Source organism: Heptranchias perlo, chromosome 13 (genome assembly GCF_035084215.1).
Source record: "Heptranchias perlo isolate sHepPer1 chromosome 13, sHepPer1.hap1, whole genome shotgun sequence".
Taxonomy (NCBI): Eukaryota; Metazoa; Chordata; class Chondrichthyes; order Hexanchiformes; family Hexanchidae; genus Heptranchias; species Heptranchias perlo.
In genome coordinates, this window is record NC_090337.1 from 47409013 (window position 1) to 47553191 (window position 144179).

The 144179-nt window shown below is 43.5% G+C and overlaps 2 long non-coding RNA genes across 2 annotated transcripts; one reads left to right on the forward strand and one right to left on the reverse strand.

The window, feature by feature from the left end:
• Window positions 1-60365: 60365 nt before the first annotated feature.
• Window positions 60366-120044, reverse strand: LOC137331081 (uncharacterized). The gene is made up of 4 exons (XR_010965371.1): window positions 119938-120044; window positions 83088-83124; window positions 67312-67390; window positions 60366-61417 (listed from the first exon to the last, which is right to left on the reverse strand). It is a non-coding gene; the product is annotated as an uncharacterized lncRNA (long non-coding RNA).
• LOC137331080 (uncharacterized) lies at window positions 104334-106351 on the forward strand. The gene is made up of 2 exons (XR_010965370.1): window positions 104334-104442; window positions 106106-106351. It is a non-coding gene; the product is annotated as an uncharacterized lncRNA (long non-coding RNA).
• Window positions 120045-144179: the final 24135 nt, after the last annotated feature.

Consider the following 144179-nt stretch of genomic DNA (forward strand, 5'->3'; position numbering starts at 1 on the left):
TTTCTACAAGAGAGTTAAAGGGCAATATCTATCAAGGAGTTTGGATGACACAAGCAAAAGAGGAGTTTATTTGACAATTCTGAATCCAGTATTAAGCCATTGCCTTTAATTCCCTTCTACTGCCATTTTCTTTTTACAATAGATCTTCTGTGGCGTTGCTCACAGTATGTCTGAAACATGGATTGGGGAATGGAGCAATAATATGAGGAATGGAGTACACTGCAGTCAAACAGGAATACAATATTCCCACAGTGTAATTGGGAGCCTGATTTGTTGCCACGTGGGTTTCACAGCGCTCTGGAAACCCGGCAGTAAAAGGGAGGAAGGAGCTGCCGGCTCATGAAGGTAACTGCCTTTTAATCTGTGTGTTCCCCCCGGCCCCTCAAGGAAGCCTTCGGCCTCCCCTGTGCCGATCACAGCGTCTCTCTCCCTCCGCCGCAATTGCAGATCACCCCCACAAGCACCAATGTTTTTTTTTCATTTGTTCATGGGATGTGGGCATCGCTGTTGAGGCCAGCATTTATTGCTCATCCCTAATTGCCCTTGAGAAGGTGGTGGTGAGCCGCCTTCTTGAACCGCTGCAGTCCGTGTGGTGAAGGTTCTCCCACAGTGCTGTTAGGAAGGGAGTTCCAGGATTTTGACCCAGCGACGATGAAGGAACGGCGATATATTTCCAAGTCGGGATAGTGTGTGACTTGGAGGGGAACGTGCAGGTGGTGTTGTTCCCATGCGCCTGCTGCCCTTGTCCTTCTAGGTGGTAGAGGTCGCGGGTTTGGGAGGTGCTGTCGAAGAAGCCTTGGCGAGTTGCTGCAGTGCATCCTGTGGATGGTACACACTGCAGCCACAATGCACCGGTGGTGAAGGGAGTGAACGTTTAGGGTGGTGGATGGTGTGCCAATCAAGGGGGCTGCTTTGTCCTGGATGGTGTCGAGCTTCTTGAGTGTTGTTGGAGCTGCACTCATCCAGGCAAGTGGAGAGTATTCCATCACACTCCTGACTTGTGCCTTGTAGATGGTGGAAAGGCTTTGGGGAGTCAGGAGATGAGTCACTCGCCACAGAATACCCAGCCTCTGACCTGCTCTTGCAGCCACAGTATTTATATGGCTGGTCCAGTTAAGTTTCTGGTCAATGGTGACCCCCAGGATGTTGATGGTGGGGGATTCGGTGATGGTAATGCCATTGAATGTCAAGGGGAGGTGGTTAGACTCTCTCTTGTTGGAGATGGTCATTGCCTGGCACTTGTCTGGTGCGAATGTTACTTGCCACTTATCAGGCCAAGGCTGGATGTTGTCCAGGTCTTGCTGCATGCAGGCACGGACTGCTTCATTATCTGAGGGGTTGCAAATGGAATTGAACACCGTGCAATCATCAGCAAACATCCCCATTTCTGACCTTATGATGGAGGGAAGGTCATTAATGAAGCAGCTGGAGATGGTCGGGCCTAGGACACTGCCCTGAAGAACTCCTGCAGCAATGTCCTGAGGCTGAGATGATTGGCCTCCAACAACCACTAGCATCTTCTTTTGTGCTAGGTATGACTCCAGCCACTGGAGAGTTTTCCCCCCGATTCCTCTCCATTCTGCGATCGGGGCCGACCTACCCACCAAGCACCGATAAAATCATAGAATCACAGAAAATTTACGGCACAGAAGGAGGCCATTTGGTCTATCGTGTCCGCGCCGGCTGAGAAACGAACCACCCGGCTTAATCCCACTTTCCCGCATTTGGTCCGTAGCCCTGCAGGTCACGGCTCTTCAGGTGCACATCCAGGTATTTTTTTTAAATGAGTGAGGGTTTCTGCCTCTACCACCCTTTCAGGCAGTGAGTTCCAGACCCCCACCTCCCTCTGGGTGAAAAAACTTTTCCTCATTTCCACTCTAATCCTTCTACCAATCACTTTAAATCTATACCCCCTGGTTATTGACCCCTCCGCTAAGGGAAATAGGTCCTTCCTATCCACTCTATCTAGGCCCCTCATAATTTTGTACATCTCAATCAAATCACCCCTCAGCCTCCTCTGTTGCAAGGAAAACAATCCCAGCTTATCCAATCTGTCATCATAGTTAGAATTCTCCACTCCTGCCAACATCCTCGTAAATCTCCTCTGCACTCTCTCTCGTGCAATTACATCCTTCCTGTAATGTGGTGACCAGAACTGTGTGCAGTACTCATGCTGTGGCCTAACTAGTGTTTTATACTGTTCCAGCATAACATCCCTGCTTTTATATTCTATGCCTCGGCTAATAAAGGAAAGGATTCCATATGCCTTCTTAACCACCTTATCTACCTGTCCTGCTACCTTCAGGGATCTGTGGACATGCACTCCAAGGTCCCTCACTTCCTCTACACCTCTCAGTTTCCTCCCATTTATTGTGTATTCCCTTGCCTTGTTTGATCTCCCCAAGTGCATTACCTCACACTTCTCCGAATTGAACTCCATTTGCCACTTTTCTGCCCTTCTGACCAGTCCATTGATATCTTCCTGCAGCCTACAGCTTTCCTCCTCACTATCAACCAAACGGCCTATCTTTTTGTCACCCGCAAATTTCTTAATCATGCCCCCTACGTTTAAGTCCAAATCGTTAAAAGTATACCACAAAAAGCAAAGGACCTAGTACCGAGCCCTGCGGCATCCCACTGGAAACAGCCTTCCAGTTGCAAAAACACCCGTCAACCATTACCCATTGCTTCCTGCCACTGAGCCAATTTTGGATCTAATTTGCCACATTCCCTTGGATCCCATGGGCCTTTACTTTTTTGACCAATCTGCCTTGTGGGATCGTTTCAAAAGCCTTGCTAAAATCCATGTAGACTACATCAATTACGCTACCCTCGTGGATCCTCCTTGTCACTGCCTCGAAAAATTCAATCAAGTTAGTCAAACATGACCTCCCCTTAACAAATCCGTGCTGACTGTCCTTGATTAATCCGTGCCTTTCTAAGTGACACAGTTTATCCTGTCCCTCAGAATGGATTTCAATAATTTGCCCACCACCGAGGTTAGGCTGACTGGCCTGTAATTACTCGGTCTATCCTTCGCTCCCTTTTTAAACAACGGTACAATGTTAGCAGTCCTCCAATCCTCCGGCACTACGCCTGTATCCAGTGAAGTTTGGAAAATGATCTCTGGCCTTCATACAGCAGAAGCTGCCTCACTTTTGCTATTTATAAAAATATAAGACAGCATGCTCCTTCTACAGACCATGTATGACATTACCTTTCATAGATTTCACCTTATATGTTTAATCTTCTAAAAACGGATCTCCATAAATACTCCTTGATCCCCAAAGATAATCAAGCAAAACTCAAGAATATTTATCCGGCATATTTCCATGTTTAAACCATGGCCTCCTGCCCCTAAGAGATATTCCCCCAGCTTCATGGCCCGAAAGCACAGAAACTATCATGTCCCATTGATATTTGATCACCTCATTCATCTCAGTTTATACAGAGATTGGAAGAGTGACTCATCTTAACAGATTAGATACATTTACGAATAAATATACAAAGGGCATCATCCAAAATAGGTATGCCCAATTGAAAAGTGGGCCAAGAACTAACTTGTCCTCAATCTCTACGGGCTGATTTATTACAAAATGCTGCATTATTTTCCTTCAGATATATTATGGATATCAGGGTCCAAGTTGAGCTGAATGACAGCACACAGATTTTAATTCAGTGTTTAGACAGTTTTATTAACATTCATAATAGAAGATGCTTAATCACAGATGTCGGCACTCTTAAAAATGACACCAGAACTTGTTTGAAATGTCCTGTTATCAGGGGATTATAAAACTATAGGATGTTTGTTGATTTTCACTGCGTGGTTTATGTGGCACTTGAGCTCCTCAGATCAATTATTTCTTGCCATAGGTCTTTAATGTCGACAGAGAAGGGGTCATTTTGAACAGGATATTTGTGAATTTGAATTCTTAAAATCGTTCATGGAACTGTTTCTTGAAGTCATAATTGAAAGCTAATTCACAGCTCCAGTCCACATTGAATCTTGAAACCATATTTCATCACATGCCACAAATTAGTTCAAGTAATTTCTCTCAAGCTGATTCTTAAATAGGATTAGTTTCCTTTCAAATGATTTTTCATATAATTTCCAGTTCAATACTTTTCTCTTTGAATTTTTTTTTAACTTGTTAAAATGGACAGTGTTGTCATCCATTCTTGATGTGTCTTGGTCTTTATCCCAGAGAAAAATGTTGAAGTTAATTCCTGAATGCAAAGAATGCCTTCAGAACACTGCCCTGACTCAATGTAGTGACAAACAGATTGCATCACATCTTTCAAGTTTGGGGACTTCATGCAGAAGGCCTTCAGATGAATTATGCACTATTGTCAATGAAGTTATTTCCCTCTGTTCTGGCCTAATTTAATTCTTGAATAGGGTCAGAGGTGTAGTGACGAGTACATTAGGGTATACTGAATATAATCACTTTTTATTTTTGGAGGCAAGAGTATGTTCACTTTTTAGCCACATGTAATCGAGGGTATACTGAGTATATCCACTTTATATTTTTGAAAGTTAAGGTATGAATGAGGATTAAAGATGGTGCATTATGCTTATTCCTCATCAACATATCTTTCACATACATACACACACTGAGGTGGGGTTTTGTCTTTACTGCTTGGGTGTAAAGCATCACCTAGGCTCAGAACAGAAAGGAAAACAGGTGGGGAGGATTGCATGCCCATAACGGAGCCCTTATGATTTTCCTGTCTTTGCCCTGCCCAGGTGATACTTAAAGTCCAGGCGCTAAAAATGATAATTTACCCCATGATGTTTAATCTTCATTCACACCTGCTATCCATGATCACTATATATACAATGCTTCATCCAATCCATATACAATCCCCATTACTATTACATACTATGCTTAACCCTCTGTCACACAAATTCCATATTTTCATGACATAAAATTCTTCCCTTTCATACAGAGGCTAATAAGAAATCTCACTCCAGTATTAAATGGATAAATGGATAAATATGAAGTATACCCACTTCTACAATTGCCATTACACACTGAGTAGGCTCCTTCTCATTTACCACCAGTCACCACTAAATTTCCATCTGAGTTCATCTCAATTAATTTCTCAATTGGCAAATCTATCTCATGCAGTGCAACTATGAATCCTTTGAGAAGGATGTGGAAGGACACCAGCTTCAGCACTTCGATCCTCTTTGATCCTCTACAATGAAACAAGTATTTTGGGAGTATTAGACATCCAATTCTTTCAACAAGGTAGCTGGAAAGAACCCAAATTCCTAAACCATCTGAATTGCATGTCACTGGGTGATGCTCCCCAGTAAGTTCACCTCAGAAAACAGCCATTCCTTTTCAGGATGAAGATCATCACTCATGGCAAGGTATACCTCATCATGTCTCTGTCAGTAAATGGCCATGAATAGGACATTTTGTAACTATTACATCTTCTTATTAACGCAATTCCGATGGGTTTGTAATCCTTTCCTCAAAGTTGCCAATTTTTCACCATTAACAATTCCATCAGTTCATCATATTTTGTGTTATGAGATGTCTGGTATTGATGTTTCATATTATTTGATTCTCAGTGACAGCCACACTGTGTAATCAGAGAAATGCACTTCAAGTTTATTTGCACAAAGTAATTCAAAGTCCATATTTCACTAAGCCAATGGTTCTTGTTATTGATTTTACTTTTCTTGGACATTTTACAAGATGCTACAAGAATGTGAACTAATTATTGTAAAATACACATGCATAGACAAGAAAACTGTGTGTGAACTGTAACTAGCATGGTTGCACTACATCCATCCATAGTAATAGAAAAGTCTATTATCAATTCATTAATTCATTGGGGTTAGTGAGAATTCATTGGTATATTCAGTTGTCGAGGTGACTACAGGGAAAAACTGTGAATTGACTTTTATTCAGAGCAATCATGCATAAACACTGAGGGATTGATTTACTAGATTACTCAAGGGGCACCAGGGAGAGATTTGGGAACTTATTCATTTATTTTAGTGCATTTAATGCTTATGAGTAGAATTAATTTAAGTGAAGAGAACACAAAATGTTAGACTGGTAAGATGAATGTCAGGCTAGTAAGCACAAAGGTTAGAGTCACTCTGAATCCCAGGCATTGGGGCCAAAAATCAGCAGACCCAATATTCTGGCCTAAGTGCTGTGTGGTGCCTGCCTCCACCAATGTATTTAGAAATGCCCAACAGACACCTTGGCAGAGTGCATCTTAGCTGCCTGCCTGCCTGAAGAGGCCAGGAATTCCAGTGTTTGGTGCCCAACCTGGAGGAGTGCCAGTACACCTCCAGAAAACATCTTTTATATGCCCCATTGGTCCAATTTATTAGTGTCCAAAATTCAGCATGTTTTTTCTTAATATCTTTGGTCAGGCCACCACCCAAGCACACTTGGTCTCAGCCGTGTAAAAAGTCAGATAGCCAGGTGGTGAAGGATAGAATACTAGCGCTTAGTCTTCAGTTGCTTCCAAGCCTTTATTCTCCGTGTACCCCCTACATAAGCTCCCTTCTATAAATGGATACAACAGAGTCCGCAATTGATACCCACCACCTGAATACAATTAACACTAATTGATATAAATCACATGGATACACTTAACAAGCCAGGATACCAGCTCACTACTGTTCTTCCAGACCCTCTCTGATTTGTGGGACCAGACATCCTAAGGCAAACAAGGCCCCACAGAAACAGTCAGGGGCGATCAAGAGTCAACGTATCAGGATCCTGGCCTAATTTCAAGCCCTTCCACCACTCTCCCACTGGACTTCTATCTGGAGTGTGCCGGGAGGGCAATGGATTTTTGGCCCTTTCCTGTCTTATGACTAGGTAGCTCCAAGACACCGATTGCCCACACGATTGGTTAAGCTCTGAGCCAAAAAAAACCCTATATACACCGCTTCTCACATTAACCATTTTTACAAAGTGCCAATTTATGCAAAATTATGGACATTTTTTTTCCTGCTATGATCCCATGTCATTTTTAGAAACCATGTTGAAAATGTCCAAACACATCGGATTCTTCGAGCCAGCAATGACAGAAAACTTTCATCCCATTAATCTGGGCTGGATTCAAACCCAGGTCACTGAGGTGCAAGGTCAGTGCACCATCTCATTGCCCAATCACCCTATATCGGTATGAGTAGTAGTTTATTCAAAGCTGTATATTACCGCAATACTAACATTGATAGTACAATTATTATTCAGAATGAAACATTGCCTAAGGTGCATTACCTAGAATGTTACTATATATAATGACATTCTAAAATGTATTATGACTATTATGTTGCTATGAGTGATGACAGAGATTATTCTGATTGATGGAATGTAAACATTTGACACTCTTATTTGCTAAATAACAAAAAGAGAGCAAAGTTAATTTAATTCCTAAGGCAAATACAGAAACTTTTTTTATTGCATTTCCTTTGGGAGTCATACAAAAGTGCATTGGAGGGAGGAGTGTGTTATCGATGGGCTGTTTCGCCTACTTTTCTTATTAATAAGAGAGTTATAAATAATGCATTTAATTTCAGAAGCCACATTATATCAGAGTGTGCTATGGAGAAGGGATTACTGAATTATGTGAGTAGGTCATTTTCATTGCTAATGTTGTTTACAACGTAACGACAAGAAAACTGCAGGCATTCCTTTATATCATGACTTGTACAAGACTACTTCACACTGAAGGAATGTCTTTATTTTTAAATTCTGTAAACTGGCTAATCTCATTGTTTCAGTGCAGTATGATGAAAATGGTTTCAAGTTTCAAATTAAAAATAGCCATGAAATAGAGCTAATGATAAACAGGAACTGGATATTTGATAAATACCTGGTATATGAATCGCAATTTGAAAGGTCTATCTCAAGAAATGTTTCTTTGTGATGATAAAAATGGTGTGGAGATGCCAGTGATGGACTGGGTTGGACAAATGTAAGGAATCTTACAACACCAGGTTATAGTCCAACAATTTTATTTTAAAATCACATGCTTTCAGAGATTATCTCCTTCGTCAGGTGAGTGAGTGAGTGAAAGGTTCTCAAATCGCATATCTTATATTAGGCTGGGACACGCTCACACCAATCAAAGGTGTCGTTGGTGTTCAGACAAGTTAGCCACGGAAAACAGTTCTGAATACACAATGGGTCAGGTTACAAAGCCAGAGAGAGAAAGAGACCCGAAAGGCCGAGAGATAAAGAGAGAGAGAGAATGTCCAGTTGTATTAAAAACAGATAACTTTTTTTTCCCCTGCTTACGTGTAGCGTGACATGAACCCAAGATCCCGGTTGAGGCCGTCCTCATGGGTGCGGAACTTGGCTATCAATTTCTGCTCGACCCCGGAGCATGGTACATTGGCGAGACCATGCAGACACTGCGACAACGGATGAATGGACACCGCGCAACAATCGCCAGACAGGAGGGCTCCCTCCCAGTCGGGGAACACTTTAGAAGTCAAGGACATTCAGCCACCGATCTTCGGGTAAGCGTTCTCCAAGGCGGCCTTCTAGACACACGACAACACAAAATCGGCGAGCAGAAATTGATAGCCAAGTTCCGCACCCATGAGGACGGCCTCAACCGGGATCGTGGGTTCATGTCACGCTACACGTAAGCAGGGGAAAAAAAAGTTATCTGTTTTTAATACAACTGGACATTCTCTCTCTCTCTCTCTGCCTTTCGGGTCTCTTTCTCTCTCTGGCTTTGTAACCTGACCCATTGGGCTCGATTTTAGGGTCGTGTTTCCTGCGGGGGGCCCCCGAAAATCCCGATATGAGGTCACGTGACCGGATCGCGCCGCGATCCCGACCACTTCCGGGTTCCCCGATGACGTGCGGGGCTGCGTGCGTGGCCCCTGCTGGTGGGAATCCCGCAGGCAATTAAAGCCAGCGGGGTTCCACTTGAGTGTACTTACCTTGCTTGTTGAGGTCAGTTAATGAGCTGAATCAGCTGTCAAAAGAGGAAGTGTGGGATTTTACCTGCATCGCAGACTGTTTCACACACTGGGGGAAACAGTCTCTCTCCAACCAGGCGTGTTGCAGCCAGCAGCCTGTGGCAGCTGTCAAGGTGCACTCCACGGGGGAGAGCCCTCACCCACGCAGGAGGCCACCGCGTCACATAGGGCAACCCCTGCCCCCCACCGCCCCCCGCCAAGCCACAGGACAGACCGACACGAAACCGCAGCCCCAGTCCGAGGAACCACCCACCTACCCTGCACAACCCCTCAGACCAACACCTGCCAGATGGGTGGTGCATGGACACCCTCGGAGGACGAACAGCATGACCAGCCCCAGCAGCCTCGCAGTCCACGCGGTCCGCCGCAGAGACGTGGAGCCCCCCAACACGGTGTTGTTGCACGCCCACCTGCACAGCAGGAGGGAGGGCTACTGCAGAGAGAGACGCATCGCAGAGGGCACTACCCTCGCCACATGGTCCGCGGACCGAGGCGAAGCTCCCCGGACCTCTCCGAGCAGCAGTGCACACGGAGGCGCAGATTCGCTCGACATGTAGTCGTGGAGATCTGCAGGCTCTTTCATGCCGAGCTGCTCCTGGCTGGCCCCAGCACCAAGTGCTTACCTGTCGCTGCCAAAGTCACCACTGCCCTCCACAACTTCTCCTCCGCATCCTTCCAGGGTGCAGCTGGCTACACCGCCGATGTCTCTCAGTGGTCTGCGCGGAAGAGCCCTGCAAATACACCTGCACCTACTCTGCAGTAACACGATGGGTGGCATCAGTGGTGGGTCCTCATAGTGATACCCAGGAGTGGGCATTATTGGACACAACAGACAGGATTCGCGGAGACATGGCAGTGGTGGTGCCAATATTTGTTGCTCTGAAATTCAATATAGGTAACACCCATGGCAAACCCTCCGACACCCTTGTGCACCCCCTTCATGCTCAGGAAACATTTGCCTTACGCTGCCTACTGCACATATGTGATGCATGCCCTGTGGCTGCAGCACAGGTGGTGGCAGGTTGAGTGAGGCTGGCCGTGAGGGAGATGCACGAGAGGGTGAGTATGGGATAGAGCCATGAGATTGTATGAGGATTGGGTTGCGTGTTAGTGGCGGGGTGAGTACTGGCGAGGTGAGTAGGTGCAGGTAAGATGAGGATGGGGTTTGAGTGGGTATGAGGGGTGATGTGACAGAGTAGTGTTGGCGGTGCCGAAGGAGATGTGGGGTTGGGGCAGTGTTGTGGCAGATGGAGTGTAGGGGAAAGACTTCGTGTTCTCACTGTGGCTGACCTACTGAGGTTATTGCAGCGCCTCCTGCACTGTATGCAGGTGGGCGATATGTTGGTTGCGCAGGTGACCCCCTCTGCCACCTCGAGCCAGGCCTTCTTGGTGGCAGAGGCTGGCCGCTTCCTCCCGCCCGCCGGGTGGAAGATCTCTGTCTTCGCCCCCCTCCTCACCCCATCTGATGATACCTGGGGTGAGGCATCATTAAACTGGGAGCAGCCTTCCCCCTGGGCTGCTCCATGCTGAAATTTGTTCCATTGGTTGCAGCATCTGTCAGTGGAGGACTGCCCCTTTAACTAGAGAGCCTCCAGCTGACAGATCGTACTGCGCATGCGCAGCCCGCCCGACGCGCAGACCAGCAGCGTGGACCCCGGAGGAGCAGGTAATTGATTCCTATTAGTGTGTTGCCTGCTACGATCGCGTAGGCAACCCACTAATTTCACCGAGCGTGTTGACCACGCTCCCGAAACCCAACCCGCCGGAAACCCGCAGGCCTGGTAACATCGAGCCCATTGTGTATTCAGAACTGTTTTCCGTGGCTAACCTGTCTGAACACCAACGACACCTTTGATTGGTGTGAGCGTGTCCCAGCCTAATATAAGATATGCGATTTGAGAACCTTTCACTCACTCACTCACCTGACGAAGGAGATAATCTCCGAAAGCTTGTGATTTTAAAATAAAATTGTTGGACTATAACTTGGTGTTGTAAGATTCCTTACATGATAAAAATGGGGCAGAGGCAACAAGTGTAGTTTCTTTAGTTATTTAAAATAAATCTCCAAACTAAACTACTAAAAACTAATTGAATTACTAACAATCGAGACAAATGTCGTCATTTTTTTAAAACGTTTCCAATTTGCTTGATTGGAATAGAATTCCACAGTTATTTATACCCAATTTTTTACAAAATCAAAATCTAAATGAAAAAAATTTAGAAACCTGAAAACATTATAGAAAATTTCTGGGAAATGTTTTGATATCAGGAAATTTTACTTGGAATTACAGCATCAAAGCTTCACTGAGTTAGTCCCAGGAATCCAAAAAAAAAGTCACAGAAAATCAGAAAGAGAAATAAATTCTCACATGCAAAATACTGAATAATTAATAAAACAGTTAGGAAAAACACAGAATCAATCTTTGGAAAAATTATGAAAAATTTGATGGAAAGAAAAAAAATAGAAAATCTTGGAAAAATCAAAAAAAAAATGTAATGAGAATTAATGAACGAAACATATCAATTTGGTTTATCAATCCTGGCTAAAATAAATATGGATAGACTCAGGATCAAATCGGTAATGTTCTTGATATATTTATGTCAAGGGCACTCGAACCCACATACTTGCTCACTGAGCCACACAGGGAAAGCTGAGGCAGGCCCTTTTAAAGGGAGTGACTTTTGTGCAGTGAAAAAATGTCTAATTAAAACTGGAGAAAAGTGATAAATCTCGGACTAGCACCTGAGAACTGAAAAAAGATCAGAAAATTCCTGGGAAATTAAGGCAAACATTAATTCATGCTGTAAATAGTTACAGAGCTCTCAGAAAATCAAGAGAAAAAAAATGGAAAGAAATCAAATACATCAAAGTTATCTTGCAGGGCAGATTCCACAGCAACTGGAATAGAGAGGAACCACCCTCCCTGTGCAATATTTGGCATGTGATTGTATGTGTCTACCTCAATGGCTGGAAAAACCTATGGCCGTCAGTGAGTCAAGCCACTTCACTGACTTCCATGGGCAGACAGAAAGCTCAGCTCACCAGCAGAGAGAAAATATGACTGAATCCACCTCCAGCCGTAACCTGATTTGCTTTTATGTTGTCACCCAGAGCAGCAATGCCACTAAAGGTACCTGCAGGAACCATCTCTGTTGGAGAGTCTGAATCTTCCAGAGCCTGCAGCCCCTCATCAGTACTACACTGCCGCTGACAGCAAGTCTGCTACCAGCAAGGTAAAGTAAAGTTGCTACTCGTAACACTCTCTTTGAATCAGGTAGGTATACAAGCTTGCATACAAGCCCAGTTATTTAAATGTAGATCCGTTGATGTAGGTATTGTCTTGCAATATGAATGGTGTGGCTTCTACAGCACTGGGAGTTGCATCTGGCAGAGTAGATCTGTTTCCAGGAGCAGTTCTGCAATACAAAGGCAAAAATCCCATGTGCACACCAAAAACCCAGGCACATAACTCTGAATTTACTAAGTAAGCCTTTGGGCATGATTTTAACTGGCAGTATTACATTAAATGGAGGAATATTGGGAGTGCTCCCCAGTGTCGCATGATAACTGCAGGGATAGCTGTCAACATTGGGGAATTTCAGGTGTGACCATTTCAATAATTATTCAGGTGAATACCTGTGAAAGAGCCACATGCCAAATATTTGTACTGTTTCGCACATAAAGCCCCAAAATATTGTCCTGCAAGCATTTATTTCAACTCAACTTCCAAAGGGAGTAGTATTGCCAATTTTGTGCTGCATGATGAATTATTTTTTAATCGAAAAGTTGTCCTATTTTGATGTGTGATTATTGCTTAAAGGCTTTATACCTACCGTTCGATCAGTACCTCCACATAAAGCAAAGGAGTACTAAGTTTTTTATTTGCCCTCCTTATCCATCAAAAAGATATTTTTAAAAACATTGGTATTGAGCCAGTACAGTTTTTCACCTTTGCACTTTTGTTTAATGCATTAAACATGAAAAAGTGCGAAAGGTCAAAGCAACATAGGAAAAGTGCACATGGACTTAGAAATACTGAAAAAAACTCATTCAGCCTGATGTAAGATATAGTTATGTTTTGAGTTATGATAATTAACTCCACCTCCTCCATTTAACTGCCGGATAGAGAAGGAAACCAGCCAGAACCGCCTGAGTGAATGACCCTGCACTGCCACCCCCATGCTACGGTTAACTGGTAACGGTGGCAGTTAGTGTTGACACACCCATCCTCTCCCACAGCAATCAACAGTGCACAGGGAAACATGGTGCCAGAGCTTCTTGTCCCCCAATTCCAAAAATAAGCAAGCACACAAACCATGTTAAAAGAGTGGTTCACATGCAGCACACAGAAAATCAAGAAGGTGGATTTTTTCCCACTATGTAGGTTTGTTCAACTACAGGATATAAAAGGCAGCCAAAAGTCACATTCCCCTCCTCCACAAATCAATACAAAATCAGACAAATAGTGTTCCTTCCTCTGTTTAGAAAAAACACCACCACATGACCCTTCCAAAAAAAACATGGCATCCGCTGGCACAATACAAACACCAGACGGGTGTGATTGACCACGTAGAACACAACTTCAAAACGACAATAAAAATTCTGTGCTGTTCTGCTTTATGAGATGCACTTACTTGCTGTGCCTCAGAAATTAAAAAATGACGAAGATGGTAGCTTCCCTGGCAGTAATCAAATCGAGGGAAAGCTAGATAAGTACATGAGGGAGAAAGGAATAGAATGATATGCTGATAGGGTTAGATGATTGTAGAGTGGGAGAAGGCTCGTGTGGAACATAAACACCGGCATGGATCAGTTGGGCCGAATGGCCTGTTTCTGTGCTGTAAATTCTATGTAATTCTATGTAATACCACAAGTAATGCAGATGACAACATAAACTGTGAAAGCAAAGCTTGAGTACCATATAACTGCCATCCAACCCAAAACTTAAGATTTCAGCCTTGGAATCAGTCTTTGGTGCCTGTTTTAACAATATACAGTTTTAATGCTATATGGGGTTTATTCAGGTTGGTCCATTGCTTGTGCTGTTTGTTGCACCAGCATGAACTTTCAGTGTTGATGAGTGATTGTGACATAATTACTGCAAGTTTATTGAGAAAATAGCTACAGTTAAATTGCTGGATAATTCTATATCCAGTTTATAGGATAAACTTGTTAATCATAATCCTAGCATAACACTGGGAAAAACTGCAACAAAGGCAGGACAGCAGAATATTTGAATATCATTGGTATTGCATTCACACCACCTGTTTACATCCTATGCAGTCAAATTTATCTGATTTTTTGTAAACTTAATTTACATGGAGAATACTCTGTTCCCATCAGTTTGATCTAAATTGCATGCCTGAGGTCAGAATTACCCTTACAGAGATGAAGCTTACCAGAATTTACACAAGGGAGACATTGACTCCTATTGAACCATGGCAGATGCATGGCCATGTGATACAGAGTATCATAGAGACACATATTTCACCATGTAATGAATCCTGCTTTGCCTGAGTAATTTCAATTCCAATTTGGTTTATGTTAGATGTGGAGCTGAATTTAACACTACGTAAAAATGGTGAAGCTCGTAGATATCCTGGACGGAATCTAAATGAATCCTCCGCAATGATTCCAGTCTCATACATACCTGAAATGAAACCTAACAGCAGGGATGAACTCCAAACTGAATTAGAAATCCACATTGATCTGGATTTATAACAATTTTAGATAAATTTGTGTAAATCTAAAACTTATCCAGTTTCTGCCAGATTAGTTTTATCGAAATCCATTGTGAAATACAATTGCACAGCCCTGTGTATACTTAGTGAGAGAAAGGTCCTAATCGGGGCCTAAATGAACTGATGTCATTAATCCCTCAATAAGAAAAAAGCATCTACCTGGACTAATGATTTCACCTTTGCATTTTCAGTGCTTCAGACGTGGAATAAAACTTCATAAGCTGGGTCAACTTATAGCTCCCGTTTTCAAACCTGCATCATAGAGGCTCTGTGAGGAGGATCCAGGAGTCCCCATGGTTATCGGATTACTGAATTTTTCTGTATTTGTTAACTTACTAGCTCATTGGGGGGAGGATTTTAACCCCCCACGACAGGTGGGAGAGGGTTGGAGGGGGTCAAATTGGTAAAAATGTGAAACCCGACCCCTACCCGCTGCGAACGCACCTGCTTCCAGTTTAACCATGGCTGGTTTGGGGGCATCCGAGTAACCTGCTCTGGAGGGGCGTGTCAGTGATTATAATATTTAAATGACGCTCCGTTCCTCCGATTTTGGGAGCCATTTTAATTTAACGGCTGCGGCCAGGTTTCCCAGGGCTCAGGAAACCCGGCAGCCGAAGGGAGGCGGGAGCTGCCAGATCTAGCAGATCCAGCACTGCTTGTGGGCCAGGGGGAAGCAGTAGTGCATCCCCCCGGCCCCTCAAGCAAATCTTCTGCTTGGGACCATCCCCACCGGTTCCCAGCAGTTGCCTTCTACCATAGGCTTTCCCACCAGCAGTCAGCCATCCTTCAATCTGGCCAGCTGATGGGCGGGAAATGGAGTAAGAAAATTCTAATGAGGTCCTGCCGTTAAATTCGGCAGGACCTCTGCCTTCCCGGTATTTCCGGGTTTCCCGGCTGCTGACATGCGCCCCTGCTCCCTCCCTGCCTCCCCGTAAATATCAGGCCCATTATTTCTGCTATTTCATACAAATAAAATATGAGGCCCAATTTCAACTCCGGGCCAGTTTTGGGTGGGTGGGCAGTGGTATGAGTGAGAAACTCACCCGCTGTTCCAGAAATAGGGTATTTTAACTCCCGGGCCCCATTTAAATCCTACTGACCAACTCCCCACACATTCCGGGTAGGAAGTCATCAGGAAACAGCTGAAAATTGCGTGGGCCAGAGGCCGCCCGCCACCAGTTAGGTGGTAATATCAGCTGCTGGAGTCATCTCACGATCGGGAAGTGTGGGGACGTGTCCATAGCAGGGGAGGCCTAAGCTTTCCTTGTAGGGCACGTAGGAGCACTCCTGGCTCTACAGGAAAGTAAAAACAATTTACCTAGTTGGGTCTCTTTTGGCCCTGGATCCTCTTTCCCGCTGTCTTCACCTGCCGGGAACGCCACTGCGACTTCCCGCTCAGGCCATCCAGTTAAAATTGCTGTTGGGTCTCGATGATGTCATGCATATGTAAAAAAAGGCCCTCCCAGCTTTGGACAGGCGTCCTTGCCACCTGCTCAGCAGCACGGGTTGAAACCAGGAACAGCCATCTCCGGGTGGCTCCAGGGCAGGCAAGTAACCTGGGCAATTTTAGCTGCCCACCTACCCAGTTTCCACCATGAAGGTAAATGCTAAAATCGGCCCCATGTTTTCTGCAATCATAGTACTGTTTTCCTTTGCATAGCTGACACGGTCTTTCAAAAGTTAGTACGAGGTACTCTCTGGGAGTGTGCAAATATTTGCCCACGTAGATAAATTTGAAAATCACTGACCTAACCCAAAGCCAAATCACTGTCAATTCTCTCAGTGCTAAAATAAAATGCCCTCTTTTGTACAGTCAAAGGGGCAGGCTCACAGCTTTTCCATTGTTAAAGGTATTTTTGTATTATAAAATAACTTTTTGTTCACACTTTTCAAGGTGAGTAATTAAAGAGGAATGGAGCATTTTATCAATCTTTTCCCACCAAACATATTTAGATCAAACGCACTAAAATATAATAAGGAATAGTCAGCATGGATTTCAAAAGGGAAGACCATGCACCTTATTGAATTCTTTGAAGAAGTAACAGAAGGAGTAGACAAGGGTAATGCAGTAGATGTAATAAATTTGGATTTTCAAAGGGCCTTCGATAAGGTACCGCATAGTAGGCTCATGGATAAGTGGAGCATGTGGAGTCAGGGGACAAGTAGCAGAATGGATAGCAAGCTGGCTACAAAACAGAAAACAGAGAATAGGGATTAAAGGTAGTTACCCAGACTGGAAAAAGGTGGGAAGTGGTGTTCCACAAGGATCCGTGCTGGGACCACTGTTGTTAACCATTTACATGAACAATTTGGACTCAGGAATCGGAAGTACAATTTCAAAATTTGCAGATGACACCAAATTGGAAGGCATAGTTAATACCGAGGAGGACTGTGACAAAATACAGGAGAACATTAATAAATGGGCTTGTAATTAGCAAATGAATTTCAATCTAGATAAGTGTGAGGTATTACATTTTCGTAGGAAGAATAAGGGGGTCACATAATGCTTGAATAATAAGTCTAAATGGGGTAGAGGAGCAGAGGGATTTGGGGGTACAGATACACAAATCACTAAAAGTAGCGATGCAGGTTAATAAGGTCATAAAAAGCAATACAAGCACTTGGGTTCATTTCTAAGGGGATAGAATTGAAAAGCTGAGAAGTTATGTTAAACTTCTATAGAACCTTGGTTAGGCCACACTTGGAGTACTGTGAACAGTTCTGGTCTAGGATGGTAGCAGAACTGAGAGGTTATACCTATCAGGAAAGACTGAGCAGGCTGGGGCTCTTTTCTCTGGAAAAAAGAAAACTGAGGGGTGACCTGATAGAGATCTTTAAGATTATGAAAGGGTTTGATAGGGTAGATGTGGAGAAGGTGTTTGGGGAAGAGACCAGAATAAGGGGCCATAAATATAAAATAGTCACTAATAAATCCAATAGGGAATTCAGGAGAAACCTTTTTACCCAGAGAGTGATTAGAATATGGAACACGCTACTACAAAGGGTAGTTGAGGCGACTAGAATAGATGCATTTAAGGGGATGCTAGATAAACACATGAGGAAGAAAGGAATAGAAGGATATGCTGATCGGATTTGATGAAGTAGAGTGGGAGGAGGCTCGTGTTGAGCATCAACGCTGGCATAAACCTGTTGGGCCGAATGGCCTGTTTCTGTGCTGTACATTCTATGTAATTCTGTGAAATCAGGATTAGCATTAAACATAGGAACATAGGATTGGTTATATACAAAGTAAAGCTTCCTCTACGCTGCCTCAAAAACCTGTCCTAACCTGAACTTTAACACCTTCTATGACATTAGAATGTAATTCCTGGATCAACCTTGCATGTGAACTCTTTGAGCGAGTCTGTCAAGTGCCAATGCTGAATGCGTTGTTGCCAATTGACAAAAAAAATGAGTACTTTGAGGTGGGGATCTATTACAGCTAGGAACCAAGTTGAAACTGCCCAAAGCCACTGCACTCAGGTCTCTTACATCTGACACGGACTCCAGAGGTGGAAGGATGATGCCATAGCCTTTTACATCTTCCAATACTGCAACAATATAATGTAATCTGATTTTTCTTAAATTATCAATGACTTAAACTATATATTTCCAAGAAAGACTATAAAACCCCTGATTGAATATTTTGCATTGGGCAATGGAAGCTGTGGTAGGTATTTGCTACAGCGAAGGGACAGCTGCAATAAGATGGATGTGTGCCATTGCACATCATATGGTATTGATTTCATGTCAGGTCAAACTTAGGCTAACTCTTGAAGTGTCAAGTTTAAGACAAATAGGTTGATTGCATTGTTGGATCAGGCCACAGTGAGCTTGTATGCCTTCTCTGGTCCAATGAATCCTTTCAATTGCCCACCTAACATAACCAATACCTTTATGTTTGACCAAACATAAGACATGTGACCTGGTCTCATTCCAGAGTGTACATTTAAAAATGCCAAACCCAAATCACCATTCCATTTACTTGCATCTTTAACAGTGAGTTTTGATTTGGATTCTATCCAATTTATTCATCTTTGATCTTCCGAAAACTATTTTGGAATAAATGTTTATTTCTGTGTCTGGACTGAATCAATGTCAATTGATTTAAGGTGTACAGAAAGTGAATTCAGATCAAGTTGTAAAAATTTGCCTCCTTCCAGTTCCCAGTCTATGTCACGTTTACCAAATGATCAAAATTGTCCACTCTCTAATACCATCTCACATTTGGTGAATGACTGGTGCTGACTCCTGACATTCTTCACTGCCATTTTAACCAGATAACATGAAAAATCATTTGATTCCAAACAGACCACCTTTGATGTGGGACTATGTTGTGATGTGACCTTATGTACATGTTTACTGATTTTAACTCAATATACCTTTCCATCTTAGAAGGTTCGAGAATAAGATTTTGGTGCTGTTGACTTGTCATGATAAATATTGCTAACGTCTATTACAGACTGACCCAGCAACAGCAACAGATTATAGATGTCTACAAACTAACTCCATATAGAACTGATTAGCATCACGTTCAGATAGTATGAATGACATTACTACCGTGCAGACACATTGGGCCCGATATTACCATGGCGACGGGTTCGCGGCAGGGGGTCGATTGGGCGCGTGGGTAACGCGGCCGGTGAAATCAGTCTGCTCCGCACGCAATCGCAGGCTGATTGGATCCACTTACCTGTTCTTCCGGGTTCCCTGCTGCTAATCTGCGCGGCGGGCGGACTGCGCATGCGCAGTAAGGTCTGTCAGCTGGAGGAGCTCTATTTAAAGGGGCAGTCCTCCACTGACTGATGCTGCAGGAAATAGCAAAATTTACAGCGTGGAGCAGACCAGGGGGAAGGCAGCTCCCAGGTTTAATGATGCCTCACTCCAGGTATCATTAGATGGGGTGAGGAGGAGGGGGAGGACAGAGATCTTCCCCCCCGGTGGGCGGGAGGAAGCGGCCTGCCTCTGCCACCAAGAAGGCCTGGCTCGAGGTGGCAGAGGAGTTCACCTGCACCACCAACATATCGCCCACCTGCATACAGTGCAGGAGGCGCTGCGATGACTTAAGTAAGTCAGCCAAAGTGAGTACACTTACTCATTCCCCTACACTCCGTCTGCCACATCACCGCCCCCACCCCACATCTCCTTCTGCACAGCCAACACTACTCTGTCACATCACTCCTCACACCCACTCAAACCTCATCCTCATCTTACCTGCACTTACTCACCTCGCCAGTACTCATCCCACCACTAACACGCAACCCAATCCTCATACAATCTCATGACTCTATCTCATAATCACCCTCTCATGCATCTCTTTCACGGTCAGCCTCGCTCAACCTGCCACTACCTGTGCTGCAGCCACAGGGCATGCATCATATATGTGCAGTTGGAAGCGTAAGGCAAACGTGTCATGAGCATGAAGGGGATGCACAAGGGTGTTTGAGAGTTTGTCATGGTTTTTACTTCTATTTAATTTCTGATCAACTCACATTACATATTATGTTGGCACCACTACTGCCACGTCTTTGCGAATCTTGTCTGGTTTGTGCAACAATGCCCTTTCCTGAGGATCACAATGAAGACCCACAACTGATGCCACCCATTGTGTCACTGCAGAGTGGGTGTAGGTGTATTTGCAGGGCTTTTTTGTGCAGACGACTGAGAGACGTCAGCGATGTCCCCGGTGGCACCCTGGAAGGATGCGGAGGAGAAGTTGTTGAGGGCAGTGGTGACTTTGACAGCGACAGGTAAGAAGATGGTGCTCAGGCCAGCCAGGAGCAGCTCGGCATGAAGGAGGCTGCAGATGTCCACGACTACATGTCGAGTGACTCTGCGCCTTCGTGAGCACTGCTGCTCAGAGAGGTCCAGGAAGTTGAGCCTGGTCTGTGGACCCTGTGGCGAGGGTAGTGCCCTCTGCGACGCATCTCTCTCTGCGGTTGCCCTCCCTCCTGCTGTGCAGGTGGATGTGTCACAGCACTGTGTTGTAGAGCTGCACGTGTCAGAGGTGGACGGCGTGGCTGGTGAGACTGGCAAGGCTGGTGATGCTGTTCGCCCTCCGAGGAGGTCACGACTGCAGCTACGGCGGCCCCCATCTGAGGGGGTCCTCAAGATAGGTAAATGTGTCTGCACACCGGGGTAAGTGTGCAAGTTGGTGAATTTTGTTGTTAGGAGCAGGGTGGTGGAGGCCAAACTTTGTCCAAAGTGACAGAGTGGCCTCCTGCAATGAGTGAGGGTCTTCCCCCCCCACCTGTCAAATGGACCTTTGCAGCTCCCACAGGCTGGTGGCTGCAACACATCCATTTGAACTGGGAGTGTTTCCCCCAGTACAGGAAACAGTCTCAGTCAGTTGCAAAATCCAATCCCTGCTAAAATATCAGGTCAATCAGATCTGTAAACAACCTGAAGTACCTGTTCAAGTATTTTAAATGGCACCCCGCTGGCTTTAATTGCTGGCAGGAGTCCCACATGCGGGGGCTGCGCGTGCATGTCAGCGCATCAATGGGGAAACCCGGAAGTGGGCGGGTTGGAGCCGGGCTCCAGACCCACCCCAGCAATCCCCGATTTTCGCAGCCACCCCCCGCCTCGGATGCACCCGATCGCGGGTGCGAAAATCGAGCCCATTGCTTTGTATATAATAGTCTGTAGCTGTTAGAAATGTCCAAAATTGAACTTGGGCTTCAGTTAGTTTACCTCATGAGGCACTGACTATCTGCTTGGACTGAAAAGGAATGTTGTAGGAGTATGGGGAGACAATTCCCAAAAGAGAATTGCACGATCACTTTGAGCCATTTCCTCCTGTGGGCTTTTATAAATTATCTGACTCTGCTTTATGTCAGTTATCAAACAGGAAATAGCCATATCTGGCAATGTGTAATTACTCATTATTACAGCAGAGAATGATGATAGTTGGCTATTGCCACAATTGAAAAGTAGATGAGACGCTGTCGTCCAGTCTTGTGCAGTTATTATAAGAGACAGAATGATTGCTGATCGCTATTTGTATTCCTGCAGTAGTTACTTAATTGGTTGAATCTTCCAGTAGGTTCAAGTCTGTGTCACATATCTTTATTTAACACAGAATCACTCAATAATGGCAATGTTTAAATTTCACAGCATTATTAATAATCTTAGCAAAACACAGCCACATTGTTACTGATGGAAAAATGTAAGGAAAAAAATCAACTTAAGGAGGTAATAAAATTTGAAGAATAAAAGTAAAACTGAAAAGAGATGCCTCAAAACTACAGTACGAAAGTTAAAGTAACTTCAGATGTCAGTGGTGTCTGAGCAGAGACACATATGGGCCAAAAATCCCAGGGACCTGATCTTGATGGTTATACCAGGATCACACTCATTGGTGCTTTCCAGCCTTGACCCCACTGGAGTTTGCAGCAGCAGTGGGGGAGAGGGTTACCGCATTAGCATGGAATAGGTGGGCACAAGCACCACTTCGGGCACTTCTCACCCACCTGCCACATATGTCTGGAAACCGGCCTCCACCCACCACAAGGGAAGGGTTGCCAGGTCGCCCCCTCCCCCCAATCCAAGCCACATTCCCCGTGAACTCCTAGATTTCTATGCAGATTTGTAAAAGACATTTGCACTCTTTGGGGGTCCAGGCCACGTGCCCAGCCTGTACCCCGCTGGTGGGGCCTACAGCTGTCTTTGTGGAGGCCGGTATTCCTCACTTCGCTTAGTGTACCAGTCCAGCATAGAGAGACCTCATCCCAGCTCCGCCACCTTGCTGTCATTAGCCTTGTAAGGGTCGGATGGAGGTTCTGCATAACCCGGTCTCTGCTGTTCTCCTAGGGGATTATGGTGGATGTCTGGCGGAATCGCAAAGGAATTTCAGGCCTATATATTTCTGTGACTACTGCTCAAGTATAAAGCTGATAGAAGTTGTTATTTTGAGGTCAGTCAGCCATAGGTCAGCTAAGGTGTATGTCTTTGCTGTGCTTTCTTTCTTATGACATATCAATCTAAAAAGTACTTCCTTATTGTAAGTCCAACAGACATCACAGCAGAGCCAGATATACTGCATGTTAAAAGGCCAGAAATTGAGCTTTACTGATCATTTTTAAATAGCATAATTAAAAAGGAAAAAATTGTCAGGAATTACCAAATGTACCATGAAAATAAAGTACATCTGACAAATATAAATATACACACACACACAAAAAAAAGTTTTATTACATGGATGTGAAAGGTAATATCAGGCCCAAGAGGGCTATTATCCATGACTCGTGAAAATGCAAAATAAACTCTAGACATTGTTGCACATTTGATCCTCCAGTGTTTAATATATTTATAAGTCCAGAATGTTGTTTCACACATGTGCAGCTCAAGGTGAAAAACATTCAACAGTTATCAGAAATAATGCAGGTTTCCAGAATTCATTAAGGTTTACCCAGAGATCAACAGACACAGAGGCCTCAATGTTAACCCCCTCCCATGACGGGCGGGAGAGCGTCAGGGGCTGAGGGTTAAAAATTTTAGAACAGGGAACACGTCCCCATCCCGCTGCATACACGCCAGTTGCGTTTTTATAAGGGGGGGGCGCAGTTTTGTGGAGTGCGAGTGCCCCACCCTCGAGAGGTGGGACACTTCATTAACATATTTAAATCAGGCTCCCACAGTGCAATTGGGACCTGACTTAAATTTAACAGTTTCCCAGGGCTCGGGAAACCCAGCAGTAAAACGAAGGTGGGAACTGACGGCTCAAGAAGGTAACTGCCCTTTACAGCACTCCTTGTGGGCCAGAAGGAGCTGGAGTGCTCCCCCACAAGCCCCACAAGGAAGCCTTTGACTTCCCCTCTGCCGATTGTGGCCTCTTTCTCTCCTCTGCCATGTTCGCTGACCTCCCCCCCCTCCAGTCCCGATCTCTCCTTCCCACTCTCCCGCGATGGCCTCTCTCCCCCCAAGCCCCGATCTCTTGCTTCCACCCTCCCACGATAGCCTCTCTTCTCCCCCCACCCTCAGCCCCAATCTCTCACTCCATCACACCCACAATGGCCTCTCTTGCCCCCCCCCACCCCCAGACGCAATCTCTCACTCCCTCCCTCCTACAGTGGCCTTTCTCCCCCCCCACCCCACCCCAAGCCACAATCTCTCACTTTCTCCCCCATCCCAATTGCTGAGGACCGTCCCCAAAGGTCTCTGGCTGCGGCCTCCTGCCGCTCTTTTTCCTGCCTGGCAATTGGCCAGCCTGATAACTTGGATGGCTGCCGGGCGGGAAATGGAAGAAAAAATTCGGTCCTGCCGTGAAATGCGGCGGGACCTCCGCGTCCTCGGCATTGCCGGGATTTCCCCCCACACCCTCCTCACCTCCCCGTAAAAATCAGGGCCAGAGTTTCACACAGTACAGTATTCAAGCAGACAAAAAATAGCAACATTAGAAGAAAACCACAAGGAGAAATCTTATCATAATCTTTAATTATCACTGAGATGCATTATGTCCTTAATAAAACTGTATTTATGCTGTTCAATTGTTTTACTGGAACCCCGGCACAAACCTAGTCAATCTCCCTTGACATCAGTAATTTTAATGTAATGGAGATGAGTTTTATCCCACTGTGTGACCGTGAGCTTCAGGCATTCTATCGCTCAAAGGACAAAATGTCATAACTGGCTTACAAACAAGATAGTTCCAATTATGATTATATATGGGGTATGAAATATGTGCTCATCATTTTTAGTGTCTTATTTACCATCCTATATGATCTATACTTAATGACTATGCGGTGTCATAGAACATTCATTTGCACATTAGAAAGAACAAAGACAGGATGCAGCTGAAGGGATCCGTAATCAGGAAAGATGCCTCACAAAAATTACCTTGGTGGTTGCCGAGAGTACAAAAATCCCTGGAGATATTGCAGCAGTTTATAAACGGGTGAAGCCAAAGCTTTCCCATGGCTTAATGAATACTCTAGTAATAATGGGGTCGATATTCGGATGGCCGAGCGGGTGCGTTCGTGGCGGGGGGGCTGCTAAAATTGGGGATTCCCGGCGGGGGTCCAGAGCCCGGCTCCAACCCGCTCACTTCCCGGTTGCCCAATGATGCGCGCGCAGCCCCCGCATGCGGGACTCCCACCGGCAATTAAAGCCGGCGGGATCCCACTTAAACCAATTAATTAGATAATTCAGGTCGTTTGCAGACCTGATTGGGAGGAAATTTTAGGAGGGGTGGGATTTTCATCTCAACTGAGCGTGTTTCCCGTACTGGGGGAAACACTCCCAGTTGACACAGACGTGTTGCAGCCACGAGCCTGTGGAAATTGGAAAGGTCCATTTGACAGGTGGGGGGGTGGGGAGGGAGACCCTCACTCATTGCAAGAGGCCACTCTGTCACTTTGGACAAAGTTTGGCCTGCACCACCCTCCTCCTAACACTAAAATTCACAAACTTGGAACCTCAACTCCGGTGTGCAGACACATTTACCTATCTTACGGACACCCTCAAACGTACATCATAGCTGCCAGTCACGACCTCCTCGGAGGGCGAACAGCATCACCAGCCTCGCCGGCCACGCCGGCCACCTCCGACATGTGGAGCTCCACAACACAGCGCTGTGACGCATCCACCTGCACAGCAGGAGGGAGGGCAACCGCAGAGAGAGATGCGTCACAGAATGCACTACCCTCGCCACAGGGTCCACAGACCGAGGCTCAACTTCCTGGACCTCTCTGAGGAGCAGGGCACACAGAGGGTCAGAGTCACTTGACATGTAGTCGTGGACATCTGCAACGTCCTAGATGCCGAGCTGCTCCCGGTTGGCCCGAGCACCATCTCCTTACCTGTCGCTGTCAAAATCACCACTGCCCTCAACAACCTCTCCTCCGGATCCTTCCAGGGTGCCACCGGGGACATCGCCGGCGTCTCTCAGTCGTCTGCGCAAAAGAGCCCTGTAAATACACCTACACCCACTCTGCAGTGACACAATGGGTGGCATCAGGTATGGGTATTCATGGTGATCCTCAGGAAAGGGAATTATTGCACAAACCAGACAAGATTTGCAAAGACGTGGCAGTAGTGGTGATAACAAATTTTAATGTGCTTGGCAAAACAAACAAAACTAAATGAAAAACATGACATTCTGTCATACACCCCTGTGCATCCCCTTTGTGCTCACAAAACCTTAGCCTTACGTTTACGGGAACCCCTACGTGGTGCTAACCCTGTGGCAGGTTGCTCTTGTCCATGCCCTGACCAATGAGATGCTTTGCGCAGACTCCCTCTGGGTTTCGGTGCCCGTGAGGGCCCCTCCAAAGACTACTCCACCTGCACCTGTGCAGGGGCAGACTCGGCCACCTGGAGAGGAGGCAGCATTGCGGGTACTGGTTGAGAGGGGGGCAACAGGTGAGACATGGGAGCGCTTTAAGTGGCGTCCCCACTTCCATGTCTCCTTTCACCATCATCTCTCTCCTGGGCCAGGCCCACATCACTCCTTCCACCCTGCTGGACGACAGTTTGGAGGACTTGTGTGAAGCCTTGGAAGGCCAGTTGTAATGTATCTGTCAGCCGGTTTAAGGCGGCAGAATGTTGCTCACCCTGAAACCGAACGGCCGTTGTCAGGCCTGAATGGACTCATCGTTGAGCCGTTCTTGAAGTTCGATGGAGGCTAGCCTTCCCTCCATCGCAGATATTCCCTCACCAACCCACGACACTATCTCAGAGATGCCTTCACATCCCTGTGACAGTATCTTGGAGGTACCCTCCTGAACCTGTGCCACCATTCCACTCATGCAGGAGTTGGACTCCTCCATCCTCTGCGCGATTGTGGAGAGTGCACGTGGCAACTGTTCAAGTACCACGGCAATGTGCTGCTGGCCCTCGATGACTCTCCTTTTCATGGCTGGCCCCCAGGGTTCAGCATCTGGGACCAGCTGAGCAGAGCCTGGAGAAGAGTGCTCCCACCGACGCGGACTCTCCACGGCTGCCCCTGCCGCCAGGGTCTGCTCATGCTCACATGTGCGTGGTGACTCACCATGTGCAAGCCCAACTAACTGAGGACGGTGACCCACCGAGGTGTGTGTATATCTGAGCTGGTGGATGGCTGGCTCAGATGTGACAATGCCCCCTCAGAGGCCGGCAGGTCCTCTGCGGAATCGCCCTCCGCAGTCAAGGGGGTCGCAGATGGCCCTGCAAGAGAACGGAAAGCAATATTAAGCATGTGGACAGATGTTGAGGTGCTGCAGATGCCAAGTGATGTTAAGATCATTCGCTATCATGAGTGCTGAGTGTTAGATTTCTGTCACCAGCCGCTTGTGCGCTCCAAGTCTCGGCATCCGCCACGGACAGGCACTCCAGCGTGTGGCTTATTTCTATTGCCTGCTGTTCCGCGTCCTTTAGGACCACCTGGTGTGGCGGGCCCCCTCTGGTCCTTGCCCTCTCCCAGGCATTCTGGCATCGCTTCTCCTATCAAGGTAAAACACAGAGAGGCGTGATTGAGTGATGGTTGCATAGTGAGCCACTGCATGCATTGGTTGGGTGGGGGTGAGCGTGAGGGAGATGCATGGCAGGGTGCGTTTGAGACATAGCCATGAGATTGTATGAGGATTGGATTGCGTGGTAGTGTTCGAATGGGAACTGGGGCGGTGAGTAAGTGCAGGCGCAAGGTGAGGATGATGGTTGAGTGGATGTGAGGAGTGATGCGAGAGTGTTGTGGTGGCAGTGCAGAAGGGGTTGTGTGGTGGTGGAGGTGATGTGGAAGATGGAGTGTGGGAGAATGCGTAAGTATACTCACTTTGGCTGACCTGGTTAGGTCATTAAAGCGCTTCCTGCACTGGACCCAGGTTTGGCCGACATTGCTGCTGCTGCTGAACTCCTCTGCCACCTTGAGCCAGGCCTTCTCGGTGGCAGAGGCAGGCCACTTCCTCCCACCTGATGGGAAAAACGTTTCCCTCCTCCTCCTCACCCCATCGAGCAGCACCGGGAGTGAGGAGTCAGAAAACCTTGGAGCAGTCTTGCCTCTGGACTGCTCCATTCTATAATTTTGGTTCTTTGCTGCAGGAAGAGCATTGTAGGACTGCCCCTTTAAATAGGACTCCTCCTGCTGACAGCCTGAGATGCGGGTGCGCAGTGCGCCTGCCGCGCGGGTCTGTAACGGGAAACCCGGAAGCACACATAAGTACCTTCAATTAGGCTGCAATCGCGTGCGGAATACCCCGATTTCACTGGGCACGTTACCCACGCGCCCAGTCGACCCCCCGCTGCCAACCCACCTCCCTCCTAATATCGGGCCCAATGACTCAATAAATGAGAGGTAGCTATGAAGCAAGAGTGCCAGGTGACAACAATGAATGGGAGAGAGTTCACAGGCAAAGAAATGCTACAAAGCTTTGCTGCTGAGATTGTGTGTGGCCATCAACTTGTGAATTTTTGCCTAGTTTCCATGCTGCACAACACTTCTGTGTTATGCATATCGACATTGTAACGATTATCTTCCATATTCATATGCTATTTTAGATAGTTGAGTGTAAGTAAGTCAAATAACAACAGTGAGAAGCAAATATATGCAGTGAATTAGATACCACAACAAATGACAATTGCTTTAGAATAAATTGGGGAAATCTCATTTAACTACACTTTTCCCATTGTATGTATAAATTTCTTCGTTGAGAAGAGAAAAAAATCCTAATCAGTGTACAAAATCTGTTCTTTGAAACAGTTGCTTTAGACCACCTTGGATAGAGTAAACAGGAAACGTTATGAAAAGATGTGACATTCTGATAAAACATCTCCCAATAATAGTTCTGACCTGCAAAAGACACTACAGTTCAGTTGCACAGATGGAACGCTGATGAAGATGGGTTGCTAGGTGCTGAGAGAGGAAGTCGAATCCATTAAGGCCACTTAAGATGAGGAAACGCCACATAAACAAAAATACTTTTGCAATCAAAGTAAATGGTAAAATAACCTTTCAGAGCACAGAAAAGGTAATTATAATTAAACAGCTAGCTCACACTAATGGCATGAAATTGATGAAAGCGAAAAGGAAACTTGTTTTATATAGACCAAGGTGGTCTGAATTCGACCAGATTGAGAACATTAGCACCAAAGTGAGTTGAAACTTTCATACTCTGTTCTGGTTCAAATTTAACCAAAGTGGTAGAAATCAGAAACAAGCTCATTGAAAGGAATCAAAAGGATTTGTCAATAATACCGGGTACGGTAGCATCGTGGTTATGTTACTGGACTAGTAATCCGGAGTCATGAGTTCAAATCCTACCACAGCAGCTGGGGAATTTAAATTCAATTAATTAAATAAAAATCTGGAATAAAAAAACTAGTATCAGTAATGGTGGCCATGAAACTACCAGATTGTTGTAAAAACCCATCTGGTTCACTAATGTCCCAGTCTGGCCTATATGTGACTCCAGACCCACAGCAATGTGGTTGATTCTTAATCACCCTCTGAAATGGCCTAGTAAGCTACTCCGTTGTTCAAGAAGGTGACTCACCACCACCTTCTTAAGGGCAATTAGGGATGGGCAATAAATGCTGGCCTTGCCAGCGACACCCACATCCCATGAACAAATAAAAAAAAAACTGTCATCCAGGCAATAGATGTGTGCATAAGACATCCATCTGAAAAGACTGCAATTGTACTTTCTATACAGATCTAATCAGAATTGTTGAACAGCAACCTAACACTACTAAAAGGAACGCTACTGTTGTGATTTGGGCTTTAGACAAACACTTTTGTTTTACATCATAACGAATTCCATAAGCAGACCAATTATCCTATGAACCAAAACCTGTATCATACAAAGGGATTATGGTGTCAGCTTTGGCTCAGTGTTAACACTCTTGTCTCTGAGTCAGAAGGGTCATGGGTTCAAGCCTCACTCCAAAAACTTGAGTATGTAACCTAGGCTGACACTTCAGTGCAATATTGAGGGAATTCTGCATTTTCAGTGCTGTTGTCTTTTGGATGAGAAGTCACGAAGAGGCAGGCCCTGTCTGCCGTCTCATGTAAAAGATCCTGTGATACTATTTGAAGAAGAGCAGGGGAGTTCTCCTAGTGGGACCTTGCTGTGAACAAATTGACTGCCATGTTTGCCTACATAACAGCAGTGACTACACTTCAAAAGTACTTCATTGGCTGTGAAGTGCTTTAGGATGTCTTGAGGACATTAAAGCCACTATATAAATTCAAGACCTTTCTTTCTTACCAATTACCCACAATTATGATACATAGTGCACAGAGATCACATGGGATGCCCACCACATTCTTCAGCCTTGTCTGGCCAGACCAACAGAGTAAAGCATTCAGGCTAAATCTAATGGATTTATGTATAGGTTGAGTAAGTATGTACAAACAAAAAACACGAGATACACAGAGTATATCACTTAGAAAACAACAAAGATAGCACCAATCCATAGACAGTTAAAAGATTCTGAATAGAATATATTTCTTGCAGAGTTTGATAATCAGAGGACTTTTGGATAAAACAGTATTTCATAGACCTGCACAATGCAATATTGTACCTGGATAACATGAAATTCCAATCTGTAAAGTTAAGATCTCCAAACAGAACTAAAACAAAGTAACCAGACCTATGGTTTATACCACAGAAATCCTTTCAAGTTGTAATCGTGCCTTTGAAGTCAGTTCTCACATGTTGTGAGCTGGGGTGTTAATATCTAGATATCACCATCTTCCTGCAAACATCTTGCTTTAATAGTACAGCAGAGTAATTGAATTTGTCCATTCGATGGTCTGCTAACCTCATACATTAAGATTTCAAACAACCAGTCTTTACCATCAATCAACTTCTGACTTCATAAATTTCTGAACAGAGATGTTGACACAAAGAAAATCCATCCAGGAGAGACATTGCCATTTCCACAGTCTGATTGTGCAGCTAGTTATGAGAATTGGTCACTACTGCCACATAAACAATGGATTTTGCCGAGGGATACATTTGGCTGATGCCAATTTTTAAATCACAGGCACCCTGTTATCTGAAGTAATGTTAAATATAATATAGAAAGCAGTTATTCTGTCACAGCAATGGTCTAGAGCTTGGACTGGAATGGTGCAACTATGGCATTGGGTTCATTTTACAGCATAAAAGTCCCAGGAAATTGTGGCGTGAGTTATGTCATTATTTACGCTATGCCACCATTTCCTGGGATTTTGGCACTGCTTCGCCAATGCCTTCAACGAAACCCTTGATTATCAGAGTTCCAACCCCCAGTTAAGTCAATGGCAATCTCAAATTTCCTAGATTTCTGCCAATTTTCTCATCATGGCCACTTAGACTGAAAATTAATGGCACAGGATGAATGTATTTAAATTCAAGATAATTGATTAAAGTAAAATAACATTTCTGCTCTTTCTTGATATTTTTAATTCTTAGTTAAAACCCATCGAAACACTTCTTCCCTGTTATTGTGTGTTAGGTATTGTGTGCACAGTGTGGAGTACTGAAGTGCCAGCATATGCCATTGAGGAAAGTGAGAACCATAGAATCGTAGAAACTTGCGGCACAGAAGACGGCCATTCGGCCCATCGTGTCTGAGAGAGTGAGGGAGAAATTAGTTTAGGTGAGTTTTCGGGAGCGAAATGGTCAGCATGCTCACAATGTGTACCAGTAGCCAGCAGCCCAAGGCTCATTTGAAATTGGGCCTTATCAGAATAATTCTGGTGAGCTACAGGCGCCTGTCGGGTCTTCTGAGGAAGTTTCCTCTGAACTAATTTGGGCTGGCTGTAATGCTGGCAGCAGGCCTCAGGTAGGCCCTGGGAGGCAAATGTAAGGGAAGCAAATGGGAGGGAGGCAAATAGGAGGGGGGCAAGCACAGGCTGAAAGCAGCCCGCAGTAGTGTTGTGGAGCCAGAAGGAGCACTCTTCATTGTTCATCTTTTGTAAAATAAATTTGCTGGATATTTTAAACTTATAACACTGTCAGAAGTGATGCTGTGTCATTTTTGAAAACCAGGGTGGGAGCATATGGAGGCATAAGACAAATCGGGTAGCTAAAAGCAATTATGAAACAACGATTGTTGTTCATTTTCCCCTGCTCATTACAAAAAAGCTAACCTAGGTCTCAAGGCAATGATAGACCACTCAAAAGGATGGAGAATTGAAACTTAACCATCAGAGTGATCTAAGGATAACAACCAAAATAATCCAGAATAGGAAGATTAGAAAGGACCCCAAAACATAGAACGCCTAGAATAAAAACTAGAAAACCTTACACCTGTCCACTAGAGTGCCTTCTCTGAGCCCGAGGTTAAAATGTATTGGACTGTCCAACAACAACAATGGGACTGTCCAACAACAACAACTTGCATTTATATAGCACCTTTACCAAAGCAAAAACGTCCCAAGGCATTTGACAGGAGTGTTATCAAACAAAATTTGACACGAGCCACATAAGGAGATATTAGGACAGGTAACCAAAAGCTTGGTCAAAGAGGTAGGTTTTAAGGAGCGTTTTAAAGGAGGAGAGAGAGGTAAAGAGGTGGAGAGGTTTATGGAAGGAATTCCAGAATTTAGAACCTAGGCAATGGTGGAGCGAAGAAAATTAGGGATGTGCAAGAGGCCAGATTTGGGGAATGTAGAGATCTCGGAGGGTTGTAGGGCTCAAGATGGTTATAGAGATAGGGAGGGGTAAGGACATGGAGGGATTTAAATAGGAGGAAGAGAATTTCCAACCAGGAGTTTACCAACTGAATTGTACCAATACCTCCATGACCAGGGTCCCTCTGATGGATGCAGATCTAATTGCATCATATTAAACATGACGGAATGATGAAGCCATCTTACTGCATAAAAAGATTCTTCTCTCCGTATAATTAATCTGAATTGTTTTTCATTCTTCCAGTTAAGGCACTATGTACTTACTTATTTGGGCTACCCAGGTTGTAATGATGTATTTTTATTGCTAATTATGAATAATTACAAATTATAAATAAAACATGTAATCAAAGATTCACTGTTCCTGTATAAAACTTGCCCCTACAGTAACAGATTCATCACTGAAATAAAATAGCAATTTATTATTAAGGCTGTTATGGCTATGAGGGTGGTTATGAGGGGTAATTACTTGCTGGAATTAAATGGAATAAAAATTTAATGGCATGTGGCCATTTGAAAATGTAATTTTGCTAGTTTAGTCACTGGATTTAAGTTTAGCTGGGTAAACTGACAGACATTGCTTGTTACAATGCAATCCTAAGGTCAGCAGAGATCAGAGAAAATGAACAATTAATATTAAATAAAATGATTGCCTGTCAGAAACAAATGATATTACTGGTTTCTAAATACAGTCAAATCAATCTCCTTATCTGTCTATCTTCTCAGAAATATTTCCCTCTGTGTTAGATCATTTTCTAATTTCTACCTGACATTTGATGGTGGGTAGCTTTAGTATTTTATCACAGAGGTGCTTGCCAATGCTCTTTTTTCTATATCTTCAATTAAAAAAGTAAACAGCTCAAAACTGGTTGGTATTTTGCCTGCTTTGCACCATTGTGGCTCCAGAGTTCAGTTTTCTGTGCCAATGCATAGACAATCCTTGCAAATAACGAACTGTAAATTTGACACAGCCACAAATGTAATAAAAGAAAAGGAATAACTTCATCAGTGGTCTTTACTCAGTTACTCCCTTTTCTAATTTGGCATATTTAATTGCAATGGCAAATCAAGAAGCACGTGTGATTAATTTTACAGGACATGAGACAGAGTGTAATTTGGGTTGTAAAAAAATAAGCTTGCGATCGAGATGAAATTGTCTTCGTTTTAGGTGCACTATGTGCAAGTAAACATTGCCCTGTGGGCAACCAATGATTCTACAGTTGCAAACTGAGTTCGGGGGGAAGCAAAAAACACTGGACCGCAGCCTTGATTGGCAGAGGAGTTAACCAAATGAAGTTAATAACTATGATGAGAGATGACCTGTTTAAAATTGTTTCTTTTTTTAATTCTGGATCTCCGAGAAGCTCTGCTTGGCAAGGTCATGCTACCTCCTGGCTGAAGGTGGATTGGCTCCATCTCAGTTGCTGGCTTCTGTCTTACTGGTATGTGTGTCAAAGGGTGGAACCAGCTGAGTGCTGGTGCAGAGCCAGAGTTTCAAGCAGGCACATAGGCTTGCTTATCTTCGAAGCTCTGCCTTGTTTGGGAAACTAGTTGATCTCCAGTAAGCCTGTACGCCCACTTGAAATGTCAGTTCCCACTCTGCACCAAAACATGCCGTCCCTCAGGCACAAAAACTGACAATGCTCCCCTGGCCCCCAAAGGCAAAGAAACCATCAATAGAAAATCCCACCAAAACAGAGTAATGGTCCTGATATCTTCCTCAATATGAACAACTTGTTCATTAAATTACATATATAAAAAGGTGGAAAAGTGTAGGGCGGAAATTCCAGAAAGTAGGACCCAGGTGGAGGAAGATTCTGCTGCCAACAGTGAGGCAACAGGAAGGGGGATGCACATGACGTCAGAGTGTTTTTGAGGGGTGGGGGGTGGGAGATATAGAGCAGGAAGAGTTTGTGGAGATAGGGTTGACTAAGGCTATGGAGATATTTAAAGATGAGGATGAGAATTTTAGGGACAGGGAGTCAATGTAGGTCAGCAAGGACAAGGGTGATAGGGTCGTGAGACTTTGTGCAGAACAGGATACATGCAGCAGCTTTGGACAAGCTGGAGTTCATGAAAACTGGAAGGCCAGCAAGAAAAAAGATAAGACTCATCCAAGACTGAATGTTGGACAAGCAGTCTGACAGCACAAAACTAAACTAAAAAGGGGGGGGGGGAGGGGTTAGGTGAGGGGAAATTTAGAAATCTAATGAGGAAAGTTAAGACAACAGAACAGTGTAGTCACTTGGGTAAAGATAAGCAGGGTGTGGCAGGAAGGGACAGAGAGTTTACCAATAAGAGTGCAACAAAAATGCACGGAGTATAAGGAATAAATTAAATGAACTGCAGGTTCAAATTCAAATTGGAGGGTATGACATGATAGCTATTACTGAGACATGGCTGCAGGATGGTCAGGATTGGGAACTAAATATACCGGGTTATAAGGTCGACAGGAGAGATAGGGAAAATGGAAGGGGGGAGGAGTGGCCTTAGTGATTAGAGATGAAATCAATTCAATGATAAAGGAGGATATAATGAGAGGTAAGCAGCAAACAGAGACCTTATGGGTTGAATTGAGAAATAGGAAAGGATCTAAGACTATAGTGGGAGTTGTGTATAGGACCCCTGGCAGCAGCTCTGAAGTGCTAGGTTGTATAAATGCAGAGATTAGACAAGCGTGTAAGAAAGGCATAGCGGTCTTACTGGGGGACTTTAACCTTCACATAGATTGGGGAAAGCAGACTAGCAACTGTCAGAAAGGTAGTGAATTTCTTGAGTGTGTCCGGGATAGTTTTCTACAGCAGTATGTCCTAGAGGCAACAAGGGGGCAAGCCATATTAGATTTAGTAATGAGTAATGAACCAGATTTAGTTAACATTTAACTGTGCGTGAACATCTATCCAATAGCGATCAAAACATGATCGAGTTCAATGTAGTGTTTGAAAGGGAAAAAAAGTGAGTCAGCTGCTAAGATTCTAGATTTGGGTAAGGCCGACTTCAATGGGATGAGACAGAGACTGTCCACAGTAAACTGGGCAAATCTGTTAATGGGTAAAACGACTGATGATCAGTGGGAAATGTTTAAAGAAACATTTAACGTGATACAGAATCGGTTTATACCCCTGAGGGGCAAGAACTCTACTTGCCAAAAAAACAGCCATGGACAACTAAAGAGGTAAGGAACAGTATAAGACATAAGGAAAGGGCAGACAAAAAGGCAAAAAATGGCACAGATCCTGGCGAATGGGAAAGATACAAAGATCAACAAAGGGTCACAAAACAGATAGTAAGAGCTACAAAAAGAGAGTGTGAAAAGAAACTTGCAAGGGATATTAAAACCAATACAAAGAACTTTTATAGTTATATTAGGAAAAAGAGGGTGGTCAGGAGCAGTGTTGGTCCCATATAAACTGAAAGTGGGGATATTGTCATTGACAATGGGGAAATGGCAGACATGTTGAATAATTACTTTGTGTCAGTATTTACAGTAGAAAAAGAGGATAGCATGCCGGAAATCCCAAGAAAACTAATATTGAATCGGGGACAGGGACTCGATAAAATTAGCATAAGTAAAGCAACAGTAATGAAGAAAATAATAGCACCAAAGAGTGACAAATCCCCAGGACCAGATGGTTTCCATCCCAGGGTTTTAAAGGAAGTAGGTGAGCACATTGCAGATGCCCTAACTATAATCTTTCAAAGTTCTCTAGATTCAGGAACTGTCCCTCTAGATTGGAAAATTGCACATGTCACTCTGCTTTTTAAGAAAGGAGAGAGAGGGAAACCGGGGAATTATAGACCAGTTAGCCTAACATCTGTTGTGGGGAAATTGCTGGATTCTATAATTAAGGATAGGGTGACTGAACACCTCGAGAATTTTCAGTTAATCAGGGAGAGCCAGCATGGATTTGTGAAAGGTAGGTCGTGCCTGACAAATTTGATTGAATTTTTTGAAGAGGTGACTAAAGTAGTGGGCAGGGGAATGTCAATGGATTTTAATTATATGGACTTCCAGAAGGCATTTGATAAGGTCCCACATAAGAGACTGTTAGCTAAGATAGAAGCCCATGGAATCGAGGGAAAAGTACGGACTTGGTTAGGAAGTTGGCTGAGCGAAAGGCGACAGAGAGTAGGGATAATGGGTAAGTATTCACATTGGCAGGATGTGACTAGTGGAGTCCCGCAGGGATCTGTCTTGGGGCCTCAATTAATCACAGTATTTATTAACGACTTAGATGAAGGCATAGAAAGTCTCATATCTAAGTTTGCCGATGACACAAAGATTGGTGGCAATGTAAGCAGTGTAGATGAAAACATAAAATTACAAAGCGATATTGATAGATTAGGTGAATGGGCAAAACTGTGGCAAATGGAATTCAATGTAGACAAATGTGAGGTCATCCACTTTGGATCAAAAAAGGATAGAACCGGGTAATCTCTAAATGGTAAAAAGTTAAAAACAGTGGATGTCCAAAGGGACCTAGGGGTTCAGGTAAAGAGATCATTGAAGTGTCATGAACAGATGCAGAAAATAATCAATAAGGCTAATGGAATGCTGGCCTTTATGTCTAGAGGACTGGAGTACAAGGGGGCAGAAGATATGCTGCAGCTATACAAAACCCTGGTTAGACCGCATCTGGAGTACTGTGAGCGGTTCTGGGCACCGCACCTTCAGAAGGACATATTGGCCTTGGAGGGAGTGCAGCGTAGGTTTACTGGAATGATACCCGGACTTCAAGGGTTAAGTTACGAGGAGAGATTACACAAATTGGGGTTGTATTGTCTGGAGTTTCGAAGGTTAAGGGGTGATCTGATCGAAGTTTATAAGATATTAAGGGGAACGGGTAGGATGGATAGAGAGAAATTATTTGCGCCAATTGGGGATTCTAGGAGTAGGGGGCACAGTCTAAAAATTAGAGCCAGACCTTTCAGGAGTGAGATTAGAAAACATTTCTACGCACAAAGGGTGGTAGAAGTTTGGAACTCTCTTCCGCAAACGGCAATTGATACTAGCTCAATTGCTAAATTTAAATGTGAGATAGATAGCTTTTTGGCAACCAAAGGTATTAAGGGATATGGGCCAAAGGCAGGTATATGGAGCTAGATCACAGATCAGCCATGATCTTATCAAATGGCGGAGCAGGCACGAGGGGCTGAATGGCCTACTCCTGTTCCTATGTTCCTAACAAGTAAGGTCAAAGCAGGAAAAAATGGTAAAAAGTCAAAATTAAAGGCTCTTTATCTGAATGCACAGAACATTCATAACAAGATAGATGAATTAATTGCATAAATAGAGATAAATGGATTTGATCTAATAGCCATTTCAGAGACATGGGGCTCGATTTTCAAATCAAAGTGCGGGTGCATTGGGGTTGGGGGGCCGGGAAAATCCCAAGCGGGTAAGGAAGCCAGCTCCAACCCGCCGACTTCCGCGTCTCACACAGGTGCATCTGTGTGCACGCACGCTTCTGGAATGAGGAAGTCCCGCCGGCAATTAAAGCCGGCAGGCTGATATTTAAAGCACTTATTAACATCGTTGAACTTGTTGAAGTTGTTACTTTCAAGGTGATTGAGGCAGTGGAGCAATTTTCATTCAGCCTCAGCGTGTTTCAGCCAGCAGCCATTTGGACATCTAAATCCCTGTTTGACAGATGGGGATAAAAGATGAGTTATTGCAGCAGGGTCTCAGACAAACTTTTAGCTGGGAGATCTTTGTGTTTAGACTGAGAATTCTTGGTTTCCACTCAGAATTCTTCTGTTTGCACACATTGACCAACTTTCCAGACCCCTTCAAACTGACACCATCAGGATGGGGGGCACGATGGCTCCCGTACCTGTGCCACCATTCCACTCATGCAGGAGTTGGCTTCCTTCCCCCTCTGTGCTATTGTGGAGTCTGTGCATGGCATCTGTTCCAGGACCTTGCAAATGTGCTGCTGTCCATCGATCATTCTCCCTTTAAAGGATGGCCCCCAGGGTTCAGCATCTGCGTCCAGCTGAGCAGAGTCTGGAGAGGAGTGCGCCCACCAACGCGGACTCTCCACAGCTGCCCCTGCCACTAGTGTCTGCTCGTGCTCACTTATGTGTGGTGACTCACCAGGTGCCAACCCAACTAACTGACTACTAGGACCCACCAAGGTTGAGTATCTGCGCTGGTGGATGGCTCGCTAAAATGTGACCGTGCACCCTCAGAGGCCGAGAGCTCCTCTGAGGAATCACCCTCTGCCATCACTGCGGTCGTTGAATGGCCTTTAAGAGAACAGAAGTCAATATTAAGCATCATCATAGATGTGTCATGTTGCGATGAGTATTCTGCGGTGTTCAACATGTCGTGCATTGTTAACATCACTTCATGTTGTGTGTGGTGAATGTTAAAGTTGTGTCACCAGACATTTGTGGGGTGCCAGTCTCAGCGTCCCCGACAGACAGGCACTTGAGGGTGTGGCTGATCTGCAGGGCCTCCTCCTCTGCATCTGTGAGGACCGCTATTTGTTGTGGTCCCCCCCCCAGCCCTCACCCTCTCGTGCATTCTGAGCTTTTCCTTCTCCTAGAAGGGGAGAAAGTACAGGCGTGTGAATGAGTGATGGTGAAGTGGCCAACCGATGAATGCATGGCTTTGGGTGAAGCTGACCATGAAAGAGGTGCATCACATTGGATCAGGATTGGGGTGAGTGATAATGGTGGGGTAACAAATGGGGAGGTGAGAAAGTGCTGAGGAAATGCAGGTAAGTTGAGGATGAGCCTTAAGTGGGTGTGAGGAATGATGTGATGGAGTAGTGTTGGCAGTGCAGAATGAGTTGGGGGTGGGGCGGTGATGTGGAACATGGAATGCAGGAGAATCAGTAAGTGTACTCACCTTTTGCTGACTTAATTAGGTCATTGAAATGCTTCCTGCTCTGGACCCAGGTGCGGGAGATGTTACTGCTGCTGGTGACCTCCTGTGCCACCTCGAGCCAGGCCTTCTTGGTGGTAGAGACAGGGCACTTCCTCCTGTCAGCCGGGTAAAAAATTTGCCTCCTCCTCCTCACCCTGTCCAGTAGCACCTGGAGTGAGGCATCATTAAATCTTGGAGCAGCCTTGCACCTGTGCTGCTCCATTGTGTGTTCTTTGGTCTTGGCTCCAGCAAAAGCCATTGGAGCAATGGCCCTTTAAATCTCGATGCTCCGGTTGACAGCCTGTCCTGCGGGTGCGCAGTCCGCCCACTGCACAGCTTTCGGATGGCAAAACCGGAAGCCACGTTAAGGGCCACCAATTAAGTCATGATCACATGGGGAACGGTAAGTTTTTATTATCCCGGTTTGCCGTGCGCACATTGACCCCCCCACCCCCGCCCCCCAGTTTAAAGGACAGAAAACAGAGAGTAGTGATATATGGATCATTCTCAGGTTGGCAGGATGTTACTAGTGGGGTCCCGCAAGGATCGGTGCTTGGGCCTCAGCTATTTACAATCTATATTGATGGCTTAAATGAAGAGACCGAAAGTAATGTATCCAAGTTTGCTGACGATACAAAGGTGGGAAAGTAAGCTGTGAGGAGGACACGGAGTCTGCAAAGGGATATAGACAGGTTAAGTGAGTGGGCGAGAAGGTGGCAGATGGAGTATAATGTGGAGAAATGTGAGGTTATTCACTTTGGTAGGAAGTATAGAAAAACAGAATATTTTTTAAATGGTGAGAAATTATTAAATGTTGGTGTTCAGAGAGACTTGGGTGTCCTCGTAAAAGAAACATAAAAATGTAGTATGCAGGTACAGCAGGCAATTAGGAAAGCAAATGGCACGTTGGCCTTAATTGCAACGGGGTTGGAGTACAAGAGTAAGGAAGTCTTACTACAGTTGTACAGGGCATTAGTGAGACCTCACCTGGAATACTGCGTACAGTTATAGTCTCCTTATCTAAGGAAGGATATATTTGCCTTGGAGGCAGTGCAACGAAGGTTCACTAGATTAATTCCTGGGATGAGAGGGTTGTCCTATGAAGAGAGGTTGAGCAGATTGGTCTTATACTCTCTGGAGTTTAGAAGAATGAGAAGTGATCTCATTGAAACATATAAGGGTATGACGGGGCTTGACAGGGTAGATGCTGAAAGATTGTTTCCCCTGGCTAGAGAATCTAGAAGTAGGGGGCATAGTCGCAGGATAAGGCCATTCAAGACTGAGATGAGGAGAAATTTCTTCACGCAGAGGGTTGTGAGTCTTTGGAATTCTCTACCCCAAATGGCTGTGGATGCTGAGTCATTGAATATATTCAAGGCTGAGATGGATACATTTTTGGACTCTAGGGGAATTAATGGATATGGGGATCAGGCGGGAAAGTGGAGTTGAGGTCGAAGATCAGCCATAATCTGATTGAATGGCGGAGCAGGCTCGAGGGACCGTATGGCCTACTCCTGCTCCTATTTCTTATGTTCTTAAAAGTAGTCGAGGGGACAAGGGAGAGTGGTGGAGATGTAGAGCTGGGTTTATCAATGTACACATGGCAGCCATGTCTAGGAATGATGTAGCCAAGCAGCAGCATGTAGATAAGGAGGAGAAGCCATTGCTTCTGTCGCGACACTACAGACTTTCTACACAAACTCCGTACCCATGGACCTGTTGAACCAGGAACACTTCTCACCACGATGGACGTCTCGGCACTCTACACCAGTGTCCCCCACGATGACGGCATCACTGCGACAGCATCAATACTCAACACCAACACCAACAACAGCCAATCTCCAGAGGCCATCCGCTTCATCCTGGATCACAATGTCTTCACCTTCAATAACCAGTTCTTTACCCAAACACACGGAACAGCCATGGGGACCAAATTCGCACCCCAATACGCCAACATTTTCATGCACAAGTTCGAGCAGGACTTCTTCACTGCACAGGACCTCCAACCAGCACTATACACCAGATACATCGACGACATTTTCTTTCTATGGACCCACGGTGAGGAATCACTAAAGAGACTACACGATAACATCAACAAGTTCCATCCCACCATCAAGCTCACCATGGACTACTCCTCAGAATCAGTTTCTTTCTTGGACACACGAATCTCCATCAAAGACGGGCACCTCAGCACCTCACTCTACCGCAAGCCCACGGACAACCTCACGATGCTTCACTTTTCCAGCTTCCACCCTAACCACGTCAAAGAGGCCATCCCCTATGGACAGGCTCTGCGAATACACAGGGTCTGCTCAGACGAGGAGGAACGCTGAAAGACGCCCTAGTAAGAACGGGATATGATGCTTGACTCATCGATCGACAGTTCCGACGGGCCACAGCTAAAAATCGCGTAGACCTCCTCAGAAGACTAACACGGGACGCAACCAACAGAGTACCCTTCGTCGTCCACTACTTCCCCACAGCGGAGAAACTACGCCATGTTCTCAGCAGCCTTCAACATGTCATCAATGATGACGAACACCTCGCTATGGCCATCCCCACACCTCCACTACTCGCCTTTAAACAGCCACCCAACCTCAAACGAACCATCGTTTGCAGCAAATTACCCAGCCTTCAGGAGAATAGCGTCCACGACACCACACAACCCTGCCACGGTAACCTCTGCAAGACATGCCAGATCATCGACACAGATACCACCATCACACGAGAGGACACCACCCACCAGGTGCACGGTTCATACTCCTGTGACTCGGCCAACGTTGTCTACCTCATACGTTGCAGGAAAGGATGCCCCAGAGCATGGTACATTGGCGAGACCATGCAGACGCTGCGACAACAGATGAACGGACACCGCGCAACAATCGCCAGACAGGAGGGTTCTCTCCCTGTCGGGGAACACTTCAGCAGTCATGGACATTCAGCCACCGACCTTCGGGTAAGCATACTCCAAGGCGGCCTTCGAGACACACGACAACGCAAAATCGTCAAGCAGAAATTGATAGCCAAGTTCCGCACCCATGAGGACGGCCTCAACCGGGATCTTGGGTTCATGTCACACTACACGTAACCCCACCAGCGAACAAATGTTATCTGTTTTTAATATAACGGGTCATTGACTGTCTTCCTTCTCTCTCTCTCTCTTTTTTTTTGGGGGGTTTGTATATTCGGTGGCCTTTTTAGGTGACACCTTTCTGTCTGCTCACTGTGATTGCCTTGGCAACGGGCAGTAATCACCAGGCATTGTTTTGTGATTTTCAAATGCGAAGGATTCGAAAATGTCATTTCCATACCGTTCACCTGACGAAGGAGGAAGCCTCCGAAAGCTTGTGGAATTTAAAATAAATTTGTTGGACTATAACTTGGTGTTGTAAAATTGTTTACAATTGTCAACCCCAGTCCATCACCGGCATCTCCACATCATGGCTACCATCGACACCACAAACTGCCGGCTCACAGTGGAAAGGATATCCAAGAAGATCGCGCATTTAGACACAGACATCAAGTTTTTACAGAGCTGCAAGAAAGCAGACAAGATCCCGAAAGGACTACAGATCACGAACCCACTCAAGTCCACATACAACTCGGATTATGCTGAGAGACTCTGCCGCCGTACCTCTCGCACACTCCGCAACCATCTCATACACCAACTCTACAGCAGACGCCGCAACCTCGAAACTAAGATAGAGTCCATACTCTCAACCTGTACTCAGGACACAGCAGACCAGCTACGAGACACCGCCAAACAGACGAGGCGACGGAACTACGCTGCCTACATGAAAACCAAGAGCAGGAAGCTTGAGAAACTCGGCATCACCACCAGCATCGACCAAGCTTCCCCTGGTACCACGGTTGCAACCACAGGGAAGTCTATCGTCAATCTGTCCAACCACACCCTTCAACCAGACGAAATCGAAGTTCTCAGCCGAGGGCTCAATTTCTGCCCCACTACCAAAATGGACCCCACTAGTCTCGCGGCAGACACAGAGGAATTCATCAGGAGAATGAGGCTCCGGGAATTCTACCACAAACCACAAAATTTCAGCAGCGAACCCAATGAGATAATCAACGATCCGGAACAGCAGACAGAGGGATCCGTGGTACAGCAACCGAAGAGGAAAGAGTCTCACTGGACTCCTCCAGAGGGTCGCTGCCCTCAGCTTGACATGTATGCTCAAGCTGTCAGGAAATGCGTCTATGCCAGATTCATCAGCCGCACTCAGAAGACAGTCCAGAATGTCACCCGAGCACAACGCAACGCCATCAAAGCTCTCAAGACCAACCGCAACATCGTCATCAAATCAGCGGACAAAGGAGGAGCCATCGTCATACAGAACAGAACGGACTATTGCAAAGAAGCATACCGACAACTGGACAACCAGGAACACTACAGACGGTTACCCACAGACCCGACCAAAGAACACACCCATCAGCTCAACAAACTGATCAAGACCTTCGATCCAGACCTTCAAAACATCCTACGCACTCTCATCCCACGTAGTCCCCGCGTGGGAGACTTCTACTGCCTCCCAAAGATACACAAAGCCAACACACCCAGACGTCCTATCGTATCAGGCAACGGAACCCTGTGTGAGAACCTCTCTGGATACATCGAGGGCATCCTGAAACCCATCGTGCAGGGAATCCCCAGCTTCTGTCGCGACACTACAGACTTTCTACAAAAGCTCAGTACCCACGGACCTGTTGAACCAGGAGCACTTCTCACCACGATGGACGTCTCGGCACTCTACACCAGTATCCCCCACGATGACGGCATCGCTGCGACAGCATCAATACTCAACACCAACAACAGCCAATCTCCAGACGCCATCCTACAACTCATCCGCTTCATCCTGGATCACAATGTCTTCACCTTCAATAACCAGTTCTTTACCCAAACACACGGAACAGCCATGGGGACCAAATTCGCACCCCAATACGCCAACATTTTCATGCACAAGTTCGAGCACGACTTCTTCACTGCACAGGACCTCCAACCAACACTATACACCAGATACATCGACGACATTTTCTTTCTATGGACCCACGGTGAGGAATCACTAAAGAGACTACACGATAACATCAACAAGTTCCATCCCACCATCAAGCTCACCATGGACTACTCCTCAGAATCAGTTTCTTTCTTGGACACACGAATCTCCATCAAAGACGGGCACCTCAGCACCTCACTCTACCGCAAGCCCACGGACAACCTCACGATGCTCCACTTTTCCAGCTTCCACCCTAACCACGTCAAAGAGGCCATCCCCTATGGACAGGCCCTGCGAATACACAGGGTCTGCTCAGACGAGGAGGAACGCGATGGACACCTACAGACGCTGAAAGACGCCCTAGTAAGAACAGGATATGATGCTCGACTCATCGATCGACAGTTCCGATGGGCCACAGCGAAAAATCGCATAGACCTCCTCAGAAGACTAACACGGGACACAACCAACAGAGTACCCTTCGTCGTCCAGTACTTCCCCACAGCGGAGAAACTACGCCATGTTCTCAGCAGCCTTCAACATGTCATCAATGATGACGAACACCTCGCTATGGCCATCCCCACACCTCCACTACTCGCCTTTAAACAGCCACCCAACCTCAAACGAACCATCGTTTGCAGCAAATTACCCAGCCTTCTGGAGAATAGCGTCCACGACACCACACAACCCTGCCACGGTAACCTCTGCAAGACATGCCAGATCATCGACACAGATACCACCATCACACGAGAGGACACCACCCACCAGGTGCACGGTTCATACTCCTGTGACTCGGCCAACGTTGTCTACCTCATACGTTGCAGGAAAGGATGCCCCAGAGCATGGTACATTGGCGAGACCATGCAGACGCTGCGACAACGGATGAACGGACACCGCGCAACAATCGCCAGACAGGAGGGTTCTCTCCCTGTCGGGGAACACTTCAGCAGTCATGGACATTCAGCCACCGACCTTCGGGTAAGCGTACTCCAAGGCGGCCTTCGAGACACATGACAACGCAAAATCGTCGAGCAGAAATTGATAGCCAAGTTCCGCACCCATGAGGACGGCCTCAACCGGGATCTTGGGTTCATGTCACACTACACGTAACCCCACCAGCGAACAAATGTTATCTGTTTTTAATATAACGGGTCATTGACTGTCTTCCTTCTCTCTCTCTCTCTTTTTTTTTGGGGGTTTGTATATTCGGTGGCCTTTTTAGGTGACACCTTTCTGTCTGCTCACTGTGATTGCCTTGGCAACGGGCAGTAATCACCAGGCATTGTTTTGTGATTTTCAAATGCGAAGGATTCGAAAATGTCATTTCCATACCGTTCACCTGACGAAGGAGGAAGCCTCCGAAAGCTTGTGGAATTTAAAATAAATTTGTTGGACTATAACTTGGTGTTGTAAAATTGTTTACAATTGTCAACCCCAGTCCATCACCGGCATCTCCACATCACAACATAAAAAGGAGTAGAAGCAATGGAGTGCAATCCCATGGAGCTGGACAATGGAGGAGGATGGCATGATGTCAAATAACAGAGAGGTCAAGGAGGATGAGGAAGGAAAATACACCATACTCAGTCACAAAAAATGTTTTTTGGACCATTTTGGCACTGTGAAAAGGGGGTAAGACAGTCTGGAAGGAGGCAAACAGGGAGTTACAGGAGAGATGGGCACATAGCACATAAAAAATGGTGTGAATTTCATTAAGATCCTTGTAAAGGCCCCAGAACTTGTTCAGACTCAGTTAATCACCTTAATAAAAATAAAATTTGGCTTCCTTGGGAGCTGAAAACTTAAATAATGTTATTTTCCTTGGGCCTCTGACTTCCCCTATTAGAGCAGGGCAGACACCTCTGAAGTGCCCTTAAAGGTATGGGTGGCCCATCCCAACCATGAAAATGACCCCATTCTTGAGAGATGGGGGGTTTGTGGCCTTCAATGTGGGCAGTTGAGAGTTCCATTCCACTGCACTTGTGCCTACAGAGCAGGCCTTTTGGAATTATGGATCCACAGAATTTTGTTGCTGTGAATTAGCATTTCAATGATGAATATTTTATTTTTAAATACTTATTTTCTGCAATACAAATATGTGTCAAAGTTCTTTGAATTCAGTGTTTTGTATTGTGGTTGTTTATATGTGGGCTGTGACACTCAGTGGACCTCATGAGGTGAAACGGATCAAACACCCAAGTTCTATTCCATGACTGCAAATTCAGCCAACATGGAAAGGTAAGCTGAGAATGCCCATCCTGGTAAGCGAGGTGACGATATATATTTCAGCTTTTATCCTTACACACAACTGGGTCCATTCAAAAGAAAACTTTAAAGATATGAGCTTCTCCCATTGCCTTAATTGATAAAGTTAGTGTAGAGCTGAGCCATACAGATCAGAATGGTCCCAAGCTCATTTCTTGACATGTGTTAATAAACTATTGAATAATCACATTTTTAACAAAATGTTACACCGAAGTAGGCATGAGGTTCAACATCACTCTCTGGTATCTCATCATATTGACAATTCATGTCAAGTCGCCGCTAGAGGCTAAAATTGGGGACTTTGGCTGATTTTTCTTTTTTCTTCTCCCTAGCTCAATGGAGGCCAGGAATTGAATCAGGGACCTTCCTAATCTGAAATGCTCAACTGGCTTTACCAACTGAGGCACTGAGAGAAAGCTCAGGGGCTTTTTTCTTTCATTGAATCCAATTGAGCAGTGTACTGTTGTGTTGGCGTGCTGTGCCAAATAATATGCTGTATGATCATATCCCTTACATAAATTCCTGATCTGAACCAGGACAGCTGGGGGGAGGGGGGCTGAACAGAAGAAAACCACTTTCCCACAGGGAGGAAGTCCAGGCAAATCTATGCATACCTTTTTACAGCTGGCTCTTGAATGGGACAGGCAGAGACCAGGGGCAGAGTGTCTGTGTAACCTGTTAGTCAAGGAATGGTGAATAGTGCCAGTGAAGCTAATTTGAAAGTTACAAAAATCAGAATTTTTTTTTTATTTTGTTGATAATTTATTTTGCTCTAAATGTATAAAATAAAAGTTCTTGTCAACAGAATTATTCCATAAATTCAAGCCAACAATGGAAGATGGTTTGCAAAATTGGCCAGATGCTGTTACTTTAAAATTGTGCTTTTGGGTCTTCTGTAAAAGCACAGTAAAAAGAAAGACTTGCATTTATATAGTGGCTTTTATGACTTCAGGATGTCCCAAAGCATTTTACAGCCAATGAAGTACTTTTGAAGGGTAGTCACTGTTAGGAAATGCCATGTCAATCACATGAAGAATATGATATGGTCAATTTTATTTCCCAGTTTAAATGCATAATCTGTGTTTCCCAACTGAATAAATAATAATGTGTCTGAAAAGACTGAGAATCAAAGATGAATTCATTCTCTTTCTCTTCCAGAAATAAGCCTTAGGTTACTCAAATGGTAATTATCTATGAGTTAAATTGGAGCTGATTCCCGGGCTAGGGCTAAACTTACAGAAAAATGGCCCTGCACATGCACACTGAGACAGTTTTCCCATTTTGTGCATTTAGCCTGATTTGCATATGTACTCATATATCCCACCAATGCTGTGTGTTCACTTTCATGCTTTGGGTTGGAAGGAAATGATTGACAGGTCAGAGGGTTAAAAACAACAAAAGACATTTATATTGCTGTCTGTGTCTGTGTCTGTTCCATTAGATCATTTTGATCTATAGGTGGTCTAATGATTATGTATCAGAGCCAAGCATTTACAGTCTAGCTCTGGGTTACATGTCTACAGTGTCAGGTTCTGTAATAGTTTTAACATTTCCCATACCTTTAAATCCCTTTTCTATTTGTTAATCACTATTTTATTCAATTTTTCAGCAACTCAACAGAACTCCAAAACCCTGAGAACTTAACCTACTAAGTTACTTAAACTAACAGCATTTACTAGTGAACATGTGCTGATCTGTCGAAATGTTTCGTTGCCAGGAGCTGAATAACTAATATAATGTATAATACCAACCTCTGTTAAGATAAGCATCATTTCAAATTGCTTATATTTTGGGTTATCAGGAACAATTTAATAATTATAATAAAAAGACATGAGATGAAAGGAAAAATTGCAAGTGATGGAAATCTGAAATAAAAACAGAAAATGGTAGAAATATACATCAGTCAGCAAATGAAAGAGAAAGGAAGGTTGATATTTTGGATAGGAAGTGTCATCAGAACTCACTAGAAGTCGCTATTCATATAATTGAAGATTCCATATGAAACATGAAACAAATTTTCTCTTGCAGATGCTCATTGCTGTGCATTTCCAAGATTTTCCGATTTTATTTTATGAAAAAAATACCAGTTGATTGTGGTGAATGATGTGGACCATATTGGGTTTATGGTATATCGGTTTTGTAAATATATGCTGTTGGCCCGTTGAGACTGAACATTGTAGTGTTTTTACTTGTTCCATGTCCATCTTTGTGATTTGTCAAGAGTTAGAATTGATCTCATGTTTGCGGCGGTGAAATAAAAGCCACATCCGCGTTTCACTGAAAACCTGCTCAAAGTGTTTTACAAAGTTTAAAGTTTGGTGTCTGCAGCCGCATGGATTTGTGTTTAGTATTGCTACATAAATATAACATTTACTTTACAGCCCACACTCCCGATTCCCGCCCCGAGTTAAAATCAACCCGAAAGAGATTGGTCAGGTTGGATCTTCCCTTTCTGACTGCTGTTTAGTAAGTTATTATAGATTTATCGATATTATTAAAGAAATTATAGATAATTTTGAAATTTACACCTGATAATCAATTCCACTATTTTTACATGGGATTAAAGTAAGACTAATAGGTCTGTCGTTGTCTGTGTTCGAGTTGTTGCCCTTTTTGAGTATGGACACGATATTGGCCTGATTCTTATCTACTGATAACTCCTAGGTATCTAGGGACTCCCTCATAATGATAGTCAATGGCTCCCAAATCTCCTTTCTAGTCTCTTTTAGCATCCTGGGATAAATGTCACCTGACACTGAGGATTTATTGTTTTTGACTCCTTTTAGCCTGTCTAGGGTTTCCATCTCATTGATATCAAAGTCATTATTTTGCCTGGATTAACTTTGTTTGTGGAGGGCATGTTGCTGATATCTTCCCTTGTGAATACTTGGAAGCAGTAGCCATTCAGAATGTTTACTATCTTATGTTCGTTCTCTGTTCCGAGACTATTTGCGTGTTTCTTACCTCTTTAACTGCCCTCTTACTGCTGAAGTACTGAAAGGACATCTTACTGTTATGTTTTGTGTCTGCACTTACTCTACTTATTCCTGGCCCTGAAATGAGAGAAGCCTGCTCCCCACTCTTAAATATTGTGCCTCCATTACTCAAGCATCTCTGGCTGCGGCTCCAACAAAGTTTATTAAAAAAACTCTCCTTCCTGCCTGGCCCTGCTCCCCTCTGGCCCAACTTTGAAAAAATACTTTAAAATTTTCTCCTGCGTGTTATGCTCCACTCCCTTTCCCTCCAGCCTTACTCCCAGCACCTTTGGCCCTGCACCCCTTCTGCCGGCCCTGCTCTAAAAAAATTAATAAAATTCTCCTGCCTGCCGAGCCCAGCTTCCTACCTGCCCAGCCTTGCTCCCTTCTGGCACCATTCTAACATCTTGGGCCTTTGGCTCTGCTGCCCTCCTGTACAGCTCTGCTCCTTGCAACTTTAGCCCTGCTTCCTGCACTTGGGCTTCCAATAATAATTTCTCCCCTACTCTCCGCTTTCATGACTCCCCTTCCAACTTTGACTCCACCCCGCTCCCTTCCTGGTTCTGCCCCCAAGCCAGGATCAGCACAAACCTGCAAAGATGGCAACATGAATGGATTCATAAAAGGTCCATTCCTGATTCTCCATTAATTTACCAATTCTCTGGTGTGCCCTGTGCCCACTTTGTACTAATTTATTAACTTGCTGATGACTGCTAGTAATTCTATTAATTTTTTGATTCATGAGTATATTAATGTATTAATTCACTGGTGCTTGCTTCTCCATTTATTTATTAGTCCACTGGTGTTTGTGTATCCATTAATTTATTAGCTGCCTGCTGTTCTACAAAGTTATAAATTCGCTGGTGCCTGTTGCTGCATTGATTTATTGATTTTTGGTGCTCACGGCACCTTAATTTATTGATTTATTGGTGTGGCTGCTGCTCCATTAATTAATTTATTCATTGGTGCCTGCAGCTGTATTAATTTATTGATTTGTTGGTGTGCCCATTGCTGTTATTAATTAACTTATTAAATCACTGGTGCCCACTTCTCCATCCATGAATTTATTCATTCACTGGTGATCCTGCTATTATAATTTTGTGGCCACATTATTTGAAGTAGAAACACTACGAGGTAGGCTCTTAGGAGGATAGGGATATCCTCCACATCCCTGGCTGCTGATCCCACTGGAAAACCAACTAACAGCCAAGGTGCACCTCAGCCTGGACATCTCAGCATCTGTTTGCTGTACGAGAAAGTCAAATCATGCAGCTTAGGCACAATGGAGGAGTGTGTGCAAAAGGGCAATGGTTGTACACAATGCCTCAACGGTACTTCTCAAAGGGTGCGGGATTTCCCAACTTAGTTTAATGCCAGGGTCAATGGGCCCCACAAGAAATGTGAGCAACTCATTTACATTCATCTTGCTGCTGATACCAGCAATTTCTTCCTCATTTCAGCCATGTAAGAGGTACCTGGGTGTGTTGATTCATTAGGAGGTGTTGGCTAGGGGCTGCAGAAAGTAACCTGAGACGTCAGCTGCTGATACACACAGGCAGGAACGACTTTTGAACTAAAGTAACCTGAGTTCAGTCGCTGGCCTTAGCTGGCTGGAACCAGTTTGAATTAACTAAGTTTTGTGAAAGACAAAGGAAATGTGATAAGACACAAGTCCTTATTTAGAAAAGGAGTAATGAGGTAATGCTACCTAAGTCCTTGGGACAGAGCCAATGAGGACAAGACACAGGGTAACTAGAAAGCCTAAACCAACGAACGAGAGAGACAGCACAGCCTGAAGAGATAAGATTCGGAATAAGAATTAAGGATCTGGGGCGCGGAGCCAGAGCGAATACTCCGGAGACCAACCATTGTGGAAGTGGAAGACCCTACATCAGGGACGTAGAGACGACGTCGAAAGAGAGAGAGAACGGAACGCCTGGCCAGCGGCAGCTCTCCTCTTCGGGTATTATCCTTTATATTCTGTGACCACTCAGGGAGTGTCAGAGAAACCTAGTGGGTGTGCGTTTAGATCTTAGTTTGGGTATAAAACTGTATAACCTGGTGTAAACTGCATGCCTATATCTAACCAGACGTATAAGCTATATGTATATGATCTAACAGCGTGAATAAAGTGAATTGAGAGTTAAGAGATAATTGAATCTTCTTCTCTTTGTACTAAGTCAGTAACCGTAACCGGTGACCTCTGGTCAACAGAGGCATCCCTCCATGCATCTGACACTGGAGGATGGTTTTCAGCCCCAAATAGTACCATCCTTCTGATTTCAATCATACCCTCACCTGCTGCTTACTGCCTTTACAGCAGCCATTAATAGCATTCTGTTCTTATCTGGTAACAATTACAAAACAATGAACTCCTCTGATGACTCCTTTCTAACTTCACAGCGTCTTTCCTTCCATTGAACACCTCCCCATCCTGCTTGCAACTTGCTTCAGCTGGAGCATCGTGGTCTAATTCTGGGAACCACACCTCAGAAAGGATATCAAGGCCGAGGAGACGGTGCAGAGGAGATTTACCAGAATGGTACCAAGAATGAGGTAATTCAGTTATGTGGATAGACTAGAGAAGCTGAGATTGTTCTCCCTAGAGCAGAGAAGGTTAAGGGGACACACAAAGCAGGGTGTATGCCTATTACTTGTACCCTTCCATTAACTTCAAGCAATTGCACAACCACCTTGACAACTTCAATTTGCATGATGAAGCCTGTCAATTGCTACTATGTAGCCTATCAGTGCTATGCTAACACTCCTTTCTCGAGGTCCTTCTCAGCATCTGGAGGCCAATCATCTCAGCCCCAGGATATTGCTGCAGGAGTTCCTCAGGGTAGTGTCCTAGGTCCAACTATCTTCAGCTGCTTCATCAATGACCTTCCCTCCATCATAAGGTCAGAAATGGGGATGTTCGCTGATGATTGCACAGTGTTCAGTTCCATTCACAACCCCTCAGATAATGAAGCAGTCCGAGCCCACAAGCAGCAAGACCTGGACAACATCCAGGCTTGGGCTGATAAGTGGCAAGTAACATTCGCGCCAGACAAGTGCCAGGTAATGACCATCTCCAACAAGAGACAGTCTAACCACCTCCCCTTGACATTCAACAGCATTACCATCGCCGAATCCCCCACCATCAACATCCTGGGGGTCAGCATTGACCAGAAACTTAACTGGACCAGCCACATAAATACTATGGCTACAAGATCAGGTGAGAGGCTGGGTATTCTGCGGCAGGTGACTCACCTTCTGACTCCCCAAAGCCTTTCCACCATCTACAAGGCACAAGTCAGGAGTGTGATGGAATACTCTCCACCTGCCTGGATGAATGCAGCTCCAACAACACTCAAGAAGCTCGACACCATCCAGGACAAAGCAGCCCGCTTGATTGGCACCCCATCCACCACCCTAAACATTCACTCCCTTCATCACCAGCACACCATGGCTGCAGTGTATACCATCTACAGGATGCACTGCAGCAACTTGCCAAGGCTTCTTCGACAGTGCTTCCCAAACCCGCGACCTCTACCACCTAGAAGGCCAAGGGCAGCAGACACATGGGAACAACACCACCTGCACGATCCCCTCCAAGTCACACACCATCCTGACTTGGAAATATATCGCTGTTCCTTCATTGTCGCTGGGTCAAAATCCTGGAACTCCCTACCTAACAGCACTGTGGGAGAACCTTCACCACACGGACTGCAGTGGTTCAAGAAGGCGGCTCACTACCACTTTGTCAGGGGCAATTAGGGATGGACAATAAATGCTGGCCTTGCCAGCGACGCCCACATCCCATGAACAAATAAAAAAAAGACTTTGGAAGAGGATTCAGAGGACAGTCCTCTGGAAGAAATAACATCACCCGCTGTGTCCCTCTCAAGCATCAGCACAGAGATTGGCGCTCTTGGTAGGTTACAGAGTGAGTTAGAGGTATCCGCACTCGAAGTAAGCAGGAGCAGGGACTAGAGGACAGGTCAGCCTAGGGGACAGCTCACCAGAGGGCAAGGTCGGCTCCAAGCTCTGTTGAAGAAGACAGAGATACTGTCAAAAGAAAACTCCTTCTGGCACATATGCAATGGATTGGAAAGCCTGCCAAGGAGTTGCCGTACCATGTCTGAAAGTTTGGAGGAGAGCACTAACAGCTTTTGCCGTGTTTTGACGTAGAGCATCTGTATTCTACAGTCTACCATGGAGTACGTGGTCAACTCCATGAATGCTGCAGTCGGGCCCTCACACCAGGAGTCTGTCATCAGGTTTTGTAGCTTTGATGGAAGTTCAAACTGCTGCCACACAGACTCTGGACTCTAACATCTGCTCCACCTTAGAGAGGTTGGTGGACCACATGGATAGGGGCTGTAAAGACATCAAGTCTGCTGTCCTGCAGATCAGTGGGAGTGATGAGCCGCATCGCCATGGAAGGGCAGTGGTGCAATGGGAATGGCACATGTTGCCCCCTCTCAGTATGTCAGCATGTCTGCTCCAACACCACCCGCTCAACCAATGCCTGTCATGGTGTCAGAAAGCCAGTTAGGCAAGACTGCTCTGGCAGCAACTGAGACGCTGCAGTCTTAGCCAGGCCCTCCGAGGCCTGAGCTCCCAGAAGTCATCGACCACAAGCACCTCAAGTGTCCTCACTTGAGCAACAGAAGCATTCCACCAGCTATGCTGAAGCCACTTCAGGAACAACTCGTAGGAGTAGCAGGATTAGTGAAAAAAACATTGAAGAAAGGCACTATGAATTGACACTGAGAAATGATGTCAAGGTTATTATTGTTGTAGACATTAAAGATTTCACCGTTGGAACTTTTGTCTGCAGTGCGGTTTCATAGCAGGTTATTATTCTGCATTGTGAGGATTTCATATATATGATAGTTGATTCAATAGTTTTAATGTTCTTTATTGGGTGGAAGGAGGAAATAAGGACTGGGGATTATGAAACGTTTGAGGTGAATGAGCAGGTAAACCAAAGTGCTGCATGATCAAGTCATCCTTGACATCTCTGGCTGCAAGGTGTAGTTACGGCCCATCCTCTTCTGCTCCTTCCTCACTTCTGCCCAAATCTTCCTCTTCAGACGAGGGGAGCTCCTCCTGCTATTTCTGCTCCATGTGCAATTCTCTTTGGATTGCAAGGTTGCGCAATATGTAGCACATTGCCACGATGCGTGAGACTCTCTGTGCTGAAGTGAGCCCCCAGACCTATCTAGGCACCTAAACCGTCGGTTCAGGAGTCCAATTGTGTGCTCGATGGTCATCCTGGTGGTCCCATGGCTTTGGATGTACATCATCTGTGCGGGCATGCTGCCTGTTACTGCTCTTTCTCCAACCAAATAAATGTAGCAAGAATGGTACGTCTCATAAGCTGTGTGTTTATCGAAGGTGTGTAAGTAGAATAAATGTGGAAAAAGTAATCTCCAAGGCAAACTTTGGTGCAGAAATCCCCAAAACACAATAACAAACAAATACCTATGATCTGAATGCTTGCAGGTGAGCGCGTCCTTAAATACTGCTTCCAATGTCTCTTTGGAAACCTACTTCTATTGTTGCATGTTGATATCATCTCGGGTTCTTAATGACTTCATAGGATCCTAATTTGCAGGTATTCATGAGGCTCTCGCCTGCTTCCGGCGGGCGCCTCTGACATCTAAAAAGCTGCATGGTTAAGATGGCGGCAGGCAGTAATCAAACAGGTATGGGGCTGCAAGTCTCCTGATGCAACTCTGTTATCTACCTGTTCAGCCGGGTTTGGGGGTAGGGGGAGTTATCACAACCAGGCCAAGTCTGCTGTTGAGATAATTTACCAAGATCAAACTATATGGTCCTAAGAAGGGCAGTCTTTGGTGGGCTTGCATTAGATTCTGGCCCAGATTTTGCTGGAGCGGGGCATCTCGCAGCGTGCCCTGTCAGTTAGTCTTGTTTGTACATGTTTAGATTTTAAAATGTTTTGCCCACAAAGTTGCTAGAAGTGCAAACTGATAACGGGGCAGCGAGTGCAACAGGGCATCTGGAACCCTGGTGAACAACAGGACAATCAATGAGATTAAAGGATTGAGAAATAAACAGATGAAGGGCTGAGAAGGAGGGTGAATTAGAGTGTCATTGTCAAGTCAGGTACAGAAAGAGGAATAAAGAGTGGGAAAGAGAGATTGGATTAAGAGAGAGAGAGAAAATAGACAGAAAGGAAAAGTAAGAATAACATTTTAAAAATTTTAAATTTGACATTTTTAAAATCTCCAACAATAATTCACAATCTAAAGGAATGAGACTCCACACTTATAATTGTTCACTTTCTGGGCAAGAGGTTGATTGGCAGTCATTAGCAATTATCATATCGTTGAAAGGGTACTTGCGCTATTAATGACTAGACTTAACTTTCTATGGCCAGTTTAACAGACAATTAATGTACAAATGCAGCAACTTCGTGAAAATCACGGGGAGGTTAAGGGCGAGATGCAGTTTTTGCGAAGCTAGCAGCGAAGTGACGCAAATCGGCCATCATCTTCTAGCGATTCGCAACTCACAGGGTACGTCTTCCTCGCCGTAAGTTGCTGGCCAATTTGCACATTAATAACGGCGTGTGTCGTTCACATGCCAGTTTTTATTTTAACAAATTCTGGGCCAATAAATATTACACAGGTCTCTGGCTAACATAGTTTCCATTTCCATTATTGTAATGCTAAGTATCTATTGAAATTACATTACTTAAATGGTTCATCGCTATTGTTTAATTCTTGCTTATGTTTCATGATCTACCTTCTTGAACCACCTGCTCCCGTCTCTCATTTTTTACCATTTTGGCTATTTTTTTCTGAAGGAAGATTTCTAGGCTTAAAAAAAGTAGACAATTAATTTTAAAAATACTCTTTAAAATGATTGTAAGACGGTCAGTCCATACCATTCCTGATGTCCTGAACAATACTGTGTCACTGCAACTTACACGACAGTCATTGCACTTCAAAAATAATTCATTTTGTGAAGCGCTTTGAGAGATTTCAACATGAGAACATGCAATATAAATGCAATTACTTTTTTTAATCCTCCAGATCCTTGAGGTAGGTCGACTAAAACTAAATGTCAGATTACCTTCTGAGATTACATTACCATAGTAATGTAATCTCAGTGAACTCTGGACATGAGACTGCCAGAACTGAGAGATATCTTAGATAATGTGTGTTAATACTATACAAGCTTAGTCTTGCTGGATAGTTAGTGTAGCCATTTACACTGGTCTTTTGTTCTCCATTAGTGTGCTGAGGTTCATATTGGTGCAGGTGCAGCCAGTTATTCTGGTCACAATGTTTCCAGATTCTTTTGTATATGCAAACCATTTCTGATTGTGTTTTCCCAATTATACCCTTTAGTTTACTGTTCCCCTGTTGGTTTGAGTGACATTAATTACTTTATCAACTATTTATTTTGATTAGTTATTTTTATCCAGGATATGAACTCCATCTTAACCGTAAAAAGACATGTACAAAGGTACATGACTTAGCCAAGGGGTTCCTTATGCTCCTTAAGGACCAAAAACATAATACGAAGGAAACTCAATACTACAGAAAAATGTACTGAAATGCACAAGGCAATTACCAGATAAGTTTGAAATCCAGTGTGGTTGAGTAAATTAAGTATCACTGAATAGGATTCTGGACCCCAAATCCTTGCATCCTTTGGTAACTATGATGGGTTTCCAGAAAGCTCTTAAGCAAATATCCAGTAATCACATATGACTCTAGCCTAGCTGCTAGCCGCCAACAACACACATATAAATGCAAGTTTTTGCTAACCAATGGGTAAGAATTCTGCTGTGCCAGCTCCTGGTGCATGCTGGGAACATATACTGGGAAACAGCACACTCCAGTCTGTGATTTTATATCCATAATTATTCTCTTCATAGTCTTTCAAATTTATTGAAGTATTTTCCCCTCACTCTAAATGGGTTTTTCAATTGTAACCATTGTTTGCCTTCCCCTTTTCACAGGCCTCCAAAGTAAAATAAAGAGTTCTCTGGCAGAATCTGATTTACTTGTACTTGGTCTTTTGCAATTAACATGGAGTTTTTAATCCTGAAGACAGATTATTAAAACTATGCTTGCCTGATAGATCAGTTGATAAGTGCAGTGTGGAGCTAAGCCATAGAGGCTAGGTAGGACCCAGGTTGATCCCTGCTGTATGCTGAGTTAGCTGAACCTAGTCAGGGTAGTGGTAGGAGCACTACATTCAGTCTCAGTGCCCAGGGAAAGGGTTGGGGTTGGGGTCGGGGTGGGGGTGGGTGGAATTAAGCAGGGTTTTCTCGCTTCTTGTTGCTTTCTAGTGACACCTGCTGGACAGCAGAGTGTGGATACTGAGTGAGGGTCAGATTGGGCCTAATTGCAAGAGCTCCAATGATTAAAATGGCCTGCCACCATTTACTGTCAAGACTTTAGACAGCACCCCAGCATGAGTGAGTGTCTACAGGAAAATTGAAAAAAATAAATAAATCAACAAACCACCAGGAAATTAAATTAAGAAAAGGACACTAGTTACGAGTAAAATTGGAAAAATGTCAGTAATCATTTCTATGAACGAAAGAACCTGAATACATTGTGACCAGGCTAAGTAACTGCCCCTGCAGCAATAGAAGCCTCGTCACACACTGAGAACAACTTCAGACCAGTGTAATGATGCTATTGTACTAATGGTGTTAGTGTCTTATCATCTCCTTTTGAGCAGTGCAGTGCAGTGTGGAGCTTACAATTACACTGCAGTTTGAATCATTAAAGAGAAAGGAACTGAGCTGATATGTATACTCAAAACAAAGCTCAGAGCAGAATATACCAGCTTCCAACTGCTGCCATGTTTTAAACTGATCAAGAAGAGTTGACAGGGCAGTCAGCCCTTTTTAAATCAGAAAAAAATGGAAAGATAACCTTCTATATTGTCAAAGTATTTTTTTTAAATAGATAAAAAAAAGGTTGCAGTGATATGATGCAAAGCAATACTGGTTTGAGCGATTTCATGAACATATTCTCATTTTCATTCACACAGCTGAGAAAGGGCTCACACTGTGACCATTATACTACACTGTCAAGAGTTCTCCCACTCTCCATATGCTTTCTTCAACCAACACCATCAAGAGCAAATTATTTGGTTGTTCATCTGATTACTGTTTGCGGAATCTTGCTGTGTGCAAAATGGCTGTCATGTTTGCCTATATAACAGTTGCTCGTTGTAGTTCATTGTAGTTGAAGCACTTTGAAATACCTTTGAGAGATGTGATAAGGTCCTATGCAAGTGTAATTCTTTCTTGGCGCCTGGATGATCTTAAGCTGGTGCTGCAGTGGTGCTGAAAGTGCAGTGTAGTGACAGCATGATCGTCCAACAGTGAGTTGGAGCAGTTAAGAGTTTTCTGAAGTAAATCCCATTGAAAAAGATTTGGAGCAGCAGGGAGTTAACAGAAGTAACCTCTTTCAGAGTGATAGCAGTGAAGAGTTTACTAGAGCAACCCCATTCAGAGTGAGTTACGGGAATGAGGAGCTTACTGAAATAAACCCATTCAGAATGAATTAGTGCAGTGAGGAGCTTACTGAAGTAACTTATTTGGAGGAAAATAGAGTAGTGGGGAGTTAATTGAAGTAACCCCATTCGAGATGAGATGGAGCAGCAGGGAGATCACTGATGTAATTCTGTGCTAATAAAGAGTAGCAAATACAGCTGCAATACTTCCATGATATTAATAAAAGAGGTTGTCCTTTAATTTGTCCTGTGTCCTGAATTCTGAATGGAATTGTGTTTTTATGTTCACTAAAATACTGAGTTGCTTAATCCTTTCATGCCACCCATTAAATGTCTTCAGGGATTATTCATGAAAAAAATGTACACTAATCTGGTATTTAGCACATCAATTTAAAATTGTGCTAACAAAATCTAAAATAAAAAGCAATGACTAAAACATCATCCATCATTTTTTAATTCCTAATATTTTTAGCTTGTAAGGTGAGGTAGGTAAGCAATGTGCTTATTACTTTGCAATTATATTATGTTGAAATTTCATTCTTAGCCAGTGAAGAAGCAAAAAATTAACCAAAGCTGCACTCAAAGGATTTTATCTTATTAAAGTTCCCTATAATGTAAAAACTGCTAACACTGTCACTTTCATTGGTGCATGCATTAGCAACATGCTTTCAGTATGCAGCAGGTTAAATGAAATTAGACGCAGATTCAAATCAAATTCTGCAGATAATGTGTCTCCGTTAATGTTATAGTGTGTGATTTTGGTAGTGGAGAGCTCTCACGTCTTTATCTCAAAAAACCTTTTATGCCTCTTTGAGTAAATCAAAGCGATAATCAATTCGAAATATAAGCCATAATCAGAAAGGCTGGGCTGCCTGCCAGTGAAAGAGCATTTGTCTGTAAAAGTGTAGTCAACTAAAAGATGCTAAAGCAAGTTTATTACAGGCCAACATAAATTCAATAAATCTCTGCTGCAATTTGTTTTGCTCAGAGAGTTTTTCTTCAGAGCTAGTTAGTCATCATTTCTAATCCTAAATTGCACTGGCACTGTGTTGAAGGTTGTTGCACAATAACAAACATAAAAGGTATACTTAATAGTCTTATTTACTATTATGAAGATGGAGAGCCTTTATAAAGTATAGTTCTTCATTAATAAAGTTTTGAGAAGCCAGAACCCCAGAGGACTAAGTTGCTTGCAATAATCACCCTCTTTGCTGTCATAATGACGTCTTTTCAGTTTAAGATGACCACTAATTTATGATGTAATCGACCAAGCCTGCTGGAAACTCTTAAATTCATAATGCTATATCAAAACTCTTATTTTCTTCCCATCGTACTTTACACATTGATTTGAAAAGCTTTTGGCTTTGAGTGAGTGCTGTATACATGTAGAATAACTGTTGCTACTTTGGGTTGAGAAATCCCAGTTTATTGATTAGGTATTTTGCAGTTTGCTGGACATTACACAGGTTCACCGAGGAAAATAGTTTGTCTGTCATAAAACACATTTTTCTTGTAAGTATATATTTTCCAAGACTGCAGACATACGTGAGTACAAAGTTAAACTATCACTAAAATTCTTGTTAAATTTGCTAAGTCAAGGCTTCATTGTGTTAAAAAAAAAATTTAGTGCAGCTTTTTGCTGAAAATAACCATTTACAAAACTACAACGGGCATCTAATTTCCTGATTTTTTAAAAATCTGATAGCTGTTTTTGGTCTACTGCCAGTAGCTCATTGACACACTGATTACATTCTCCAATTAGCCCCACCACCACATAAGAGGGATGCCCTTCTTTTCATGTAAACAGAATAGATCACAATGCGATGGCAGCACTACCAAAACCTACCAGACATTGACGTGACTCAGTAGGAATCTAGTAAATCTTAGTAAATCTTAAATTTACTGTCATTTCCAAGAACTAGTTGCCAAGGTCATCCACAAGCAAAGCCTCTCGATAGGCTCACTTACTATTACATTGTTCCATGCATGTTGTGTGCTATGAATGTAAAGTATAACCAATGCGTTGTAACCAAAAAACAACTGCAATAATTTAAAATTCATTTTCTTAGCAAATGCTAACAGTTTCTCCATTTTGAATTGTACACAAGTTTAATATAAGAAAGGTACAGTAGAATCCTGACAAAACTATATTCTGGTTGGTCAAGAAATATTAAGCTTGGGCCACGATTGCTATAAATGGGGATGGGGAGTAAAAGTAAATCGTTATGCTGAAGCCCATCCACTTAATTATTCATTCAATAATTCAACCTGAAGAAAAAAAATCAATCGAAAGCACTGAACTAAACATACTTTACACAAAAGTGATTAGGTTCCCAAACTGCGCTGCTGTCTCCAGGTGAAAATGGGCAGAGGATTGGTTGTATTCACTCCGCTGAACATTGCAAACTGGGTAACCGGAGAACACTTTGGGCCTGGATCAGGAATCTTTTCAGAAGTGGTGGGAAGTAGCTATGGTACATCGGAATTCTGTGAGGTCAGATCAGAACAGCATTAGGTTCATGCGTGCACTTATCTGGGGTCGCTTGCATTGCAGTTATCCTGGTTTCCCCACCCCCCGACTAGCCTGATGAGAGATTTGTCCAGTTCAGAAGTGAATTCTGATGGGAAGCTTTTTATCCGAAAAAAAAGAAATGTTTGGCACTAATCTATTTTCTGTCTGTGATGGGTGTGATGCATTTTGAAGAAATCCAGGAGCAGCCTTTGAAGCATCATTACTATTGATGCTGTTCATTTGAAAGCTTGCAAAAGCAGATTTTTATGGCTTTCAATGGCTCTCTAATTTGACACCATTATGTGCAGGTGCATGAAAAAAATTGCATTTGAATTCAAAACTAATATTTTGAGCGCTCTTGAAATCAAAGCCTTGAAGTATTCTAACAATCAAAATTATTTCTCTGTCTTTCATGACGATGAAAGTTCTGGCTTTTCAAACGTCATTTAGGCACCAAAACTAATCTGACAGAATACATTTAACTGAGAATTTTTCGAATTCCTTCGCTGATTAATCAAAATTAGTCTGTAGGACAGGATCAATAACAGCAGATGGATAGCATGAAAAGATCAATAATGTCCACAGAGACAATATTGATTTGATGCTCACATCAGACAAAACCTTTTCATTTGATTGCTCATCCATCTGTTTAACTTTCCACATTAATGACTTTTATTAGGCTGAGGACAGAGCTACTCTGATACACTGAGAACAATGGTGCCACTTTGAATTTAGGAATGAGCAGTCTGACAGCCATTTTCAGTGAGGACTAAGCTTGTTAACTTGAAACCTTGCCTGTTGTGTCAAGGCTTGGCTGAACTAATTTGTGTGGCTCAAGAAAAGCAGGTAACTGCTACCAGCGAAATCTGTCTTGTTTGGCCCCAGTAATCTCAGTGCCTCTAACACTTAAGGAACTGTCAGTTATCAGTCTAGTGCAGTGTCAGCTATGGCTCAGTGGGTAGCACTCTTGACTCTGAGTGAGAAATTTGTGGGTTCAATTCCCACTCCAGTGACTTGAGCACAAAATCTCAGCTGACACACTAGTGCACTACTGAAAGAATGCTGCACTGTCAGAGGCGCTGTCTTTCAGATAGAGATGTTAAACCAAGGCCCCGTCTGCCCTCTCAAGTGCATGTAAAAGATCTCATGGCACTATTTTGAAGAAGACCAGGGGAGTTTTCCCCAATGTCCTGGCCAGTATTTATCCCTCAACATCACCAAAACAGATTATCTGGTACCTTGCTGTCCGCAAATTGGCTGCTGCGTTTCCAAAATTACAATAGTGGCTACACTTCAAAAGTAAGTCATTGGCTGTAAAGCGCTTTGGGATGTGAAAGGCACTTTACAAATGCAAGTCTTTCAAACCAGTGTATTTTGTACTGGTAACTGCAGCAACGTACAAATAATTATTAAGACAAATCCATTATTACTGGATGGTATTCTGTACTTCTGTCAGTCTTGAGACTGCCATTTTGATTAAAATGTATGAATGTAATCTTTACTTCAGAAACCATAGAAATAGCAGAAAGCTTCCAAGGATTTTTTTAAAACTTCCTTCCCCCCCTCCCCCAACTTTGTCAACTTTCTCCCATTCTCTCCTGAAAGCACTGACTGCTGCTAGTGTACAGTCCCTAGCACCTCCAGTATCTCGCCAAAGTGGCTATTCTTCATGTGTGAGCTTGGTTCAGTGGTAACACTCTCGCCTGAGTTCAAGTCCACTCCAGAGACTTGAGCACATAATCTAGGCTGATCTAATTCCTTTTTCCTGAAGTCTAGCACTCTGCAGTCAAGAACTAGGAAACTGGCCCAATGAGGGTAGGTGAGTATTAATGTCAGTGAAGACTGGCGTTCACACTTACAATATTCTAAGTTTAGAGACCAATAAATACTCTACTATAAGAGCCAGCAAGTTTTCCAAATGTGGCTAAATCAAGTCTGTCCTTTCAGCTCAAGATAGACATGTTTTGCATGTTTTGAATGATCTCAGCACTTCCTGTGGATGAATGAGATTAGGAAAGCAAAGAGAGGGCATGAAAACATATTAGCAGGTAAAATCAAAGAAAACCCAAAGATGTTTTATAAATACATTAAGAGCAAGAGGATAACTAAGGAAAGAGTAGGACCTATCTGAGACCAAAAAGGTAAACTATGTGTAGAGGCGGAAGATGTGAGTATGGTTCTTAATGAATACTTTGCATCTGTCTTCACAAAGGAGAGGCATGATGCAGGAATTGAAGTTAAGGAGGACGAGTGTGAAATATTGGATGGGATAAACATAGTGAGAGAGGAAATATTAAGGGGATTAGCATCTTTGAAAGTGGATAAATCACCAGAGCCGGATGAAATGTATCCCAGGCTGTTAAAAGAAGCCAGGGAGGAAATAGCGGAGGCTTTAACAATCATTTTTCAAACTTCGCTGGATACAGGCGTAGTGCCGGAAGATTAGAGGACTGCTAACGTTGTACCGTTGTTAAAAAAGGGAGTGAAGGATAGACCGAGTAATTACAGGCCAGTCAGCCTAACCTCGGTGGTGGGAAAATTATTGGAATCAATTCTGAGGGACAGGATAAACTGTCACTTAGAAAGGCACAGACTAATCAAGGACAGTCAGCACGGATTTGTTAAGGGGAGGTCGTGTCCGACTAACTTGATTGAATTTTTTGAGGAGGTGACAAGGAGGATCGATGAGGGTAGTGCAATTGATGTAGTCTATGTGGATTTTAGCAAGGCTTTTGACAAGGTCCCACATGGCAGATTGGTCAAAAAAGTAAAGGCCCATGGAATTCAAGGGAATGTGGTAAATTGGATCCAAAATTGGCTCAATGGCAGGAAGCAAAGGGTAATGGTTGACGGGTGTTTTTGTGACTGGAAGGCTGTTTCCAATGGGGTGCCACAGGGCTCGGTACTAGGTCCTTTGCTTTTTGTGGTATACTTTAACAATTTGGACTTAAAAGTAGGGGGCATGATTTAGAAATTTGCGGATGACACGAAGATAAGCCTTGTGGTTGATAGTGAGGAGGAAAGCTGTAGACTGCAGGAAGATATCAATGAACTGGTCAGATGGGCAGAAATGTGGCAAATGGAGTTCAATCTGGAGAAGTCTGAGGTAATGCATTTCGGGAGCAAACAAGGCTAGGGAATACACAATAAATGGAAGGATACTGAGAGGTGTAGACGAAGTGAGGGACCTTGGAGTGCATGTCCACAGATCCCTGTAGGTAGCAGGACATCAAAGGGAGAGATGAAAGACTTGCACAGAGGCACAAAACAATGGAAGTTCTGTTTGTTTTCTTTATTTGATAAAGGCCTTTTTTTAAGGAAGAATTTCTATTAAAATAAAAAATGTTTTCTGTCTTTTTCCTCTCTTGGGCCTTCCCCTACCATGAGCTCAGGAACAGGCACAGGCGATGTGACCCATTGAGCTTACTGCATTATTTTATTAGCCATGGCAGCTCTATCTTATTAATCTCAATTCACCGTCCTTACCATCTCTGAATATCCCTATTTCCCAAGTAACTAAGCTCCCTTTGAAATACCTCAATTAATTCTGCATCAATGGCTCAAATCAGAAACTTGACTGTGAAATGAACCCCAGATATTCCATGGTGGGTTACCAGTGAACCACTCCACTATGCCACCCAACTGACACATTTTAGTGCTGGTAGCCAATGAGATTTTTAATTTATAGTGCAGTGACTGTTGTTATGTAGGCAAACATTTTGCACAAAGCACAATTTTATAAACAGCAATGGGATGAGTAACCAGTTAATTGTCTTTTTCTGATGTTACTTGAGGGTGGAATGTGAGCCAGAACTCCAGAAAAACTGCCTGCTGTTCAAATAATGAATGGGATCTTTTATGTCAACCTGAGGCACTAGAACAACCACATCTCATCTGAAGGACAGCATCTCCAACAATACAGCATTTCCTCAGTAGTGCCAGCCCAGATTATGTGCTCAAGAAGGGCTTGAATGCATAACCTTCTGACTCAGGAGTGGAAGAATGTTACTAACTGAGCCAAGCTGTCAAAAATTCAAATCGCATCACATCTTTTTACATCTCCAAATTCAACGATAGGCTCACTCTAAATATCAGTCGGTGAGCTGCAGTATTCATACTGGTACTTTGAGTATCTCAATTTTTTTTATGCTTAGATCTACAACATTTGTACTGATATCTGCAGTAACTCTGGTCAGCTCATTCTAGGTACTGGTTCAAATAAGACTGCCATACATTGGCTTTCAGCAGTTGTGTAGAATTTTCCATAACATGAACTGAAATCGGTTTAGTTTTCTATATTTTCATTTGGTATTTTCCATACCCCAACCCATGACAATTAAGCTATACAGTGGATTGATCCAGGGAATCACACAAATGAAATGGCTTACTAATAAAGGTCACAGTAGTTATTTCTGGTTGAAGAATGGGATTAGTTTCTGCTGGTAGCAAATGCAAGAAAATGACATGTCAAAGATCATTATAAATTAAGGACCAAGAGCTGCACTTGTATTGAATCATAGAATCATAGAACAGTTGCGGCACAGAAGGAGGCCATTCAGCCCATCGAGCCTGCGCCAGCTCTCTGCAAGAGCAATCCAGTTAGTCCCACTCCCCTGCTCTTTCCCTGTAGCCCTGAAGATGAAAGAGAAATGTTACTATGGTCTGCCTGGGCCAAAATAGGCCAATTAATAGCCTTTCCAAAATTAAGAGGGATGCAGAAGCACTTCAATAATATTGAAGATGATTGTAGGTGGCCAATAATAATGGAGATGTGCCACTAGAAATGAGCTTACAAACTGGATGTCAGGATTCTCCAAGTGTCAATAACTGCCAGCATTCCTGAACTCATGGTTGAGGCAGCCAACCTATTCAGGCATCTGCAACCAGCTAAGATGTGATGTCACGAAGCAGCAGTTATAAGGCAGCCTGCACTACGTCCAAAGCATTTTCATAGGAACATAGGAAAGTAGAAACATAGGATCCTTAGACCATGTTCTGCATCCTGTGGATCAAGCAGTGGGGTGAGAGAACAATTCCTGACCTTGTGGGTCATTTGTGTATTTTAGGCTCCTCAATATATCTCTTCATCCTTTTGTGAAGTAATCCTGTGAGTTTCCAACAACTGAGGTGATATCCTCCAAGCTTTTGTTCCCTTGGTAGGAATGCTAAGATAGCCTCGAGTGCCTGAGGGACTAACCATGCAAAAAATCTTTCTAACAATTCATTTTCCTATTTTTATTTGAAATGGTAGAGTCTGTCCTGCCAGGTAGCCTTTTGTGTTATACATTCATTTTCACAGGTATATCTATTCTGTGAGCCCTTACTTCTTCACTGTATAGCTGACTGCATTCCACTAGGTAATTCTTAATAATAGTTTAACATATTTGACAATGTTAATTCAAATCAACTATGTAATCAATGTAAATATTTCTGAAATCTTAAACATTACCTTTAAGTTCAAAAAAATTACCTGTGATTGCATCATCGCTACTCTAAAATTAATAGCTATATAATTGTATAGCGCTATAATTACATAAATAGTTATTTCATAAATTAGAGCTGAATAAATTAGAGAGATTTGTAACTAATCATTATTCAAACAGCATAGAAGTCATTAAATGCTACTTCAAACGTGCGCTTGCTTAGCATACATCGAAAATGTGCAAAATGGCAGCTTGGTTGATTTTAGTCAAGTCTGTCCCTTAATTAATGGCAGAGTTAGTGTTTTAGTGCAGTAACCTTTAACAGCTGGATTTAATTCAATGCAGAAAATGCAAGCTTATATTAATTACATGAAAGGTAGAATGACTGTCAAATAATCAGCAACCACACTGTAACATTACTACAAACAGAATTATTCCAATCTTACCTTTTATCATCTTTTATTATGATGCTGTTTCATTTGATGCTGTTTACCTCCCTGTAGCTTTGGAGCCATGTTTTGAAAACTGGAGAAATAAGGTACATAATATTTTATTCATTGTATTTAAAAAATTAAGTAAACATTTTACAAAGGTTCCTAAATAAAACCTTTTTCTTGCACGTGTGCAGTGCCACTGTCCGTGTCTCATTTTCTGCTCAAAACTGCATTTATAACTAAAACTTTTTTTTAAAAAGTAATTTTTAGGTGTGGTATCACTTAAATATGGAGACTGTAACTGTGCTCGAGCAACATTCATTTTACTGTCCTTCAATCGATGTGCCTCTCCTCAAATATAGGTGGTCATCGATTATTACTTAAAATAGAAGGAAAGTATACTCAACCATGGAATCAAATGGAGACTATATACTTTCGGAATAACAAATGCTGTGACTGGTGCTTGAAGGGTAAAGTCCCTTCAGTGGCACTAACATCAAATGCAGAGGTAAACTCATGCATCAATAGGCATTCCATTACAAGGACATGCACCAGTGTTCTGGAAAAGGAACGTTAAATAATTGTTGTTTGAATATAAATCAAGTATTTGTCATGGAAGCATTCCCAGAAGGTCACAGTTGCGATTAACATGAATGCCTTTGATATGATTTTGCAGGACTGCCCATGATCATTTTCGCTGGTTAATGTGTAGATCATTTTGTTGCTGCATAGCAATGCATTTGAGATTGCATTCGGAGCTGCAGTGACAGATGTTTCAATATGTTGTGCCGCAAAATGGTATAAAATGGATCACAATTTCAATTTTGCACATGGCATGTTGTTCATCTTGGTTGTGGCATCGAGTAAACACAGCAATAGGAAGTTTTCACACAAGTAGAGAGAGCAGATTAGAGGACAAAGCTGCTCGGCAAAAATTTGGTCGTATGTCAGCTGCATCCCCTCTTACCCAGGTAATGCTACATGGCACGGGGTGGCGGTAGCGGGGGGAAGAGTTAATAAGAGGGAGGAATAATATATTAGGAGAAACAAGTAAGATGGGCATTTTCTCATCATGCTTTGTGTTTTTGGCAATATCCGTTATCTAAAGATGCCATATTAGTGATTCTAATTATTTCAAAAAAAAATTTGGCTTAATTTAGCATTTAACTTAGCATATAGGCAAAATATCATGTTATTTTACTTGGTCATTGACACTTGATACTTACCAATGTGTAACTGTGACCAGAGTTTAAGTTAACATTCATATAATTAACTCCATCTGTGTACAATGGTTCAGCTTTACCTTACAAATCTTTTAAAAAGATGAATTGGTCCTCTCATATATGAACCTCTCCAATCACAAGGTTAATCTAACCTTTTTGTTAATATCTATATAACCTGACGTGTGAAGAATTTTTCATCACAACACTTTGACAACACAAGATTAGCAAAACCACTGTTGTTTGAATAATCAGGTGGTACCCCTTCATCTTAAAGGTGAAATGGATGACCTTTAGGGCTGTTCCTGAATAATAGTTATCAGCTGGAGACTCAGAGATTGCTGTTAAATCTTGTAACACTCAATAGAAATGCACATTGATCAAAATATGTAAGCCATTCTTTAAGTTTTGTTAAAGGACAATGTCTGAAGAGTGCCTAGATGTAGAAAGGTTGGCTGCCAGGGGAAAAAACACAATTGCTTTTCTGAATGTCCACTTAAAACAACTAGAATTACAGCAAAATAAAACTAGTCTTTAAACCATGGAGAATATGATTTGCATTGTTTATTTTAAAGTTAGAGGCCAAGGGTTAAACATGTTTGAACACATTTCTGGTTTATCCTTAGAATCTATGTCAATTCACTTAAATCAGTGCTCAGTGATTGTTCATTGTGTAACACCGGTTCAGCTGTTCTGCTTACGTGTGGATCTGCTCTCAAAGGACCTGGCATCTTTCAGAATTTGCATATGCAGGGCTGACCTAATCATCTTGCAAATGTGAAATTAATTAAAGGTAGCTGTGGGACAGAAAAATATCATTACAACAAGTGACCTGCTTTAAAGCCATTAACAATCTTCACCTTTGAGTCCTATTTACATACTCATAATAAAAATGTATAATTTTCCTTCAATTTCTTGTAACTTTTAACCCTTTCTTTGGTTATCTTTACCTCCTCTCACAGTCACAAAGAACCCCTTACCCAAGGGACTAGGAACGCATTGTGCCAATGTGGCCTTTGTGCCAGCCGTCTGAAAGTAATGGAGAGAAGTCTATACCTTCTGGATATCTCTCCTTCCTTCCCTGTTGAAAAGATCTGTTTCTTGCACTATAAATCCACCTGGCAGTATAGTCATATGGAGAACCATGGCAGCAATCTCACATTGTACCAGTGCATGACATAAGCATATTGATTCAGCAACCCACTGTACCATCTATCCCATTCATATTTTGCACAGTGACAATTGATGTTAATTTTTGCAGAATATTACCTGTCAGCAACAAGGTCTGATCAAAGCACACTGACAGACTGTTCACAACAATACTAATATTCAAACCATTGTTTTACTTTGCAAATATTTTATCTTAGGATACATGTTAACCTTTAACCTTAGAATTAAGGCCAAGGAACAAAATCGAAGCTTAACAAGGGCTCTGATTAACAGCACTGTGGGAGAACCTTCACTACATGGACTGCAGCGGTTCAAGAAGGCAGATCACCATCACCTTCTCAAGGACAATTAGGGATGGGCAATAAATGCAGGCCTTGCCAGTGACACCCACATCCCATGAACGAATAATAAAAAAAATTTTAATTTAGTCAGATGCACCCATTTCTAATTTTTAATTTGAATCGATTCTTTTATATTAAACAAGCTTTATGAGCTTTCTATTCAAACTGAGCCAGATATGCAGCTTGTACAGAGGTTTTACATTGACAGTGATTCACATCAGCTGGTATTATAGGATCCTGAAGCACAGCTTTTTTGTGAAATAAATTAATTCACAACAATGTCCCCGTGAGCCGAGCATGTGCCTAATTTTACAGTATTCTGGATTCTAACGTTGCCAGTTCTCTTCCCCAACTCCAACTTCTTTTTTCCTTCACCTCAGCATGTCACTTTTTTTCTCTCTATCCTGTGAAGTGCTCTGAAGGATTTTGTTGGACATGAGGAGTGCTGCATATATTGTTGTTACAAGCAGGTTTTTCTCCTGAGTACATTAACATTCCCATCATGGCATCCAGTTATATTTTAAATGATCCCAGTGCTTTTTTGTGATAAAACATTTATATCTTTTTGTACATGAAGAGCCTACAGAAATATTATAAGGACATAAAAAAGTCAGAAATAATAGTCATTTGACCCATCAAAGATCATTCTCCATTACATTAACTGTAATATAATGGATTTAATTGTTTTCTAAATAATCCCAATGTTTTAGTGATAAAACACTTATGGTAGTAATTACAGATTTGATGGCTAATAATCAATAAACAGCTAATAACATCCATAAGCTTGGCTGTAACCCCATACAGTATACTAAAGTACGTTAGACAGTAGGTCAATGATTAATCAACTGTATACAGTGCAACTCAAATCTCTAGTTTATTTACAGTAAAATAGAACACAAAAGAATGAGAACACAGGGTAACATTGACAGCCACCAAACAGCATCAGGTTTCTGAACACAATATTTCAACTGAAGATTTGTATCAAAAAAAATAAAGTGCTGATTGAAGTGAAACTAAAACATGAATGAAGGCAATTCTGAGCATATTGACTCTCTGTCAAAGGCTGATTACTGTTCTTCTGCAAAGGGTTATGATGCTCTCTAACCTATAAAACTCTGTTTGAAATGATACATCTTCTAGATTTATCACTCCGCAGAAAAGGAATATTGACAAACTAGGTTCTTTTTGTGCTGTACAGTTATTTAACCCCTTCATCAATCCCATGTATTTGACAAGTGGTAACAGTCAAATTACTATCGCCAAATCTCCCACCATCAACATCCTGGGGGTCACCATTGACCAGAAACTTAACTGGACCAGCCATATAAATACTGTGGCTACGAGAGGTCAGAGGGTGGGTATTCTGTGGCGAGTGACTCACCTGCTGACTCCCCAAAGCCTTTCCACCATCTACAAGGCACAAGTCAGGAGTGTGATGGAATACTCTCCACTTGCCTGGATGAGTGCAGCTCCAACAACACTCAAGAAGCTCGACACCATTCAGGACAAAGCAGCCCGCTTGATTGGCACCCCATCCACCACCCTAAACATTCACTCCCTTCACCACCGCGCACTGTGGCTGCAGTGTGTACCATCCACAGGATGCACTGCAGCAACTCGCCAAGGCTTCTTTGACAGCGTCTCCCAAACCCGCGACCTCTACCACCTAGAAGGACAAGAGCAGCAGGCACATGGGAACAATACCACCTGCACGTTCCCCTCCAAGTCACACACCATCCCGACTTGGAAATATATCGCCGTTCCTTCATCGTCGCTGGGTCAAAATCGTGGAACTCCCTTCCTAACAGCACTGTGGGAGAACCTTCACCACACAGACTGCAGCGATTGAAGAAGGCGGCTCACCACCACCTTCTTAAGGGCAATTATGGATTGGCAATAAATGCCGGCCTCGCCAGCGACGCCCACATCCCATGAATGAATTTTTTAAAATCCCCATTATAAATCCTGTTCAATCTAAACTTCTATCGGAAGTCGATGTTTTTTCAGCATTTTGTTGAACTATGCCCATCTATTGTGCATCAATTATAAAGTATCATACAGATGTTGGGTGAAATGTCAATATTAACTATGCTATTGGGTGACACTCCCGATTATGGCTCATGTATGAATATTGGCCACTGAGCGAGGTGCTGAGGTGCCTGTAAAACCATATCCTAGATAATAATATCATGATTTAGTTTTATGTTTCCTTTTTGTTTGGTTGGACTTTATGTTTAAATTACTGCATTAGTTGTGCTCCTTCACAGAGGGGGCATCATAGAATAGTTTTTCTGTTGATGACACTAAGGGAATCCAGTGTCACCCTAATTGGTTAACTCAAAATAGGCATGCTTCGGAGGCTTTAGAAATCTGTTTCCATAGTAACTCAACATGTTCAGATGTTTGACCTGGGGGTGTATAACAATTGCAATAATTAGTCCTTGACCATGAGCCTGATCCACCTGAACCCAGGTAGCTTCATTTGAACCTGATGAAGCAAAGTCACGTCTCTCTAGAGTTGTTAGATTCTCACTGGTAAAGATGCCGTGGCAAGAAGCTTCAGGAAGGAGGCATATTTATGGAGAAAATTGGTGAGTAAAAGAAAATTAGTTAAATGTTACAAAGAAACCTGATTAGCATTCTTTGTTGTGCTCCATTGCTGCCTATTTAACAATAAATCCTGAGGAAATAATAGGAAGCACTGACCTGAAAGAGTTACTGAGGTCGACTATCAGGGAGCTGGATCATCATTAACAATGGTCATAAATCCACAAATGATTCAGATCAGTTGTGATTGTCAATTTGGCTTCCTTACATTGGCAATCAATAAGCCTTTTGAGACAATCCTCCAATTGCTGTCATAAGTATTCAGTGTTCAAGAAAATATCAGACAGAAATATTAGACAGAAAAGGATGTCAATGACAACTGTAATTCTTAGTAACCAGTTGATTAAAACTACCTGAACTTAACTGATTTGACTTTCATTTTTAGTTTGTAAGTAATTTTCTTACGTTTTCCCCATGTTCATTCAGTGGCTAATAACACTGGTTAGGGAGCAAGTCTCAGAACTCTGCCAATGCTGCTGTATAGCTATTCACTCTGAGATACAAGAATGGCCCTTCGAATCCACCAGAGATCAGTCTCCACAATGCACAAAGTGCCTAATAAGTGCAGCATTGATCTCTGTTTAATTGCCAAACAACCAGGAGATAGTGAACAGAGGGGCAAGCACTGCTTAGGCCCTGTGATTTCTCCTGTTTACTGCCCACACCCGAAGACATATGACTTATTTTATCCACCGTGGGGAAAACGCTAAATGAACCCTCCTGGAGTTTGAACTTAGACTTTCTGGCTCCAAGTACAGGACACAGCCAAGCAAGCTATCTAATCTTACTGCCTATAGCAAGACAACTAAGATATTAAAATACTCAAAGATATCAAAATGTGTAAAATTGTGGGCAGGAATGTTATGAACTACCAATTTATGATCCCCTGGCTCTGTGTAATTTTACACCAGTACAGGAGCTTACAATAATGTTTTATAAAATAAATACTCCCAATGCCCATCAGGAGTTCTGCAGTAAAAAGAAAATGAATTGCAGGCCTGAGAAATACAGGGACATGGAGAAAAGCTATTCAGTGCATACATTGTGCTAAATATCAATCTTTTATCCTTTTAGAAACTCATATGTTCAATATTGTTTTAACTTAAATTGAAGAAATGCTACATATTTTTACTATTTGCAGAAACTGGTACAAATATGTGTACAGTAATTACTTTGGTACCACTCCGAACAGTTAACTTTAGATACTCTGAAATGTTCAGTTTCTTAGTATAGCTACACAAACCTTCATTCATTTTTTTTAAAGATCACATTATTATATACCCACATATAGCAATGAGATTTTTTTGCTTTAATATTTTATTAATACTTTAGATTGAACCATACAATGAGACATTAAACGGCATAAACATAACCTGGTATCTTGCATAAGTCTTTGTTAAATATTGATATGGAGTTTATGGTACCTCTTGCATATTTATATTTGTCTAAGTATTTTCTATTTAAACTGCCATAGATCTAGCTAAGACCTCGAGAAATCAATATGTCAGAGAATCAATGATTTTAGGTACGTGTGGGATTATGCTACCATTTTGATTCTTTTCACAATACTGTATGGAAGGCTCCAAATTTGAGTTAATTTTGTAATATATACAATGTGCTTTATTTTGTGATATAAAAAGTTATGTCGCCATTGGCTTCTGGAATGTGAATCGCTGTTTCCTCTTCAAATTAATGCAACAGTGGGGTCAGGTGTAAGCTTTCTCGATAAGGGATGAATTTAATGGTTTATATACAGAAACATGATAAGACTGGAACCAATTCACTGCTTGAGTTGGGTCCATTTCATTCATTTCAAAAATCATACATCAATATCCTACTTAATTAAGAGAGATCAACATTTTTTATCCTTTCAGCACAAATAAATTGGGTGGGATAAGATTAAAATAATGCCCATCATTTTTCCAGCAGAGGGGAAACATACTTTTGTAGGAGCAATTTATCTCATAAGCAATTTCTTTATGAAGGGGTTTGATAGGGTTGACGTAGAGAAGATGTTTCCATTTGTCGGGGAGTCCAAAACTAGGGGTCATAAATATAAGATAGTCACTACTAAACCCAATAAGGATTTCAGGAGAACCTTCTTTACCCTGAGAGTGGTTAGAATGTAGAACTCGCTACCACATGGAGTAGTTGAGGCGAATAGCATAGATGCATTTAAGGGGATGCTAGATAAGTACATGAGGGAGAAAGGAATAGAAGGATATGCCGATAGGGTTAGATGAAGAAGGGCGGGAGGAGGCTCATGTGGTGCACAAACACCGGCCTAGACCAGTTAGGCCGAATGGCCTGTTCCTGTGCTATAAATTCTATGTAATTTATGCCCCTCATAATTGAGCTAGGGACCATGCATCCCCTAAATTGTATCATGAAAAAAACTAATAGAGTCATTCTCCCAGGGTATTTGAGGAAAAGCTGCACATTTTCTGCCATTCAAGCCTAAAAGTTACTCTTTTTGTGATAATCAAGCATTATACTTATCTAATATGTGATGTAAAGCTTTATTGGACTATTTGTGTTAGTAGACTATAAGAGATAATTTTCTATTTATGTGTAAATAAGTTTAATTTGTTCTCTTACTCTTTACAAAGCTGGTTTAAAGATTTCTATTTTTTGACAAACAGGAGACATAGTGAGTACACTACATGAATTGTAATATGTTGTTTTACTATTAAATCTGGCAATTGTTAGCTTTGCGTTACATAACCTATCAACCACACTCTTAGGGTGTGCTGTGGTACAACTGATGACAGAAGTGGTGCTTTAAAAAGCTCAAATCACAACAATGGCCTTCAATGAACTGAACAATTCCACAATGGCATGGATCTAGGCGCACCCCTTACCTCATTCAAGGAGGCCACATTGGAAATTATCGGCAAAAAGGAGGTACAGAAATTGGAGGATAATGAAGCTAGCACCATGATGTTCATCTCATGTAATGTTCTCCTACTGAATAATACTTCTGAAGGCACCTACTCAATTTGAGCAACATCAAGGAGGTTGGAAAAGTTGAGGAGGGCCTTAGTGAGAGGAAGAGAGTAGGGCCAGAGCTTGGGTGCTCAAGGTGGACCAGTGAGTGTGGGAGGGAGCCGAGCAGAGCTGGAGCATTTTGGAGGTAGGGAGCAGATGGCAGGCAGAGTAGGTAAAATGGAGTGGAGGGTTAAAGAAGGGAGACAACAGAAAACTATGCTAGTTGTCAAAAACAGCGTGTTTTATTAAACAAGCAACAAGACCAACATATATAGCACTTCAATATAGCAGAGGACTCCAAGCCACTTCAAAGTAGACGGGGGTGAATAGAGTGAACAAGCACTGAGCAAGAATAGAAAAGCTAAGGAAGGTGACCCAAGGTGTGATTGAGGAAATAGGTTTTGAAGAAGCTTTTAAAAGTGGGGACATATTAGCAAAATGGAAGGGTTTAGGAAGAGCACCTGGAGTGCAGGGACATGACTGAAGAGTGTTTCATTGATGGTGGAGTGGGGGAAGGAGAGGCAGAATAGATCAGTATTCGAAGAACGGGTGATTCAAGCTGGGATGTGAGGTTGCAGAGGTCACATGGGTAAAACATGGAGGAATTTGAGGAAAAGGATTTTGAAATCAACATGTTGGGAGATGAACGGCCTATGGAGATTGGTGAGAATCGAGGCGATAAGTGAGCAGCACTTACTGCGGGAGTGAAGTGAGCAGCAGAGTTTTGCATGAATTGAAGTTTTAGTAGGGTGGGCAATGGGAAAGAGCATTAGAGAAGGCAGTCTGGAGTTATTGGTGACATGGATGAGAGTTCAGCAGCAGTAGCGGCGATGTAAGCATAGAGACAATTGATGTTATCTGATTGACACAAGGCATCAGTTTGTAATACATTTGGTAGAAATTTGTTTTAAAAGATGAAAATAAATTGGTAACAAGCTGGATTTCCAAGTATTTGAGCCTATGTTTAAAAACGATAGTTCTACTTAAAACAGGATGAGTGCCTTATGCATGAAGGGGCATCAAGTTTTAGTGTTGTGACTTTGCAAAGAGTTCATCATAGTCCCCTGTAGCTTTAATAAGGAAAGATTTCACAGGGTTAATGACATTATCTGCATAAAATGAAACATAATGCTCAAGACTACCGAAGTCAAGCACATCAATTAATTTTACCAGCTGTAATAAACAGCCAAAATGAAAAACCACATTGCTGCCTGGTGTCATTGTGAAGATCAAATAAGGAAGAGGCTATTCAACTGAACAGAGCTCTCAGTTTTATGCTATGATGCAGTATTTGGAGTTAACTAATAAACTGTGTCCCAAATTAAATTTACAGTGTTGCAATCAGAGACTCCAATGCCATCCAATCAAATGCCATTTCTACTTCCAGAGAGAGTACCAATACAGATGTCTAAGAATCTGTTGTTTGTTGAAAACCATTCAGCAGATGTCTTACCCTGCTGCTGCTTTGTTTTTCTATTATAAAGCCCATCTAGACCTGATTTATGATCTTAAGACAGGTGCAATGTTAGGATCTAAAATGGGATTTTGAAATTGCAATTCAGCTGGGAAATTGGATGGAGGATGATGCAACTGAAAAGATTTTTCTTCTGTTATGTTTTTCCTCCTGCAATATTTTCCCCTCCTGTCATGAAGGAGCTGACTCAAGTGGGTTTGGTGTATGCTATGATACCTTGGTCAAGTGTCCATTCTTTATGTGGGAGCCCAGAAAGCAAGGGGGTGATTTTAACCCTACATGTTTGTCGGAAACTGGGCAGGTAGGCAGTTAAAATCGCCCAGGTCATTTACCTGTCCTGGATTTGCCAGGAACTGACTTGCTGGGACTTTTACTGCAAGCGGCAAGGACAGCCAGCCAAAGTTGGTGGGGTCCTTTTTAGTATATCCATGTCAGGTCCCGACGAACTCATCGGGACCCAACTGCGATGTTTACTCGGAAGCCTGAACGGGAAATGGCAATCAGTTCCTGCCAGGCCAACCCAGCATGGGAATGGATCAGGCTGAGAAAAGCTGCATAAAGGCAAGTTTGAATGTTTTTAAAATTTCCTTGTGGGGCCGTAGGATATCTGCGATTTCGCCCCTCCTCACAATAAGGTGGAGCACCAGGGAACGGCCTGGCAGCTAATTCCATGGACTTACTTCCTCAGCAAGTGACTGCCGGGCCATGCAAATTTGCACCACTGCCTGCCAACTTCCCGCCTGGAAGGGTGGCATTTAAATGAGGCCCGGAAGTTAAAATACCCCGAGCCTCTTTTTTCCTGAAGCAGGTGCATTTTGAACTGACATCTAAACTCACCCACTGAAAACTGGCCCCCCCAGTTAAAATCAAGGCCCAAGTGTTAGTCGGTCACTCATTGTGGCGGGGGGGGCGGAGTTGGGGGGAGGAGTGCGGTGGTGGAAGAAAAGATCATAGAAGAGCATAATCCCATCGAGACTTGACATGAACACACATACATTCCAGCAGCACAGCAATCGGGAACAGCAACTGAGTGCTGAATCTTTTTCTTCAGTAGCCAATTGTAAAACATCTACTACCTGGCTGAGGTCAACTAATTCATTGCAGAGCAGGATCATAGCTGGGATCTTCCTGCTTTGCATGGCTCAGTTCTACACTAGGCAACACACTTACCAACAGAGCCATCAAGGTAGCGTGAGGGGAATCTTCAAAATTCTTTTTCTGCAAGAACTATTAGCCCTGATTTTAACCTAGCCCACCAGGCAGGAATGGGGCGGGTTCGAGTCCTTCACCTGCTTTTACAGCCCGTCCGATCTGACTCTCCATTGAAGTCAATGGAGGGAAAAATCGGGCTGGGTGCAAAATGGGCATCCGACCCGAACCCGCCCTATTCCTGCTCGGTGGGTTAGGTTAAAATCGGGGGCTATTATTTTTGCATTTTTCCAAATTGGCAGAAAAGAGCCTGAATAAATTAAGCGATTAAATATTCAAGTCAGGGGTGATATGAGCTTAACTAGGTTTCGCTATAGAATTGCCAAGGAGTGGCACAATATCTTGAAGCTCGGATACAAACGAACGTGGTGATGACATGGGTTTGTGCCCATGTTTACTTAATCACTGCGCTCCAGGGAAAGTCTGAGCACAACTTTCCCCATTGGCGTGAGGGGAAAATCAAAAGGCAAGTCACTGTGAGCCAACCTTCAACCACATTTCAGCAACTGTCTACATAGCAACACGTGACGAAAGCCTGGTAGCAGATAACTGAAGAAGAGGAAAATGTATGGTACAGGGTAATTCCACAAAAGGAAAAGGAGGGGAAAAAATCCATCCAGGTTTGGTGTTCCACTCAACCACATGGAAACAAAACACAAAGGACAATCCAGAGAGAGTGCAGAACATTTTGAGGGAGGAAGGGGAACTGCCAAAAGTCGTGGTCCATGTGGGAACCAATGACATAGGAAGGAAAAGGGTTGAGGTTCTGCAGTCAGAGTTTCAGGAGTTACAGAGGAAGTTAAAAAGCAGAATCTCAAAGGTATTAATCTCTGGTTTACTCCCAGTGCCACACGCGAGTGAGCATAGGAATAGTACGGTAAAACAGATTAATGCGTGGCTGGAGCAATGGTGCAGGAGGGCGGGCTTCAGGAGGGATCTGATCAAGATGAATGGGTTGCACCTTGACAGAGTTGGGACCAATGTCCTTGCGGGGAGGTTAACTAATGCTGTGGGGGAAGGTTTAAACTAATTTGGCAGGGGGGTGGGCACCAGGATGAAACATTAGAGAGGAGAAACAAGGTGCACAGAGGACTGGGAGGGACAAGTAGCAATAGAGTAAAGAATAGTTCAGAAATAGGAGGGATCAAACAGGGAGCAAATACACGGCAGTCTAAAATGAGATTGGAGTGCATGTGCGTAAATGCACGTAGCGTGGTAAATAAGGTTGGTGCACTGCAGGCTCTGGTCGCCACATGGGACTATGATATATTGGCAATAACAGAGAGCTGGCTCAAAGAAAGGGAGGATTGGGTACTTAATATTCCTGGCTACATGTTATTCAGGAAAGATAGGGAAGGAAAGAAAGGAGGTGGGTGGCAGTATTGAACAAGGAAACTATTCCAGCACTGGAAAGGAATGATGTAGTTTTGGGGTCAAAGACAGAATCTATTTGGTTAGAATTAAGGAACAATAGAGGAGCTATTATGCTATTGGGTGTATACTATAGGCCACCAAATAGTGGGGAGGAAATAGAGGGGAACATTTGCAGGCAAATTACAGAAAGAATCAAGCACTATAATGATAATGGGGGATTTCAATTATCCCAATATAGACTGGTACAGTAACAGTGTAAAGGGCAAAGAGGGGGAGGAATTCCTGAAATATGTTCGATAACTTTCTGGAACAGTGTGTTTCCTGCCCAACCAGGAAGGAAACAGTGCCGGATCTAGTTCTGGGGAATGAAGTGGGGCAGGTGGAGCATGTTTCAGTGGGGGAGCACTTGGGGAACAGTGATCATAATATCATCAGGTTTAGAATAGTTATAGAAAAGGACAAGCAACAATCAAATATGAAAATGGAGGAGGGCAAATTTCAGTGAGTTGAAAAGGGGTCTTACCCAGGTGGATTGGAATCAAAAATTAACAGGCAAATAGTAATTGATCAATGGGAGGCCTTCAAGGATGAGTTGGTTAGGGTAAAGAGTAGACACATTCCCACGAGGGGGAAAGGAAGGGCATCCAAAGCTAGAGCTCCCTGGATGTCTAAAGATATAGAGATTAAAATGAAACAGAAAAAGGAGGCTTATTATGAATATAAGGTTCATAATGCAGTAGAGAACCAGGCTGAATACAGAAAGTACAGAGGAGATCTAAAAAAGGGAATAAGAGGGGCAAAGAGAGAGTATGAGAATAGATTAATGGCTAACATAAAAGGGAATACAAAAGTCTTTTATAAACATATAAATAGTAAAAGGGTAGTCAAAGGACAGTAACTTTGTAACTGGGACTGATTAGGGACAAAAAAGGAGATCTTCTTGTGGAGGCAGAGGGCGTGGCTGAGGCACGAAATGAATACTTCGCATCCATCTTCTCTAGAGAAGAGGATGCTGCCGTTGTAGCAGTAAAGGAGGAGGTAGTAGCGATATTGGATAGGATAAAAATAGATAGAGGAGTTACTTAAAAGATCGGCAGTAGAAAAGTCACCCGGTCCAGATGGGAGGCATCCTAGGTTACTGCGGGAAATAAGGGTGGAAATTGCGGAGGCTCAGGCCACAATCTTCCAATCCTCCTTATACATGGGGGTGCTGCCAGAGGACTGGAGGATTGCAAATGTTACACCTCTGTTCAAAAAACACGAGAGGGATAAACCCCGCAATTACAGGCCAGTCAGCCTGACGACAGTGGTGGGAAAACTTTTAGAGACGATAATCCAGAACTAAATTAATTGGCACTAAGAAAAGTATGGGCTAATAAATGAAAGTCAGCATGGATTTATTAAAGGAAAATCATGTTTGACTAATTTGATTGAGTTCTTTGATGAAGTAACAGAGAGGGTTGATGAGGGTAGTGTGGTTGATATGTATATGGACTTTCAAAAGGCATTTTATAAAGTACCATATAATAGACTTGTAAGCAAAATTAAAGCCTATGGGATTAAAGGGACAGTGGCAACGTTGATACAAAATTGGCTAGGGGACAGAAAGCAGAGAGTAGTGGTGAACGGTTGTTTTTCAGACTGGAGGGAGATATACAGTGGTGTTCCCCAGGGGTCAGTATTAGGACCACTGCTCTTTTTGATATATATTAGTGACCTGGACTTGGGTATACAAAACTCGGAAATGTAGTAAACAACGTGACAGACTGGTGAAATGGGCAGACACATGGCAGGTGAAATTTAACGCAGAGAAGTGTGACGTGATGCATTTTGGTAGGAGGAATGAGGGGAGGCAATATAAACTAAATGGTACAATTTTAAAGTGGGTGCAGGAACAGAGAGACCTGGGGTGCACATACACACATCTTTGAAGGTGGCAGGTCAAGTTGAGAAGGCTGTTTAAAAAAAGCATATGGGATCCTGGGCTTTATAAATAGATTACAAAAGTAAGGAAGTTATGCTAAATCTTTATAAAACACTGGTTAGGCCACAGCTGGAGTATTGTATTCAATTCTGGGCACCACACTTTAGGAAGGATGTCAAAGCCTTACTGAGGGTGCAGAAGAGATTTACCAGAAAGGTACCAGGGATGAGGGACTTCAGTTATGTGGAGAGACTGGAAAAGCTGAAGAACAGAGAAGGTTAAGAGGAGATTTGATAGAGGTGTTCAAAATCATGAATGGTTTTGACAGGGGGGAGGGGGCAGTGGGGGGAGAGGGAGGGAGGGAGGGAGGGTGGGGGAGGAGGGAGAGGATGGGGAGGTGGGGTGAAGAACAGAGAAGGTTAAGAGGAGATTTGATAGACGTGTTCAAAATCATGAACAGTTTTGACGGTGGGGAGGGAGGGGAGGGAAGAGGGTGGGGGTGGAAGAAGGGAGTGGGGTGGGGGAGGAAGGGAGAGAGTGGGGTGGTGGGGAGGGAGAGCAGGGGGGGGAAGGAGTGGGTGGGCCGAAGGTAACTACAATCTCTTTGGGATTTTAGTTTGCAATATCTAAACCAGGCATTTCCACAGGACACCAACGCTCTATTAATGATCGACCAGCCAACCTGGCTCACTAGAAACCTAAAGAAGCAGATGTGACTGAAATTCTTCACATTCGGCTTCAAATAACCATGCAAATCAATACTATTAATGGATGGGATGGTCCTAGCTGGGCAAGCATTGGTGAGCTTACCAGTGCTCTGTAATTGTCAGTTGCACAGTTTCATCTGGATAAATTCTAGTGATGCCCTTAGGGTTCTCTAAGCCTTGGCTCAGCCAACCTGCTCCTAAACTCTCTGGTCTTAGTTAAGTGGGATATTTTCCTATAAGGAGAGCACAAATATTCCAGCAAACGGAATAGTACAAGTCGGAAACTCTTATACCTGGTGATGGGTTTCCATGTGTCAGGCACCCAGTTAACCAAAAGTGCTTGTGAAAGTGAAACCCACAGTGGATGAGTATCTCCTCCCAGCCTCAGATGTTTCAGTCCTGCCCCTACCTTAATCAACACAATTTAAGATATCCTGGTCCATCCATAATAATTTTTTTTAAATGTCTGCATGCACCAGTAATCTACGTGTCCCCAAACAGTTTTTGTTCAAAAGGTGCTGTATGTTTTTTAAACTTGTTCCTAAGAACTGTATTGTACTAAGCAGCCAGAATGTCAGTACGTTCTTTTAAAATCGCTTTGATTGCCTTTGAGGTGGGGAGGAAGTACTGAGGCTGGCAAACATGATTTTTGGCAGCTGCAGAATTGGCAGTCGTTGAAACCGTTGCTGTTGAAACGGACCTACAATAAAAATGGAAGAATTTTACCAACAATAGGTAAAAATAAAACTAAACAACCTGGACTACAACACAAACCTTTGTCGGTGTCCCAAATTCAGATCCAGCAGCAGATCTGGCAAAAAAAAATGAACCAGTCAACCAGCTTGCCTGAAGCAACACAGTACATTCCTTTCATTTATAACATCTCTCCCCTGCTCCTCCCCCCACACAACATACACTACAAAAGAATTAACAGTGCAGTTAATCCATGGTTCAGTCTTGTTAACTCCTTAACTCCTCTACTGGGGTCAGATGACCCATCCTGGCTTTGGTCCAACTGTGGTTTTTATTCCTTTTGTTCTAGGCCTGGCTTTGGGCCAAATTCTATCTTTACTTTTGCTCTGGGCCTGCATATCACCGTAATCCCTTTATAATCTCTAACTTTGGCTATATGATCTGAAGATTCCTTCCCGATTTATCAACTTTTGGATTATGGAACTTCCCTCTGCTAGACTAAGTCCTCCCTAGTTTAGAGATTATGCATGTGTAGCCAGCAGCTACCTTGTTCTGTAGTACAATGACAAAAAATGGCTAAGAGCACAAAACTACTGGTTTTGTGGAATATATAGGCTAGACTTCCTCTTTTGGTGGGAGAAAAATTGCATGCAAGTCAAATTTAAACAGTTGGGGTCAATTAAAGGAAAGCGCTACTATAGTGGGACAAAAATTCTGAAAGCTTTGGGAGAGCCTCAGAAGGTATTTCAACTGTCCTTTGCCAGGCTGTAGGGGCTGAGCACTAAGAAGAGACCGGAAAGAACAAATGGAAATAGAATCCTAAGTGCAGACACAAGTCTGCAAATAAGCGCTCAATTCCCTGTTTTATGGCTGCTAAAGTCAAGCTGGTGCTGCGTGAGGTGCTTGTGAGCAAGGTTGCCCTCTAAGCCAGCACCATCCCTAGAGGTCATCATTGCAGCTTGCTTGCAAAGCGGTACAGTCATTTTTTCAGGCTACAGTTGAGAATTACTGTCACTGCATGCACCAGTCCTAAGCTATGTGGCAGCTGCTGGTGGCCTGGCAGATGACACAACTCTGTAAATGCATCTCCTCTAACCCAGACCCTGAGAAAACCGGTCCCCATGATCATTGCCAGGTGTGCCAAGTCTTCCAGAAATGATTGGTGACATTTTAGTGGCCAATCCGGCCATACTGGTCATTGATCACCTTGGTATGCCATAGATTCAGAATCACATGAAGTGTTTGAGTGGGAGCTATGTACTTGGAATTAAGAAATATAGAGAAAGGATGGAGAATTTGAATTGAAAAGATAATGGGGGTGAAAATGATCTAAGCCAGTAGTGTAAAACGGGCAGCCCATTTTACACCGAGCCCAATTTTCTTTTCCATTGACTTTACTTCGCTCAACTGGCGACGACCAATTTCACCCCCAATCACAGCTAACAATATGGTAGTGTAGGATTGAACAGCTTCTGATAGCTATTAAGTGGTTTCTGCTGGAAAGTATGCATGTGTGGACAGCTGGTGAGAACACAATCAGACTCAACTGTGATGTCTCCTATAGTTAAGTAGCTTGCCAACACTCAACATCTAGGCTCACACATGAAGAATGGTTATTTCAGGTGCCAGTGGGCTGACGATGGAACTGAATCCCAGCAGTAACCAATGTCTTCAGGAGAGGGAGTGTTCTCCTGGTTTCTGTTGTCTATGTGTTGTCCCTTTGCTCCACTGTTGGCAGCTGTGGCTTCAGCCACGTAGGCCCCGTGACCTTTGAATTCCCTAAACCTCTCCACCTCTCCCTTCTCCTTTAAGACCCTTCTTAAAACCCATCCCTTTGACAAAGCTTTACGTCACCCCTCCTAACATCTCCTTCTTTGGCTTGGCATCCATTTTTTCCCCTTAGGCCTTTGTGAATCAGCATGGGATGTTTTTTGACATTAAAGGTGAGTTATAAATGCAAGTTGTTGTTGTTATTCCTAAAAACCTGCTTTTAACATGAGGATTGCAGATGACTATAGTCAGTTATACATTCAATGTAGAAAGGCACAAAACTCCCTCAAAGGGCAGCCTTATCAATCTACATCTATAGAACAGCTTTAAACTTACCTATGATGTGGAGATGCCGGTGATGGACTGGGGTTGACAATTGTAAACAATTTTACAACACCAAGTTATAGTCCAGCAATTTTATTTTAAATTCACAAGCTTTCGGAGATTTTCTCCTTCCTCAGGAAGGAGAAAATCTGAGGAAGGAGAAAATCTCCGAAAGCTTGTGAATTTAAAATAAAATTGCTGGACTATAACTTGGTGTTGTAAAATTGTTTACAATTAAACTTACCTGACTGCTTGTAAAGATGCCATTTCAGGAGGATTTCATATATAATGAATCTAAATGAGCTGAGTAAATATTTAAACCTTCACAATCTGGATATGGTCACAAATAGGTATGTGATCAAATGTCAACAGAAGTGCAGTAGGAAGGTGGAAAAGGTAAAGTCAGAGATTTGTATCTTTTTGTAGCTGAAACAAGAAACCTATGAAAAACAGTCTGACTGTTTGTGAGCTATTTATTGAGTTCAACTCCAGATCGCCCACTTTAATGAAAAGGGCTCAATCGAAACTGAAGTCAAATTTATATGCAATCCAAAAATAAGTCAAATGAACAGTTATATATGCAGACTGATTTTTAATCCTCAGTCAGTAATAGTACAACTGTCCCATTCTTTAAGAGTTTGGTTTTACGTAGTACTTTCTAATTTGTCCTTCGCAGCGATGTTGCAGACATCAATCCTGACAATTGTAGCACGGTAAAGTAAACAGCGCAGCACCGCTGATTCCAGAGGGTCCAAAACCCAGTGAGAAAGCTGTTTTGTATGTCAGTCGTTTTGGAAGCAGCAGTGCCTCCCAGAGACGCAGAAGATTATTTTTGTAGCTGCCAACAGGCCGAGTGGTTCAACCCATCCGTACAGACCAGCGATGGGGTGTTATCGCCCAGTAGTGTTCTGGGGACCTTCCTCAGCTGGGGGTAGGGTACTGCAACCAGAAACAAAGCCACAGATTGTGACTCCGAGACTTCTGAACATTCACTGTTTCTTTGCTGTCCTCTTAATGCAAACTTCCCTGCAATGCAAATGGACCCTCAGGCAACATTGCAGAAGTGCTTTGCTGAAGTGGTTCTGCAATATAAATATGGATTACATATCACAAGGTTCTCCTAAAATGATCTGATAAGCACAACAAATGAAAGTGTTCTAAGGTGGTTCAAGTCTGCTGGTCAGGATATAATGAAAAATACCAGGCCCAGTCTGCCTTTGTACTCTGGTCTGCATTAGCACTGAACTTGCGTCATATCACATCACAAGGTTTGAAACTATTTAATATCTCGAGTTAGCAACAGTTGTTGTAACACAATGCAAGCATTATCAAAACATTTCTGTACAATCAGAACCACTTTCCTTCACCAACGATATTGCATCCAAATCTGTGCAGAATCAGTATAGAGCAGGAATACGGCTTTGCCAAGCAGGAAGCCCCTGACAAAGTGAGGAAATGTTACTACAGCCTTTACCTGATATTACGAAGGGTATTGTACAGACTCCAATCAGTTATAAAAAAAGCCAGTTATTACCAGTGTGTTTGCACAGTGATGTTTGTGACTACAGAACAAACATAGTGGTTGTGCAACATGCACTCCAGATATGGGTAAACTTCATTGAGATTCAACGCGATATCGCAAATCATTTACACAAAGATAATCAAATGCCTATAAAATAATTGAACCAAAGAAGGACCTATTTTAATTTATCTGCATTAATTTTAAATTAATAAAATGTCTCTTGTAGCTGTAGTAGATGGTACATGATGGTTTGCAGGAAGCAGAAATATGAATGAACTTGCATTTATATGGCGCCTTTCACGACCTCGGGACATCCCAAAGTGTTTTACAGCCAATGAAGTACTTTTGAAGTGTAGTCACTGTTGAAGTGTAGGAAACAAGGTAGACAATTTGCATACAGCAAGGTCTCACAAACAGCAATGTGATAATGACCAGATAATCTGTTTCAGTAATGTTAATTGAGGGATAAATTTTGGCCAGGACACCAGGAGAACTCCCTTGCTCTGCTTCGAGATAGTGCCATGGAATCTTTTACGTGCACCTGAGAGGGCAGTCGGGGCCTCTGCTTAACATCTCATCCGAAAGACTGCACCTCCAACTGTGCAGCACTCCCTCAGTACTGCACCGGAGGGTCAGCCTAGATTTTGTTCTCAAGTCTCTGGTGTGGGGCTTGATCCCACAACCTTGTGACTCAGAGATGAAAGCGCTACCAACTGAGCCATGGTTAACACCTACAAATAAATTTTACTCTACTTTATACCAGCATTGGAAAGTGCTCTATCATCTGAAATAAGATAGGACTCCACTCAGCCACCCTAGACAGTTCTTTTATAAGAGTTTGGCGATGAATAATGCTACAAAGAAAGCTACATTTTAAAGAGCCTATAGGAATGGAATTCCCTAGAAATGCCACATTTAAAAATGTCAATTTGGGGAGGAATGGAACTTCCCTTTTACCAAGGATCAATAATGACCATTACACTTCAGTGTTCTTTCCATCATTATAGATACTAAAATACAAAGTAGTACAGGCTACATTTATATATCCCATTCTGAACTGCATTCCCCAAAATAAACCCAACTGTCCTGCATCCAGTGCTATGTTACTTAATTGGTAGAGATGGATAGTTCAACCCGTGGAGGGCACAGTGACCCTTTTTAATCAACTCAGTAGTGTTGAAAGAAACATTGCCTGTTTTCCCTCCCAAAGATGACTTCCCCAAAAATGCTAAAGTTTGCCCCCTGGAGGAAATGAAAGTATGAATGTTCGGAGGCTGGAATTGAAACGCAGATTTCCTCATCAGCCATAAGATACTCTATATTGCAGCACCTAAGTCACACACAGAATGATTTTAGACGAGCTAATTTTTCATAGAGTATAAATGAATCCTTTAAAACATATAAGTTCCAGGACCAAGGAGTTTACATTAGGAAACTTGGGAACTGCGCAATAAGGAAAAATTTATATTTGCTGCTGTAATTCCTAATAGTGGAACAGATTTTAAGTTATTATCTCTGATTTTAACCGAGCTCACCCAGCGGAAATGGGGCTGGTTCGGGTCGGATATACTTCAATAGAGTGTAAAATGGGGCGGGGTGTGGAACGGGTATCCGAGGGCTGTAAATTGGGTATCTGACCTGAAGCCACCGTTCCTGGATAGGTTAGGTTAAACTTGGGGCTAGAGATTGAAGTCTTCAGGTTTGTAAAAGCTAGATACCAAAGTCATTGGCAGGAATGGAAAGGTCCAATTTCTAGAGCTCAAAAGTACAAAGAATATACGATGATGATGTTTTATAATGTACAATCTATATAATTAAAAGTCTTGGATGTAACACGCACCCACCCATTGTGTCATGCAGTTCAAAGGAGTCTCACAACTAAAAATGTGGCCCGAGAGATGCACACCTCAAAAATGTCTCACCTCAGGGCGTCGCAGGGCAGGTTTTCCTTTTCAGTATCCGGGCACAAGAACTTGGTAGGATGGTAGTGCTTACTGCAAATTCAGGCACAAACTAACCCATAGAGCACAATGAAGACTGGGATTCAAACCCAGTGCCTTTGACTGGAAGCCCAACACTCTGCTAATGGCACTCTCGCTCCACAATATTTTTCATCAGGATAGAAAAGATAGTTGACAGTAGATGAACAGCACTGTAATATTAAGTAGCTGAATACATTTTACAGCCACTGAAAATACACCAGCAAACCCATCAAAATTTTAGCTGACATAAATTAAACTGGTACTGCATTTTATTAATATTTTTGTAAAAATAAATATTCCAAAAGTGTGACTGGAATAGCAACATTTTTAATACCTTTTCAGGAAAAATGAGTGAACCGAGAACTGAAAAGCAATGTGAATCAAGGTCATAAGTTTATGTTTGTACTTTGAAAATAGTTTTTTTTTTTAAAACTGTACTTTACAGTTGAAGCTAGTTTTTACAAACTCATGGCTCGATTTTAGCAGACCTGCGGGTTCCCAGCGGGTGGTCCTCCGGGAGCGTGGAAAACGCGGACGGCTAATTGCGTGCGCCCCCCGTGCGATCGCGGGATAATTGAACTGATTAAGCCCTGCTTCCGGGTTGTCCGCTCCCCAGCTGCGTGCCGGCGGGCTGCGCATGCGCACTACCGTCGACGCGATGTAGGAGCTCCACTTAAAGGGGCAGTCTCCCAAAGCCCCTCCTGCTGCAATCAGTAGGCAAGACATGATGGCTCAAACCAGGGGAAAGGCTGCGCCACGTTTTTCGGACCTCGCGCTGCAGCTGATGCTGGAGGGCGTGAGGAGGAGGAGGGACACGCTGTTCCCTGCGGATGGACGCAAGTGCCCTGCCGCCGCCACCAGGAAGGCATGGGCAGAGGTGGCGGCGGAGGTCAGCAGCAGGGCCAACACCCCCAGGACATGGGAGCAGTGCCGCAAGCGGTTCAATGACCTCACTAGGTCCGGCAAGGTGAGTACACCAACGCACCCTCCCACAGCCCGTCCCCACCATCACGCCAAACAGATCACAACCCCTCCTGCACAGCCACCACAGCGCTCCCGCAGCAATCCTCACAGCCACTCACTCACCATCCTCGCCATGCCCACAAGTACCCACTGTCCCTGTCCCCACCCGAACACTACCACACACCCCAATCCCCATGCAATGGGATGGGCATGTGGCACACGCATCCTCCCATCCATCTGCCCCACGCTCAACCCACCCACACCGATGCTCGATGCGTGTCACTATGCAATACGCACCCACTCACGCATCTGTGTTTTGCCTTGACAGGAGAAGAGAAGCAAGAACAACAGGGAAAGGGCACGCACCGGAGGTGGCCCGCCGCACGTGGTCGACCTGACAGACGCAGAGGTGGAGGCACTCGACCTCGCCGGCACGCCACATTGCCTGTCTGTCACAGATGGCGAGTCTGTCGCTGCAGAAACGGCCGGTAAGGGAAAGCTGACACTCAACACCCATGATCGCGAGTGACCGTATCATCACCTGCCATCAGGCGCACCGTAACGTTGGTGCACATGCCTCATAGTGCCCTCTGTTCTCTTGCAGGGCCGTCTGCGAGCGCTGTGATTGAGGAGGGCGATTCCTCAGAGGACATGGCGGTCTCTGAGGGTGCATCGTCACATCTGAGCCAACCATCCACCAGCGCAGAGACACGCATCTCGGTGGGTCCCCCTCGCCAACTAGTTGGGGTTGCACTTGGTGATTCACCGCGCACGAGTGAGCATGAGCAGACCCTGGTGGCAGGGGCAGCCGCGGAGGGTCCGCGTCGGTGGGAGCACTCATCTCCAGGCTCTGCTCAGCCGGACCCAGATGCTGAACCCAGAGGGCCACCAGTGAAAAGGAGAGTCGTCGAGGGGCACCAGCTAATTGCCGAGGTACTGGGAGAGGTGCCACGCGCATTGTCCACAATTGCGCAGGCGATGGAGGAGTCCAACTCCTGCATGCGGGCATTGGTGGCGCAGGCACAGGAGGGTACCGGCGACACAGTGTCACGGGTAGGTGCGGGAGCGTCTGCGGTGGATGACAGGCTGGCCTCCCTCGAGCGTCACGCACAGCTCCACATCGAGTCCGTGCAGGCCCTGACAACGGCTGTACGGATTCAGGGTGAGCAACATTCTGCCGCCATAAACAGGCTGACGGATACACTAGGGGTGGCCTGGAAAGGCCTCACACATGCCATCCAAACTGCCGTCCAGCAGGGTGGAAGGGGTGATGTGGGCCGAGGCCACGAGAGGGATGATGGTGACTGGGGACATGGAAGCGGGGACGCTTCTCAAGGTGCCCCCACGTCCCACCCGTTGCCCCCCTCTCAACCAGTACCCGCAATGGTGCCTCCTCTCCAGGTGGCCGAGTCTGCCCCTGCCCCGGCGCAGGAGGAGCAGTCTGTGGAGGTGCCCTCACGGGCACCGAAACCCAGGGGCCGTCCGCCCAAAGCATCTACCCAGTCAGGGCGAGAACAGGAGCAACCTGCCACTACCTCTGCTGGAGCCACAGGGGTAGCACCACGTAGGGGTACCCGCAAAAGAAATCCAAAGGCGTTATAAGCACAAAGGGAATGCACCAGGGTGTCTGTTAATTTGTACACTTTTTGTTTATAGTATTTCACATTGTACATATTAAACACTATCGTTCTCACCACTCCTGCCACCTCTCGTCCATTCTTCCGCGGCCTGTGCAATAGGTGCGTTCCGTGCAGCCCATCATGACGGCGAACACCTGCTGCCGCCCATTGGGCACACTGCTGTGGGTGCAGGAGTACTGGCAACACTCTTCAGTGGAGGGGGCTGGTATGGCCCCTCGCATGTGCAGGTGAGGAGATGCGAGCGCCTCGCACTGTCTGACTCTAGGAGAACCGTTGACGTATGAGTGCCTCCTTGGCCCGGCGAGCATCCCGGTGAGTCGTGTTTCGGCGCATGGGTCGTCCACCATCCTCTGGCGCGTCCTCCTCCTCCCCCTCCTCCTCCACCTCCTCCTCCTCGTCCTCATCGCCGTCCTCAATGTGGGTGGCGGGTGTGGATGAGGCCTCCTCCAGCGGCACCCCTCTCTGTTGGGCCATGTTGTGCAGGGCACAGCAGACAACTATGATTCGTCCCACTCTGAATGGTGTGTATTGGAGCGCTCCCCCAGAACAATCAAGGCACCTGAAGCGCATCTTGAGCAGCCCTATAGCCTGCTCAATTGTAGACCTGGTAGCAGTGTGGCTGTCATTGTACCGACGCTCCGGCTCGGTGATGGGGTTCCTCAGAGGGGTCATGAGCCACGTGTGTAGGGGATACCCCTTGTCGCCGAGGAGCCAGCCGTTGCCGGCGTTGGGTGCGTGGAGGATGGGCGGGACGGTGGACTCCCTGAGGACGAAGGCATCGTGGCAGCTGCCGGGGTATCTGGCACACACGTGTAGGAATCTCTGGCGGTGGTCACAGATGAGCTGGGCGTTCATGGAGTGATACCCCTTCCTGTTGATGAACAGCCCTGGTTCATGCGGAGGTGCCCGTATTGCGATGTGGGTGCAGTCGATTACACCCTGTACCCGTGGGAAGCCAGCCATGGCATGGAATCCAACCGCCCTCTCCATCTGGCTGCGCTCATCCATGGTGAAGTTGATGTAGTGCGAGGCCCTGCGGAACAACCCATCGGTGACCTGCCTTATGCACTTGTGTGCAGACGACTGACAGACCCCGGTGATGTCCCCGGTGGCACCCTGGAAGGATCCGGATGCGAAGAAGTTGAGGGCAGTGGTGACTTTGACGGCGACAGGTAAGAAGATGCTGCTTGGTCCATCAGGGAGCAGCTCGTCGTTAAGGAGGCTGCAGATGTTGGCGACTACCTGGCGATTGACTCTGAGCCGACGTATGCACTGCTCCTCGGAGAGGTCCATGAAGCTGAGCCTCGGTCTGTACACCCTGTGCTGAGGGTAGTGCCTCCTGCGACGCATCTCTCTCTGCGGTTGCCCTCCCTCCTGCTGTGCAGGTGGGTGTGCCACAGCACCGTGTTGGGGGGCTCCACGTCTCCGAGGCGGACGGCGTGGACTGCGAGGCTGCTGGGGCTGGTCATGCTGTTCGTCCTCCGAGGATGTCAACGCACCACCCATCTGGCAGGTGTTGGTCTGAGGGGTTGTGCAGGGTAGGTAGATGGTTCCTCGCACTGGGGCTGCGGTTTCACGTCGGTCTGTCCTCTGGCTTGGTGGGGGGTGGTGGAGGGCAGGGGTTGCCCTATGTGATGCGGTGGCCTCCTGTGTGGGTGAGGGCTCTCCCACCCGCTGTGGAGTGCACCTTGGCACCTGCCACAGGCTGCTGGCTGGAACACGACCGGTTGAAGGGAGACTGTTTCCCCCAGTGTGTGAAACACTCTGCCTTGAAGGTAAAATCCCACACTTCCTGTTTTGACAGCTGATTCAGCTCATTTAATGACCTCAACAAGCAAGGTAAGTACACTCAAGTGGAACCCCGCTGGCTTTAATTGCCTGCGGGATTCCCACCAGCGGGGGCCGCGCACGCAGCCCCGCACGTCAGCGCGGCACCCGGAAGTGGCCGGGATCTCAGCGTGATCTGCTCCCGCACGTGGAAATTGACATTTTGGAGCCCGCCCCGCCGATAACGCACAGGAAACCAGACGCTAAAATCGAGCCCATGGGGTTCAACAAAGCAGCTGCACTATCAGTAGTTTGTGTCATCGAGGATTCAGCTGCTTTTATGATTATAATTGGACTTTCAACAGGGCCATGGAATAATTTTTATTCCAATTGTGTGTTCTTTAACATTGTCACATATTGCAGGCATTAAATACACGAATACATCTGATAAATCTACATTAACTCTTGCTTGCCACCAGCGCATATCAGAAAATCACAGAGAATGCAGTTACGATTGGTGGTGGGTGAAATTCCTTACTGCCAGCATGTATTCAAAGAACTTAAGATTAGAGAGTCAGTTCTGATGTGTACAAGTCAGGATACCCAATAAAGAAAAGATCTGAATACTAAAAGTATAAAGCAATTTGTACATTGGTCAGATTTGATATCAAACACAGAAATTGTTGCTCATAAAATGTTATGCCTGGGTAGTACAGGGACACAGCGCTTTAAACTATCATGTTATTGAACAGATTTTAGGTGCCCAACCTCAGTCATGCCATCACAGGATATGCAGAGTGAATGTTGAACGTATTTCTTCAAGAGGTCCATGAAGAAAGGAAGAAAATCAGTGGACAGCTCGGTGCAAAATACTTTCATCCACCCCCTACCATAGAACCATAGAGGTTTACAGTACAGATGGAGGCCATTCAGCCCATCGTGTTGATGCCCATACTTTGTTAAAGAAATCCATAACTAATCCCACTGCCCCGCTCTTTCCCCATAGCCCTGTATCTTCTCTGCTTCAAGAAATTGACTTGAGAGTCACTTTAGCAAAGGCCTGACAAAAGTTCACTTGCTTGTCTTCTCAGCTGACCAATATCACCTTGGAGAAAGGAAAAAAGTGTAGAGTTTTAAAAAAGCATTTAAAAAAGTGTTATGATTTATTAATCCCTATTTTTAACTCCACCCTGCAAAGCATTTGGGGTTGTTTTTCCATACTAGAGGGCCATACAGAAATATACGATATTGTATGATTCTCTATAATGAGACAGAATGAAAATGCTCCACTGGAATTCCTTGCTTGAATAAAAATTATGCATGAAACAGACATGCGTTAATTATTTGCACCACAGACTTTCAGTCCAGGAATATTGTGTTGCCACATGCTTTGAAGTCTAATTGAGTCCAGGCTGACAACTTTTCCTTTGAGCTACCTTATACCTTAGTGTAGCACATATGTTACGATGTTAGTGTCATTTGGTTTTATGCTAAAACCTACCTGAAAGTTCCATTTCAGGCTCTCCTTAAGGAAATAACATAAGTTCGTCCCTTAGGTATCAGTTAATAGTTTGATGTTATCATTTTTTTCCTGAGGACACATCTCCTGATTTACTAAAAGAAAATGTCTCTTTTTCTGAAGAATTCTTCTTTATTTTAATTTAATAAATCTAATTTTAGAAGTCTCCAGATGCCACTGTTCGCTTATTTAAATTGATAATCTTCCTCCATACACTTACTCACATTGTACAATATGGCCCATAAAATTATTTTAATATCGTGCTATGGAACACCAGCATTTAAAACTGTAAACTGACACTCCAGCATGAAGCACTGCACTTGGTGCCGAGTTCGCACAAGGAATCATTTCACTTTTAAAATACATACCCTTTTCCTGACCAAGAGGTGTTGATAAATACAGTCGTGTGCAAGAATTGTATTTTCTTGTCCAATAGTGTATACACCTTAGTGAATGTGTATTCTGTATTTACATGATCGTGCTCAATTTCTGCTTTTCTTTCCAGGTTTACTTGCAGACTTGTCTCACTGTGAACAAGAATCTGCCTTCTTGCTTTTCTTGAGATGTGGAACAGTTTCCATGAAAGCGGAAAGAAACACGTTTTTTTTTCATGGATGTCCTGCATTGGAAGGACGCGATATATTGGCTCGCCAGGCCACTCACATCAGTACATTGATTTTGTTTGCCAATTAAGGGTTGAGTAGATTTGTGCTACTTAGCAGCAGATCACAAACATGCTCACCCCTTAGTTCGTACTGTAAAGGAATGCAGTGAGATGTCTGTGGTCAGAACTGTCCCACCTACTGGGCTGAAGGGAATTATTTGGAAGTGAGCAACATCTCAACAGAAAATAAAGAGCAAAAAAAAATTGAGCCAAAGTGCTGTGAATTAGAGGAATCAAACTTCAAAGTCCTCTGGGTTGTGTAGTACTAAATAATTGAATAGAAATTATGTGAGAGTTAGACTCCCTGATTTGAATTGAAGTATCTGGGCATAAAGGAGAAAATAGGAAATTATATTTAGTATGTGACGCAGCAATTGTGCATCATGATGCAAGCTCACAACCAGCTTCGATGTTTACCAGGTAGATACGGAAGACATGGAAAGAGACAGTGGCTCCTAGGATCCACAGCAATGAATGTCTCTGATTCCAATAGGATCACATAGATTGGGTCTTTTATATCGAAGACTGTCTTCAGTAGCAGGAGTACCATGCACCTGGCATCACTGCCAATCTCAGGTGTAAAAGTGCTTATCTTCCAGTTCTGCTGTATGGCTGTATGTAAAATTCAACTTACTTGAATATATAAAGCTCCTGAATTGTAATCATAATTATTAGCACTACCCTACATTCCCACCATTAGAAAGAAGTTAGCCCGGAATTTCCTGAAAACTTGCATCCTCTGCAGCTTGTGGCATTATTCCAGTGCAGTAATTCCAGGAAATTATGGCACAAGTGATTTACACTAGTTTAACACCATACCAAAATTTCCTGGGCCATTTGACTGCGCCGAGACCCTCGCTGAAACAGTTAATTATAATAACTCCGTTCTCCCCATTCAAAACAGCACAGATGGCGAATTTCCTTGATTCCTAGTTTTCTTGCCGCTTGCAGGCACGCTGATAAAGGAAGGCGACTGTAGGCACTAATACCCATAAGTTTTACCGATCAGCAAACTGTACTAAGCTTGGGAAAAGTAAGCACCTGCTGGTTTCATGCATTTCATTAAGCTTTAAACTTTAATAAATAACAAAAGGCAAACATTCAGGTAACCTTGCTCATAAAAGTCACACCTTTTGAGGAATATTGTTACAAATATTAATTACTGATATGGATTATTATTTACTAAGACTGTGCACCATGTTTATGTGGAATCTCCATACTCAAATTCCACACACAATATGGCCACTACAGAAGCAGGCTGACTTTGGGATACAATATCACATTTCTAATTACTCATCCATTGATTCCACTGAGAAGAGATCGGCCAAGTGGGAATAGCACTTTGAATGAGCTGTCAACCTCTTTGAAATATTTATAAACAAGATGGTCAACAAATAGATTACTGTCTGTCAAATAGAAATAACAGGAATGCAAATGGAAACAAAAATTCAACTCATTATTGGGGAGAATCGCAGAACAATCTCGTTTTGTCACTATAGATTACTCTATAATAGATATGACAAGGTTAGGCAGCACTTTCCAGGAATAGGAGTAGGCCATTCAGCCCCTCAAGCCTGCTCCACCATTCAATTAAATCATGTCTGATCTGCACCTCAACTCCATTTTTCCACCTTTGCTCCCTGGATACCCTTACCTATCAAGACTAACTATCTCAGTCTTGAAATCCCCAATTGTCCTGGCATCCACAGTCTTTTGAGGGAGAGTTCCAGATTTCTTCGACCGTTTGTGTGAAAAAGTGTCTTGAAAAAGTTTATTGTAGTCTGTTTTGCACTTAAATGTTTGGGTTTTAAACCCATTTTATAAAACAAAGCAAGACACAAGTACAAATAAAACCTCAGCCATGTGAGCCCTCCATCTTGATCTCCAATTCAAGGTTATAAGCTATTAGAATTATAGAATCACAGAAGTTTACAACATGGAAACAGGCCCTTCGGCCCAACATGTCCATGTCGCCCAGTTTATACCACTAAGCTAGTCCCAATTGCCTGCACTTGGCCCATATCCCTCTATACCCATCTTACCCATGTAACTGTCCAAATGCTTTTTAAAAGACAAAATTATACCTGCCTCCACTACTGCCTCTGGCAGCTCGTTCCAGACACTCACCACCCTTTGAGTGAAAAAATTGCCGCTCTGGACCCTTTTGTATCTCTCCCCTCTCACCTTAAATCTATGCCCCCTCATTAGAGACTCCCCTACCTTTGGGAAAAGATTTTGACTATCTACCTTATCTATGCCCCTCATTATTTTATAGACTTCTATAAGATCACCCCTTAACCTCCTACTCTCCAGAGAAAAAAGTCTCAGTCTATCCAACCTCTCCCTATAAGTCAAACTATCAAGTCCCGGTAGCATCCTAGTAAATCTTTTCTGCACTCTTTCTAGTTTAATAATATCCTTTCTATAATAGGGTGACCAGAACTGTACACAGTATTCCAAGTGTGGCCTTACTAATATCTTGTACAACTTCAACAAGACATCCCAATTCCTGTATTCAATGTTCTGACCAATGAAACCAAGCATGCTGAATGCCTTCTTCACCACCCTATCCACCTGTGACTCCACTTTCAAGGAGCTATGAACCTGTACTCCTAGATCTCTTTGTTCTATAACTCTCCCCAATGCCCTACCATTAACGGAGTAGGTCCTGGCCCGATTCGATCGACCAAAATGCATCACCTCACATTTATCTAAATTAAACTCCATCTGCCATTCATCGGCCCACTGGCCCAATTTATCAAGATCCCGTTGCAATCCTAGATAACCTTCTTCACTGTCCACAATGCCACCAATCTTGGTGTCATCTGCAAACTTACTAACCATGCCTCCTAAATTCTCATCAAAATCATTAATATAAATAACAAATAACAGCGGACCCAGCACCGATCCCTGAGGCACACCGCTGGTCACAGGCCTCCAGTCTGAAAAACAACCCTCTACAACCACCCTCTGTCTTCTGTCGTCAAGCCAATTTTGTATCCAATTGGCTACCTCACCTTGGATCCCGTGAGATTTAACCTTATGTAACAACCTACCATGCGGTACCTTGTCAAAGGCTTTGCTAAAGTCCATGTAGACCACGTCTACTGCACAGCCCTCATCTATCTTCTTGGTTACCCCTTCAAAAAACTCAATCAAATGCGTGAGACATGATTTTCCTCTCACAAAACCATGCTGACTGTTCCTAATCAGTCCCTGCCTCTCCAAATGCCCGTAGATCCTGTCTCTCAGAATACCCTCTAACAACTTGCCCACTACAGATGTCAGGCTCACCGGTCTGTAGTTCCCAGGCTTTTCCCTGCCTCCCTTCTTAAACAAAGGCACAACATTTGCTACCCTCCAATCTTCAGGCACCTCACCTGTAGCTGTCGATGATTCAAATATCTGTGCTAGGGGACCTGCAATTTCCTCCCTAACCTCCCATAACGTCCTGGGATACATTTCATCAGATCCCGGAGATTTATCTACCTTGATGCGCGTTAAGACTTCCAGCGCCTCCCTCTCTGTAATATGTACACTCCTCAAGACATCACTATTTATTTCCCCAAGTTCCCTAACATCCATGCCTTTCTCAACCGTAAATACCGATGTGAAATATTCATTTAGGATCTCACCCATCTCTTGTGGTTCCGCACATAGATGACCTTGTTGATCCTTAAGAGGCCCTACTCTCTCCGTGTTATTACGTGCAACATCGCATGAAGTATGTGTGCTCCATACCTTGTAGGCACAATTGCATTAATTTTGACACTATTAAGAGGGATATATTCTCACTGTTAGAGCCTTAGGGCAGCATGGAGTGTGATGTTTCTCATGATTTAAAAAACTTGGAGGGTGATGAAAAGATACATTCATGCTATATTCTATCCAAGGCAGAGTTTTTTTTTAAACTGAATTTTGTTGATGTCTGAAATAGTTCTATAATAGAGATGAAGATCATAATTTTGGGTAAATGTAAGGTCCAGATAAATGTAAAACAATGCAGTCTGAAGCAGGAAATCATATAAACCAGCGTACAGGTGTGAACAGTTTAAAAATAATTTAAGGATGGTTAGAAATCCCTCCTTTTCTTCACTACCTGATACCATGGTAAGACAAAAACAACTTGCATTTATATAGCGCCTTTAACATAGTAAAACGTCCCAAGGCAGGAGGATAATCAGACAAAAATTGACATTGAGCCAAAAGGAGGTGATATTAGGATAGGTGATTAAAAGCTTGGTGAATGAGATAGATTTTAAGGAGCATCTTAAAGGAGGAAAGAGGTGGAGAGATTTAGGGAGGGAATTCCAGAGCTTAGGGCCTAAACGGCTAAAGGCATGACTGCCAAAATTGGGGCAAAGGAAGTGGGGTTGCACAACAAGCCAGAGTTGGAAGAACGCAGAGAAAATTCTTACTGATTTAATAAAAGTTTCAATATTAGATACGATGAAAACTGAGGGGTTTTATTGAGCTCCTCAAGGAAGCAGGCAGTTGACACTTTTATGATTTTATACTTTTACAAAAGTTGGAAGGCAAATACACTTGTGCTGAAAGTGGAATATATTACCGTGTTAAACAATGAAGGGATGAATTGGTTTTTTGAGAATCAACTCTGTACAGTTATTCACAAAATTGTTTCAGAAGAAAGGAAGAAATATGTCCCTATTGCATGAATCGGTTTCTTTGAGAATGTTGAATCATTGGAAAATAATGGCTATGCTTGCTGCGGCGTATTCGAATCAGAAAACCTGGAAATTTTGGAGTAAGTCAGCAAGGGCAAGACTGACGTGCAAAACAGCAAAATTTATGGTGTACGTCGCCGATCCAGGTGATGCACGAAATTCTGGGCCAAGTTGTGTCACATATTCCCAGAGGCATAGGTCACTATTCTGGACATGAGGTGGCACATTATAAATTGCTCGATCTGCAGACGACTCTTCAAATCATATTTGACAGGCAATGAGAAAAAAAATAATTCAGTCAGTTAGCAACAAAGCTTAGTTTTTCTCCTGTAAAATTTTGTGTATTTCAAATATAAATGAGAAAAATGTGACAGCCCCACCTCCCATCATTACCACCGCCTGTACTTTTTATGTGAAAAATCAATGGATTTGTGAAGTGCATAACAACACATGCAATTGTGATGACCAACCACAAAACACATGCAAATATAAGTTAATGCTACTAATGCTCCAGTTCCTAAATGTTATGTCAGGTTTCTTTGCAAATCAGGTGCAAGTATTGCCAAGAGGATAGAAATAAAGCCCCTTATCTAATCGTCTGCATGGAAGAACGTGTCAGTGACTCACCGCTGTCACAAAACAATAAGCAGAACAGTTGAGTAACTAGTATGATAATACCACTTATAAAAGCAAAAAGGAACTGATTCTCAGTATCAAACAAACAATATATAGTAAACTCATTCAGCTGTAAGGATTTTTGGTGTTACACACACATTCACAGAAGGCACTGCTAGGATCCTGGGGTAGCCGTGCTCAAACATCCTCTGGGCTGCTCTCTTCTAGTCACCTTAGTTGGTGTCATTGCTACGAACCAAGACCTATTGGTGACCATTTTGTTGAAGGTAAATCTTCACTATCCATGATTTTTGCAGCTGCGTATACAAGAACCAGGAAGAGCATAACGTCTCTGTAGTTCGTGATGTTTTTGCACATTTAAATGTTAAATTCTTAAAGGATTGTATGAAACTTTTTCCTCAGTAAGTGCAAGGATCAAATCTCCTAGCTTCAGCAAAACAGACGTTTGAAAGAATTATTTAGAAATAAGGCACAGAGATGATTCCTACATCATGATGCAAAATAGCATCACGACACAAGCATGCAGACCAGTACAGGGGATGCCTAATCCAACAGCAGATTGCAAAACTCATGAAGATCTGGGTCAGCAATGCTGTCAGGACCTTCGATGTTGGGTCATTTCTATTTGAGAGTGCTACTAACATCAGAGGAACTGTGTGCCAGTTATTGATGGGACTCTCTCAATGTAAAAATACCCAAACATATACCTAAATAAGTCGAACACTCCAGTCCAACTATACATTCAGTACCAGACGGCTTTGTATTTGACTAAACTCCACTCCCTGTGGGCACTTCTGAACTCCTTGCGACCACAACAAACAAAATCAGCACAAATAACGCAATGTGCACTTGAAGACTTTAAAAGGATTTTAGCATAGCTAGTGGGACCACATCGATATCTGGTGCATTCAGAACAAGACAGAACCATTCTGACTTCTGGCCGCAGTAGCAAGTATAACCAAGATTTCCTAAACCAGCCTTCTTTTGAACGGTAATCTTACAGTCAGATGTTAACAAACCACTTTAAGAGACTCCATGTTATTTATAGGCTTTTATGGGTGCATATAATGAGGTCAGTGATTAGCACAGGAATTCTACTATTGCATATTTCCAGTCTTTGAGGTCATATATCATCAAACGCCAACATTTGATTTGCTCAACACAGCAGTAACAGTAGAAAAACAATATTACAATAATGGAGTGTAATTATTTTCAGTACAGACGCTGAAGATTAGGACTTTGAAATACTGTAAATCTGAGCGGTTCCAATCTTCATTTCAATTTGTGATTACGCTAGAGCATTTTAATAATGTCCTGGAGTGTGCTCTGTGAAACTGTATTCCAGCCAGGAGTCAGGGGAGAAAAATGCCAGAAAAAAAGACTTTACATTTGTTTGCAGAAAGCGTAAACAACATCATAAAGCATTCCGGAAAAATGAATCTGGGTAATGATGTATTCATGTAGTTAGTGAAACGTGGCCATTCTATCAGCATGGTGTAAGGTAACATCTGCTGCAGTTTGTCTTACTGTTCTAGACTGGATGATTCAATATCTTTCCCAATCAGGAGGGGAATACACTATTCTGGAGATGCCACTTTTCATAAAAGTGGTACTTTGTTAGGAATAATTATATTGGACAAAATCCACAAGCAGATTGTTGTGAATTGTTACAAACAAGCTCTTCTGCTTCCCGCTGTGCCGTGATTCTTAAAGATTTAAGCAGTTGTGGCAAGGAATTGCCCCTATCGCCAGGTTGCTTAAGCTATACATCTCCAGGTTGTCTGACGCAGGCTCGTTGTATGCTCCAATACTTCATCATTCTACAAGTCCTTTCACTATTCCACTTCGATGTATTGTGCCTTTTTATCACACGTGCTGCATTTTCAGAGTATACATAAAATGATCTTTAGTCGGAAAGTGCTGTGCATGCTCACTTACAAAAATATCTGATATTGTAATAGCTATAGCAAATCACAGAAGTTATTGGCCTGATAGTAAGGTATGGCTTGGGGTGACTAAAAGATGAAATATTTGCTAAGATTGCTTTGCTTTTTGTTAAATTCTACAGAAATCTGTTGTCCATTGTGTCTTTGTTGACAACTCTTACAGGATATGTAGAACCATATGAATTCATGTATAAATTAAAACATCCATTGTAACAACCAATTCTCAGGTGGATTGGTACTTTTCTAAGCCATTAAACTTACTTGGAGGAAACAGCAGGAAACTGCTTTAAATGGTTTGTATAGAGGTAATTTCTGAGTGGAAACTGTAATTGTCAACCATTTTGCAGCAAATTAAGTGACTCTCCCAACTATGGGCTGGGCTGTTAGCCATTTGACTGTATCAATTGGCCATTTTAAAAAGATTTGGGAAGAATCTTGGACAGAAGACCGAAAATATAATTCGGGCAAGGCTGATGCCCATTTTTGAATGCAACAGCAATGGTTTCAGATTTTTTAAAAATGAATGATATAAAACAGCAGAAAAAAATGATTGTTTTATTAGACTGCCAGAAATGTAGCCAAATTAAATAATTTTTTCTAGAAATGATTATACTGATTTTACTTAAATACTTGTTAATTTCCCACAGCATTGTTCATAGAGTTCAGTCCTAGGGTGTAACCTGGTTTGATCAGTGAGATCAAGTTCTCTAAGCTGCAAAGGTTGGGGCTTTGTGTGAATGAGGCACCCACTGAGAAGGGAAAGAGTGTGCCACTGATTTACTAGCTTTTCAAAGTCATGTTCTGTATTTGGTTCTGTTTCTGGACATGATCTTCTTGTTGAATTTCTACTGGCTGGAAGCTATGAAGCTTCACCACCAGCGCACAGTGGCTGCAGTGTGTACCATCCACAGGATGCACTGCAGCAACTCACCAAGGCTTCTTCGACAGCACCTCCCAAACCTGCAACCTCTACCACCTGGAAGGACAAGAGCAGCAGGCACATGGGAACAACACCATCTGCACATTCCCCTCCAAGTCACACACCATCCCGACTTGGAAATATATCGTCGTCCCTTCATCGCCGCTGGGTCAAAATCCTGGAACTCCCTACCTAACAGCATTGTGGGAGAACCTTCACCACACGGACTGCAGTGGTTCAAGACGGCGGCTCACCACCACCTTCTCAAGGGCAATTAGGGATGGGCAATAAATGCTGGCCTCGCCAGCGATGCCCACATCCCATGAACGAATAAAAAAAAAGCAATCACTTTGAGAACTTAAGCTTCCAGTGACAGGGTGAGGCCAGGCCCGGGTTCAGGTGCAGCAGAGTCTGGAAATGGCAATTGGGCCAGGAGCAAGGAGTCAGGGTTAGGGGCCACAAGAGGAGTCAAGCCTCTGACGTGTTATGGGAGGGAGAGAAGGGCCTGCGTCTCTGGACCCTTGGTCCTAACACCAGTATTTAGGTTTCCTATGTAGTTTCCAAGATGGTGGCAGGATGTAGTTCTTTTCTGCAACCGATTTGATAAGTTCTGTTCATTTTCTGGAATTTGATTGATCCCAACGGCCACGGAGTTAGGAGGGCGCAATATGGTCCAGAGATCAAACCTTCACCGATGGTCAGAGTTTTTAAATATTATAAATAGGTGTAAATTAACTAAATTGAAATAAGAATTTTGAACAAAGTGTTGAAGAGATTTTTTTTTCCCAGATGACTTTGCCATTTTTTTGTAATGAGTTATTATTCAATTTCTATTTTGGCCGGGGGTAGATTTCTAGGATGCATTCCACATATGAGAGCTTTTTGTTTATATATTATATTTTCCTTAACTATCCCTACTTGTCTCAGTTCTAATGAATTCATCATGTTTTTTTTCTATTACCAGCCTCTGTTCTGCTGTGCTACAGTGAATATGCAGACTTGGGGTATCAATGGATCTTTTCTATGACCTGATTTGTATTTCCATCTGACAGTGAGCTCCCGAGGAACAGATACAATGTAGAGAACACACAGCAAAAAGGTGCAATTCATTGTCACATTGTAAAAATTATTTGCATCTAGTATAATACTGGAATCTGATTGCTTTGTAAAGTAGTTGCTAGTTTAGTAAGTCACAGAGTAAGGCCATTGTTGGAGCTGCTCGTGTGTAGTGATCTTCCAGTTACTGTATTTGCCAGTGGTCTATACCTGCTGGTGGGGGTACTTCTGTCAATTATATCTGTATGGATCTTTCAAATAAACTTACACAAGCATTTCTATTAAAAATAAATGGGACATCAACAACAAAGAAAGCTTCAACAATGGTGTAATGGTTTTTAAAGTTGCTATTACAGGATTCCAGTTTCATTTTCATGGAAAATGTTCAACTGTTTTATGTTTAATCTGTTGAGTCAATCTAGAATATTAGATCCACAGTTTTTGAAGAGGTTAGCAACAGCATGAAGAGGCCAGGGAAGCCGATATGTGATAAGGCCAACATAAACATTTTCACTCAACACCCAAAACACAGCAATGCATTTATACAAAGAGTACCGTGAAAAAAATATTTAATGTTCACTGTTATTTTAATGTTCACTGTTATATTTGACCAGTTTTAACTTTTAGTGCTGAAAAGTCTTTATACAGCTTTCATAATATAAACATATTGCTGTCATAACGTTTGCAATCTTTATAACATTCATCATTAGGAATTTTTTTAAAAAGTTAAACCATTGTCTTCAGGAATGATGGGGAGTAAATCAATGAGGGGAGGGGAGATGGCCCATTGTTACACATGTACACATCTCCCCTCCCTCCACTCACTGATTTTCTCCCCTTCGTTCCTGAAGACAGTTCTCCATGCTGTAGCACAGTTCTGGCCAATTTTTCATTCCATTATTCAGGACACAAACTTATTTTAATACCCTATTATTGCCCTCACTGACATCAACTATCTCTACCCAGGCCAGGACTTTGAGTCTCTCCAGGTCTGCACCTTTCAGTACGACAACATACTGAGCCTTCACTCTTTTCTTTACTATAGCCCATTTGGTAAGTTCAGTTCCGGAATCTGATTGATCACTGCGCCATCACAGAGACACATCGATTTCTTAACCAACTAAAAAATAATGTGTAGAAATATTCTGTAAACATACAATTGCAAGATAAAATCAAATGAGCTAACCGTTTAATGGGTTATGTGGCAGCCAAAGTTATGGAACTGAGCATTTTCCTGTATTCCAGTAATCTTAAACTAGTTTATCTCAATATTATTGTGGTCCTATCATTTAAAATAAATAAAATATCAGAGATACTGATGACCCGAGGTTATATTTTTAGTATTTCTTCCAGTTTATAAAATATCTTACTAGCCATATCTCATTACATGTTCCCACTTTCCGGTGACCGCTGCTGGAAAGTGTACCTGGATGGACATCAAGGGGGTGAAAGTGCTCTTACCACACAGATACTTAAATGGAAGTTAGCTTAATTTGCTAAACATCTATTTTCCTGGCCTAAAAAACTCACTGTGGGCCAATCTAGCCATGGACGGACAATAACTATAATGAAGAACATAGGATATAGTCAATGGTATGAGGACAAGGAAAATTACTTTGTACAGTGCAGGAGAAACCATTAATAACCAACCTAAAATACACACCATAAAATAGCTAATCATTCAATTCATATATTCTTCTCTACAGAAAAAGGCACGGTGCTACAAAAGGCAGCAAGCACATATGTACATGTGCTCTCAGGAAGCCAAAACCCTCACCCACTTCAAAAGGTTACAACGGAGGTCATCAGATGCGAGGATGTACACAGCGTGGGTGACAGACTAAGCTGAAGGAGAGGAACGTGCTCCTGCTTTTTATAGTTGCAATGGCAAACCTTATCTGCGCAATGATGTTTCAGCTGGTGTGAAGCAATAAATGTGGTGTGTTGTGAAATGTGTCATGTATTATCTATGCAACCACAATATGGAACAGGCTGCAGATTCACTTATCATGTGCACTTTTTTCCCCATTACAGATATGTTAGAAGCACATAATCAGCAACAAACCTTACCACACCACTCAGCGTCGTCATCACTTGAAGCAGACACCAAGCCAGAATGTAGGCCATTGATGATTTCACAGATTTAGAGGAAGAAGCGCAGGGTCAGGCACTTTACACATGTGTGTTAAAAGCAGGAGGCTGCAAGAGGGATGGCTGCTGCTGAGCCGAGGCCTATGATCATCACAGTCCACATTTATTTACTTCATGCTTCAGTCTTCATGGGACCGACTATGAAATCAAAAGTATTCAGCAACATGAATGACTGCACCAATCACTTGCTTCCTTGCCGAGCTCGATGCAAACTTGCTTCAGTACAGTTGAGTAATGTCAGGCAGCACAGATTTTCTGCTTTGCTGACTGCCATTAAACAGCATGCAGCATTAGCTTGCAGGCAACAAGCAGAATTGAAACGTTTCTTAGGAGTACACCCACTGGTACTATTGAAGCATTAAAGTCTACACTCTTATGATATGCTAATGGCTGGCCTCAGTGTGCCAGAGAACCACGATTGAGGAATTCAAAATCTGAGCAGTGCAACTACTTGTGCTGAAGCTGGCATGAGGGTATGGCCTCCGTAAGTCCACAGTTCACCAACACAAATGGCACAAGGGAGAAACAAAGCATCAAATAACATTACTCAGGATAATACTGGAGGTACACGGTGTGTAAAAACACAGCACATCATTTTAAACTTTGTAGTCATTGTTTTATTTCAATTCCCACCCACCCCCCCCCCACCCCAGATAAACAGTAACAATGAAAGGCTAGTTAAAAACAGAATATCCAATGAAACATAAAAATAGGCATTGGGCAAAGAAATTCTCAAAATGGCCTGGTGAGCTTCCTCCAGTGGCTGCTGTGCTTCTGCTAACTGATTGTCATTATCTGTCTTCTGCTGTGCCATGGCTTGTTGCTAGTCCTCATCCAAGTGCTCGCCCCTTCCATTGCTGTGTCATGCAGGATGCTGCACACCACAATGCCCTCAGCCAGCTTTCTCCGGGACATACTGCAAAGTGCCCAAATGCAGTCCAAATATCAAAAACAATGGGTGTCATTTTAACCTAACCCGCCCGTCAGGTGCAGTGCTGATTTTACACCCCGCCTGATTTTCCTCTCCATTGAAGTCAACGGAAAGTAATATTAGCCATGGTGTAAAACGGGCATTCCATCCGATCCTGTGGTTTTCCCGCCTGGCTCCTGCATGTGCTTTACTGTAGGCTCTGTGCTGAAGGGTACAGGGATGTGCAGCAATGAAAGGAGTCACATTTTGGACAGGTATCTCAGAGGAACTAACTGTTCAACCTCAGGCCACCTGGAAAAGATAGGAGTCCCACAATTCCTTTAAGAATATGGGCATCGTGATCACTGCGACGGATAAAAAGTGAAGTTCACAAGAAAAGTTTCCAAAGATTAAATTCCACACACCCATCAGGGATGCTACACTTAAAGGGAGCACTGGACAGAGATAGGACTATGACACTGTTGCCCGATTCTACGCTGTCTGTACAACATTGTGTTACCAGTATGTGTGCATAATGTGACACATCGATTCATACTGCACTTTGTAGTAATATAGCACCTTTAATGTAGAATAATCATTAATATGATGGGTACTGGTAGGCAAGCAGAAGTAAATTTGCAGATTTGTCTTTAACTGCTTAATAAACCAAAAACATTAAAGTTGGGTCTGTACATTAATATGTGGAGGAATTTTAGGTGCACAGGCAAAATGTGCCATGTTCCATCAATATTAACGCATTAAATACACTTGCCACATGCATTTCATCGAATGTACAAAGAGAAGCTTCGAAGATCAGGCTTAGTTGTGATGCTCCCTAGGATTGACCAGCCTGCAGACACTCAAGGGGGAATTTAATTTTCTTTAAGAATGCCCACTAAGGTTAGCACCAGGAAACTGCCAGCATCTGTGGAACTATGCTCCTGGCTGAGTTACCACCTTCAAGAGGTGAGTAAAGTAAAGTTTGGTGGGGAACCTAATTTGTGATTTAATTGTTTCTATAAAGGAAGATGCTAATTTCACTGGGTATGGAAATAAACAAAATTCTCAAAAAATGATGTTAGTAATGAATTTATAGTTCCATCCATTGAAGATTTTAAATCTGTCGAAGTATTAATTAGGCAGGAGAAAACAATGTAGAAAACACTATGGAAAACGACAGATGTACTAGATCCCATATGAAGAAAATGTCCTGTAAGATTTGAATATTTATTATGTATTAAAATCACTGTGTGGGTCACAACATTCCATTTCAAATAACATTGAAAATTCCTATGTCAGGCTCTGTCAATAGGAATACCCACAGGAAAACTGTCAACATTCACCTGCGTACTAGGTTATGCACTGTGATAGGAGTTTTCAATGTTATGTGGCGTTAGCTGCAAAAGCAACTGTTACAATATAGTGGGAGTCATTTTTACATTGGTGCGGTTATAAAACAGGCGGTTGTGGATTGGCCGCCATGATACACCCCGTTTTATTTCCTTTCCATTGACTCGTAACACCACAGGAGATCAACCAGTTTCACGTAAAATCCCATAGGACCAGATGTTCTGAGTAGAGGACCAAGAATGTAAAAGGAAGCCTGAAAATTTCAGTTCCTTTTCAAAAAAGGATATATTTGTATTCTTTTTGTAAGAGCATAATCTCTTATGATTGTCCTTTAATTTTCATACTTTCTGACTCAATTTAATCCAAGTAGCATGGTTAATGATACATATGGACATACAAGTATACATTGTAGTTTCTTTTTTCCTTTGGTTCCTTTCTGCTGCTCCATAATTTTCAGCCTTTGCCCTTTTAACAGTTAATGTATTCTGTGGTAAACTTTAACTAAATCACTTACAAAGGAGCCTACATTATAATCCTATTTGTTTCAGAACCTTATTCCAAAAGATTTTTGAACAGGATACAGTGTAAATGTAAAGTTTCATTTCAATAGTCTACACAGTCTACATTCTTCTACATGGCTCCATGTAAATCCTATAGGATTTTTATTATATCTGGTGGGATGGAATAAGATCCTTTCAAGACAACTTCAAATTTATATGGAATGAATGGTAAAGGTCTTGAGTACTTCAAACATACCTTATTGAATTATATGGAAACAATTATAATTCTAAATACCATGGTGTTAATATTAACGTATTAGTAAATCCGTATGCAATTTGTGTCTATATTTTACCCTAAGCGAGCTATTGCTCAATAGTACTAGACTTTGAAACAATATTATTCCACTATCATTTTGCCCTCTGATCTTCAAATAAAAACAAAAGTGAAATATCTGGGCCACAATTTTCTCTCAAGTTTGGAGTTGTCGAAAACTGCCCGTCCCTTCAGCTTCGACCACATTTGACTATAGTTCACGATTTCAAACAGATGTCATCACCCCTCAGAAGATTTTACAAGGATTTGATTGTTCCAAATGTCATTCAGCCCCTGACCTGAGAGGAGGGGGTCATGTTTTCTCTGAACTCTGACTTTTGACAGGATATATGACTGCCGTGTGGTTTGAGACCCTGCACCTTGAGGGTACTCCAAAAAAAATCATGCTTAAACCACTCTGAACTATATTTATAAACATGCTTACAAATACAGTTCCTTACTTGAAATGCAATCTTGAAAGGCAATGAAACCCATAAAGAAATGTATTTTTCTTGACATCTGCCTAAGCAATTTGAACAGAATTCCTAACTCATATTTGTAGAATTACCCTTTTCCCTTTAGCCAATCTCATTTTTATATCGTATTTTCCAATTGTGTTTCCCTGTCATGAATTTAGGAGTTTAACCTATATTTCACGTTATGCTGTGCTTTTGCTGGTTCAGAGGAACAGGAATCCTCATTCCATGTTGTGATGTTCACTGCCATCTAGTGATTCAAGACTATAATAGTGGCAGCTTGTGGTTCCTGGCATAACATATAGATAGGTATACACTGACTACTAATTATGATTTGAAAGAGATGTTTAAAAGGACATCAGTCAGACATTGTCCCATTGCAATTTTAGCAGCAAAAGGAAGGACAAGTTGATTTTTTTTCAACATCCTGAATAGCAATTTACTTTAGCGACAATCAACAGTTCCATAACATAACATTCTTGCTCTTTAATAAACTTGCTTTGAAAGTGCCTCAATAGATCTTAAAAGGACAAGGAGAAATCTTACAGAACAAACCATTTTTTTCCACATGGGGTAGGATTTGTTCCCAGATTATGTTTTGCCAATAGGATATCCTGCAGGTTATTTGGGGAATTATTCCTCAATAGTGTGGACTCTTCCATCTTTGCAATGCAATTGTTGCGTAATAATTCAGCAACAATTTACACAGCACTTCACACCGAGATCAGTTTTTCAGATTTCAAACCACATTGAAAATAATGCCTGTGTGAGCAGCCATCTTGACCAAGCTTGACATTCACCTGGTTAAATAGTACTTGATTCATTAGCGTTGCCCAATTTATCCCCCTACAATCTATTTATAGGCTATTATCACCATCACACAATCATCTCCCAGGCAAAGCAGGGTGGACTGTTGCAGACATTTCTCTACAGCTGCTTTCCCATGCTCCACCAACATATGAGCCTGTGTCACTGACCCTACTCCTCTATCTCCAAAGGTGCAATATCTCACGTCTGTATGGAGCTCCATCTAGTGATTCAGCTGGGAAATTCTCTCGGCTGAAACAATTCAACACAAATCATTATTAGTCGTAAGCCTCCAAGCTCCTGAACATTCTTTTATCAAACTGTGTACTATTGAAAATGAAACACACTCTAAAATACTGCAATCCTATGTGAACATTGCAATTCTGGGCCTGGAATTTCCTGCATGGGCGCAACCCGGAAGTTGGACCCAAAATTCCGCCCATTCCGCCAGTCAAGTTACAGTCAAATTTCCTGCCAATTTTATTAGCACACACCCAAACGTAAAATGGGTGTAAATCAGCATAATTATCCAGCATGGTTTGAATATAATTGGAATAGAACCAATGGGGCCTCAGGGCTAGGGTGGAGGACTCTAAAAGTGGGAGTAAATAGTTTGTTCAAATTTGTAAAGAGAGTTTAATGTTGCCATAAAACACTTTGTAATTAAAATATGTTTCTCAGGGTCTAGTTAACAATTCGTTGAAATGTCTACAAATAGTTTAACTTTGTCAGGCATCATTTTTTTGGTAACAATTTGCATTTAAAGTTATGAAACATTTTTTTTTATAATGCAACAGTTTTTGAAGCTAAAGAGAGTTGTGTCTGACTTCTCCTGGTTGCGACCTCTATGGCAGTGCCCATTGTGTAAAAGCCTGTAACCAGCTGCGCTCTGACTGTCCTGCCCCCTCGAAGCGAAGCCTCCTGTGGACGCACCACGTCCCTTGGCTCTGGTTTCCGCAGTCCAGGATCATCTTCTTCAATTGGCTCCTCCCCAGCTGTGTCCAGGACTTCTGTCATGGCATAGTTGTGCAGGGCACAGCACACAATGACTATCCTCGTTACCCTCTCTGGGGAGTATTGGAGGATATCCCCAGACCTGTCCAAGCACCTGAAGCGTCTCTTCATCATCCTAATGGTCCTCTCAACCACCTGTCTGGTGGACACCATGTATCTGATTGTCCTTCTCCTATGCTTCGGTCTGCAGAATACGAAAAGGCATCATCAGCCATGGTAGCAAGGGGTAAGCCTTATCATCTTCTACTGGGCTCCCATCCTCAGGCATGCGTGCGATGACCATGACAGGCACCTGTGTGCTGCGCGTTTGCATGCAAGGTGTGCAGCGAGGCGTCGCAGACCATCTGAACATTGAAGGAGTGGTAACTCTTTCTGTTCATGTAGTTTTGCGGGTTCTAATGCGTAGCCTTTAGTGCCATGGTGTTCCGTCGATCACAGCAAGCACTCTGGAGAAGCCTGCAATCCTGTAGAAACTCAACGTTTTCTGCCTTTGCTTCACCACGGACATTCCAAATCCGATGAACTCCCCAACGAAACTGGGTGTCAGCTACCTGCCGAATGCAGGCCCTCACTGCCCCTTGACTAATCCTGCACAGGTCCTCATGAATGCCTGGAAGGACCCAGACCCATAAAAGTTGAGGGCCATGGCCACCTTCATTTCTACAGTTAAGGCTCTGCTGCATGAGGACTGCGGCTTTAAGTGATCGCAGAGAAAGTCGCCCGACTGGCCTCCTTTATAAAGCGCAGCCATCGCAGTGTCAGCTTTTCATACATCACCTGGAATCATCAGCTCGCTCCTGGCCGTGTACTTGCATATGGGGTGCTGTCTCCGCTGGTGATGCTTCACTCTCCAGGTCTCCTGTCTCTGGTTCTCTTCCTCCTATTCCTCCTCCCCATTATAATACCATGATGTGGAGATGCCAGTGATGGACTGGGGTTGACAAATGTAAGGAATCTTACAACACCAGGTTATAGTCCAACTGTTTTATTTGAAAATCACAAGCTTTCGGGCACAATCGAAAGCTTGTGATTTTCAAATAAAACAGTTGGACTATAACCTGGTGTTGTAAGATTCCTTGCAATTATAATACCAAGCAGGGATAGAGCCAGCAAAAGAGCCATTTTTGTTTATAAAATTGATTATAAAATGGCCGTCTGCAGTAAAAGTAGGAGAATGGAGAATGGCTTCAATGCTTCCTGGAGCAACTGATTTCACCTGTTTCAGGTGACTATGGCTGCTTGTGTGCCTGAAAATTTGGTCACAATTGGAAGAGAACCTCTGAACAAGCACAATTGCATGAAACCCGCATCTGTAATTTGGGGCGGGGGTCAGTGTTATGGGCAGAGATGCATATGGGCAGAGGGATCGATAGATACTTGTAAAAGATCAAAGAGATTTGGGTGTATTATACTTACATGCGTAACTCAAGTCAAAAATCCATGATCTTTTAGGTCATGTATTTGCTTCGCGCCTTGATTGCACGTGTCTCTGGGCACAAATACGCAGGAAATTCCAGGACCTGGTGTTATTCAGCTAGATGGTAGATAAAAAAACACTCTTCTAGGCTAATTATCATGCTAATTTAGCTTGGAGTGAAAATCACTGATCTTCAAGACCAAATTGCTATTAGATTGAAATGCTCAGATTCATTGAGAGATGGCTGACATAGATTGGTTGGCATGATGTGGAGATGCCGATGATGGACTGGGGTTGACAATTGTAAACAATGTTCACCTGAGGAAGGAGGTAGCCTCCGAAAGCTTGTGAATTTAAAATAAAATTGCTGGACTATAACTTGGTGTTGTAAAATTGTTTACAATAGATTGGTTGGGGCAGGGAAGAAAGCCACAGGAAAGAACTTTTTATTCAAAGTACTCCTCCAGTCTATGTAGAAATACAATAGACTCACCATTAATTTTACTTTATATTTTCACAATCATAGAATGATATAGCACAGAAGGAGGCCATTTGGCCCAACATGCCTGCACCGGCATTAGTCCCATTCCCCTGCTCTTTCCCCATAGCCCTGCAAATATTTTCTCTTCAAGTATTTATCCAATTCCCTTTTGAAAGTTACTATTGAATTTGCTTCCACCACCCTTTCAGGCAGTGCATTCCAGGTCAGATCAACTCACTATGTAAATTTTTTCTCCCCCATGCCGCCTCTGGTTCTTTTGCCAATTACCTTAAATCTGTGTCCTCTAGTCAACGACCCTTCTGCCACTGGGAACAGTTTCTCCTTATTTACTCTATCAAAACCCTTCATGATTTTGAACACCTCTATCAAATCTCCCCTTAACCTTCTCTGCTCTAAGGAGAACAATTCCAGCTATTCTCCACATAACCGAAATCCCGCATCCCTGGTACCATTCTGGTAAATCTCCTCTGCACCCTCTCCAAGGCTTTGATAACCTACCTAAAGTATGGTGCCCAGAATTGGCCACAATACTACAGCTGGGACCTAACCAGTGTTTCATAAAGATTTAGCATAACTTCCTTGCTTTTGTACTGTATGCCTCTATTTATAAAGCCAAGGATCCCGTATGCCTTTTTAAGAGCTTCATCAACTTGTTGTGCCACCTTCAAAGATTTGTGTACATACACCCCCAGTTGTCTCTGTTCCTGTCCCCCCTTTAAAACATTAATCTTAATGTAGGGATGGAGACCATCAATTTGGGTTCCCCTCACTACCAGGCCATTCCAGTACTATCACTAATGGGGAGCAACCACAGGCATCCCAGACTGCTCCGTAGTAAAAAGCAGCTGTAAATAGCTGAGGTTGTACCTTAAAACTGGCGAGAGAGTTGATCTGAAGCTGGGAAACCACGCTACAAGCTGGAGGTACAGATTTCCCAGCCTGCGGCATGGTTTCCCAGGGCAGAGCAGATCTAGATCAACTTTCAGACCAGTTCGGAGTCGTGGCCTTCAAAGTTTACTAGCGCTTCATTCTGGGGCACTCTCCATCAGTGACATTATCAGAGCAGCCCAGCAGGAAGGGAGACCCTTAACACCACCAATAATATTCACGTTTCCACAAAAACATTTATAAAATAATGGTGCATCTATTATTTTTTCTATAGGAAAATGGGAGCGCTTTGAATAAAAAGCACTCGCCCATGATCTTGCTTCCCCTTTGAGTAGCATTTACCTGGCACATAGTAATTCCTGTAGTAATCTGGGAGTTCTGCATTCGTGCTTGGAATGCAATGCAGCCCTGTTGTTATGTTAACAACAGGAAACTGCTGGTAAATCCTGGCTTTGCACACACGTCAGTAATACAATGATCCCTCTCTATTCCCAAGACAAATCATTTTTCAGCATCACTGTCACTCTGCTCTAGTTTTCGCCTTTGATACTTGTATCTGGGAAATGGGGCCAACTCAAATGAGTCACCTCTTTGCAGCACTCTTCACTTTCTCCTCCCATTGACAGTTCCTATTACAACAGCAGCAGTATCAAAACGTTACAACATGGTTTATGCAGGCACCTTTGACAGTCCTGGGGGTGTTCTCCCTATGACCAACAAGAATGCCTGGACTAGCACAAGATATGTTTGATGTTAAGAGATTTATTCTTGACATGTTCTTTTGAATCATAACGTTTTCAGTGATCATCAAGTCGAGAGTTGCCAATGTTGGAGTATGCAATACCCTTTCCCATTATGTCACCAGTGTCAGCAACAAGCACTCACAGCATAGATACAGCATAGACCAGACGCACAGCAAAGCTCTCTCTGCTCATCTCCAAAAACATGCATTAACATAAACTCACAAAATATCCTTACTGCAAAAGTAAAATTTCCTGCTTCTCACACCAGCCATACTTACAGCCTCTCTGTGTAAGAATATCAGTTATTTTTTTTATTTTTTTTTATTCGTTCATGGGATGTGGGCGTCGCTGACGAGGCCAGCATTTATTGCCCATCCCTAATTGCCCTCGAGAAGGTGGTGGTGAGCCGCCTTCTTGAACCGCTGCAGTCCGTGTGGTGACGGTTCTCCCACAGTGCTGTTAGGAAGGGAGTTCCAGGATTTTGACCCAGCGACGATGAAGGAACGGCGATATATTTCCAAGTCGGGATGGTGTGTGACTTGGAGGGGAACGTGCAGGTGGTGTTGTTTCCATGTGCCTGCTGCTCTTGTCCTTCTAGGTGGTAGAGGTCGCGGGTTTGGGAGGTGCTGTCGAAGAAGCCTTGGCGAGTTATGGTCTACTACTGTAAGTCACTTAATTCAAATTATTGGATAATTCAAATTGCACGCTAAGTGCCATTTTAATGCAATTTGAATTATCAGGAGACTGTAGTGTTAATTTGTTGGCAGTTTTATGCATTGAGCTCTCAGCCATTATGTATTGTGTTGTGACTGTCCCAAATCCGTTTCATGTAGAATAGTTATAGAACACAGAGGAGAATCTCATGATAATTCTGGACTAGAGTCAAGGTTAGATGCTTGAGGTGAAATGAGTCTGGGTAATGCACCCAGTTCTCCGCATTCTTTTCAGGTGAGGATAAGTACGTAAAAGATTGCTGCTCAGTACAGTAATACACTCATCTCCAGTTAACTGGCTGACCCCATAACTTTATTATTTTACATGTAAGAAAAAGTGTTTCTGTAACAATTTGTCAAAATGCACAGTTGAGTTTTAAATACAACGCGGGCGATTTTCGTCTTCAGGTGTAAAACAGTTGGGGGTAGATTTTCAACTTGCCACCAGGGGGCAAAACTGGCATTGCGGATCGGGTGCTTATTATAGAACCCACCCGTTCTGTTTCATTAAAATCAACAGAAATTAAAATCAGGCAGTTTCTATAATGGGTGGCCAGTCCACAATATCAGTTTTACACTCGGGCGGTAAGTTGAAAATCTACCCCTTCTACTCTAGTTTGCACTGCTTTAAGAGCCACCAGAATCCCAAGTGCTAATAGCACTCAATTTTTAAGTTTAAACTTATTTGCATTAAGATTCACAACTCCAGGTGCAAACTGCGCAGGATGTAAGGATGACGCCAGTGGTAGGAGATGATAATTATGTGCAAGTCAAATTTAAAGGAATAGGGTGAATCAAAAGGGATTGTCACAAAGAGGGGGGAAAGATTAATTTAGAAAGCTTCTGGAGAACAATAAAAGGCATCTCAACCCATCAGGAATCTTTCTCAAGGCTGAAGGAGCAAAGGATTAAGAAATGGCAGGCCAGGATGAAGGATGGCCAGGTTGAGGTGCAGGCATGAATCTGCAGACAAGTGACGGTACAGCCAGCATTTGGCCCCCTCCTTAGGACTGCTAAAGTCAAGGTGGTGCTACATGAAATGCACGCAAGGAGAGGGTTTCCTCTGCACCACTCTACTGCACCATCCCATGCCACCAGCACTGCAGCATGCCTGCAAGAGGTGCAGCAATGTATCAAGCCACAGGTGACCGTTGCTGTATCTGCACACGTGCAAGCTCTGTGCTGCATGGTAGCTGCTGGTATCCTGGCAGCGACTGGCCCCTTTGCTTATCCAGACTCTGAGAAGGCAGGTTTCCACAGTTGTTTCCAGCTAGGGTTTGCGAGAGCCGCAAAAATGGTTGGTGGTATCTTGACAGGTGCAGCCAAACAGGACATACAGCCTCCTGATCACCCTGGCATGCCTTCTTTCATGCAATATCATGTGAAGCATGACATACTGTGATTAGGATGCTTCTAAAGAACTGTGGTGAATAAAGAACTTAAGCTAATGTTAATATTCACTCACTCAAATATAAAGGTCCGTAGACAAGATTTGAAGGGAGATGGCATTGTAAACAAAGAAGATGGTGCAGGAGAAAGTACCGCACTCGCGTTTTTATGGAAACTAAAGTTCAATGTGGCTCTGCTTTACTGGTGGTACACATTGGAATTAAGTCCACGAAGTCCGCAATGCACGACTGCCCTATGGATAAATGTCCAAAAAGCTGAATTAGGCTCTTGGTGAGCCCAAGCCGCAAGATTTGTGAACCTTGTTCAAAAGTCCTCGCAAATAGAACGGATTTGCGATAAAATGTTGAAGTACTAAAACCAAAAATGATGAGTAGCTGAAAACATGGCCGTCCGCTAAGAAAGTCCAGCTACAAGTGATAAAAAGTTTGGGGTCACCCGATTTCGTTGCAAGGGCTAGTATTGACGCTGATTGGCTTAGCGTCACAGAGTCATTGCAATTACGGTGTACGTGAAGGTACATTTCATGTAAAATGAGTCACTACAGAACCTTCCAGCATAAGGGTTAGACAAGTGAGCTCATCTCATTGTGATGCCACTGGGAGGTCTGCTGATTCAGCAGTTATTGGGAAGAGAATCCTCCACCAACATCATCTACCAGTGGGAGGTTTTCTACTTCTCTCTGCAGATATTGTGATGTGGGCGGAGGGCTCTGAGCAGCTCTCGGGCAGCCTGACCTGCCTGGCATCCCTCTGCTGGTCCCCTTTTTCTCCAAACAAATCAGCGTGAAGGCATCTTGGTGGCAAACTCTGGTGTCAATAAAGTAGCCTGGGATAAAATGGATAACTGCATCTGGCATAAATGCTCATGAAAGCCTAAGTGCCAACTGGAAATAAATAAAACTACAAGAACGGCCTTCAAAAGGCCTAATGGACATACCATTAAAAAGTGTTTTGGGTGAGAGCGTCAGACCCCAGCCACAGGCTCGACCTGAAAATCAAGCAGATCCTTAAACAAGCAAGAATCCAGCGGAACTAATTTCCACTGAATTCCTGCTCTTCTACCGTCCTGTGTCAGCACCAAGTCAGGGCAGTAGCGAGAGGAAAATCACCTCCAATGAAATATAATCCATTTTTGTTAAAATCTAATGGTAGGGCTGCTTTTTTAAAGTGACAATAAAAGAAAGAATAAGTTGAAACATGACACACACTGAGAAATGAGTGTAGTGATAGCAGTGATTTTATTTTCAGTGATATTTAGCAGTGCTACTGTAGTTTGATCACGGTGGGATAGGGACATTAAAATAAATCATTGAGGTAAAGTAAGCATTCCCAAAAACATTTTATTAAAAAATAGCTTTTGAGGATGGGGTGGAAATCATGCAGTAGCTGACTGTCCTTTCAGTTCTGGGTCTGAATTGAAACCTAACTGAGAATGTCCCCTTTCTGCTCACCTTAAGATGTTATTTGTAATTACTCAGTTCCATTGGACAGAAGCCCATGTGTAACACTGCTCAGAATTTGGCACTAATTAACACTAAATTCAACAGTTTCACTCAGAGAGTCCATAAGTACGAGTGGTTTGGATAAGGAAATTTGTTGGGGAGAGTAAAGAATATTTTAGTGTGCATCTGGCCCGTATTATATCTGATTTGACAATACAGCCTGTATGAGTAAGATTGCTGGTTTTGTGCCAAATTCTCAGCAGTTTTGATCTGTGGGCCCATACCCACTTCAAATTGGATTGAGCCTAACTTATTACATGTTGGATGCTCACAGCCAGCAAGCAGAGGATACTTTCATGCCATCAAATTGTGGCTGGATTTGGAGATAGTTCAGAGATGAAACGATAGTGTGCTGACCCACTGCATTGCCCAGGCCTCGTTTTAATTAAACGCAATCATTTTCTTTTGCTTGTCTTATTATGTTGATTGATTGATTTTTGTTTTGGGCAGACAGTGAGTGTTGATGGAATTATTGGGGAATTGAATTGGAAGAGCTACTGAGTCAAGATAATGCAAGGAAGCAGAATTATCCAAATCACTCAGGCTTGAGTAGAGACAATGCATGGGTACAGAATTATCATCCACAGTTGAAATGACAATTTCTGAAATCCCCTGGGATAACAGTAATAATGATAACTGATATTTCAGCTCCCTCACAATGAAGCTCAGAAACCACTCAGTTCCCCTGCTCATCAGCACTAACAATTTAAACAAATATATATTTCTAATTTTGAAAAGGAATCCAGAGGCTGAAATTGTCTAAGCTTCTAATCAATTAAATGCATGCACTCCTGCTTCTCCTGGCCCATAAAGAAACTTAAAACATTTTTTAAAAAAACTTACCTTGCCCTGGCTGCTTTTCCCAGCTGGTTTTACCTGGCAGGGAAGTCATCACTGCCCCCCAACTCAGGTTAAATTAGCAGTTCGGGCCCCGATGACATCATCGGAAACTGATCTGTATATTTAAGAAGGACCTTGCCAGCTTCGGGTGGGTGTCCTTGCTGCCTGCAATTTAAAAATGCAGTCGGCCGGAGTGGGGCAGGAAAGGAGTGGGTAAGTCCCCTTCTTCATTATAACTGCACACCACGCCCCCCTTCCCCCCCCTCACCTGGTTTCCTTCAGGCGGGGGATTTAAAATCAACTCCATTGACTTTGCAATTCTGCAGTTGCAGAGTGCTCCCAAATCCATGAGGCTTCCCACTATGGGAATAAAAGTCACAAAACAAATACATGAAGTATTTCCCATTTGAGTCTTTCCGATGTACTAAGAACAATCAAACACGTAAAATTACATATTTTCTTTGATAATTTTGATGAATCTTATCAACTGTTTTTGGTAATGTACACATGCTGTTTATTATTTTGGGTCTAGGGTGGCAGGAACTTAGAAAGTAAAAGAGAGATAAAAGTAAAAAAAAACAAAGGGAAAGTGAGAGAAAGCAAATGGCCAAAGATACCACAAAGAGATGGGAAAATACATAGCACAGAATGCTACAAGAAAGCAAAAATAAAAACAGTAAGGAGGCAGACCAGGTAAAGCAGAAATTGAGAAGAACAACAACAAGAGAAAGCAGAGTTAGTAATGGTACAGTATAATCTTAGATCAAAATCCTTTCTATGTACATGAGTGGGAATGCAGAAGTAAGGGGTCCACGTGGGGTCTATTTTTGGTGTGATAATTTTTCTAAAAAAAAACACAGGTATACGGGAAAGCGAAATAGAGTTCTCCCAAAATCTGTGGAATTTTTATTAAATTAAGAAAAGACCAACAGTATTGTATTACTGTTCATTCCAGATGTCGATTCTTTAAATGGCCCATTCCATGGGTAGTTCCATGTTTAAAGTTTCAGACTACTTAGTAACAATATTACAAAATTTTACATGTGTAATAATGCAGGTTTTATTCAGGATGTCTGCTACATTTTACATTGTAGGGCCTGAAAAAAAAACAAATCCTGCCAGATTCTAACTGATTCACTAAACTTGGGGACATTCAGTATTTAGGCATATGTTTAATGAGGAGTATTACACTTGGAAAGCCACCAATTTGTTGTTCTTGTAAGCACTATAATTAACCATAATATTCTGTAAATAAGGAAAGTATGAACTGTTCAGCTGAACAGATGTATTAATATATTTCTCCAAAATATTAAACCCATTGCACATTCCACTATAAAAACAAACTATAAGCCATACAATTGCACCAAACTATTTTGCATAAAATGTCACAAATAGGGGATTAAGCCACAGCAAGAGGATTGAAAGGAATTACATTTACAACTGCAGTTGTTATCAGTCATGAGAGGGGATTCTTTTACTGAGGGCATGTTCCAACTCTAATTGATTACCACTGTCTCACAGTTTGAATTAATGGGTTTTGCTAATAATGATGGGTCTGATAAGTGGAAGGATTTGATTGCCACCATTGTGTCTCAATTAACCATCTTTTCCAGAATTAATTGCAATGCGTTGTAGTCCAATGCCAACTGTCATTTGCTTTGTTTGTACTAATTCCATTATTTAAGAGTGCAGAGGCTCAAATTTGCCCTTCAAACTTTTCAGAAAAATATGGCTGCCCATGTTGTGCATGAATCAAAAAAAAACTAGCCAGATAAGTAGCTTGTAAATATTTGAGCCCAATTTCCTTCCTTTCTTTTTGGTTCAATTTCACTTCAATCTTAATTTTGGAAGTTTTTAAACTAACTTAAAAAGAAATACCTGGGAAATTAAATGTGGTCCCACCTCCTGCTGAAGGATTTTATCCAGTCAGGAATACAAGAGGTTTGAGAGGCATGTAGCAGAGTAAATGGACTTGTGCACTGGTTTGGATGACTGAGCCAGGAGTGGAAGCTGTGAAGTTTGCTTGCTTCAGTCATTTTTTTTTGGTAAACTTTCCCCCTGAAAATCTGCAGACAGATGTGAAAGGAACCAGTCCTAGGTTCTGATGAGGAAAACCTGATGAGCCTTTAGTGCATCCTCCTTCAGCTGTAAAACCGGAGATGTTTCTGAGCACCTGTTGAGCATCTCTTCCCACCCCCACCCCACTGTGGAGTTGAAAACTGAAGAGATATGGAGAGGCTTCCTGAGATGGAGAAGATGGATATTAACTGAGTGACTGCACGGGAGGTGAAAACCCTGTTCAGGGTTGGCAGGAAATAGGCGAGAACTATCGTCAGGCAGAATAAGGTGATGGACTTGGGGGTTAGTATAAAACGCGAGGTGTGTAGGTTCTGGAGAGAAGAGTCTTCGATAATACTACAATGTAAAGGAGAGAGGTGAAGAGATCAGAATTAGAATAGAATAGAATTGTTACAGCACAGAAGGATGCCATTCGGCCCATCGAGCCTGTGCCAGCTATTCGTAAGAACAATCCAGTTAGTCCCATTCCTTCGCTCTTTCCCCGTAGCCCTGCAAGTTTTTTCCCTTCAAATATTTATCCAATTCCTTTTTGAAAGCCACGATTGAATCTGTATCCACCACCCTTTCAGGGAACGCGTAAAAAAGCTTTTCCTCACAATGCCTTTGGTTCTTTTGCCAATCGCCTTAAATCTGTGTCCTCTGGTTCTCGACCCTTCCACCGATGGGAACAGTTTCTCTTTATTTACTTTATCTAAATCAGTCATGATTTTGAATGCTTCTATCAAATCTCCTCCCAATCTTCTCTGCTCCAAGGAGAACAACCCCAGCTTCTCCAGTCTATCCACGTATCTGAAGTCCCTGATCCCCGGAACAATTCTAGTAAATCTTTTCTGCACCCTCTCTAAGGCTTTTACATCCTTTCTAAAGTGCAGTGCCCAGAATTGGACACAGTATTCCAGTTGTGGCCGAACCAACATAACTTCCTTGTTTTTGTACTTGATGCCTCTATTTATAAAGCCCAGGATCCCAGTATGCTTTTTTACCCACTTTCTGAAACTGTCCTGCCCCCCAATGCCCCCCCCCGCTTCAAAGATTTGTGCATATATACCCCCAGGTTTCTCTGTTCCTGCACCCCCTTTAGAATTGTACCATTTAGTTTTTATTGCCTTTCCTCGTTCTTCCTGCCAAAATGTATCACTTGGCACTTCTCTGCCTTAAATTTCATCTGCCATGTGTCCGCCCTGCCTATGTCCTCTTGAAGTCTATCACTATCCTCCTCACTGTTTACTACAATTCCAAGTTTTGTGTCATCTGCAAATTTTGAAATTGAAATTTTGAATTTGATGCTCGTGATAAAGATGTCACATACTTTGCACACTTGTATCCTGTGCTTATCGACACTTCACCACAAAGGACACAGATCTGCCCTAACCATCAAATGGTGAAAACTTGCCACTTGTCAGTACTTCTGTAAGGACATCAGCCTGGTTTTAACACAATTAAATTTGCAATTCATAAAAAAAAAATGGGTGCATGAGCCTAAAACCAATCGAACATCTGAACCTCAATGGTACTGTTAACATTTTACATGTCTCTGAAACCAGACTCCTATGAATTTCTGTTCTGTCCAATTTAAGCTTCTTTAGGCAATAAGTGGGAAAAAAACATGTTGATATGCGTGTAATATTCAGTCTCATGACAACATCATCTTTCATCTTTCTATGAAAAGTAGTCTTGGGAATTAATTCATGTACTAGCTCAGTTTATGTACTTTCAATCACTCATAGGTTATGGATTTGGCCTCATTCCTTACCTTTTAGTTGAATTCATTGTAGGCCTCGGGGTCCGAAGTTCGATGAATGTGACTACTTTGAACTAAATACTCAGTTGGCACAATTTTACAGCCCAAACCAAAAACTGAGGTGAGTTACCAATTATTGTTATCTACACCAGTGATGGTGAGATAATGACTGTTTTACTGAGTGGCTTGATAGGCACTAAGGGCTCGATTTTACCGTCGGGTTTCCTGTGGGTTTCCAGCGGGGGGGGGCCCGAAAATCCCGATATCCAGTCACGTGACCGGATCGTGCCACAATCCCGACCACTTCCGGGTTCCCCGATGACGTGCGGGGCTGCGTGCGCGGCCCCCGCTGGTGGGAATCCCGCAGGCAATTAAAGCCAGCGGGGTTCCACTTGAGTGTACTTACCTTGCTTGTTGAGGTCATTAAATGAGCTGAATCAGCTGTCAAAACAGGAAGTGTGGGATTTTACCTTCAACGCAGAGTGTTTCACACACTGGGGGAAACAGTCTCCCTCCAACCAGGCGTGTTGCAGCCAGCAGCCTGTGGCAGCTGCCAAGGTGCACTCCACGGGGGGGGTGGGGGAGAGCCCTCACCCACGCAGGAGGCCACCGCATCACATAGGGCAACCCCTGCCCCCCACCACCCCCCGCCAAGCCAGAGGACAGACCGACGCGAAACCGCAGCCCCAGTCCGAGGAACCACCCACCTACCCTGCACAATCCCTCAGACCAACACCTGCCAGATGGGTGGTGCGTGGACACCCTCGGAGGACGAACAGCATGACCAGCCCCAGCAGCCTCGCAGTCCACGCCGTCCGCCGCAGAGACGTGGAGCCCCCCAACACGGTGCTGTTGCATGCCCACCTGCACAGCAGGAGGGAGGGCAACCGCAGAGAGAGATGCGTCGCAGAGGGCACTACCCTCGCCACAGGGTCCACAGACCGAGGCGCAGCTCCCCGGACCTCTCCGAGCAGCAGTGCACACGGAGGCGCAGATTCACTCGACATTTAGTCGTGGAGATCTGCAGGCTCTTTCATGCCGAGCTGCTCCTGGCTGGCCCCAGCACCATCTGCTTACCTGTCGCTGCCAAAGTCACCACTGCCCTCCACAACTTCTCCTCCGCATCCTTCCAGGGTGCAGCCGGGCACACCGCCGATGTCTCTCAGTCGTCTGCGCGGAAGAGCCCTGCAAATACACCTGCACCTACTCTGCAGTAACACAATGGGTGGCATCAGTGGTGGGTCCTCATAGTGATACCCAGGAGCGGGCATTATTGGACACAACAGACAGGATTCGCGGAGACATGGCAGTGGTGGTGCCAATATAATGTGTGATGTTTGTTGCTCTGAGATTCAATATAGGTAACACCCAGGACAAACCCTCAGACACCCTTGTGCATCCCCTTCATGCTCACGACACGTTTGCCTTACGCTGCCTACTGCACATATGTAATGCATGCCCTGTGGCTGCAGCACAGGTGGTGGCAGGTTGAGTGAGGCTGGCCGTGAGGGAGATGCACGAGAGGGTGAGTATGGGATAGAGCCATGAGATTGTATGAGGATTGGGTTGCGTGTTAGTGTCGGGGTGAGTACTGGCGAGGTGAGTAGGTGCAGGTAAGATGAGGATGGGGTTTGAGTGGGTATGAGGGGTGATGTGACAGAGTAGTGTTGGCGGTGCCGAAGGAGATGTGGGGTGGGGGCAGTGTTGTGGCAGACGGAGTGTCGGGGAAAGACTACGTGTTCTCACTGTGGCTGACCTACTGCGGTCATTGGAGTGCCTCCTGCACTGTATGCAGGTGGGCGATATGTTGGTGGCGCAGGTGACCCCCTCTGCCACCTCGAGCCAGGCCTTCTTGGTGGCAGAGGCAGGCCGCTTCCTCCCGCCCGCCGGGTGGAAGATCTCTGTCCTCCCCCTCCTCCTCACCCCATCTGATGATACCTGGGGTGAGGCATCATTAAACTGGGAGCAGCCTTCCCCCTGGGCTGCTCCATGCTGTAATTTGTTCCATTGGTTGCAGCATCTGTCAGTGGAGGACTGCCCCTTTAACTAGAGAGCCTCCAGCTGACAGATCGTACTGCGCATGCGCAGCCCGCCCGACGCGCAGACCAGCAGCGCGGACCCCGGAGGAGCAGGTAAGTGGCTCCAATTAGTGGATTGCCTGCTACGATCGCGCGGGCAACCCACTAATTTCACCCGGCGCGGAGGCCACGCACCCGAAACCCAACCCGCCGGAAACCCGCAGGCCTGATAAAATCAGGCCCTAAGAGTCAACCACAGAGTGTGGGACTGGAGTCACAGGTAGCGGTGGCAAATTACCTTCCCTAAAGGACATCGGTGAACAAGTTGGGTTGTTACAAAAATCCAGCAAACTTCTTGGTCATTTTCTTTCTGGTGCCAGTTCACAAATTACCAGATTTGTTGAATTTTGTTTCACAGGTGACCATTATGGGTTAACAGGTGACAGTTACATGGGTAAGATGGGTATAGAGGGATATGGTCCAATTGCAGGCAACTGGGACTAGCTTAGTGGTATAAACTGGGCGACATGGACATGTTGGGCCGAAGGGCCTGTTTCCATGTTGTAAACTTCTATGATTCTATTATGAGATTCAAACTCACTATCACTGGGTTGCTAGTCCAGTACCATAACCAGTACATTACCATACCCTACATAAATATAGGGCATTATGAGGTACCATGGATTGGAGCAGATCCTGGGACTGAATCCAGGCCAAGCTGATGGCAAGACTGTTAATCTTGTAAAAATCTTAAGTGAAATGAGTTTGGGCGGTCACATGTAAACGACTGGGTGTGGGTTCACAGCACAAAACTGCCCTTAATTCAGAACGAATTAACAATTTCACTCAAATGAACAGCTGGAGTGGGCATGCTCTTTGAGGTTGGAGCAGTAGCACATTTATAGAGGAGTGTGAAGAGATCTTCTCTCTGCATCTAACCCATGCTGTCCCTGAACTGGAGATTGATTCTTATTCTGCGTGTGAAAAGCAGAACAATATTACATTCCTCAGTGCTGATATCTCTCATCCTGGTGAATGTAAACTCGTGACAATAGTCATGGGGGGAAAAGTAATTGGACACTTGCCATCTACTCAACAGCTGCCTGAGTAAAGTGCATTCTCATTCTCATTCTGTTTTTACACATCTGCATTCATTATAAAGAGCAATATCATTTTCAGCTGAATCTCCTTGGAATGATAGAAGGTAGTTTCAATATTTCATTTTACTTGTAGCCATTTTGAGACCATATGTAGTACGTTACTATTTAAAGTTGAATATAAAGCACAGGCTTGAGGGTACATCCTCATTTTTATGGAGATAATTTCAGTATTTTAATATTTTTAATGTTGGTATATCTGCTGATGCAATATTTAGGTTTTTGTGTGGAAAATAAGATGCAGGGATTTAAAGAGAAAGTGAGCAGCTGCCCTCCTGAATTACCACCTTAATGAATAGGATGTTGAACGTTCATTACTTATATTGTTAAAAGCTGCTGTTACCTGAAGATCTGTTTCACAGCACCAGCCTGTCCATTTAGTTTCGTTATTAGGCTGCAGAGGGTGCACACTTTCAAAGGAGCAGTATAGTCATATTAAGCTGCCTTGCAAGACCTGTTATTATGTTAATAAAGTAGGTGAAAGTCCAGATCTGCAATCAGCAATACTGTCATCAAAATACCAGGTTTGTGCAGAGCTATATTTTTTAAAAAAGGCCAATATTCCTGCTCCTGATCACCATCTAGCAACCCTTGCTAGAAGTGAGTATGTACGGATGTTGGAAGAGAATAAGAAATTCAATTGAGATGCCACTCCCCGTTCACCCCCCAATGATTAAATTACCAAATAATACTTACTGTAAAGGCATATGCATGAATAATGGCCACTTGGGCAAGCCAATGGAGGATGGCAGTGTTTGTGCAACTGTACCCCTGCAATGAATCAATGGGGTAAAAAGTGGTTATGGCCCAATTTCGGCCGAGGTTCACTTGTAATTGTGTCAGTTGCCAGCGACCTTCATGCCTCCACGTGCAGTTCGCCCATTTTGCCTGCACAAAAGTCAAGCTGCTTGCATCGCTGGCAGTGGCCTGAGTGTAAGTACCAGAACGGGGAGGAGGGTAGTGGCAACAGTGTGTGTGTGTGTGTGTGGGGGCGGGGGAAGAGAGAAATGGCACTGCTGCTTCTCCTGGCTCCACGGCAACGCTTTGGACATTTAAAAAAAAGCTTTTGTCACCGACTGCTGTTTAGGCCACAGCGGCTGCTGAAGAATACTGAGCAGGACAGGACCATCACCTGCTCTGCTTATTGCAGACCAGTTTCTGTAAGGGGGCCTAAAACAGGCATTAGGCTACTCATTTACATATATAAGGGATGTAATGCCTGTTTAGGCGGCCACCAGGGATGCCTGAAAAATGACCCCACCCAGTTCCTGGTCAGACATCTTTCAGGCATCTTTGGGGCATAGGATGCTCATCCCCAAAATTGAGCCCTGAAGCTGCCTCGAGCAAAGTGGTGCCTGTAACTTGTTTGATACTAGTTGACAGGCTGATTTGCCTGGTGTGGCCTGGAAGGATCTTGTGGCCTTTTGTGATCCTCATAGCTGTAGGTGGTGGCCTTGCATTCTTGGTTGTCTGCAGATCTGCCTGCAACAGGTGGCATAGATCTGTCACTTCCTCTTTGGTGGAGCAAAGACGATGAGTTGCTTTTGCACCTCCAGGTCGAGTGCAATTGGAATTCCCAAAGGAATTCCTCTCCTCCCAACCTGTTTGGCTACACTTGGGGACAGCAACAATAACAATCAGGACTGTACGCAAGTGCGACTTGCCAAATTACTTCCTTCTGCCAAAATTACCGTAGTTAGAGCCTTCATAAACGTGCAAGATGTCCAATGCAATTGTCAAAAATGCTCAGCCAGAAAAATCACTATGAAATTACTACAAAACAAATTGCAGAAAACACGTTTTAATTTAATCTTCAAAGCAGGCCAGGCCACTTTCAAAAAGACGCACCTATTTTATGCAAGTACGCCACTTGCTGGGGGCGGAGTCTTGCCCTAAATTGAAGAAGTCAACATTGCCTCTTATTTACACAATTTCCTTGTGCAAACGAGGTCCACTAGCCGACAACCTGACCCACCTTTTGCTGGCAAAAATAGCAATCGGGAAATCAGGCATGAGGGAGTGCAATGTGCCAGGCTGGAAGGCTTGGTTTTCTGACCCACTCATGCTATTAATGAGGCTCCATACGCCATGCAGAGCCTCTGAGCCTATAGTTTACTGTTTCCATTCACAATTCTTCTGGGGCAAGACTGAAGAACTTGTAGTGGTGAGAAGTAGGTTCAGCCTGGCAATGGTTATTGCTTCTACAATTCTGATCTCATGCTTAATATTTATATGGAATCAGCAAACCTCTTGTTTCTTTAAAGAGGGAACAAGGTTAACTAAACCTATTGTAGGGTTAAAGTGCAACTAGCTGATATATTAATATGAAGAGGATCAGTTCAGGATCATAGCCATGGTGATTCTGGTGAATTATTTTCATCAGAAAACAAAACAGTAAGGAGCAGTTTGAGAAGAAGATGATTTATGCAGTCTGAGGGACAGAGAACCTTAAGACATGTAAACCCTCCAGCTGGAGAAATGGAGAAATATACATCAACATAGAAAAAAGTCCCAAGGCACTTCACAGAGGTGTAATCGGGGAAAAAACAATCGAATGCCATGACAAAGAAGGAGATATTAGGACGGGTGATCAAAGAGCTTGATCAAAGATGTCTGTTGCAAGGAGGGTCTTAATGGGGGAGAAGAGTTTAGGGAGAGAATTCCAGAATGTGGGGCCTAGATGGCCAAAGGCAGAGCTGCCAACGGTAGGCCGAAGATAGGGGGAATGCACAAGAGACCGGAGTTGGAGGAACAGAGAGTTTGGCGTGGGGGATTGTAGGACTAGAGGAGGTTACAGGGATGGGGTGGGGAAAAGAGGCCATAAAATGTATTAAACATGATGTTGAGAATTTTAAATTTGAGGCATTGTGGGACCAGAAGCCAATGTAGGTCAGTGAGGACAGGAGAGCATTGAAACAGTCGAGTCTACAGATGACAATGGGTTTCAGCAATAGATAGGCTGAGGTTAGGGTAGAGGTTAGAATCATAGAATCATAGAAGTTTACAACACGGAAACAGGCCCTTCGGCCCAACATGTCCATGTCGCCCAGTTTATACCACTAAGCTAGTCCCAATTGCCTGCACTTGGCCCATATCCCTCTATACCCATCTTACCCATGTAACTGTCCAAATGCTTTTTAAAAGACAAAATTGTACCCGCCTCCACTACTGCCTCTGGCAGCTCGTTCCAGACACTCACCACCCTTTGAGTGAAAAAATTGCCCCTCTGGACCCTTTTGTATCTCTCCCCTCTCACCTTAAATCTATGCCCCCTCGTTATAGACTCCCCTACCTTTGGGAAAAGATTTTGACTATCTACCTTATCTATGCCCCTCATTATTTTATAGACTTCTCTAAGATCACCCCTAAACCTCCTACTCTCCAGGGAAAAAAGTCTCAGTCTATCCAACCTCTCCCTATAAGTCAAACCATCAAGTCCCGGTAGCATCCTAGTAAATCTTTTCTGCACTCTTTCTAGTTTAATAATATCCTTTCTATAATAGGGTGACCAGAACTGTACACAGTATTCCAAGTGTGGCCTTACTAATGTCTTGTGCAACTTCAACAAGACATCCCAACTCCTGTATTCAATGTTCTGACCAATGAAACCAAGCATGCTGAATGCCTTCTTCACCACCCTATCCACCTGTGACTCCACTTTCAAGGAGCTATGAACCTGTACTCCTAGATCTCTTTGTTCTATAACTCTCCCCAATGCCCTACCATTAACGGAGTAGGTCCTGGCCCGATTCGATCGACCAAAATGCATCACCTCACATTTATCTAAATTAAACTCCATCTGCCATTCATCGGCCCACTGGCCCAATTTATCAAGATCCTGTTGCAATCCTAGATAACCTTCTTCACTGTCCACAATGCCACCAATCTTGGTGTCATCTGCAAACTTACTAACCATGCCTCCTAAATTCTCATCCAAATCATTAATATAAATAACAAATAACAGCGGACCCAGCACCGATCCCTGAGGCACACCCCTGGTCACAGGCCTCCAGTCTGAAAAACAACCCTCTACAACCACCCTCTGTCTTCTGTCGTCAAGCCAATTTTGTATCCAATTGGCTACCTCACCTTGGATCCCGTGAGATTTAACCTTATGTAACAACCTACCATGCGGTACCTTGTCAAAGGCTTTGCTGAAGTCCATGTAGACCACGTCTACTGCACAGCCCTCATCTATCTTTTTGGTTACCCCTTCAAAAAACTCAATCAAATTCGTGAGACATGATTTTCCTCTCACAAAACCATGCCGACTGTTCCTAATCAGTCCCTGCCTCTCCAAATGCCTGTAAATCCTGTCTCGCAGAATACCCTCGAACAACTTACCCACTACAGATGTCAGGCTGTAACAAAGGCACAACATTTGCTACCCTCCAATAGGTTGGCGATGCTACAGAAGTGAAATTAGGCGATTTTTGTGATGGATAAATTCCATTAAGATATAGTTTTCCAGTACAGATCTGTGTACATTATTCTGATAACACTAAAAAGCAAATTGTTGTCCAGCATCTGATTATCAAACCAGTGACTCATTAACTTAAAAGAACCTTAGCAGAAGTTAAATGGAAATTTAACACAGGATGGAGGACTTGGTATTATGTTTCAGTAACTATTGCAGTACAAAGCATCAAAATGACATTCCTCTGCCCCATTGTGGATTTTGAATATATAGGGAGGGGCATGACAAGTATTGAATACTTTGTCAGAAAGATAAATTATTTTTTGAATCGCTACAGTAAGAGGTAATGGTAAAACAGGATACTAGCATTTGTTGAATAATAAATTCAATAATTTTTAAAAATAGAAACCGATACATTATTGATAATAGTCACGCGGGTATTGCTACATAATAATGTGACAAATGATTGAATCTTATTGTTTGTTCAATAATTCATTGTATGGTTTTCTTGTAATTAATGATGACATTTTAACTCAGTGTGCCCTGGGATCAGTTTTCTTCTCTTCAGCAATGTATACAGATACATTGAGTTAATAAGAATCTATCCATTATGACAGTGGGAGAAGCTCAGAATCATTCAGGATGAGTTATTGTTGACACTTCTCATTACTAAATTATAGAGGGAAGAAGAGAAAATGTGATAGAGACAGGCAGACATACATATATAGAGGTTCATATTAGTTTAAATCCTTCTTTAAATACTAATATTAAAGGTTATGTTCTTGCCTCCAGCCCTATTCAGCATACTGTCTGTTATGGTACCCTTGAGGTGTTCAAGAACTGTGACAGGCTAGTCTACATTTGATACCGCACACAGTGGCAGCTTCAAACCTCATCGGCTGCGAGCTAATCCAAATAACTGTTAGCGACATGCTCTTTGCCAATGACTGCTCCTTACTCGCCAATACTGTCAAGGACATCCAGCTGCTATCCAATTGATTTGGTCAAGCGGCATAGTGTTTTGTCTTTACAATCAACTTAAAAAAGACTGAAATCATGGTCCAGCCCATTCCTGGTCATCCAGTCACATCCCCTGTGGTTACGATCATTAACGTACCATGTAAGACCACGGAAAATTCTGCTACCTGGGTAGCGTTCTCTCACAGAACACCATAATCAACGATGACGTCACTCACCAGATTGACAGGACCAGCTCCACCTTTGGCAGAGACGCTGGCAGATATTAAGGATTAGTCTGTCAACAAAGGTCACCACTCTCGTCACTGTGTACTATCTACAGGAACTGCAGCAACTTGCTAAGACTTCTTCTGAAGCAGCTCCCAAACCCACAGTTTTCATCACCGAGAAGGCCAAGGGAAATAGACGCATGGCTACACCATGATGCCGATTTTTGGATGGAGGCGAGGGTGCGTTGGCGTGGGGGGGCTCCTAAAATTGTAGAAATCCGGAGCGCGTTCGGAGCCCGGTTTGAACCCGCTGACCTCTGGGTTCCCCAGTGATGCGTTGGGGTGCGCACACACCTCTCGAATGCGGGACTCCCACAGGCAATTAAAGCCGGTGGGATGATGATTTACAAACCTTGACAGATAATTAAGATCCTTCGGATAGCTCATTGAGTAGATATTTTGGCAGGGATGCAATTTTGAAGAATCCTCACCGTGTTTCCCACGCTGTGGTGGGGAGAAAACCTCATTTATTGCAGCTGGGCACTCTGTCACTTCAGACAAAATTTTGGCTGCAAGACCTTTGTGTTTTCACTCAAAAATCTTTCTTTCCACCCAAAACTCTGCTGTGCAAACACATTTACCTACTTTGCGGACCCCCTAAAAACTCACACCGTCAGGATGGTGGGGTTGGGTGGGGGGGCACGCCATGGCTGCATTCATCACTTCATCCGAGGATGAGCAACATCATCAGCCTTGCCAGGCACGGCGTCCAACTGCGCCACGTGGAGCTCCATAACACAGTGCTGCGCCACAGGCACCTGCACAAGAGCACAGAGGGCAACAACAGAGAGAGCGACGTCACAAGAGGCTCTACCCTCGCAACAGGGTCTACAGACCGAGGCTCAGCTTCCTGGACCTCTCTGAGGAGCAGTGCATATGGAGGCTCAGAGTCAGTCGCCAGGTAGTCGCAGACATTTTCAGCCTCCTTCATGCTGAGCTGCTCCTGGCTGGGCCGAGCAGCATCTCCCTACCTGTCGCTGTCAAAGTCACCACTGCCCTCAACTTTTTCGCCTCCGGATCATTCCAGGGTGCAACCGGGGACGTTGCCGGGGTCTCTCAGTCGTCTGCACACAAGTGGATAGGGCAGGTCACCGACGGCTTATTTCACAGGGCCTCGCAGTACGTCAACTTCCCCATGGACAACCTCAGCCGGACGGAGAGGGTAGTGGGATTCCATGCTGTGGCTGGCTTCCCACGGGGGCAGGGTGCAATCAATTGCACCCATATAGCAATATGAGCACCTCCACACGAGCCAGGACTGTTCATCAACAGGAAGGGCTATCACTCCATCAACACTCGGCTCATTTGTCACCACCGCAAGAGATTCCTTTACGTGTGCGCCAGATACCCTGGCAGCTGCCACGATTCCTTCATCCTCCGGAAGTCCAACATCCCGCCCCTCTTCCATGCACCGAACACCTGTAAGGGCTGGCTCCTCAGGCACAAGGGATGACGATCCGGATTCTTTCCCCTCAGTCTGGTTCAGTAAAAACTGAGTCGAATACATTTTAACGTTCATCACAACTTTAATAGCAGTGTTCTTAGTCTGCAGCATTGATTTGGACTCCTGATAGAGTCCCTCTATGCTGGCAGAGCAAGAACAAGAAACATACAGAAATCCACACGTTTTTATACAGATGAATAGGGGTTGGAACATACTTAACGAGGGTCAACACCAATCATAAGCCGGGCATAGGTTGCCATGCGAGGTTACATTATTGCCGGCCAATCATAGATCGTCCATGTGCTGATCATGCTGCTGTTAGACATCAAAGGGGATACTTCCTCACCTTCCAACCTGGAATGTTCTTTCCTGTTCCTTCTGTTCCTTCTCTCCCAACTTGGAATGTCTTTCAACTTTGGCTAAGCTCGTTACCTATATTGATCTTCCATAAACATGGAGACATTCAGACCAGTCCTTGAATCACATCAAAGACTCTACATTGATAAGACAATGCAAACCTGCTGACTACGCAAACATATGGCCCAGCAGGATGCCAGGCCACCTGTACCAATCTCAGTTACTAACTAATTAACCCTTTCTAACCATTTTGCATTCTGCTTCTTTGCCACGTAGGCATCTTAATATTTTACCGAAAACTGACCACGTAGGGATTCTCAGGGATACCCCCTGCACACGTGGCTCATGACACCTCTGAGGAATCCCACCACTGATCAACAGCGTCAATATAACTACAGCCACATCGCTAGCAGGTCTACAACTGAGCATGTTATAGGGCTGCTCAAGATACACTTCAGGTGCCTTGATTGTTCTGGGGGAGTGCTTCAATATGCACCAGACAGAGTGGGATGCATTATCGTCGTGTGTTGTGCCCTGCACAACAAGGCACAACAGAGAGGGGTGCCGCTTGAGAAGCTCCATCCACATCTGCCACCCACATTGAGGAGGAGGAGCAACCCATGGGCAGAACAGCGGCTCACCTGACTGCTTGTCAGGCCAGGGAGTCACTGATATGTGAACGGTTCTCCTAACATCAGACAGTGTGAAGAGTCCAGTCCTCACACCACCTGGACAAAGCAGCGGCCATACCAGCCCCCGCCGCACAAAACAGTCCTGCAACTACACATACACCCACTGTAGAGTGACCCAATGGGTGGCATCATGTGTGGGCGTTCACGGTGAACCTCATGAAAGGGCCTTATTATACAAGCCAGTCAAGAATGGCCAAGATGTAGCAGTAGTGGTAACAAGAATAATGTTTAATATGCATGTCACAAAAAGCAAATATAAATGTTTAAAAATGACCAACCGTCAACACCCTTCTGCATCCCCTTTGTGCTTACAAAACCTTCACCTTTTGCTTCCAACTACTCCTACATGGTGCATCCCCTGTTGCTGCAGCAGAGGTAGTGGCAGATTGCTCTTGTTCATGCCCTGACCGATTAGATGCTTTGGGCCTACGCCCTCTGGGTTTCGGTGGCCGTGAGGGCCCCTCCAAAGATTGCTCCACCTGCACCTGTGCAGGGGCAGACTCGGCCACCTGGAGAGGAGGCAGCATTGTGAGTACAGGTTGAAAGAGGGGCAACAGGTGAGACTTGGGGACGCTTTGAGTGGCGTCCCCACTTCCATGTCCCCTTTCGCCATCATCCCTCCCCTGGGCCAGGCCCACACCACTCCTACCACTCTGCTGGACGACAGTTTGGAGGACAGTATCTCAGCGATGCCCTCCCTTACCTGTGCCACCATTCCACTCATGCAGGAGTTGGACTCCTCCATCCTCTGCGCAATTGTGGAGAGTGTGCGTGGCACCTGTTCCAGCACCTCGCAAATGTACTGCTGCCCCTCGATCATTCTCCTTCTAATGGATGGCCCCCAAGGTTCAGCATCTGTGTCCAACTGAGCAGAGCCTGGAGAAGAGTGCTCCCACCGACGCAGACTCTCCACAGCTGCCCCTGCCACCAGTGTTTGCTCATGCTCATGTGTGTGGTAACTCACCATGTGCGACCCCAACTAACTGAGGACGGGGACCCACTGAGGTGTGTGTGCATCTACGCTGGTGGATGGCTCGCTCAGATATGATGATGCACCCTCAGAGGCTGGCAGGTCCTCTGAGAATCACCCTCCACCGTCACAGTATTCGCTGAAGGCCCTGTAAGAGAACAGAATATTAAGCAGGACGACAGTTGTTGAGGTGCTGAAGATGGCAAGGCATGTTAACATCAATTGATAGTGTGTGCTGAATGTTAAAGTTCTGACACCAGATGTTTGTCGGGTGCGGAGCCTCGGCGTCCCCGACGGACAGGCACTTTAGGGTGTGGCTCAGCTCCAGCGCCTTCTGCTCCGCGCCTGTGAGCACGACTACCTGTTGCGGCCCACCTCCGGTCCTCGCCCTCTCCAGTGCATTCTGGGCTCTCTTCTACTATAAGGTGAGAAAGTAGAGAGGCGTGAGTGAGTGATGGTGACATGGCCAACCGATGAATACATTGGTTTGGGTGTGGCTGACTGTGAAAGAGATGCATCAGAGGGTGAATATGAGACAGAGCCATGACATTGTATGAGCATTGGGTTGAGTGGTAGTCATGGGGTAAGTACTGGGGAGGTGAGGAAGTGGTGAGGAAGAGCAGGTAAGTTGAGGATGAGCTTTAAGTGGGTGTGAGGAGTGATGTGATGGAGTAGTGTTGGCACTGTAAAATGAGTTGGGGGTGGGGGCGGTGATGTGGAAGATGGAGTGTAGGGGAATGAGTAAGTGTACTCACTTGGCTGACCTAGTTAGGTCATTGAAGCGCTTCCTGCACTGGATCAAGGTGCGGGAGATGTTGTTGCTCCTGGTTACCTCCTCTGTCACCTTGAGCCAGGCCTTCTTGGCGGCAGAGGCAGGCCACTTCCTCCCGTCCGCCGGGTAAAAGGCATCCCTCTTCCTCCTCACCCCATCCAGTAGCACCTAGAGTGAGGCATCACTGAATCTAGGAGCAGCCTTTCCCCAGGCTGCTTCATTGTGCTATTTGGGTGTTTCCTCCAGGAGCAGACATGGGAGGACTGCCCCTTTAAATAGGGCTCCTCCAGCTGACAGCCTGTGATGCGGGTGCGCAGTCCGCCTACTGCGCAGGTTTCTGACGGCAAACCTGGAAGCCACATTAACTGGCTCCAATTGACCCGTGATCACGTGGGGAACAGACGGATTTTACTGGGTGGGTTACTCACGTGCCCAATTGCACCCCCCCCCCAGCTGCCATCCCACTTCCACGCTAATATTGGGACCATTACTTCGAAGTTACCCTCCAAGTCATACACATCCTGATCTTGGACATGTATCGCCATTCCTGCATCGTCGCTGGGTTAAAATTTTGGAATTCCCTACGTAACACCATTGCGGGATGGACAGCAGTGATTTAAGAAGACGGCCCACCACCACCTTCTCAAAGGCACCATAAAGCCTTTGCCCCAGCAATGCCCATGTCCTGAGAATGAATTAAAAAAATATACCAAGCTGTTGTCTTCATCAGCCCACTATATGGATCGGAATCATAGATCCTGTACTGCCATCACACCAAGCGACTTGACCATTTCCAATTGCACTGTCCACGACATATCACTGGCATCAAATGGTAGGAGAGGGTTCAAAACACTGAAATCCTCAAACACTGCAATATAATTGGATTTGAGGCTATGATCAAAAAGGATCAGTTGCGTTGGTTTGGACATGTTGTTTGAATGCTTGATTGTAGAATTCTCAAAGCTGTCTTTGACTGTGAGCTTCAGTTTCAATATTATAACAGAGATGAGCAAATGAAATGCTATAAACGCCACCTTAAAATCTTGCAATATTAACCCGACACCTAGGAAGACACAACCACCGACAGACCACAACGGCGTCATGTCTGCCTGGTTGGTTTGAATGATTTTGAGGCTGCGAGGATACGAGATCTGGCTGCCAAGCACCTGGCACACATGGCAACTCATCTATGGCTCATATGGCTTCCAACGCAACATGTACGGCCTCATATGCGCTTTCAGAATTGGGCTCTTTTCCCACCAACGCACCCACAACAATTGAGACTCATCCATCAACTCAACAGAAGTCTCCATCATTAATATTAAAGCGTGATGACACTCAACCTGTGAACTTCGAGTTGCTTTGTAACAGTGATGCTGTAATGACATCAAGAATTGCAGACAGATGTCACAAATATACTTTCAAATGTTATTTTAAATACACTAGCATTAAATAAATATTTTATTTTAGAAACTCAGGTGGTACGTATTTTTTGTAGGTTTTAGTACAGCAAGTTCTATTTTAACCCTTTGCATTACCTTATACCAATAGTCGCTTGATTGTTTTTTAAAAAATGCACCAGTAAATATACAGTACTTCGTTAACTGTTACCCAAATGAATAATTGTTGAGTCAGTGGTGTGATTAGCAATTTGCATTATAAAACCCTTAATATATTCATTCAAGATAATTGGTTTTAGAATTGTGGTCCCACGTGGAAATTTCCTTGTGTTCATCCTCTCTCTAAAGTGATCCTATTATCCTTTAATGACTACAATATTTCCTCTACGCTGATACTTTCCAAAGTTATGGAAGCTGCTGTTTTACTCTCAAATTATCCATCACCTTGAAAGTTCTAGTCTAATTCATGATTGCCAGGTTTGATAAAAATATATTTTAAGAAACAGATTTATTGACAAGCAGCATTGCCACTTGTTGATGCAGTACTAAAAATTAGGTATACCTCTCCATAACAGTATGAAATATATATGTCAGAACTTGAAAAATACATTATGTTTGGGCTATTGTTCCTTGTATAAGCTGACACGGAAGAAAGGCTGTTGTTTTACCGATGCTTCAGTCGTTGAAAAAAACTCTTATTTTGAAGAAAAGGTCGACTCCACTCTATTTCAGATTAAGCTCCTTAATGCAAATTATACCATCACTTCTTTCATTATAAAATGTTGATCTTTGAGCATCATTTATCATAACAGCTACCCCACTGCTCACAAGGACAGACAATAACAAGAAAAACAGTGATGGATAACAGCAATTATGAATCAATAATAAGTCAGGCTCAGAAGGGAATTTTCAATGAATTTTGTGCCGTATGTTGATAAATGCCTCAGTAGTCAAATCAACTGAGCTAATGTGTAATACATGAACATTTTGACAAACACTTTAATGATTACAAAGGATATAAAATGTGTAGTGTGAATATGATGGTTTGAAACATCATAGTCTTCATTGTCCATGGACACTCATCAATGTGTGCCCAGTAACTTGCAGGTCAGGTGTGGAATGATTTAGAGATAGTTCAGAACTTTCCCCTCTATTACTGCAGAAATGCACCTCAACTTCATTATTCAAAGGGGATGCTCATCTCATTCCTGGTAAATGAAGCCAGGTCTAGGTGCAAATGGACAAATAATGGTTGTACCCAAAGTAAATGGTCAAAGTCCTGTGGCACCAATGTTAGAAATTTCACTACAGCGGTAGCTTCATGAGGCCAGTGACAGGCAGGAGTTGTTCATGAAGTACCAGTCATTCCACTTTTCTCCCCTCCATAGATGCAGCACAAATTATTAGTGTCAATAATATCAGCTAGAAAATAGGTTTTATTGATGCTTTATATTCCTTCCCCCTCCCCAATAGACCTTTTTATTTACATTCATACCTTTTAAAAATGTATTTTTAAAGGTTCCTCCATAGCACGCTTCATTTGCAAAAGGGCAAGCAAGCTTAGTCCACGCCTCTATCAATGCTGCTGTTGAACCAAATGCTGTTTCAGTACAAGTGAGGTGCCTGGGATGACTTATTTTCCACTTTCTCCTCTCTTCCCATATGGTAGCATCTGCATTCTGCTCAGTAAGTCTTCTTGAAAGTGAATACTCACTACATTAGAAATTGAGATAGCACCAACAGCTCAGGCTGTGGCTGTCAGGATGAGAATAGGAGTTTAAAAGAAAATGTAATCACAGTCATCATTGCCATACTGCTCATAGGTAAGCCACCATCTTCAGTGATGCCTGTGTTGAATTTTCTTTTCCCCCCCATTACTGCAAAGGGGAAAATGTGGTTGCTTACTCATATCAGAGCCACTTTGCTGGAACAAAGATTAACTTCTTAGCACCGGCATTGTATTCCAGTTTGCCCTATCACTCCCAGACTGACTCAATTCCCAAGCTCTCCATTCACAGCCAGATGCCACCCGCAAAGCACTTTAAACATGATTTCAACCCATGACTCAACCCGAACTCCGACCTACACCAGACCCATTGCACCCGCACCCAAACTAAAGTCCAATCTCAGCCATAGCTGTGCCTTTTAGAAATACAGTGCCCAACATCCAATTCAATTCTGATCCAGGGCCCAGCCCTAGCCTTTGCAGCTGGCTGCACTCCACATGTGGCCCAACCTCACCGCCAAAATACCTCACCCTAGTCCTGTATCCAACCAGGATATTGACTAATATTACAATGAAGCAAGGGCATATGGGAGCAGGGTGGGCATATGACATTAGGACAACTGCTCATGTGCAGCATAAACACCAACAGGGACTTATTGGGCCAAACGTCCTTTTCTGCATTGTAAATTCTATGTAATTCTTATACATTATTTTAAAGCACAAACATTAATCTGGTTATTACAATTTCAACATCCTGTTAACTAAGTGTAATTTCTTGGTATCTGGATGTATATTCAAAATGTTGTCCCTCCATTCCAACCTCACTGACATTCTGCATTTATTTTCACAAGGATTTTGACCCATATCATAATGCCCAAGTCTCTACTTATTAAAACATTGAAGATAATATATTGTCCACATAATATTTGCCCCGGTAAACCAGGTGCAAATCTGCTGTGTGAAACTGAATCACACAGACCAGCAAGTTGCAGATTTAAATTCCCACCTGTGCTCTCAGCCAGGTCAGCAGATGACAGGCTAAATACAGGAAAAATAAAATCAGTCAGGGTTCCTGCTCCTGCTAGCTATCCAGAGATCCTTTCTCAAAGTACAGAGAAATGGGCCTTTTGTGAGCCCAGTTCCGTGCTACCAGGGAAGTCCCCGGAAAACATAAAGGGACTACGGTAGAGGTGGGCAAAGGTTGGGAAAATCACCCCCTTATATTGTTATTTCCTGATAGTAAACCACACATTGGGGCAGAAATTCCTCCCAAAATAACAGAGGAGCTCAACAGTGCTCTCCGTTTACTATGGCAAATCGAAGGAGCAAGTTCCCGTGTTTGCACACGCACCCTAAAACGTGGAAATCGTGAACTTGCTCCTATTGTTTCGCCAACGATTTAACAGCTGCAAATTAAAGGACCATCACACGCTACAATCAGAAATCACTGAAAAATCGCAAACTTGCTCATCTCTCCAGCTGGAACATAACTAATCACATCACCAAAAGTTACGCTGAAAAATACCTAAGTCTAAAGTAAGTTTAAAAAGTGTGACAGCTTTTTATGACTGCCAAATAACTAAAGATTAAATTTTAAAAATGTGGAGTCTTATTTAATCCTTATTTTAATAGTTTTTCCCTTATGTCTTTAATTTAATTCAATTAGTTCTTTGGCTTTTTATTAAAAAAAATAATTTTTTGTTTACTGTGACTTCCAGAATACTAACTTTAAATGAATGAAGTCTGCTTGCCTGTTTGTGGGTGTGACTTCTCTTCCTGAGAGATTTTGTGGGCATGTCTTCTATTCTCAAGCATCTCCGTGCAAATCAATCTACGCTGTTCAGAGGCTGAGCTGATTTTGAACTTTTAAAGAACTGTGCACAATCACGCAAGTCGACGCCACAGAGCCCGCAGTGAGTACATTCGTTAATTTATTCTGCAGCAGCTGCAGCGAACGCTTGCCTCGCCACGCTGCGTGAACTCTGCCCCATTATCACTAACTTGCAGCGATCGTTCACAATTGTTAATCCTTCAGTGTGGACATCATGTATTAACAGCATGGAGTAACCTAACCATCGATACCCACCATTGGCAGAAAAAATTAGAAACAAACTATCTTCATAAACTCCAATTCTCTTTCTACTTCATTTATCTTTTAAGTAATTGGATATTTATGGTTAATGACTGTTGCAAATCTCATGAGTATCATTAAAAGGTTTCAGACAGTCAAGTATTACTAAGTACAGCATAAATCTTCCCATTTACATTTTCCAAAAAAAGTCAAACTTATGTTGCATACAAATACATCTCATTTTGTTGCGCATGCATGAACAGACTATTAACATGGAATATTACATTGTGATCAACTGACTTTTTTCTTTAAACACATCAATTTCAAATACAGTATTCAAGAAAGGAAATCTATTTCCATGTCATCTTGTACGATAATTTTACAGACATTTTTACATGAAGAAGTCAAATCTTTCGGTATTTACCCTTTCTTTTCTTCTTCCAATTCTGTCCACTCCACTCCTCAAGGCATTGACTCTTTGCTGGTTTTACTACCATCAGACCGAACACTGTCTCATATTGCCCAGGTGGCCATTAGTCATGCCTCAGGAATGTTGGTATTCAACATTGGAAGGCTTCATAGGAGTGGGAACGCTGGCCAATTTTCACTCCATAACCCTAAAGGCACTGAGGTCAACTGTGTTACTCCTCCTGATGCCCAAGCTGAAATCAGCTCAGTAAAGACTGGGGATCAAACCTGGAAACTCCCCGGCCTGTTTAGCTCAGTGTCTGACTGGGTAAACTCACCAACCATTGGGTAACTTCTTTCATTCCATTTTTCTGAATACTAAACTGGTTATTTTTTTCCACAGCTCGAAGTTTAAGTTGAAGTTATCTTGGTAGCAGGCTTTTCAGAATTATAGACTTTTCTTTCTTAAGGATTTCTTATGGCAATTCTATCTCAGAAGCTCACATCACTCATATCAATAGCCCCAATAAATGACTGCAAGACAAGTTCATTGGCGATGTGAGAGGGGAGCAAATTCAAACTTTAACATTAAAGTAGGAATGAGCACTGAATCCAAAGTCCATAATGTGCCACTATTGGAATATTTGGTGAAGTCTTAATTTTCATTCAATCCAAAATAAATGACTGGGGTGTATGCAGAGGGGAAGTTGATCAGTTTGAGCCCCTTCAGTGCATGTGCAATAGCACTTTCTCAGTGCCATGGAAAGGGGGTCTCCTGAAAATTTTGGAGTAAACATAGGGCTGACGTTAATAGAGAACAACTCAATAAAATCAACTCTATATGGTGATTTCTTTAAACAATCAGTGTTATCTGGTGTATTATTTTGCATGAAGCTACAGCAAGATTGTAAATAGAAATATAACAACCTGCATTTATGTAGTAAAACGTCCCAAGGTGCTTCACAGGAGTGTTATCAAACAACATTTGACACCAAGTCACGTAAGGAGATATTAGGACAGGAGACCAAAAGCTTGGTCGAAGAGGTTGGTTTTAAGGAGCATCTCAATGGATGAGAGAAAGGTAGAGAGGCTTAGAAGAGATTTAGGGAGGGAATTCCAGAACTTAGGACCTGGTAGCTGAAGGCAATGCCACCAATGGTGGAGCGATTAAAATTGGGGATGCGTGAGAGGCCAGAATTAGAGGAGTGCGGAGATCTCGGAGAGTTGTAGGGCTGGAGGAAGTCACAGTGATAGGGAGGGGCGGGCCATGGATGGATTTGAAAACAAGGATGAGAATTTTAAAAATCCAGGCATAGCTGGACCAGGAGCACAGGTCAGCGAGCACAGGGGTGATGGGAGAACGGAACTTGGTGAGTGTTAGGATACGGGCAGCAGAGTTCTGGATGAGCTCAAGTTAATGGAGGATGGAAGATGGGGGTCAGCCAGGAGAACATTGGAATAGTCAAGTCTATAGGTGACAAAGGCGTCGATGAGGGTTTCAGCAACAGATGAGCTGAGGCAGGGGCTGAGACAGGCAATTTTACAGAGGTGGAAGTAGGCGGTCTTGGTAATGGAGGGGATATGTGGTCGGAAGCTCATCTCAGGGTCAAATAGGATGCCAAGGTTGCGAACGGTCTGGTTCAGCCTCAGACAGTGGCTAGGGAAGAGGGATGGAGTTAGTGGCTAGGGAATGGAGTTTGTGTTGGGGACGGAAGACAATATTTAGTTGGAGGCAATTTCTGCTTA